The sequence below is a fragment of the Plecotus auritus genome (genome assembly GCF_963455305.1).
Source record: "Plecotus auritus genome assembly, chromosome: 6".
NCBI lineage: Eukaryota > Metazoa > Chordata > Mammalia > Chiroptera > Vespertilionidae > Plecotus > Plecotus auritus.
The window spans coordinates 60971977-61074123 of NC_137773.1; the positions used below are offsets into that span (position 1 = coordinate 60971977).

General features: G+C 38.0%; 1 protein-coding gene and 1 pseudogene across 2 annotated transcripts; both read left to right on the forward strand.

Annotated features, from left to right (window-relative positions):
• The first annotated feature begins 2008 nt into the window (after window positions 1-2008).
• ARFIP1 (ARF interacting protein 1) lies at window positions 2009-85014 on the forward strand. The gene is given in 10 exon segments (XM_080671897.1): window positions 2009-2251; window positions 23486-23587; window positions 41378-41486; window positions 43677-43772; window positions 45524-45636; window positions 47265-47342; window positions 47344-47487; window positions 57458-57615; window positions 62930-63104; window positions 83146-85014. Coding segments are annotated over 9 exon segments (1122 nt in total). The 5' UTR covers window positions 2009-2251; window positions 23486-23494; the 3' UTR covers window positions 83302-85014.
• On the forward strand, window positions 23714-24740 carry LOC308250575 (protein farnesyltransferase/geranylgeranyltransferase type-1 subunit alpha-like; annotated as a pseudogene). The gene is made up of 2 exons: window positions 23714-23824; window positions 23876-24740. The product of its transcript is annotated as a protein farnesyltransferase/geranylgeranyltransferase type-1 subunit alpha-like (transcript).
• Window positions 85015-102147: the final 17133 nt, after the last annotated feature.

The following is a 102147-nucleotide window of genomic DNA, read 5'->3' on the forward strand; positions in this document are numbered from 1 at the left end:
AATCATGCATGCACAGTGCCAGAATCACACTAGACTGAAAAGTACCTAACATGATCCATAGCACCTTCACCAAGCAGAAGTTAGCATTAGTTCCAAGTCCATCAGAATCTCTATCAAAGCCATCAGCATCTTCCAAGGACATCGTCCATCTAAGGACAAATTACTAAAGCAAGTGTCCACAAACCTGAGTGTAACAGACTAATAGTGAGACTAACTGTAATGAAGCTCTGTGTCCCCAAACTCAAGACAGCTCCAAGGAATCCTTAAGACACCAGTCAGCTCAAACAGTTCAGTACTCATCACTCCGGCGCCACCAGCACTGCCAGGCAGCTCCTCCTAGTCACCTGTTGGAACTCCAAGAACACGTGTACTTAGCTACTAAAGTCCATTCGGTTCCTATACAATAAGAGCAGTAATTATTCTAATTGGGATCCTTTCCTTATAATTGAGAAGACAAACAGGATGGCTTCGAACTGAAAGTCCCTAGTAAGCTACAGAACTTGTTACAGTTTGAGTGAAGTGGCATTTATATTCGCTCTTTTCTTTTAAGAACAGAACCATTTAAGATAAGGGCCATTTATATTCAATTTATGTTTTGAGATGTCAGTGCTATTTCTGTTAGAGGAGATGTCCTGGAGATTGTAGAAAATAAATATTGTTATTTTATTTTTGAAACCTTTGTGGTGTCATGGGTATTTACTATTCACGGCTGTGGAGAAGATATCTGTACACAGGGATATACTGTTCACTGAAATTCCCTAGAAATTTATAGAGGCAGAGTCTGCCTTGGGGCACTACGTTATTATATATATCTTGTTAACTGACGTGACAAGGAAAGGCAGGTGAGAAGGATGACCTAAAGAAGGATAAACCCCATGGAGAGCACTGTTTGAATCCCTTCGTATTTTTAAGGAAACGGCGGTAAAGATGAGCAGCCACGCTGTCCAAGGAAAAGCCGCCCAGAGCCTTGAAGGGAGGCACGTGTGTGGAGGAGTCAACTGTGTGTACAGTACGTAAATGAGCTTCAGGCGTGTCTAGAACCGCTGCCGAGCCATACACTCCCTCCATCCGGTGCGGGGCGAGGGAGAGTGTCCGGAGTACAGTTTGGGGGCCGCAACCTAGGAAACTACAAAGGGCTGTGGGAAAAAGGGATCGTCCAGCGGTGTCTGTAGACAGGGCAGTGGTCTACTTAAGAAGTAACGGGGCAAGCAAAGAAAGGAAAACAATCGGTTCTATGGATAAAGAAATAGGAGCAGGAAAGAAAAATACGGGGATCCCCTGTCAGCGAGCGAGCAGAGCAGAAAGTGATCTCAAAGACTGAGCAGTGACAAGAACTCAGGGATGCCCGTGGCCGTGGGTGGTCCGGTCTCCCCGAAAGGGGTGGGCGTGATGACGTGGCCGGGAGGGGCTCTTCAGGCACCCAGGAAGCGGCGGTGAGGCGCCCGCAGCGCATCTGCTCCCTAACCCCGCATTCCCTCCACCTCCCACCCCCGCGGGACTGGAGCAACCTCCGTGCTCCCAGCAGCGGAGAAGGGAGCTTTGGCTCTCGGGTGATTTACGTGGCGGTGAGCTACGTCCACCTCCACCCTCCCGCCACCCGCTCACCGTCTGCTGGGGGGACGCCTAACGCGTGAGGCTGGTGTGTGAATGAGAAAGAAGGGATGCTGAGGGCTCCTGGAGACCTCCGACCCGTCTAGCTCAGGCCCGCGCAAGCTCCCAGCTCTGGCAGGTGCCTCGGAACCCGCGTACACACCCCTCTTTGATCCCACCGAAGCCAGAAAATTACCCGGGCAACCGCACGGGCGGAGCCCCGGATGTGGTTGCTAAGGCCGCAGCGAGAGGGGCGGGGCCAGTCTCCCGGAGACTGGCGGGGCGGGGGGGGGGGGTCCCTCGGGGGAGGTGCCGTGGCACCATAGAGACGTGGCTGGGTTCGGCGAGATTGAGGGAGAGAGAGGTCGTCTGAGCCGTGGACAGCGCTACTTCCGGTTTCCTCACTTCCGGCTCCGCTGCTCTCCTTGTGGGTGTCGTAGGCTGGGTTGGGAGATCTGTGTCCTCGGCGGTTGGTCAGTGAGAGTCTGTGACAGCTGCATTAGCTCCCCGCCCCCGAGGAGCCGAGGTGCGTGGGGGGAGGGGAAGAAGGAAAAGGCCCAAGCGGCGTTTCCGCTCACTTCTTCCCAAGATTGAGATTCCAGAGAGCAGCGGCAGGAATCGTCCCCGACGTGAGAGCTGCCAGGTGGTTCCCGGCCGACAGGTGAGGGCGGAGCTGGGCCACCTGGAAGGAGGCGGGGGTAGGCTAGCCTGAGTGGTTGACTCTGGCAGATACGTTGCCTTTGGGGTTCCGGACTTTCACAGGGCACCAGTATCCCTAGTCTTTGCCATATCTGCCCCAGTATTCGGCCTTTGGTTTCTGCTCCTTCGTCCCTGAGTGTATCCCCCAAAGCAGCGGGGTCTAGAAGGAGGGCTGGCCCTTCAAGGGGGGCACCCTCTTGGCATTGCATGCATCGGGTGGGAAAAGGGGTTGCAGAATCCAGGTCTTTCTCGATGAAGCCTTCAGGGTTGGTGTCCAGCCTTAACTCCTCTCATCTCCCTGCATCCCCCGCTTCCTCTCTCCCGCAGTGAGCGGAAGGGAGATAGCGATAGTCCCTCCGAGAGGTACTTCGGCCTGTGGTGCAGGGGGAGGAGCCTTGCTTCTGTGGGAGCGTCCAAGAAATGCTGGAGTTGGGAAGGAAGTTGTGCTGTCGTCCTCTCCGTTCCTCTGCCAAGTGACTACTGTTTACGTGTCTAGGAAAAGGAAAGATTTTTTTTTAAGCCCAGTTTGTAGATGCTTTTTCCTTTTATTTTATTATTACTTCCTTTGTTTTGTTCTTATCTCTCTCTTGAGCCCTTTGATCTCAAAAAATGTAGTTTACACTTCTTGCAAATCGTTTAGCCACTCCCCTTTTAGGATTTCTGTGTCCCTCCCTTAGTTTTATCCTAAACTATATAATTTCTCTATCTCGGTTCTTATTTGAGAAGGAGAAGTGGAAGGTTTGCTAGGCTTTTCATAAACTTGGGCTTTCACCTGCAAGGATGTGTTTACGTTTACCATTTAATTAGCTTCATTGGCATGGAAATGTGCACCAGAATTGGTTACTTTTAACAGCAGTCCTGTGTTAAGGCTGCAGGAAATGGCCATTTCATTGCCGCTGTCTCAGAGTGATTACAACACACTATATGATAGTACTGTTTTAATTACACCTTTTCCCCCATATGTCCTGCTTGTTTTCCTTGCTTGACATGACCAACACCCTCTCCTAACCACCACTTCTGACATTCATTATCTGAGAAAATAGAAAGTATTTCTAATTTTATTTTCTGGATTAAAAATCTCTGCCTCACTTTCATTCTTTTTCAAATTATTTTTAATCCTGGGTTATGTCCTAGGATCCCTCTTTTATGAGGTCTGTGACTCAACCCCAACTCTGAAATTATGTGCAAAGTTTTGAGTGCATTTTAGGTGGGGGAGGGTAAAGAGTCTGTTCTTTTTATCATATTCTCAAAGGAGGTATAAAACCTCCAGATAGTGTGTGTGTGTATATGTATGTGTGTGTAAAAATATATATGTATGTATGAATATATATGTGTATGTATATATATATGTATATGAAGTGTGTATATATGTGATATATAACTTCCAGATATATAATCACGGCTTAGTGTCTTGTTGAAGTTAATTAAAATTTTTTTTGTGGGACTGTTATTTTTCTATTGTAGATAGCTTGTTTGGGGAGAGTAGAATGCAGAGATTCTAGCTTTATACTGAAATCTCTACTTCAAAACGTCATGTTTCTAAATTCTTTCCTACACCTAGAGAAGGAAGCAAGACTGCTTACTTTAGTTCCTGATTTGTGGTTTTGAGGTTTCTTTTTAGGGATAGCTTATTTGTAGTTAATGCTGTGGAGATATGTGGATTTATAAATTAATGTGTTTATTAGTTTTTATTTTTTTTATTTGAAAAGAAGTTCATTTATTTAGTCCTAACCCCTAAAATCCCATTTAAATACATATTAAATACCACCAACCTACTACAGTTCAGTGTAAAAAAATTAAATTCTGATTGTAGTTGTTTGCTTTCATTTTCTTGTTTTTCACATGAGGCATCTATTTTGGTCTTTGGCTTGCTAGAAAGGGCAAATAAAATGTTTCAGTAGTGTGCTCTGTAACTTTCAGTATGTTGATGCTTATCTTAACATCCCCTTTCCCACCATTTTATATTAGGTATATTAATAATGTTCTCTTTTGTGAACATTATTACTGTAAATTTGGAGTGCATATTTGAACTTACTGATTTAGTTGTGAAGTGTTTGTTGATCAAGGATTGAAGTTCTAAATGTTTGCACTTGTTTCATAGAATGTTAGAACTTGAAGAGACCTATACAACTCATCATAGTCCATATAGAGTAACCAGTTTCTTCTGCCCACAAAACAAAATAATTTTCCCTCTGTCCAACATCCTCACTGGGGGAGGAGCAGAAAGCATAAATTTATAAAGAGTAAATTGTGCTAAGTTAGTTTTCTTCTAATGTAATGACGAAGTCAGAAGATAGATTCTATCTAACACCAAAACAACAATCAACACTCATTTACTTATTATGTGCCAGGCATTATGCTAAGTGCTTTATATGATTATCTCATCTAATCCTTACAGCATCCTTATAAAGTAGCTAAAATTCCCATTTTTATAGATGAAGAAACTAAATGATTACTAATGAAACTAAATGATTAACTGACACTAAAGTAATCAGAATTACACAGGTGGAGCCAGGATTGAACCTCGGTTGTCTGACTCGAGTTTGAGAGCTCTTAGCTACTGCTCTAGACTGCTTGTACCCATATTTTCTTTAAATCTTTTTTGGCCTAAGTTGGAGGTGTCTCAACTGATTTTGTATCAGATGTTAATAAGATCTTTTCCTTTGTTAATTTACAGTGGATAAACACCTCATTGAAAGTCATACCAAAAAGTAGGACAAAAAGAAATTAATTTGGAGTGTTATTTGGTAGACTTTTCCCATAGGGATGGATATAAGTCTCTTTCTGTGTATTATGGCATATGAGAGTTGAAAAATATGAAAATAAAGATTTTAAGTAATAAATTCAGCATTGTGAGAGTCTGAAGGTATAAATATATTCCAGAATGACAAATTGGGATAGAGTAAGGAATAAATTCAGGATAAGGAGTAAATTCAACAGAGAATTTAAGATAATATGGCTGTAGATGAAAAACTAACAATATATGTACAGACTGGAAAGAGTAGTTCCATATAATATGGAAGATGATGACTTAGGGATAGTCTAAAAATCAGATATGCATCAGCATTAGTTCTAGGGTGTATGAAAAATACTATGAAATAAAAGAATCTAAAACTAATCTTATATTTGGTCTCCACTATCTTTAGGCAGTCTCAGAAGCCACTGAATAGTTCTCGCAGATCCTCAGCTATTCTGTATAAGGCAAAAATATATATTTTCTTTCCTTTATTCCTTTTTTCTTTCTTTATCTATCTAATTATGTTATCAGATAATCTCTACTCCATTATTCCTAGACCTTTGTCTTAGCATGGTTACAGGCAGGTGTTGCTGGAAATTGCTCAAATCTTTTCTGGAAATAAGGCAATATCTTTACCATATTCTCACCAAAGAATTTTTATTTTGTTTCATTTTTGTATGACTATGATAGCAATTGACTAGCAGCTTTTTGATGTTCAAGCTGATCCTCTTTTATCTTTTGGGAAACTGTGACACACTGTCTTTGGAGCGGGATCATAAGAACAGCAGAGTTTAGTGGTGAATCCTAAATCATCCAGGGGAGGGAGTAAGTTGGCCAACTCATTTCTGCTAACATGAGAGAGTGTTTTAGAATAAGTTTTCCAAACTTTTCTGCATCATGGCACACATGGAAAATTATTATATTTGTGTGACAGACTATAGCCAGGCCTCCCTGGCTTCATGAAGGCTGAGGGGTTGGGGAGTGTGGGTCAATATTTCAGCACATACGTAATCCATTCTTGGCACACTGGTTGGAAGGAAAACTTTGCCCTAGAGAAGAAGAATATGTTACTCTTTGTTTAATATCTTCTTCTTATTTAGCATATAATGATTTACAAAGCACTTGCACATATATTTTATTCTTATTCCAGTTATGTCAAGTATTACCATGTTAGAAATGAAGAAATTTGAGATTTTAGATCGAGAGCTTTATATGAGTTCACACACCTAATAAGGGATGGGTCAGGAATTAATATCCCAGGTGGAAAGAGTCCTTGGGCAGTGGCATGTGACCTACAGGGTGGCCAGGACCCTATCTGTTTTGTCTCAGAGTGCTACCTTCAGCAACTAGGGCAGCTCTAGGCACATAGAAGTCCATAATACTAGTAGTTGTCACTTATTGAGTGCTACTCTGGCTAGGCATTAGGCTTTATAAATGCTATCTGTGTATTAGGAATTCTTATTTTCTATTAACAAATAAAGAGACAGGTATAGAACCAGCAGGAATAATTAGTTCAAGGTCACCCAAGTAGTAAAAGGAGAACCACAAGACTCATAATTAAAGTTGCTTGACTCCAAAGCTTGTACTCTTTTCACTGTAGTGACTAAATGATTTCAGGACATTGCAGGGTAGAGATTGGATTCTAATTAAAGTGTGTGCATTGGTAACAAGAGAGTGATGGTGAAAGGGAGATAGGCAAGGGGACTGTTAAGTGTTTCTCTTTAGCAGTTTTGAGGGAGTGTTCTAGAGATGATGCTGTCCAACAGGATTTTCAAGGTGTTTGAGGATGGGCGTGGGGTAGAAGAGAAATGTGCAAAATTCAGAGTAACTTGGATCAGTAGTGCTACAGGTACTACTAACTAAAGGGTTAAAAATGTAGAACCTCTTTATATGTCCCAAAAGTTAATTCTAGATTATTTCTTAAAGGTAGGTTTACAGATTAGTTTTATTGTCCTCTTTCTGCATTTCCTAATTTTTCTATATGACATATTAACTTTAGAAGTAATATATATTTTTGAAATACAAATTCAAATAATATAATAAGCAGATGGAATGAAAATTTCTATTTCTCTAATCCCTCTAGCCCCCACATCCACTCCTAGTTAATTCACAGGTAGTAGTTGGGGATTAGATGAAACACAGAAGGAAGCACTAAACCCATGCTAATATCATGTGGCTATTTAAATTAGTTAAAATAGGATTTAAAAAACTGAGTTCCTTCTCACACCAGCCACATTTTCATGTCCTCAGTAGCCACATGTGGCTAGTGGCTATTTTGGACAGTACAGGTATAGATCATTTCCAATAACATTGGCCAGTCCAGATAAAACTTTAAAATACTATACAATTAGTGACTATTGAACCAAGATTTTAAAATTCTCTGTGTCTAGCAGTTTTTATTTTAGCTGATAAAATATTGCCATGTTCTCTCTCAGCTTTTTGTTTTAACTAAATACAGATGGTCAGAGTCTAATGTTTTTCTGGGATATTTGGGGATTATAGTTAGCTGCTTTTTAAGCATAAAGATGTCAGCTTTTCTAAGAATATGAGTGCTTTCTACCCCCTTTGAGCTCTAGACCTGTATATCTTGCTTTCTAGTTGATACCCTCTTGGATATATTAAAGGTATCTCAAATACAATATGTATATAAAACTAAACTGATTTCCCTCTTACTCCCACATCCAAAACCCCCCCTAAATGCTGGTCCTGTTTCTTTGTTCTTTATTTTAGTGAATAGACTCCATTATCTTTCCAGTTGTAAAATCCAGAAAACTAGGAGTGATTCTTAACAACTCTCTCTCTCCCTGATATATTCAGTCAGGTTTTATTAATCTTACTTTTTATATCTCTTGAATCTGTCCGCTTCTTCCCATTTCTACTGCTACCACTTTAGTTTGTTACTATTATCTTGCCTGAAGGTTTTGGTCCCTTTCTAATCCATTATCCATCCTGAAAGCACAGTGACTTACTTTGAAGCACACGTCTGATTGTCACTCTCCACTCCTGTTTTTTATGGCTTCCCATTGCTTCTAGGGTAAAAATGAAACTCCTTAACAATGCGTAGTCCGTTAGCCTCATCTTTCACCGTGTTCAGCTTAACTCTCCACTTCAACCAAGCTGACCTTTAGTCCTTGTACTTGTCTTGTTTCTTACATTACAAGGCCTTCCCTTGCACATGCTTTTCTCCCTGTCTGGACCACTCTCTCTTTACTTTACCTTCACTTGTTTACTTTCATGCCTCAACTGATGATTTGCTTCCTTAGGGAATACTCCAACCTTCCAGATTAGGTAGTACCATCATACATTTACCACAGTTGCAATTTACATTTGTTTGTGTGATTATATGATTGTCTTTCTTTTCCACTGCTTCCAAACTCCATGAAGACAGTTACCACATCTTTTCTCCCCCTTTTTAAAGATTTTTAAAATTGATTTCTAGAGAGGAAGGGAGAGGGAGAGAGAGAGAAACGTCAGTGTGAGAACAAAGCATGGATTGGTTGCCTCCTGCATGCCTCCTCCCCATCAGGGATTGATCCCACAACCTGGGCATGTGCCCTGACCAGAAATTGAACTGGCAACCTTTGGTGCACTGGACAGCACCCAACCAACTGAGCCATACCCACTTCTTATTTTCCTTTTAGGCTTATAATTGAATCCCTAAGACCTAGCTCAATGCATGAAGACTAAATATTGATTGAATTGCCAAGTTGATGTTACTAAAGATTTCAGTTCATGGATTTTTATAATTAATAGTAGGATTTTGAATATTAATATTTATGAATGTAGTAGTTAATATAGTTGTAGTTAAACTGCCAGTTATACTGTTTTTTCAGTATATAATATGGTTGTAGTTAAACTGCCAGTTATACTGCTTTTTCAGTACTGTATGAAAGTAAATTAGTATTTTAATATAAACTTATTAATTATTGAAAATAGTATAAAATATAGCACAGTATTCTTAGATTATTTTATAATAAAATCATATTTTAGAATAGTTTTAGATTTACAAATTAGAGATAGTATAGAGATCCCTATATACCCCATGCCCAGTTCACCCTGTTATTAACATATTACGTTGGTATGGAACACTTGTCACAATTCATGAACCAATATTTATACATTATTATTAACTAACGTGTTCAGATTGCCTCAATCTTCTCCTAATGTTCCTATTCCAAGATCCCATCCAGGATATCATATTACATTTAGTTGTCATGTGTCCTCTTGGTTTTGAGATGCCTTCTTTCTCAGATGCCTTCTTTTTGATGACAAGATAGTTTTAAGGATTATTGGACAGGTATGATGTAGACTGTCTCTCATTTGGGATTTGCCTGGTGCTTTTCTCATGATTAGACTGGGCAATGTGTTTTTTGGGGGAAGACAACAGAGGTCAAGTGCCATTCTCATATATCAAGGGTAAATACTGTTGCCCTGACCGGTTTGGCTCAGTGGATAGAGCGTCGGCCTGTGGACTGAAGGGTCCGAGGTTCGATTCCTGTCAAGGGCATGTACCTTGGTTGCAGGCACATCCCCGGTGGAGGGTGCGAAGGAGCCACTGATCGATGTTTCTCTCTCATCGATGTTTCTATCTCTCTCCCTTCCTCTCTGTAAAAAAATCAATAAAATATGTTTTTTTTTAAAAAGTAAATACTGTTAATATTGTCTTAACACTGTTGCTGTTAACCTTGATCAACTGGTTTGAGATATTGTTTATCAGGTTTGTCCATTGTAAAGTTACTTTTTCCCCCTCCTCTTTTTTTATAAGAAAGTCACTATGGGAAATGCACATTTAGGAGTGGGGAGTTATGTTCCATCTTCTTAACAGTGGAGTAGTACATAAACTTTTATGAATTCTTATGCAGGGGTGATTTGCCTCATTCCCCCCACTTACTAAATTACTAGATGCCCGGTGCATGGATTTGTGCACTGGTGGGGGCGTGGCCTGCGGGGATCGGCCCTCATCCCGGTCAGACGAGCAGCTGCTCCCACTGCAGGAGTAGCCACTCATCCCGGTCAGCTGAGCGGCTGTGGACCCGCCCTCTGAGCAGCTGCTCCCGTTGTGGGAGCGCTGCTCATCCTGGTCAGCCAAGCAGCGCTCCCGCTGTGGGAGAGCACTGACCACCAGGGGGAAGTTCCTGCATTGAGTGTCTGCCCCTTGGTGGTCATTGCGCATCATAGCGACTGGTTGACTGGTCATTCTGGTCATTCTGCCATTCGGTTGCTGGGCTTTTATATATATAGATTGGATATTTAAGTTATACTTTGAGGTATAATACAGTACTACTTTACTTATTTTGTTGTTTAAACTGTTCCAGTTTGGGCCATTGTGAGCTCTTTCAGTTGGTTCCAATATTCCTTTGACATATTCCCATCATTGTGAGTTTTTTGTTGTTGTTTGATGTGTGTGTTTTTAAGCACCTTTTTACTTTCTGGCACTACAAGATGCTCCAGGCTTATCTTGTATATTTCCTATTTCAGTCCTAGAATCAGCCATTTCTCCAAGGAGCATTGCTGGTTCCCTTTATTGAAGAATGTTATTAGAAACCAAGATCTGGGCACTGTATGTGCTTATTATTATTGGGGTTACTTCTAGGAAACATAAACTAATGCATGTATATACATATCTATGAATATATCTATATATATCTATATTAAGCTATATTCTTACATTATTTACTCTGAGCTTTTTTCAATTGGAAAAAAATTACCTAGGAATATTGCGGGTTTTTTTAGAAGGTTTTGGAATTTAGTAACAGAATTGAAACAGCTCTCCAATTCTCTTGGTTCTTGGTTGACTTCACTTCTAATGTTTTGGAATTTAGCTAGCCATCGATGAAGAATGAGGCCACAGTACACTGAATAATTTAGAGTTCATTTGCAGCTAGTTTTCTTTCAAGGAGTAATTTAGTTTTGAGAGTCTTATCATTTTACTTCTCATTAGTTTCTCTGTAACACAATCTGAGTGGGAAAATAAAAAAGACTTCTTTAAACAGTTAATTTAGTTACGTGGTTAAAAGTTGCTAATGATGGTGTGGATGGGAATAGTTGAATATCTGTTGTTAGGTTGGTTTTTAAATTGTTCCCCATTACTACAGGTAATTGAGAATTACCTCAATTTTTTCTCATACAGTGAGAAATCTAGTTCTCTGTATCTACATTCTATTTACATGAGGTATATATTCTTATATTCTGCATACTTTTTCTAAATTTTCTAAATTTTTGGTTGTGTTTGTTCACTTGTTATAATCAATAGATGCTCATATGATTGTAGACAAGTTTAAACATATACACAAATTATTTTATAATACAACTAGAGGCCTGATGCATGAAATTCATGCAAGAGTAGGTCTTCCTTCCCCTGGCTGCCGGCACCAGCTTCCTTCTGGCACCCAGGACCTGGGCTTCCCTCCGGCCACCAGCAGGCACCCGGGACCTGGGCTTCATTTGCAACCCCAGCTCCGTCCGGAAGGTCATTCAGAAGGACGTCCGATCTAGTTAGCATATTACGCTTTTATTATTATAGATGTAAAGTAGTCCTTACTACTGTAAAGCAAGATAAGGACTAAAGAGTATTGAAGGCTGCTGATTTACATCAGTTGGTTGGGCTTCCCTTCTTAGATGACATTGAGCAGAAACCTGAATGACAGGGAGTGTCATGTGAGAATCTGGGTGGGAGTAAGAACCTTCAAAAAAGAGGAAACAACAAGGGCAAAAATAATATTGGTGTGTTTGAGGAACAGTGCTGAAGGGTTCTCTGGCTGGAACTAAATGTCAGTGAGGACAGAGTAGGAGGAAATGTGGGTTAAGTGGTAGCTAGGAGCTAAGATTGGCTTAACACGGAAATGAGAATGACAGGTAGAAGATGACAAAGTTGGGAGAAGATTTGAAATGTAGTATTCAGGTAGCTTGTAGTTGAAAATATAAGACAAATTAGGTGTTGACACTCTATCTTACAAAGCCACTGTTCTCAAAACTGCCTGGTACTGGCACAAGAACAGACATATAGACCAATGGAACAGAACAGAGAACTCAGAAATAAACCCAAGCCATTATGCTCAGTTAATATTTGACAAAGGAGGCAAGAGCATACAAGACAGTCTCTTCAATAAATGGTGCTGGAAAAATGGGTCAGATACATGCAAAAAAATGAAACTAGATCACCAACTTACACCATACACAAAAACAAACTCAAAATGGTTAAAGGATTTAAGTGTAAGACGGGAAACCATAAAAATCTTAGAAGAGTCCATAGGCAGCAAAATATCAGACATATGTCATAGCAGTATCTTTACTGACACAGCTCCTAGGGCAATGGAAACTAAGGAGAAAAATAAACAAATGGGACTACATCAAAATAAAAAGCTTCTGCACAGCAAAAGAAACCATCAACAAAACAAGAAAGCCCACTGCATGGGAAAACATATTTGCCATTGCTATTTCAGATAAGGATTTAATCTCCAAAATTTACAGGGAACTCATACAACTTAACAAAAGGAAGATAAACAATCTAATAAAAAAATGGGCAAAGGCCTACGTAGACACTTTTCGAAAGAGGACGTACAGAAGGTCAAGAAACATATGAAAGCATGCTCAAAGTCACTAATCATCCGAGAGATGCAAATCAAAACAACAATGAGGTACCATCTCACACCTGTCAGAAAAGCAATCATCAACAAATCAACAAATGACAAGAGCTGGCGAGGATGGGTGAAAAAGGAACACTCGTGCACTGCTGGTGGGAATGCAGACTGGTGTAGCCACTGTGGAAAACAGTATGGAGTTTCTTCAAAAAGTTAAAAATGGAACTGCCATTTGACCCAGTAATCCCACTTCTAGGACTATATCCCAAGAAACCAGAAACACCAATCAGAAAGGATATATGCACCCCTATGTTCATAGCGGCACAATTTACAATAGCTAAGATTTGTAAACAGCCTAAGTGCCCATCAGCAGATGAGTGGATTAAAAAACTGTGGTACATCTACACAATGGAATACTATGCTGCTATAAAAAAGAAGGAACTTTTACCATTTGCAACAGCATGGATGGAACTGGAGAGCATTATGCTAAGCGAAATAAGCCAGTCGAGAAAGATAAATATCACATGATCTCACTCATATGTGGGATATAATGATCAATATACAGGCAGTTCTCAGGTTACATCAGACTCGATGTAAATCGTTTTGTGGTTATGTCGCCATCTCTCATTTATTTAAAAAAAAAAAGTTCCGTCATTTCAATGTATGTACATATGTGCTTTATGTTTTTTATTATTTATTTACCACAAGTAAATGTCAGGAATTGTTATCTTTCTTTAAAATTTTTTTTACTGTTTCACTTTATTACTGCTGTGTATGTGCTCCCTGTGAGTGATGTAGGTGCTTATGTAGGTGGGTTCTGACTTAACAGTGAAAATCGCGTTATGTTGTGCTGTAGGAATGGATCTCCGATGTAACCCGAGGACCTATTGTATAATGAACAAAAATGGATCCAGAGACAAAGTGGCACTGAGCAGACCATCCAACCGTGGGGACAAGGCAGGAGAGGGGCGGTTAGAGATCAACCAAAGGACTTGTATGCATGCATATTAGCATGACCAATGGGCACAGACACTGGGGCAGTGGGGCCTTGCTCTTGGGGGTGGGAGTGGCAGGGGGGGGCGTTAATCAGAGAAAAGGGACATGTAATACTTAAAACAAAAATTATAGGTGGTGACGCTAATAGATTAAAATATTTGGTAAGAAAAATTTGCAGCATAAAATAAAAGTTAAATAGTAAATGGATTTCCATGTACTCATCATCCAGGCTTAATAATTATTTAGATTTTACATTTGCTTTATCCATTCCTTTATAATAATACAGTTTATAATAATACAGTAGATTTGAGGGTCATCTTCCTTTTAAACCATAAAATTGCCAAGATATATAGAAAAAAGAAAAATGAATAAGGCTACAAACGATAACATTTGTGACCATACTACAACTCTGTCTTGATATTGGTCCATTTTAGAAAAGTGTAGTTAGGGTACCTACCCATAGTGACAAAGTTAGGAAGAGTAACTGTATTGGTAAATGCTAGTGTTGATGGGACTACTCCAGTATTTGTCCTCTTGGTCCTGAGCTGAAATTAATGTACTATAATTATAACATCTTTTCATAGCATGTTCAATTTTCCAAGCAATTTCACATTTGATTTTTATAAGAGCTGTATGATATATAGGTGAGATTAATAATCATCCTATATAATAAAAGCCTAATATGCTAAGTGTTTGGTCGTCTGTTCAACCAAAGCATAACATGCTAATGATATGCTAAGGTCACTCAACCACTCACTGTAATGGGCACTGACCACCAGAGGGCAGACAGCCAACTGGTACGTTAGCTTGCTGCTGTGGTCCGGCCGATTGGGACTGAGCAAGATGGGCTGGACATGCCCTGGAGCCCTCCCGCAGGCCCTCCCCAGCTGGCCAACCTCCCGTGTCTCTCCCCAGCCTGATCATATACCACTGGGGTCCCTCAGCCTGGCCTGTGCCCTCTCGCAATCCGGGACCCCTCGGGGGATGTCGGAGAGCTGGTTTCGGCCTGACGGTGGAACAACCGGTCGCTATGACGTGCACTGACCACCGGGGGCAGACGCTCAACACAGGAGCTGCCCCCTGGTGGTCAGTACACCACTCAGCCAGAAGCCGGGCTCACAGCTGGTGAGTGCAGCAAAGGTGACGGGCCACCTCTGTGGCAGCGCTAAGGACGTCCAATGATGACATCCCGGTCCAATGATGAGGGCTCCCCGTCTGTGAATGGGCGCAGGCCAGAATGAGGGATCCCTCTAGTATTTTATAAATGAGGACATTGAAACTTAGGGAAGTAAAGTGACTTATAAAAAGGGGCAGAACTGGTCCTTAAAGTCTTGTCTCCTGATACCTTGCTTAGTTCTCAGGGTCCATGCAGTAGGCTTGTTCACCTAATACTTTTGAACCATATTGAATGAACACTTTATAATAAATGCATTAACCATTTTTTAAAGAAGGCCATATTTTACCAATACAGAAGGCAATTTCAAAGACTATTTGAATTATGAGTTCAATAGAATTGCTTTTTCTTTTTGTAGGCAAAGAAAAATCTCAATAATTTTGTCTGACACAGAAGGCATTTGTGTTTTTTGGTATTGGAACAAACACTATGTGGCCTCTGTTAACATGCACAATCAGTCCACTAAGCACTTCAACTTTCATTATCTGAACTATAACAATTAGAGTAGAGTATTTGGGGCTTATTTTCTTTCACACTGTTTGCTTTCTGCACTTTTTTTTTTCTCTAGAATTGACTGAAATTAAGAATTTAGTCCTTTAGATTAGAAGAAAATATAACCATTATTTGATAGCAGAACAAAATACTGGTTGAATATATGCAGCCAGTGAACTGAGCACTGGAAACATTTCCCTGTATTTTTTAATGAAGTTTCAAGTAACTTTTTTAAATGGTAGATTTAAGAAACAATTAGAAAAACTTTAAGTTTATTATTATACCACTTTATTTTTGCTGGCTCCATGGTAAATTAGATTAAAGAACAATGTTAAATTTGTGTTTTAGAAGATACAAAGCCCTGTACAATTCCAGATGTCTAATTAAGATTAAGACACATTCCTTTCCATCCTTTCTAGAATGTTTCTAAGCATTTTCTAAATTGGGGATTTACCATTAATATTTCCATATGCCATATCTTACATTATTAAGATAGAGGTTTTTAGTATTTGGATCAAATTTTGTAATGTTATGTTTTATTTTCCATGGAGTGTTCACCAATAAATGCAGATTGTCAAATGTAAAGCCTTTTAAAATATGTCAGGTGTATTTTCAGGATTTGAAAAACAAGTAGTGCCAGAAAAAATTACTTGGGCTTTTTTCTTTTAGCCTAGGTCTCGGGCAGCTACAGAAAAGGCTATAGCTTAGGCATTGAATTGACGGGGAGAGAAGAGTCACTGCGCATTCTGAGGGTGAAGATGAAGTTAATAGACATTTGGTTGCCTAATGGACCAGTATAGAGAGTGTTAGGGGAGGGTATGGTATGAGAAGCAGCTGGAGAAGTAGGTAGGGCTCAGATGGTAAGCAGTTTACCAGCCATGTGAAAGCTATTACAGTATGGAGAATGTTGCATGATTATCAGTATTTTGAGCTTTTATATAATAAGACACAGGCTCTGCCTTTCCCTAGCCTCATCTTGTAGAGACTTTCCCCAACACTGGAAGAGGGCTGTGACTGGGCAGCCATAAAAATAAGGTAGATGTAAAACTTGGCTAAAGCCTGACTTGGCAAACCAAAATGAGGCAATTCTCTTTTGCTGTTTTAAAAGATCTAGGATGAGAGCCACTGGATCTGAGGAACAGAGGGATTTTTTTTTTTTTTTTTAATGCTCTGCTGTTTTTTACATACCCTCTTAAAGACAAGTACTTGTGATTTTCAGACTTGGATCAAACAGGGATGTAAATGACACTTGGGACGGCAGTAATTTTCTTCTTTTTTTTTTTTAATCTTTATTCAGATTATTACAATTATTTCTCCTTTTTCCCCCCATAGCTCCCCTCCACCCAGTTCCCACCCCACCTTCTGCCCTTACCTCCCCCCTACTGTCCTTATCCATAGGTGTATGATTTTTGTCCAGTCTCTTCATGAACCCCCAAACCCCTTTCCCCCTGAGAATTACCAGTCCACTCCCTTTCTATGCCCCTGATTCTATTATATTCACCAGATTATTCTGTTCCTCAGGTTTTTAATTCACTTGATTTTTGGGTTCACTTGTTGATAGATATGTATTTGTTGTTCATAATTTTTCTCTTTACTTTTTTCTTCTTCCTCTTCTTTAAGAATACCTTTCAGCATTTCATATAATACTGGTTTGGTGGTGATGAACTCCTTCAGCTTTTTCTTATCTGTGAAGCTCTTTATCTGCCCTTCAATTCTGAATGATAGCTTTGCTGGGTAGAGTAATCTTGGTTGTAGGTTCTTGCTATTCATCACATTGAAAATTTCTTGCCACTCCCGTCTGGCCTGCATAGTTTCTGTTGAGAAATCAGCTGACAGTCGTATGGGTGCTCCCTTGTAGGTAACTAACTGTTTTTCTCTTGCTGCTTTTAATATTCTCTCTTTGTCTTTTGCTCTTGGCATTTTAATTATGATGTGTCTTGGTGTGGTCCTCTTTGGATTCCTTTTGTTTGGGGTTCTGTGTGCTTCCTGGACTTGTAAGTCTATTTCTTTCACCAGGTGGGGGAAGTTTTCGGTCATTATTTCTTCAAATAGGTTTTCAGTATCTTGCTCTCTCTCTTCTTCTGGCATCCCCATAATTCTGATGTTGGTACGCTTGAAGTTGTCCCAGAGTCTTCTTACATTATCTTCAACTTTTTGGATTTTTTTTTTTTGCTTTTTGCTTTTTCGGTTGAGTGTTTTTTGCTTCTTTGTATTTCAATTCTTTGACTTGATTTTTGTGTTCCTCTTGTCTGTTTTTGGGTCTCTGTATAATATTTTTTATTTTAGTCAGTGTATGTTTAATTTCTAGTTGGTCCTTTTTCATATCTTCGAGGGTCTCGTTATATTTATCGGCCTTTTCTAGGATATTCTTAAAAAGCCTTATAACCGTGGTTTTGAATTCTATATCCAGTCATTTGTTTTCCTCCATTTCTTTCGTTTGTGATCTGATTCTCTGACGCCGCATTTTCACTGCTTCCCTGAGTTGGTAAGGTAGATTTGTGTGCTAGGTTTCCAATATGGCCCAGTGGGTCTGCCTCCACAGTTAACCTGAGGTGGACACTCTTGGTGCACCCCTTTGTGGACTGTGTGTATAGCCTTGTTGTAATTAAGTCTTTATTCTTGGTATCACTGGGAAGAGTTGACCTCCAGGCCAGTTGGCTGTAAGGATCAGCTGTGTCTGTGCTGGGAGAAGTTCGGTGCTGGAGACAGCCTTATAGGATTAGATTTGCCAAATTGCAATAGCCTCTGTGCTCAGCTTGGATGGGGTAGAGTCTCAGTCTTGGCTTCCCGTCAGCCTTGCCCTTGCGCGCACGTGCGCGCCTTCAGACCTCTGCCTTTCCGGCTCCCGAGTCTCCGCCTGAGAGTCCAGACTCCCCCCACAAGAGCGTGGGTCCCCAGGGGCTCGCCTGGAACTGGGGTTCAGTGCAGTCAGAACTGGGGCTCAGTGCAGTCAGGAGCCTCTGACTCCCTTCCACTAGGGAAAGCCTGTGGCAACCTCCGCAGCCTTTGTGCGCACTGGCACGCGCGCGCCTTCAGACTTCTGCCTTTCCCAGCTCGAGTCTCCGCCCGAGAGTCCAGACTCCCCCCCGTAAGAGCGTGGGTCCCCAGGGGCTCGCCCAGAACTGGGGTTCAGTGCAGTCAGAACTGGGGTTCAGTGTGGTCGGGGGCTTCCTTCCCCCTTCCGCCAGAGAAAGTCAGCCAGGCTCTCAGCCGCCCTTCCTCTCTGCGCACACAAAGACCCTTTGCCGTACCTCCAGTTCTCTGTGAGCTTTTCTCTTTCCTTCTAGTTGTAGAATTTTCACTCAGCCAGCTTTCCTGTGGTTCTGGATGGTGTCCGTTCTGTCTTTTAGTTGTAGTTTTGAAATTGTTGTGTGAGGCAGCAGTTTAGGTGTTTACCTATGCCGCCATCTTGGTTTCTCGGAACGGCAGTAATTTTCATAGTGAGAGGGTAGTGGTCTCATTTATTTTTGTCACAGAGATATATTTTGGGAAATGACAAACTTTGTTTGCTGCTGAATTATAGAGCTGCAAGCTAGTCCCTCCTTGTATCTTATCAGGGTCATATGCCTCCCACCAGACTAGTGTGGCCTCTGTGGGTGGATTTGGGGCTTGCAGAAAAAATAGATCCTCTGTCTTTAAAGATTATAGAATAGAATTTTACCCTTAAAAAATATCAACAGATTGTTGAAGTAAAATTTACAAATGATACACTCCAATGAGTTTTGACAAATGCATAAACTTGGGAAACCATAATCAGAATCAAGATACAGAAGTTTTCATTATCCTAAAGTTCCCTGTACTCTTTGCAGTTAATCCTCCCCTACCTAACCCCTCTCCCCAGGCAATAGCTGATCTGTCATGATAGATTAGTTTTATGTTTTCTAGAGTTCTATATAAGTAGAATGATATAGTATGTATTATTTTGTGTCTGACTTTTTTAGCTCAGCATAATGTTTTGAGATTAAGCAACATTATTGCATATATCAGTAATTCATTACTTTTTAGAGCTGAGGAATATCCCATTATATGTATATTACACAATTTGTTTATCCATTACCCTGTTGGTGGACATATTTTATTTTTTTATTTTTGGGCTCTTATGAGTAAAGCTGCTATGAATACACATAATACAAGTGTAATCAGGATATTTGTTTTAATTTCTCTGGTGAATGCTTAGGTGTAGAATGGCTGAGTCATATTTACTTTTATAAGAAACTGCTAAGCAGTTCTCCAAAGTGAAGTACTTTTTAATATTCTCTCCAGCAGTGTATGCAAGTTCCCAATTACTCTTTACCAACACTTGGTATTGTCAGCCTTTTTAAACTTTAGCCATTATAGTGGTTATATATACAGGGTGTCCCCAAAATATGTATACACACTTTAGCAGCTGATAGCTCAATTGATGTTTCTTTCTTTTCAGATTTAACCCATTGGAATTAGTAGTTATTCAAAGTATGTATACACTTTTTGGAGACACCCTGTAGTTGTACCTTATTGTGGTTTTAAATTGCATTTCCTTGATGATTAGTGATGTTGAATATCTTTTCATGTATGTACTTGCCATTCATATATTTTCTTTTGTGAAGCACTTGTTAAATTTTTGGGCATAAAAATGTTTTCTTATTATTTACACTAGGGGCCCAGTGCACAAAATCATGCAACTTGAAAGGAACTGTAGGCCGCGAGGCTGCAGTGGGCACAGGGGTGGGTCTTGGCCCATCCTCCACACCCCCGCCTGGCCCCTCCCGCCACAGCCACCCAGTCCCCTCTCTGCTGGCAGCCCCGCTCCCACTGCTCCCACACGCTGATGGCACCAGCCCTGCTTGCACCTGCTAACGGCGTGGAGCAATTGGGGCCGGCGCCGTTAGCGGTGGGAGCAGCGGCTGCTGCCCTGATCGCCCCTCAGGAGCAGGGGGAGGTGGAGAAGCCCTGAGGGGCGATTGGAGCCATCAGCTGCTGCTTGCACCTGCTGACGGCACTGAGCGCTCAGGGCCGGGCACTGGCAGTGGGTGCGAGCAGGGCTGGCACCAGCAGCAGGTGCAAGCACCAGGCGGGACTGTGGCACAGAGGAGCAAAGAATTTTCAGTAACCACCAGTGGCTTGCCCCGATGACAGTGACCGACTGGCGCCCCCACTCACCTGTTCCACCATCCCGCTGCAGCCGATTCCCGCCATGTTCCGCATTCTGCCTGCTGCCTATACCTGCCATGTTCCGTGCACACCCCTTGGCGGTCAGCACATGTCATACTGACTGGTTGTTCGGTTGTTTCTGCTGTTCAGTCTATTTGCATATTAGGGTTTTATATAGAGAGATATTTGGAACACCAGCTATTTGTCAGATACATTCATATTTTACACCTATTTTCTCTCAGTTTGTGGCTTGCCTTTTCATTTTTTTCTCTTTTTTTGTTAATCCTTACCCGAGGATACCTTTTCCATTGATTTTCAGACAGAGGGGAAGGTAGGGGGAGAGACAGAGAGAGAAACATTGAAGCAAGAGAGACACATCGGTTGGTTGACTCCTGCTCGTGCAGGCCCACACACCCCACCATGGATGGAGTCTGCAACCAAGGTACTCACCCCTGACTGGAATTGAACCCTGGACCCTTCAGTCCGCAAGCCAACACTCCAACCACTGAGCAAAACCTGCCAAGGCTCATTTTTTTTAATAATGTCTTTTGAAGAGAAGTCTCTTAATTTTGATGAAGTTCAGGTTATCAGTGTTTCTGTTTTATTATTTATGTTTTTTGTGTCCTAGAAATGTTTGCCTACCCCAGGGTCATTGTTCAGTCTGTGATATTCAAAGGCATTCTTCATTTCTGTTACAGTGATTTTGATCTCTAACTTTTTTTAAATTCTATCTTAGAATTTTTATAACTCTGCTTACATTGCCCATCTGTTCATGTATGCTGTCTACTTTATCCATTACAGCCCTTAGCATATTAGTCATAATTATTTTAAATTTCTGGCCTGATTATTTCAACATCCTTGCCATGTCTGGCTGTGATACTTGCTTTGTGTCTTCAAATTGTGTCTGTTTGTTTTATTTTATTTTATTTTTTGCCTTTGGAGGACCTGGTAATTCTTTCTGATAGCCAGACATGATATATTGGTTAAAAGGAACTGCTGTAAATAGGCCTTTAACAATGCGTTGATGAGGTGTAGGAGGAGGGAAGCATTCTCTAGTCCTATGCTTAGGTCTCAGTCTTTAGTGAACCTGTGCCTCTGGACTGGAAACTTAACAATTGTTTCTCGGTTTTTCTCTACCCCCTCTTAGGTGTGTCAGGATGGCCAGAGTGGGCTGGATTTAGGTATTTTCCTTCAGGTCAGTTAGGCACTGATTGTATCCAAGATTAGGTTCTGGTTTCTCCTGGGGTAGGCCTTGTTAGGAACAGAGTGCTCTGGTGTATTTCAAAAAACAGTTCCATTTCTCTTCCCCTCACTGGAAGGATGAGGGGATTTTTCTCCAGTATTTACTGTGCTAACCTGGTCCAGTTCCTGGAGGTAAAACACAATATTGTGGGCCCCTCCTCATTCTCTCTAGCAGGCGTCCTCAAACTACGGCCCGCGGGCCACATGTGGCCCGCCAAGGACATTTATCCGGCCCGCCGGGTGCCGCTGCCTGTCCTGCTTAGCAGCCGACTCGTCCCAGGCCTGCAGTGCGCATAGGAATTTGTTCATAGTTCTTTTTTTAAGCTATAGTCCGGCCCTCCAGTGGTCTGAGGGACAGTGAACTGGCCCCCTGTTTAAAAAGTTTGAGGACCCCTGCTCTAGAGTTTGTAACGCTCAGAATCGTCCACACCTGAACCTCCAGCAATTCATCAGGTTTCCCTACCTGAGCTAGTTGCTGAGGTCTTTTCCACTGGCGAGTCTTAGCTCTGGTAAGCCATGACTCCCTCCTTGTATTTGCCTGTCTCTCCAATTTTGAGGCAGCAGTTTGCCCTGTGTCCTCCCCTCGCTTATGAATCCAAGAAGAGTTGATGACTTTTCAGTCTGTCCAACTTCTTACTTGTTGTTAGGATGAAGTGGCAACTTCTAAGCTCCTTACATTCAGAAATGGAAACTAGAAGTCCACCCTCAAAGTCAAGACTTAGTGTTTCCCCACCCCAAGGTAACCACGATTCTGCCTACAGTCATCATAACTCATTAGTTTATTTTTGAATTGAATCATATAGTATGTACTCATTGAGTCTGGCTTCATTTGCTTCATTATGTCTGTGAGATATATTTTAATAAGCCTTTTTTATTTAATAGAAGTAGAGATTAGACCACAAAACTATTTGCATTAACACTTGCTTTTAGTAGTATAACAGCTTGTAAAAATCCCCTAAATTAATGTTCTTGGCAGTAGGTTCAGGCCTATAGATTAAATACACACACACACACACACACACACACACACACACACACTTATTTTAGAAATTTATTATTTTCTATGGTTACAAAATTAAGGGCTGTATTTTTAAACATTATTTGACTTTTAGGGCAGTAAAGTCAGAGTATAAAAATTTATTCTTCTAGTATAAAAGTTTCAAAAATTTTGTTACATCAGGGAAACTCTTTAGACAAAAGCTGACTTAGAAACCCATTTTATACAATAGGAAAAGTATACCTGTTTTAGTTTAATTAATAATCAAGCTTGTCTTTCTCCATAATATTTTTCCAGTTCTAAGTGATAGTCTATCATAACACTATTTACAAGGCAAGGATATTGCCCTCTGGTACTTGTAACAAGTAACTTATGGGTTGTTGTTTTTTTTTTGTTGTTGTTTTTTAAATATATATTTTTATTTATTTCAGAGAGGAAGGGAGAGGGAAAGAGAAACATCAGTGATGAGAGAGAATCATTGATCAGCTGCCTCCTGCATGCCCCCTACTGGGGATCAATCCCACAGCCCAGGCATGTGCCTTTGATTGGAATCGAACATGGACCCCTTTAGTTTGCAGGCCGATGCTCTATCCACTGAGCCAAACCAGCTAGGTCTAGTAATTTGTGTTTTTAATATAAAAATTTAAGTTGAGTTCAGTTTTAAAAGCCACATGCATTTTTATTATATTAATATCATGTTTACTATGTAAGTATTAGGTAAATTATAAATTAATTTTTTTAATGCTGGCTTTTAAGTGCATTAAACATGAATATAGTCTTTTAATTTTGCCTTTTATAATTTTGTGTTACTTATGACTATTTTTTTTTTTTTTGCCTCCTTTTTGTAGGAGTCTACCATGGCTCAAGAGTCTCCCAAAAATTCAGCAGCAGAAATTGCGGTGACTAGTAATGGAGAAGTTGATGACTCTCATGAACATGGCTTTAATAGGGTAAGAACACTTTTCTTTCTCTTAATAAAAGAATCATGATACCCACAGAGGCGGGGGTGGGAGAGGGCAGGGTGGAACAGCGGGTCTCCATCCCCAAATGCCTTCCCTTGGGAGGCCCTCTGAGGGATGGGGAAACTACGGCCCATTTGGCCACCAGCTCAGCTCGGCAGCAGTAGAGCCACTCACTGCAGTGCAACCAGCACCACCTGTCTTTGGAAAACTTTGACAAGACTCACGGCGAGCTCTCCCCAGGTTGCCTGAAGAAGGGTCTTCCCTTGCACTCTTCAGGACACTGGTCAGCATCCAAGAGTTAGAGATGTTTATGATTATTTCCGGGCCGTTCTGCAGCGTGATGAAAGAAGTGAGTGCTTTTAAATTAACCAGAGATGCTATAGAGTTAAATGCAGCCAATTATACAGTGTGGCATTTACAGAGAGTTCTCTTAAAATCACTTCAAAAGGATCTACATGAGGAAATGAACTACATCACTGCAATAATTGAAGAACAGCCCAAAGCTATCAAGTTTGGCATCATAGGCAAGTATTAGTGGAATGGCTAAAAGATCCATCTCAGGAGCTTGAGTTTATTGCTGATATTCTTAATCAGGATGCAAAGAACTATCATGCCTGGCAGCATCAACAGTGGGTTACTCAGGAATTTAAACTTTGGGATAATGAGCTGCAGAGTGTAGACCAACTTCTTAAAGAGGATGTGAGAAATAATTCTGTCTGGAACCAAAGATACTTTGTAATTTCTAACACTACTGGTTACAATGATCGGGCTTTACTGGAAAGAGAAGTCCAGTACACTCTGGAAATGATCAAGCTAGTACCACATAATAAAAGTACATGGAACTATTTGAAAGGGATTTTGCAGGATCCTGCTCTTTCCAAATATCCCAATCTATTAAATCAATTTGCAACCAAGTCATAGTTCCCCCTACCTAATTGCCTTTCTTGTGGATATCTATGAAGATATGCTAGAAAACCAATGTGACAACAAGGAGGACATTCTTAATAAAGCATTAGAGTTATGTGAAATCCTAGCTAAAGAAAAGGACACTAGAAGAAAGGAGTATTGGAGATATATTGCAAGATCTCTTCAAAGCAAACACAGCACAGAAAGTGACCCACCAACAAATGTACAGCAATAATACCATCTAGAAGAACTTGATAGACTGATTTTATTTTTCTAAGAGACTCTAATGCAGGAGTTTAAAACTAGAGTGATCATTCCCTGTGCCTGTAGTGTAAAATATGCATCGCACAGGTATTGCTTTCAATAAGAACTAAGTACGATGTTCCTTGGGTGCTGCTGCCATGCAGATTAGCTCTAAGTAATTCGATTATTTTATAGCAAAGTAATTTGGGGGAGGGAGAAAGAAAAAAGTCCCATAAAGGTCCTTTTGTAGTCTTATCAACATTTACTTTAATCCCTTAGCATCAATTCCTCCCTAAATGGTACATGCATCAGGATTTGCAGCATAAATGATTACAGAAAACTTATATGTAATGGGTATGAGGTAGCTTAAATTTTGGTTTAGGAAGCAAGGAATGCAATTGTTACTCAGAGATGCTATGCCACACTCAAAATATTTTGCTATTACTGTAACCAACTAATGCCAAAAGAATGGTTTTGTAATAAAATTATAGATGTATCAAAAAAAAAAAAAGGAATCATGATAAGCCCTTAAATGTTGAGACAAAAGTAATAGTGTTTAATATAGGAATATTTTCTTAGATTGACCAAAATGCCAGGAATCTAATTTATCATGTAGGGATGACTTAGGTATGTCATAATAGTGATTTGTTAGGATTAAGCCCCAGGCCAGTAAGCATTTAGGCTTTGATGTTATCAATAATTCTATTGATAACAGAACAAGAGTGTGTCTGACACTTTTGGCATATCCTATATAATAAAACCCTAATATGCAAATCGACTGAAAGCAGATTGACCAGTTGCTATGATGCACACTGACCACCGGCCGGGGGGGGGGGGGTCAGGGAGTGGGGCAGACGCTCAACGCAGGAGCTGCCCCTGACTACGAGGTGACTGGCGGCGGCGATTGGGGTACAGGGCCAGCCAGCAGGCGGCTCCAGGCCACTAGCCAAGGCGGGAGCCAGCAGGGCCTCCTGATCGCCCCGCCCACCGGTTGCCCCACATATGGCCCTGATCGCCGTTCAGGCCTTCCCTATATATTAGGAACAGTCTCTTAGGTTTAAACCAGGGGTCCTCAAACTACGGCCCGCGGGCCACATGCGGCCCGCCAAGGACATTTATCTGGCCCGCCGGGTGCCGCTTCCTGTCCTGCTTAGCCGCCAACTCGTCCCGGGCCCACAGTGCTCATAGGAATTTGTTCATAGTTTTTTTTTTTTAAACTGTAGTCTGGCCCTCTAATGGTCTGAGGGACAGTGAACTGGCCCCCTGTTTAAAAAGTTTGAGGACCCCTAGTTTAAACATTAAAACCTGGCAAGGCTACTCTAACACTGAAAAAACAGGATGATGCAGCGATAATGTGCATGGACTCTGGCTTGCACATTTTGTGGTCAGCCCTGATTCTGACACTTATAAATGTGTGACAAAGCCAATTACTTAACTTCTCTCTGCTTCAGTTTTTCCACCCATAAGATGGGGAAAATGGTACTACTGCCTCAGAAGGATCATGTTATGTATTACTTTTTATAATCAGGGCAAAAAAATGTAGCTGCCCATACAATAGCAAAATGCATTTCATCTGTATGAAAAGTATGGTCACTGATGCATGCAAAATCCCATATTGTAAGAGGGATGTCCGACTGCTGGTTTAGGCCCGACATCCCCCGAGGGGTCCTGGATTGCGAGAGGACGCAGGCCGGGCTGAGGCCTCCCCACCCCCAGGCACGAATTTCATGCACCGGGCGTCTAGTAACTTTATAAAACTACTTAATTTTGTTTGTTATAAGAAAAAATATTAAATATAGGTTATCCTTTTAAACATTGGCATTGTCTGATCTCTTTTTTATGTGTCCTTAGTACATAATTCCTAAGTAGACTGCTTTTGACTTTGCTGTTCACTTTCTAAAGTTAACTTTTAAAAAACATGCTTGACTCAGTGAAAAATGAAATTAGGGGTGCTTTAAATTTTGATCTGCCTTTCATTGAAATTGAAATGTAATGCATTTTCATGGCAATACCATGGGTTTGCAGATGATATGGGCTTAAATGTCAGTTATGCAATTTCTAGTGTTGAAACCTTGGGCAGGTATTTATTTAATCTCTTCTTGTTTTTGTTTTCTAATCTCTGTAAATGAGAATCTTACTTTTGTAGAGATATTAACATTAAATAGGATAAAGTAAGTAATATGTTGAATATAGTTCTAGAAATGATAGTGATGGCTACTATTTCTGGAGCTATTTTCATTAAATACCTCTTTTATGTTATTTGGTACATCTGTACAACTTTAAATAACTTTTAAAATATAGTTTTCATATTCTTGAAAATGATAATTACATTATCATTTTACAGTTTAAATAGGGCTCTCTTTATTTCATATGTTTAAGAATAAAATACTTGAACAGGTGATATTTTAGATCAGAATTTCTCAATCTCAGCACTATCAGCATTTTGGACCAGATAAATTTCCTTGTTGTGGCCTGTGCATGTAGAATTCCTGTTCTCTTCCTACTAGATACCAGTAGCACCCTCCAGTTGTGACAAGCAAAATGTATCCAGACATTGCCAATGTCCCGGGAGTGGGCAGAAACTTGCCTCTGTATGAGTTCTTTGCTTATGCAGTCAAAGCTGGTTAACTTGCTGCTTTGTAAGTTTACTCATTGGTTAATGTCAAATTCTCTTTTTGGAGATTCCCCTGCATTGCTATTTCACTTTCTATTGAGAGGTAAAGGAAAAAAGGAGATGTTGTCCTGAAGGTCTTCCCTACTTAGATGTAATTTTAAAACTGGGAAAGGCTCCTTAGAAGCAACAGTGCACTTCAACCAGCACTTCACCTCCCTAAGAGAAATCCAACGTAATAAAACTTGTTTCCATTTTTTACCTGCTCTTATGAAAAATATATGCATGATGAGAGTTTCTTACATATTTAATATGCTTTAAATAATATAAAAATTGGCCATGTTATCGATCCCTTTTACCATAAGGAAAAAATAGTATTTTAAAAGCAGCTTTTTACTATGTTGAATAAATTACACCCAGGATCTATTAGACATATAGAGAGTTGGGGGGAAAGTAAGTTTACAGTTGTTTGTATGGAAAATAACACAATAATAATAAATAATAATAATACAAGAATAAACTCTGGCCCGGCCACTGTGGCTCAGTGGTTGAGTAAACCAGGAGGTCATGATGCGATTCCCGGTAGGGGCTGTGCAGGAGGCAGCTAATCAGTGATTCTCTCTGATCAGAGACAGATGTTTCTGTCTCTTCCTCTCCCTTCCTCTCTGAAATCAAACAATATATATATATTGAATAAGCTCTGTTTTTCATACAACTATAAACCAACGTGTGCCCCACCCTATATTTACCTACATTTTGGCACACTTTTCCTTTGGTATTTTATGAGCAATAAAAGGGAAATTGCATTTATTCTCATCCACATTTCTATTTTAATATAGATAAAAGTTTACAAAAGTGTTAAAATGTATTTATTAGCATTAGACTATATTTTATGGACTAAGAAAGATCTCATGTAAAACTGGATCATGACCACTTTTCTGAGGTAGTTTACTTATATACACCTTTCTTTTATACATATTTGCTGTCTGAAATTGTATAATGGCTTTTATTTAATGCATACTGCACTTTAAAAAATATAGTCTTGTATAAAATGAAGAGTCGTTTATTAAGTTGTCATCACTTAGCTGTCCTGTTGGTGTCACTGTGGCACAGGCAGTGAAATTAGAAATGTTTTTGTGTCTCATGTTTCATTTTTCATTTGATTTCCCTTTTTAGTCTGAGCTAAGAGAGGCTCTAGTTAGAGTTTTCACATTCACATAGAGATTTTAATGTATGAACCTATCATAGGGATTTTCTGGCAGCACTTTAACATATGTTAATGATTTGAGGTTTATTACTCTTTTATTCAGATGAGAGGCATAGGATAATGATCTTAAAATAAATTATCGCAGTTTATTTAGAGCAAAAATATTTTTGCTTCTTGATAAAAAGTAATTCATATTTTTTGAAGATTAGAAAAGTTCATGTCTAAGAATACAAATTACTCTTTGACTTGTAACTGCATGTTATAATTTATTGTTATACTGCTGGTCACAATATTAGATTAGAAATGTACAATTTGTGGCATAAAATAAAGAGAAGAAGAAAATATTAGCTTCATATGGTTGAAATTTCTTGTGAATTAAGTTATATTTGGCAGATTTAGAGAAATTACCTTAATAGGTATAGCTAAAAGGAAACTTTTCTTGTAGTTGGCCCAAAACTAAAATTCACAATTTAAGTTTTTTCACCTATGGACATTTTCCTCTAGAAAAAATTTACATATACACAGGATACCAAGTTTTATATTCAAGTTTAGGGAGTTTAGCACCCCCCTAAACCCTGTCTTTGAATCCTTAGGTTTCCTGGATCTTAAAAACTCCTGATCTACAAGTTTTGAGTTAAATCACAGGATTTTAGTTAAGTGGGAGTACCTTTGAGATCCCCAAGTCTCACTACTTTTCCCAAGAGATTGGAATCACCTTTAGGGCAGAGACAGTGTGTAGCACACAACACTGTTATGGTTAACAAGAGTTGCTCGATAAAGGAGTGAATTCCAGTATAAGGACTTAAAACTTAACATGTTTTTTACTTCAGTCATCCTACCCTAGAGTTTGAATAGCATGTGATGAGTATGTCTTCATAATATACAGTTTTTACCAAATGTGTATCTTGGACCCTTTTAGAGGTATGGCAGATGGTTTGCAAATGTTTTTCATTGTTTAAACCATGCAAACCTAGATTCATTTTAAATACTTACTTTTCAAGTATAAAATATATTCTTACTACTTTTACCAAAAATAAGTTTTAAAATAATGTGTTATTATATATACATCTATTAATTTAATTTTGGATTGGGATAGCTGTTAAAATTGTGAATAAATGTACTTTTTGATGAAGGCTGAAGCCTTATCTATCTTCATTATAATCCATAGATTGTACCTTTATTTATAAACAAATGCTATCATGAGTAAGTTGTTGATCTCTAGGAGGAATTTTTTGAATGTAGATACATACAAATTTTCCCAGTGATAGTCTTTGAATGAATTCAGCAGCATTAGACTTAAGACTCCAGTGGTTTTGCTTCCTGACTGATGACATGTTCCAAAGAGTGGCCATAGGAGTGCCAGTTGACTAAGTAGATAGGGCATGAAAGGTGAGAGACATTAGGGATGAAGAGGTTAATGAAATATGATACTAAAGTGTAGGTTGGGTTGTACTGTATTAGTCTAGCATACCTTTTATCTGCCCTCAATTTTTGTTGGCTCTTTGTTCACCAATTACCAAACCTGAATCAAACTACCAACTTGAGGTTTTCTATAAGTATACGGAGGGGGTGAAAATCATATACCTTTACAGATTGTTATTACTACAACCAGTCATTCTGCATCAACATAGGTAGGCAGTCTCATACAATTGACTTTATTTTATTTTAAATATTTTATAATTTGTATTTAAAAAATAAAGCAACAAACTATATACCATGCTATTAGTAGACTATGTTTTTGATGAGCTGTGAAAATTCAGTATAGACACCTTGTATATCCGTTTGGAAGGAATTGCAAACTGAACATAGAATCATTCCCTGAAAGTGTGCCCAATGACATGCAAAGGTTTCAGAACACCCAGGATAATGGTAAGAGTTGGGATAGAGCAGAAGACTTGGATATGCCAGAGCCCCCAATAAAGGTTTGGGGTTGACTGGAAAGATGGTAGCTGACAATGTTAAGGTGGTGAAGAGGGCAGTGAGGTAGGGTGGCCCACAAGGAAGTGGGGACTGGGGTCAGTACTGATAGGAAAGCAATTCTCTACAACAGAGTTCCTCAAAATGTAGACAAAGGATTACCTGCATCAGAATCACTGGGCTTACTTATTTGAATCACTAGACTCCACACTCCAACTTAATGAGAATCCCAGCAGGCAGCTACTAGTAAGAAGAATCTGCATTTTTAATATGTTTCTCAGGTCATTCATTCCTACCCAAACTAAAATTTGAGACTGGTAGTTGAGAAGTACTGTGGAGGGCTGAGAAAAAGCTGACCCTGCCTTCTACCTACTTGATAAGTAGAGTGTTGGAGAATAATCAGCTTTGACTCAAGCTAATGGTGGAGAGGGGGCAGAGAGGTCACTATGAGGAGGTTAAGGGTGTTGCAGTTCGTTTACAGTAGAATTGGGGATGTGGAGGTCTGTTTGAATAATAGTTTTGCTTCTGGCAGATATTCCTTATAGGCAGCTAACCATTAAAACAGCAGAGGGAAATTTTAAATTATCAAAATTCACAGAACATTTAACATAGTTTTTAAAATATTTTTTCTTTAACAATTATATTATGTAAATGCTTTGGAAAGTTTTACCCATTTTGAAGAATGAGATAAGATGTTTAAATTGAGAAAATTACTTAGTAAATTAAGTATTAGTGTTATATCTGCTAGATGATAGAAATAATAAAAGGAAACAAGGTTGACACACAACCTTGGTTGATCTTAGTGAGCTTACAGCCAATAGGGAAAGAGGATGTAGACAAATTAATTTTACCATGTAAAGTGATATGCTAGGCCAGGTATAGCATGGTCTGGGAACTGGTAGGAGGAATATGGAAAGATCACCTGAGGAATTGCTATCCAAGCTGAATCTGAAGGATGAGCTAGCCAGATGAAGAAGCGTGAAGAATGTTCCCCCTTTAAAGGCAACTCTAAAGCCCTGAAAAAGGTGTAAGACCATAAAATTAAAATTAATTCACTATTGTTCAGGTGGAGAATATGGGGGCAGATGTGTAAGAAATGAGGCAGGCAGAGAGGGAAGTAGGGACCAGATCCTGAAAAACCTTAAAACCATGTTGAGGAGTATGGACTTTACCTAAAAGGTAAATGGAGAGCGGTCCTAAATGACATAAAAATGGAAGTGTCTCAGTCTGATTTGCTTTGTAGAAGTTGTCTCTGCCTACAGTTTGAAGAGCGAATTTCAGGAGTGACACGACTAGAAACAAGGGAGAAAATTAAATAGATCAGTTTGGTCACCAAGGGAGGAAGGGAAGCAAGACTTAGGACTTTTCTCTTGTAGAGAAACTAGAACCAGTAAAGAGCACCAAGCCATTTTTAAAGATGTAGATAGGAGGAAAACTAGGAGAATATAGTGTAAAGAAACTAAGGGAGAAGAGAGTCCTGTAATTTATAGAATACTTGGAGAATCCTCACAGATTGTTGGTAGTTACAGTATATGTTTTGAGAGTCTCTCCTTTATTCAAGATTTCTCCTCACCCCAAGTAATTAATCTCTAATTCTGCTTATCTCTTGTAGTGTTGTGCACCTTCTTAAGGATGTGTATTTTAAAGCAAATTTGCTGAACATTTTGTGTTCTGTATGTGCTGGTCTTGCACTAAATTTAGTTCAAAAGCAGATTACCTGCTAAATTATAAGTTCTAAACTTACATTTTTAATCTCATTCTTGTCTTACCTCAGTTAAAATATGCAAAATGGAGGCAAATTATTTTGGTTTGAAATGAGCACCCTTCATAGTTTTATGGAAGATGTTATTACAAATGTTATTTTGTATCTTTTGAAAAGGATTTAAAGTATACATGAAACTTTATTGCCAAAAGCATTTTATTTTATTTTAGCTTAATTATTTTTAAATACTGCAGCATTATCCTCATAACTTGAATAGGAAGTTAACTTCAGGTTTATTCCACTTTATTGTACAATTATTAAGCACAGCTTTGCAAAGTCTTAAACTTTGAGTTGAATGTCAGTGACATAAAAATGCAAATAAGGGATTTTATGTTGTTGGTTATGAATGGGCTCATTGTCTCTCAAATGTACTCTGGAAACTATAGGAGTGAATACAGTAGCAGATACTTAAAATGTTACTAAGCTAGGCACAGCCTTATAACTGAGATACTTATTTTAGAAAATGTGAAGGTTAATATAAAGACACATTTTAAGTTCTTAGAACTATGAGGTTAAATTATATTACTTAGAGAATATATATTTTATAAAAAAAAACAGTCAACAAGCTTATAAAATACTATAATGTCACAAATCATCTATTCCTCTCACATAATATTATTTTGTGTTTCACTTAGCTGCCAGACTACTGTCAAAATGATAAGTGTATTCAGAATGTGAATGGACCCATTTGTTCCTCTTTTGGTTAGAATCCTTCTATTAGTAATAGTTTAGGCACAGGGAGGCCTAAGTGCTTTTCAGATTTTACATCTGTTTTACATAAAGAACATGCGTTTTTTTTCTGGAAGCACTTTTGTTTGTTGAATAAAGGACCCCTGGGAGACTGTTGGGTGAGATGTAATATCTTCAGACAACTAGAAGTTGTTTCTTCTGGAGGCCATGTATGAGAAAATGGAAGGTGTCCCTGTAACTTCTTGAAAACGCAGGTGATCAGGGATAGCCATTGTATTTACTGTTCAACCAATTACTAATTCCCCTCTTTCCAACTACTGTTACTATTATATCTCCTTTTTGGAAGTTTATACATTTTTGTGATAGGACAGATAATTCAAATAAATATTGTTCTCTCAGGTAAGTTCCAAGAATACAGTAAACACAACTTTTTGGACCTTTGTGCCATTTGTATGTTTCAGTTCTTAACTCAAAATGGATCAAAGATTTAAATGGTAAGTGCTAAAACTATAAAACTCTTAGAAGAAAAACATAGATGTGAATCTTAATGACCTTGTATTAGGCACTTTAGTTTCTTACACGTGGTACCAAAAGCACAAGCAACAACAACAAAATAGATAAATTGGACTCTATCAATTTGTAAAACTGTCGGGATTCTAAGAACACCATGAAGAAGAAAGCGAAAGGCAGCCCACAGAAATAATGTTTACAAATCATCCTATCTAATAAAAGAGTAATATGCAAATTGACTGTCACTCTAACACATAAGATGGCTGCCCCCATGTGGTCAAAGATGATTGCCCCCATGTGGACACGAGATGGCTGCCCCAAGATGGCCAGCAGAGGAGGGCAGTTGGGAGGGACCAGGCCTGCAAGGGAGGGCAGTTGGGGTGATCAAGCCTGCAGGGAAGGGCAGTTGGGGGGGACCCAGGCCTGCAGGGGAGAGCAGTTTCGGGGGGAACCAGACCAGCAGGGGAGAGCAGTTAGGGGCGATGAGGCTGGCAGGGGAGGGCAGTTGGGTGGGACCAAGCCTGCAGGGGAGGGCAGTTGGGAGCTACCAGGCCAGCAGGGGAGGGCAATTAGGGGTAATTGGGCTGGCAGGGGAGCAGTTAGGCATCAATCAGGCTGGCAGGCAGAAGCGGTTAGGGGCAATCAGGAAGGCAGGCAGGTGAGCAGTTGGGAGCCAGCAGTCCTCGATTGTGAGAAGGATGTCCCAGATTGGAGAGGGTGCAGGCTGGACTGAAGGACACTCCCCCCATGCACAAATTTTGTGCACTGGGCCTCTGGTATATATGAGAAAGGATTTGTGTCTTACAGCAACTCAATAGTAAAATGATAAATGACCCAACTACAACTAGGGCCAAAGATTTGAATAGATATCTCTCCAAAGAAAATATACAAATGGCCAATAAGCACATAAAAAGATGCTCAACATCATTAGTCATCAGGGAAATGCAAATCAACACTACATTGAGATGCTACTTCATAGGATGGCTATAATGAAAAAGATAATAACAAGTGTTGGTGAGGATGTGGGGAAATTAGAATGCTCATACATTGCTTTGGGGAATGTAAAATGGTGCAGCCATTTTGGAAGATAGTTCCTCAAAAGATTAAACATAGAATTGCCATATAACTCAGCCAAAAACATGTACACTAATGTGGATAGCAACATTATTTGTAATAGGCAAAAAGTGGAAACAGTCCAAATGATGATCCATCAGTTAATGAACAGTTAAACAAAATGTGCTATACCAGTGGTTGGCAAACTGCGGCTCGCGAGCCACATGCGGCTCTTTGGCTCCTTGAGTGTGGCTCTTCCACAAAATACCACGGCCTGGGCGAGTCTATTTTTTTTTTTAAATATATTTTATTGATTTGTTACAGAGAGGAAGGAAGGGGGACAGAGAGTTAGAAACATCGATGGGAGAGAAACATCAATCAGCTGCCTCTTGCACACCTCCTACTGGGGATGTGCCCGCAACCAAGGTACATGCCCTTGACTGGAATCGAACCTGGGACCCTTCAGTCCACAGGCCGACGCTCTATCCACTGAGCCAAACCTGTTAGAGCAAAATATGTTTTTATTGATTTTTAGAGAGAGAGGAAGGGAGAGGGATAGAGAGATAGAAACATTAATGAGAGAGGAACATCATCAATCAGCTGCCTCCTGCATGGCCCCTACTGGGGATCGATCCTGCAGCCGAGGTACATGCCCTTGACCAGAATCGAACCTGGGACCCTTCTGTCCGCAGGCCAAAGCTCTATCCACTGAGCCAAACTGATGAGGGCCGGGCGAGTCTATTTTGAAGAAGTGGTGTTAGAAGAAGTTTAAGTTTAAAAAATTTGGCTCTCAAAAGAAATTTCAATCATTGTACTGTTGATATTTGGCTCTGTTGACTAATGAGTTTGCCGACCACTGTGCTATACCATACAATGGAATATTATTCAACCATAAAAAGAAATTAACTGCTGCCCAGTTGGTGTGGCTCAGTGGTTGAGTACAGACCTATGAACAAGGAGGTCACAGTTCAGTTCCCAGTCGGGCACATGCCCGGGTGGAGGGCTCGATCCTCAGTGGAGGATGTGCAGGAGGCAGTCAATCAATGATTATCTCCCATCATTGATGTTTCTCTCTCCCCTTCTCCCTTCCTCTCTGAAAAAAATAATCAATGAAATAATTTTTTTTTTTTTAAAAAAGAAATTAACTGCTGATGTACAGGGTGGGGCAAATGTAAGGTTTACAGTTCATATGGAAAATAATACAATAATTAATAAGTAATAAAACAAGAATAAACACTGTCTTTCACATATTCACAACTGTAGACCTACTTTTGCCCCACCCTGTATGCTGCAATATGAATGAACCTTGAACTGAATATGCTAGAAGACAGATATTGTATGATTTCATTTATATGACTGTCCAGAATAAGCAAACCCATAGAAACAGGAGATTAGTGGCTCTCAGGGGCTGAGGAAAGGTAAGAATGAAAAGTAGCTTCTACTGGGTGCAGAGTTTCTTTTTGGAGTGATGAAAATGTTCTAAAACTAGTGGTGATGGCTGTACAATTCTAAATAAATTTTATGGCATGAGAATTATATTTCGATGATGTGAATTCAGAGTACAGTGAATACCTAGTTGTCTACCATTCAATTAAGAAATAGAACATCATTGTTACCTTTTAAGTCATTGTTCTTTCTCCACATAGCCACATGGCTCACTCTCTCACTTCTTTATCCAGCATTCTGCCCCCATTTTAGCTCCTCAGAGAGACCTTCCCAGAGTGCCCCACTTAAAGTAGTACCCTCTGCCTATCACTCTGTGTCTATCATCCTGCCTTTAAAAACACACACACACACACACACACACACACACACACACACACCCTTATTGAGTCCTTACTGCTTATTTCCAGAACTTTTTATTACTTAATGTATTTGTTTACTATCAATCTCCTCCCTGTAATGTCCAAAGCAGTGGCTGTCCTGAAGGTGGTGCTCATCAAATGTTGGTTCCGTTTGTAAATAAATCCTTGTGTTTCAGAGCTCAGGCAGTACTTCCTTCTTTTCTAGTTAGTTCTCATGGACTTAGTCCCTATTCTGAAGTCCTCTGATACTTACTGTCTTTACTTTGGTACTAAGTTCAACTTTTACATTAATGTTTGTATATCTTGTCTCTCCAGGCAGGCAAGAACTATATCTTTATTTTTTCCCCCCAGAAAGTCTAACATATAGTAAGAGTAAGCAAATACTCATTAAATTAAATGTGAAAATAAACCTATTGCTATGGCAGCTTCTTAATCTAGAGATGTTGACTCATAAATCCTTTAGTTCACTCAACAAATTCATTTATTTATTCAACGAATATTTATTGAACATCTACTAAGTCCTGGGCACTATTGAAGGTGCTAAATATATAGCATAAACAAAATAGGCAATCTCCCTGCTCTCATGAAGTTTACAGTATAGTGAGGGGAGAAAAAATAAATATGCACATAATATATTTCTTAGTGAAAACTGCTATGAGAAAAATAAAACAAAATAGGGAGTTCCCGTGTGTAAGTTGTGGGAGTTGCTATTTTATACATTGTTGGAGGGAAGCATCTCTGGCTAAAGAAGCAAGCACTATGGATTTCTGGTAGAAGAGCATTCCGGAAGAAAAATACTACAGTACAAAGGTCCTGAAATAGAGGTAGGTTTATTGTTTTTGAAGAGACAGTGTGGCTGCAAGCCTGAGAGGTAGTAGATGACTTCAAATCATGTAATCCCTTAAGAACATTTAATGGGAAAAAGGAGGAACCAAGATGGCGGCATAGGTAAACACCTAAACTGCTGCCTCGCACACAATTTCAAAACTACAACTAAAAGACAAAACGTCTATCAACCAGAACCACGGGAAAGCTGGCTGAGTGGAAGTTCTACAGCTAGAAGGAAAGAGAAAAGAGCATTGAGACGTGCACAAGCGCTGAAAAGCTGAGGTACAGAGGCGCGAATTGGGCTGGCGGCGGGCGACTGGGTGCACTGCTTTTTTCAACCCGAAGGGAGACAAGCTTCCGATTACTCTGAACTCCAGTTTCTGGGGAGACGCTGGGGACCCAAACTCCTACAGGGAGAAGCTGGACTGTCTGCCATCGGGTCGAAAAGTGAGGGTGGCTTTCTTGTAGAGGTTGCACGCAGCAATCATTGTTTACTGCGCTGGGGCGCGGGACGCGGGGATGCAGAGACGGCTGATTGGCAGCCATCACTGTTTGCCACGCCCTAGCCTAGTGACTCCCTGAGACCCCACCCTACACAATCTACAAACCCACCCAAGCTCCACGCAGCAGCTTTTGCATATAAATGGTCTGCCCTATCGCAGCTTAACCTAACAAACTGCAGCTCTGGTCAGACAGCTCCAAAACCTCCAAACCCCAAGCAAAGAGGAGAAAACTGTAGTTCTCACTGTAGCTCCTGCTGGGTGGCCTCAGACAGTAGCTGACCTGCACCCCATTGGAGATCCAGAAGCCAGTGTATCTAGTGGTCAGTGTGAGACGACACCAGATTTCAACTACTCACATCCATAAGTGACACATTCAAGAGGCAGACTCAGTGAGCACCAAAGCCCCACTGAAGCAAGTCCTGCCCCATAAGCGTGTCTCGAGCACAGCAGTTCTTCCATTGTAGACACAGCGGGTCTTCACAGCCAATTGGCCTGGAGGTCAATTCCTCCCAGTGTACCAACAGTAATCAAGGCTTAACTACACCAAGACTTTGCACTCAGCCCACAAAGGGGTGCACCAAGAGTGTCCACCTCAGGTGATAGGCTGAACCACTGGTCACCTACCACAGAAAACCACTCCATCAACACAGGGAAGCAGCAAAATGCAGAGACAAAGAAACATGTCACGAATGAAAGAAATGGAGGAAAGCAAACCACTGGACATAGAGTTCAAAACCACATTTATAAGGTTACTCAAGAATCTTCTAAAAACTGCCGAGAAACTTGATGAGACCTCCGAGGAGCTTAGTGAGACTTTCAAAGACCTTAATGAGAATGCCAAGAAAATGGAAAAGGACCAGTCAGAAATTAAGCATACAGTGTCTGAAATAAAGAGTATATGAAATTCAACTGTAGATCAAAGGACCCCAAGAATCAAACCAAAGATCTGAAATATGAGGAAACAAAAAACATCCAACCAGAAAAACAAAAAGAAAAAAGAATCCAAAAATATGAAGATAGTGTAAGGAGCCTCTGAGACAACTTTAAGTGTACCAACATCCGAATTATTGGGATGCCAGAAGAAGAGAGAGAGCAAAATATTGAAAATCTATTAGAAGAAATAATGACAGAAAACTTTCCCTACCTGGTGAAAGAAATAGACTTACAAGTCCAGGAAGCACACAGAACCCCAAACAAGAGGAATCCAAAGAGGACCACACCAAGACACATCATAATTAAAATGCCAAGGGCAAAAGACAAAGAGAGAATCTTGAAAGCAGCAAGAGAAAAACAGTTAGTTACCTACAAGGGAGCACCCATACAGCTGTCAGCTGATTTCTCGGCAGAAACTATGCAGGCCAGAAGGGAGTGGCAAGAAATATTCAAAGTGATGAACAGCAAGAATCTACAACCAAGATTACTCTACCCAGCAAAGCTATCATTCAGAATTGAAGGGCAGATAAAGAGCTTCACAGACAAGAAAAAGCTAAAGGAGTTCATCACCACCAAATCAGGATTATATGAAATGCTGAAGGGTATTATTTAAGAAGAGGAAGAAGAAGAAAAAGGCAAAGATAAAAATTATGAACAACAAAATGACAACAAATACCTACCAACAAGTGAATCTAAAAATCAAGTGAATAAAAAATCTGATGAACAGAATGGACTGGTGAATATAATAGAATCAGGGACATAAAAAGGGAGTGGACTGACAATTCTCAGGGGGAAGGGGGTGTGAGGAGTTCGGGAAGAGATTGGACAAAAATCTTACACCTATGGATGAAGACAGTGGCGGGGGGGGGGGGGTAAGGGCATGGGGTGGGGTGGGGAATCAGGTGGAGGGGAGCTATGGGGGGGAAAAAGGAACACCTGTAATAATCTGAACAATAAAGATTTATTTAAAAATAAATAATTTAAAAAAAAGAACATTTAATGGTCTGGGTTTTAAGTCAAGTGAGATTGGGGGCTGTTAGAGAGATTTTATAGGGGATACCTTTGGTTGATAGGTGGAGTTAGAGCCATGTGTCATGGACAAAAGCAGGCAGACCAGTTGGGAGGCTCTTGGAATAATCCAGGTTAAATATTATACTAGCTTATATTAGGGTGGAAGCAGTGGAGGTGGAGAGAGTTGGTTTGATCCTGGATATATTTTGAGAGTAGATCTAATAGCATCTGATGATTGTCTGGATGTGGGTATGAGATAAAAAGGAGAGTCAAAGATAAGTCCTAAGATTTTTGGCTAAGCTTTTGGTAAAAGAGATGCCATAAACTAAAAGGAGTGAAAACTATAGGTGATGTTATTTTGTTTTGTTCTCTTTTTTTTGGGGGGGGGGGGGGGGTTGGGGGGCGGTTAGTGTATAATCAGTCAGTTTGGTACATAAAAGTTTGAGATGCCTATTTGAAATCCAGGTGGAAATGACAGGTATGATATATTGAAAGGTTAGATATATTGGAGTTAAAGAGAGAGGCTCAGTAAGACACATAAATTTGTAGTTGTCAATGTATAGATGATTTTCAAAGCCAGAAAAATCAATATGATCACCAAAGAAATTAATATAGGAGAAAAAGTCCTCAGACTGAACCCTCGGGCACTCCAGGATTTGGAGGTTGGGAAGATGAGGAGCAATAACTGAAGGAGACAATAGGACATATCAGAGGAAGATCAAGAGTGCCTTGAATTTGGGGAATGCAAGTGTAACAAGGAGAGAACATCACCTGTGTCAGATGCTGTTTGATAAATCACCTGAGACGAGAATTGATCTCATTAGTTATTTAGGGCCCACCATACCAATCAAGTAATTGCCCAGGCAAAATTAATAAGCTTCTCAAGAAAAACCCTCTCAACACTTGTTAGTTATGAGAGACTGTATCTATTAAGTTTTGAATTTGCAAATTAGAAAACTCAAAATGTTATGCGTTTTCAAAGTATAACTGTACGTTGTATATAGTGGGGTAGAATATTAGGAAAGAATTCTAAAGACATATTTACCTTTTTAGTGCATCACTAACTTGTCATTATTGTGGAAAACCAATAAGACCTATTAATAGAATCTGATTATGAAAATTAGAAAATTCCTCATATCCTAGCCAAAGGAGAGGACTTTTAATTAGAAAATCTATGCCTCTTGGCTTTCTCTCTCTCACTTTTTTTTTCTTTCTTTTCTTTTTTTTTTTTTTTTTTTTTTTTTGCTATAAGGCTGATGTTGAATATTTTAAGTCCCAACTATAGGCTAATTTGCTTAATGTAAATTTAATGAGCAAGAAATTTTCTTTTTTTCACACTGTTCAAAGTCAGAGAAGCCCTGTGTACTGAGGTAACCTTGAAAATTAATATTGCAAGTGGATGATTTGTTTATACTGATCATTAGCCAGACTCATTATGATTATATTACACATCAGTCAATTTTTTAATATTAGATAGGCCTTTTTAGTCATCTTAATTCTGTTCTCTAATATGATTTTCCTGATGTATCAATAAATTAGAAAATTCAAAATTGAATTTTAATACCTTCCTGCTACTTAGTTCTAGAATAATGAAAGTAATTTGTACCTCTTAATAGCAAATCTTGCTGAGTTTGCTGCTGTTATACATCATTATAGAATGCTGTGACAGCATAAGGGAATACTACATAGTAGAGAGAAAAATAGTTTAATATGTGATTAAAAGAACACAGTTATTCTAAACTGTTAATGTGGTGTGAGATTTTCACAAAGATTTTCTTTTTTATTCAAAAATTGCTAAGGATTTGAAGCATTCATTACCAGCTGGACTTGGTCTCTCAGAAACCCAGATTACATCTCATGGCTTTGACAGTACCAAAGAGGGGGTTACTGAAGCAGGAGCATATCAAGGTAAGAGCCCATGTATTTTTAAAGATGGCTGGGGTGGAGGATGGGAGGTCATCAAATGCTACCTTTATTAAAAAGCATAAGAATTGAGCCCTTTAATTCAATGATAAAACACCAATTATAAGCATATTCCTTTTTCTCTTCAATTTAATGATTTACGAATTGTTTTAGTAGTAGTCTTGATATAAATAGATCACTGTGCATGATTTCACTGATTATTAATTAGGAATTGTTTTATTTTATTTTTCCATCACCATTTATCCCCTTTGTGCTCTCTTAGGAAATGGTTTTAAATTACTGAAATAAAAACTCAAAAATTATATCAAAATGCAGATTTAAATGATTTTAGCTTATAAGCACAAAATACATAGCTATTAGTGAATATTGATTTGTATAAATACATATTTCCTATATCAAAGCAATTAGGAAAATAAAACCTTTATTTTTTCCAACTATACATGTTGTATAGGACATCTCCAACACCACCATAAGATTTAGTAATTTGCTAAGAGGACTCAAGGGATTCCTTGAGTTAGGATTATTTCAGCAAAAAAAAACACCAAGCACAGTTAGCAAAGGTAAAGGATGCCTGCGGTGAAGTCTGAGGGAACTCGGCGTTAGCTTGAGAGGGTCTTCTCCCATTGCAGTCATATGGGCCGTACTTAATTTCCCCAGCAGAGTTGTGACACACGTGTTACTAAACAGGGAAGCTCATTAGAGATTCAGTGCCCGGGATTTTTACTGGAGATTGCTCCATAGGACCCTCTGCCTAGCATGTACCAACATTCGTGACTCCCAGAAGGAAAGCTGGTATCTAGCATAGATATATTGTGTAAACAGTTTAGGCACAGTGAGCCTGTCTTACCATTCTGGGAATGGTTGGAATCTTAACCAAATTTAAGTTCCCAGACACCATTCAAAGGCCAATCTTATGAGCTAGTCTTTTTAAGAATAAGGAATTAGACTTGCTGTGTTAATTCTTCTGCACATCACATATATATGTCTATTTTTAATATAAAGGACAAAGTTGCATCCTTTGTATTGCTCTTGCCCATACCACCTTTTATTTTTATTTATTTATTTATTTTTAAATATATTTTATTGATTTTTTTTATAGAGAGGAAGGGAGAGGGATAAGAGTTAGAAACATTGACGAGAGAGAATCATCGATCGGCTGCCTCCTGCACACCTCCTATTGGGAATGTGTCCGCAACCAAGGTACATGCCCTTGACTAGAATCGAACCTGGGACCTTTCAGTCCACAGGAGGACACTTTATCCACTGAGCCAAACCGGTTAGGGCCAAGACAACCTTTTTAAAGTGTTTTTTCATTTTCTCATGAGTGAAAGAAAATAAAACCATGTAAATATTTGGGTTTAAAAAATGGGTTTTCTTGCCCTGGTCATTGTGACTCAGTTGGTCGGGTGTTTTCCTGTGCACTGAAAAGGTTGCTGATTTGATTTCAGGTCAGGGTACATACCCGGGTTGCAGGTTCCATCCTCCGTTGGGGCACGTATGGAAGGCAACCAGTTGATGTTTCTCTCTCACATCGATGTCTGTCTATCTGTCTGTCTGTCTCTACCCGCCACCCCCCCCCCCAAGTATTTCCTTGGGTGAGGATTAAATAAATAAATAAAATATTTAATTAAGCTTTAAATCATTCAATTATGGGACTTTAATTCCATTCTAGTAATTTATTTTAAAAAAGCAGAGTCCAGGTAAAGTTCTGTTTAGACATGCTCTTACCAAGTTTCTTCTTATAGTTATGTGTCTTGTTTGGTCTTAAGAGTTCGATGAAAAATATATTCAGGAACTCAGCCTGCTCACATCCATTTATTATTTAGTTCATTCCTGCAAGAAAGCAAATATATTAATTCCAGGTGTGTTTTTTGAAAAATATGTTTTTTTTTACTTTAGAGAGAGGAAGGGAGGATAGCAAAACTGCCTCCTGCATGCCCCTACTGGGGATCAAGACTGCAACCTGGGCATGTGCCCTGACCGGGAATCAAACCGTGACCTCCTGGTTCATGGGTCGATGCTCAACCACTGAGCTACACCAGCCAGGCTGTTAATTCCAGTTTTTGATACTAGTTTTTGAATATTTTAAAGGCAATGTCAGTAAATCTATATTAAAAATGTGCACTATGTGGAGGAGGAAAAGGATTTTCACAGTTAAATGTCTATCCTTTTCAGGTTCCTCAGCACCACCATTGCCATCTGTTATGTCTCCTAGCAGGGTTGCAGCTAGTCAACTGGCTCAACAAGGAAGTGATTTAATTGTTCCTGCAGGTATTCACTGCACTCATTGGATAAAGCACTTCTTGCTACTGCTGAAGCTAATCTAATTCACTCAATTTCATAATCACTTGCTTAATACTCTTAGGTGTGTGTTATTCTGACTTTTTTGGTGGCTGCTGCTTTTTCTTTTTCTTCCTTAGCAATAAGGGAGATGATCATTCTAGCCATACATATCTTTCTGGCTTTTAAAAGTTATTAACTATATCTCATAGCTGAAATTTAATTCACTTTAAGATTTAAAAACATTGTAAATTTTAATTCCTTTTAAATCATCCTTTCTTTGTTCTGGGAAATGTAGGTTCACTTACTTGATCCTAAACTCTCAACTTTGCAGCTCTGCTCTCTGTTTTTCAAGTTAAACAAGAAAGGTGTCTTCAACAGTTGGGTTGTTCATTGGAATGGGTCATGTGTCTTCCTATTTTCAACCTCAGCTTACAGCTAGTTTGCAGTTTTGCCCAATGAAAAATACTTGGGAAAAAAACTATTTCTTTGCACTGAATTTGTTCTCCACTTTAATATTTCTGGACTATAAAAATAGGAAAAAAATTGAACACCATATTTCTTTTTATATGACATGTTAACATTTTGTATTTTGTTTCTATGAGAATTTTGTAAACTCTTAAATGTTTTATTTTATATACATCATTTTAAAAAATATGTATTTCTTTATTGGTTTCAGAGAGGAAGGAAGAGGGAGAGAGAGATAGAAACATCAATGATGAGAGAGAATCATCGATCGGCTGCTTCCTGCACACCTCCCACTGGGGATCGAGCCCGCAACCCAGGCATATGCCCTTGGCCAGAATCGAACCCAGGACCCTTCATTCCACAGGCTGACGCTCTATCCACTGAGCCAGGCTGGATAGAGCTATATACATCATTTTTTATTTTAAATTATGCTAAAGCTGTGGTAAAAGCTGGTCTGGCTATAGGAGTGAGAAAAGAAATTTTTGCTGACTAATTTTCTTAAACCATTTGTTATAACTTTTTATCTTATTTCATTATTCTAAAATTATTATAAAGTTTTTATCCCAAGTCATTAGTATCATAAATGTTTCATAAATATTTTCTTTTTTGAAAAATATTTTACAATTAAGAATTAGATAGTTGTTGTGTTGTTTTTTATGTCAGGGCATCAGACTGCCTTTAGTAATTATGTTGTTTTTTTAATGGAGGAGGGGGTGTCTCTTAAGAAAAAGAGGTACAATGTAGGTCTTGTTTTAATCCAGCCTTTCATACTGGTGGTAAGATATTTTTAATGATTGTTTGAAATTTGAATTGTATTTTTAAATCCTCCATAATTATAGTAACGTTCTATTGTTGTTTGGTCTACATTGTACAGTGAAAGGAGATCACAGTGTGAGGGTATGTGGCCTTTCAGATTTTTATTGACACAGGTCATTAGGTTATAAGATTAATTGTGGAAATTTTATTTTTCTTCAAGTAAAAAGCACTTGTTTAGAAAAGAAGGCTGATTGCAGCTTTTTTTTTTTTTTTTTTTTTTTTTTTTTAAAGAAGATGACAAGCACATGGCATTTGTGTTTAATAGAAATATTTTTTAAGTGTTAGGAAATTATCTTCAATGATTCCAGGAAGTTGTAGACCTTCAGTTTGTGGGAACCTTATCATTTTTTTAAATGCATAAGTAGGTTAATTTGAACAGCGTCAGTGTTTTTGTTATTTTTTCCCTACTTGTCATTACCTGGTTTGTGTTTTTATCTTTTGTGTTTATGATCATGCAGGTGGCCAGAGAACACAGACAAAAAGTGGACCAGTTATTTTAGCAGATGAAATTAAAAATCCCGCAATGGAAAAGTTAGAACTTGTTAGAAAATGGAGTCTAAACACCTACAAGGTTTGTAATTTTTTAATGTTTTCACCCTAACTAGCTCTAGGAATTTATATTTGTGTTACTCAAATTATTTTGCAATTGTATGAACACATAAGAGAGCATAATGCTATCTAAAAATGAAATTACAATTGGAAAATTAAGTATTTTGTTTTATTATTGACCTTTATATAAATCTAGTTTAAAAAGCCAATAGGAAAAGGGTAAAAGAAAAACTATTAAGATGCTTATTAATTGATAGATAGAAATATATTACCTTGGAATATATTTAGTTGTAGAACTGCTGTAGATATGTTTGTCCCCACTTCCCTCTTTTTGATATTTTATAGTAGCGATTTTCAAATCTTTTTCATCTCATGACACACAAAAACTAATTGCTAAAATTCTGTGGCACACCAAAAAGTTTATTTTTTGCTGATCTGACAAAAAGATATATAATTTTTATTAATTCCCACCAGATGGCTATTGTTATATTGGCTGTTGTCATTTTTTTTTTATTTGAAAAACTAAGGGAAAAGAGGTCAGTGCCCCTGATTAAATAAATAGTCAAGCATTGCATGTTTTAAACATTCTTGCAGTGTGTGCTGCAGCACACAGGAGAGTCTAGACTACCTATTAAACTGTTAATAGTAGTTCTCTAATATTTAGTGGGATTAAAAGGAGAAAGAAGACATTCACATTTTATTTCCTTCATTATTTTAATTTTACAACAAATATTAATTCTAACCAAAACTTTGAAAGAGATGATAAAAGAGCATATTTGCTATTTAAAAAATTGTAATACTGTACTTATTTACTACTTATTAGAACTTCTTTCTTCACTTTAAATGATGAGAAGTATATTAATACCCTGTAGGTTATTCATAAAATGTATTATTGAGTAGTGAAATTGCTTTTAATTTTTTATTTCTATCAAAAAATACTAGAAAATTTCTAGTATGCTCTGAAATTAGGTATTTTTAAAAAGTATAAATTTTTTTTTATCATTATTTCTGAGGGCAGTATGGAATAATATAATTTAACTCTATTTGAGCAAAAGTAAAAGAATTCAGAAATCTCTAATCTCCTTTCTTCTCCTCCCTCACCCCTCTCTCTCTTTCCTCCTATTCCCCTCAGTTCCAACCTCTGTTCTCTTTTTTTCCCTTTCTTCCCTTCATTCCTCCTACTTACACACATACACATAGTGATTTAAGGGGAAGATAAAAGGAGGAAAGTCATATGAAACAATAGGAGAGTGTAATTTGGTATTATTATTCCTTAGTAATTAATAGTCCAATACTGTTCCTAAATCAATGCTAAGTTTCTCAGTTGTTTTAAATAAGCTACCAAGTGCATTAAGCTTAAAATACGATTTTGTGAGAGAGCTTATCTGGTAATATATAAATTAGCTAGATAAGTCTTAAAACTTCCTCTGATTAGTAGTAGTTATTAGACATGTCTGGTAAAATTTACTTTCTGAGTCCTAATGAACTTGTAAAAGGTCACTGACAGTTTTTAGTTTGTTAGTCTGCCTTTTATGAAGCCAAAAATGATATACGCCATATGCTCTAGCATTTTAATTTGGATTGCTGCATTATTTTTTTTCTTTTGTTCCTTTTTTTCTTCCTAAACAAAATGCATCTTTTCACTTTTAGTGCACTCGACAAATTATCTCTGAAAAACTAGGCCGTGGGTCAAGAACTGTGGACCTTGAACTTGAAGCTCAGATTGAATATATTAAGAGATAACAAGAAAAAGTATGAAAATATTCTAAGACTTGCTCAGACATTGTCAACCCAGCTTTTCCAGATGGTACATACACAAAGGCAACTTGGAGATGCATTTGCTGACCTGAGTTTGAAGTCACTAGAACTCCATGTAAGATTATTTTAAATAACTATGGGGCAGGAGGAGGCGAGTGGCAATAGGAATATTCTAATAGGTAGTTTGTTACATTTCTGATTTGCTGAAGTCTTAAATTGCAATCTTGAGGGTTTTTAAAAGATATCCTATATAATAAAACCCTAATATGCAAATCAACCGAATAGTGGAACAACCGGTTGCTATGATGCACACTGACCACCAGGGGGCAGATGCTCAATGCGTTGAGCGTCTGCCCCCTGAGAGAGAGGCGACTGGTGGTGGTGGTGGCGACCCGGGGACCGGGTCGGCCAGTGGGCGGTGCCAGGCCACCAGCCAAGGCGGGTGCCAGCGGGGGGCCCCCTGATTGCCCCGCCCACCAATTACCCCACAGAGGGAGGCGACTGCTGGCAAGGGGCGGGGCTGGCAAGTGGGTAGCACCAGGCTGCCAGCCAAGGCAGGTGCCAGCGGGGGCCCCCCAATTGCCCTGCCTGCCAGTCACCCTGCAGAGGGAGGTGACTGTAGGCGGCAGGGGACAGAGCTGGCCAGTGGGTGGCGCCAGGCCAACAGCCAAGGTGGGTGCCAGTGGAGGCCCCCCCCCCATCACTCCACCTGCCCGTCACCCCACAGGTGGCCCTGATCGCCAGCCAGACCTAGGGACCCTACCCTATATATTGGGAACAGTCTCTTAGGTTTAAACATTAAAACCTTGCAAGGCTACTCTAACACTGAAAAAACAGGATGATACAGCAACGACATGCATGGACTCTGGCTTCCACATTTTGTGGTCAGCCCTGATTCTGACACTTATAACTGTGTGACAAAGCCAATTACTTAACTTCTCTCTGCTTCAGTTTTTCTACCCATAAGATGGGGAAAATAGTACTACTGCCTCAGAAGGGTCATATTCTGTACTACTTTTTATAATCAGGGCAAAAAAATGTAGCTGCCCATACAACAGCAAGATGCCTTTCACCTGTATGAAAAGTATGGTCACTGGTGCATGCAACGTCCCATATTGTGAGAGGGATGTCCAACTGCTGGTTTAGGCCCAACATCCCCCGAGGGGTCCTGGATTGCGAAAGGACGCAGGCCAGGCTGAGGGGACCCTCCCCCCCCCACCCCCGTTCATGAATTTTGTGCACCAGGCCTCTAGTCTAATATAATTTTTAAGAAGGCCAGACTGACTTGTGTCAACATAGTGAACCAGTTGTACTCCAGAGATGTCAGCTGGAGGCTTCAGGGGAAGGGAACTTGATTGGAGGGAAGGAAATGGAATACTCAGCCTGTCTGAACCTGGAAAGAGTCATAGCTATGTAGAGCTGGGTGTGGATAAAACGTAAATCTGGGTATCTATTGAAAATTCACTCTTACCTAGTCTCCTATTGTCTTGAACAAATAGTAACTTGCTTGACTGGATTTGCGATATACTTTTACTGAATCATTAGTATAAATTGTGAGTCTTAGAATGAAATTATTTTCCTGCATACATTTCTATTCAGCAAAACATTTCCAACAATTTCTTACGATACCTTAAGTGACTCCTTTTATGTCTTTTTTTTTCTCACCTAAAGGTACAGAAATCCCTTGCATACAGACTTCTAACTTGAAGAGTTAGATAATATAGAGTATTAAATCATTTCATAATATCTAGAAACTTGGACAAAGAAAGCTGACTAGAGATGGCAACATACATTATAATAGTGAAAAATACTGCTTTTCAATTCTGAGTCAGACAAAAAGAAGTAATTAATATTTAGAAAGTAGGATAATCATAACAGCTCCAGTTTTGAATATCCACAATTGTAATAGACTGAATGCATTCTAATCATTATATCATGTAATTTAATGAACAACACTGCAAGAAATGTTATCCCCATTTTATAGATGAGGAAACTGAAGCCAAAAGAGGTTAGGTGATTTTTATAATATCATGAATCAAATAAAAGGTAGAACTGGAATTTATATCCTGGTCTATCTATGTTTCTCCATGATGCTATTTAAAGTGGAATCTTTAGAGGGTCTGTGATGCAGAGAAAAAGCCCCACAGTATAGAAAGAGGTAGCCAGGGTATAGAACCTGGGAAAGTGTTGCAGCAATGTTAACAGTAATGCTACACTCAATAAACCTATCTATTTATATATACAAAAGTCTATATATATAAAAGGCTAAGTGACCAACCGTCTGTCGGTCCGACCGGCCAGTACATATGATGCGCACTGGCAATCTAAAAATAAACATTGACTCACACATGTGCCATACATATAAAGCTCTCACTGGTGCCAATCGCACGCTTGTGTTTCGATCTGTTATTGTTGATCATGAATTTGGTTGTTTTTATTGACCTTCTGAAGCTGAAAGAAAGCAGTGGTGTCGACAGAATATGTCTGAAGACCAACTATTGGCACAACTATCCCCGTCTGACACTGGCCTCCCATTTATTTATTTATTTTATTTTTTAAATATATTTTATTGATTTTTTACAGAGAGGAGGGGAGAGGGATAGAGAGTTAGAAACATCGATGAGAGAGAAACATCGATCAGCTGTCTTGCACACTCCTTACTGGAGATGTCCACAACCAAGGTACATGCCCTTGACCGGAATCAAACTTGGGACCCTTCAGTCCGCAGGCCAACACTCTATCCATTGAGCCAAACCAGTTAGGGCATGGACTTTCATTTAATTTAATTCGAAGACAGTTTCCCGTGATGCCAGCATTTGGGATGACTATTAATAAATCACAAGGACAAACTCTAGACAGAGTAGGAATATTCCTACCTGAACCCGTTTTCAGACATGGTCAGTTATATGTTTCTTTCTCTCAAGTTCAAAGAGTGTGTGATGTTAAAGTTAAAGTTGTAAATACTTCATCACAAGGGAAATTAGTCAAGCACTCTGAAAGTGTTTTTACTCTTAATCTGGTATACAGGTAGATAGTAGAATAAGTTTAATCAATTTATCAGTCATGTTTTTGATGTTTTTATATCATGTCTTTGTTGTTCTATCATGTTATTGTTTATTAATTTATATATTATTTTCATATACATTTTACTAACTTTCTTTTATCTCTGACACTTCTATTGTAGAGAAAGGGCGAATAGTGATATTAAAATATTTCTTCTAATTAACTTCCTTTCAATGTACATGAATCCATGCACCGGGCCACTAGTTAATTATAATAGTTAACACAGATTGGGGACTTACTATATGCCAGATACAATTCTAAGCAACTTGGAGATACATTTGCTGACCTGGCTTATATATGAATTAACTCAACTAATGGTCAGTCTTAGCTAATAAATATTTTTATTATATTTCTTTGTATATGTGAATCCTTTCTTTGCAGAATTGAGAGGTAAATAATCCTCAGTATTCAAATCCATTGGACTCAGTTTTAATTTTTTAGTTTTCTGTTTGAGCATTTCTAACTCTTAGTAAGAACTGATATTTCATGACTTTTATTCTTTCTTCAAGGTCTCCCAGTGAGATAATTTACTTATTTTTTTAATAGAATAAAACTTTTATTTTGCAACTACCATATGGGTTCATAAGAAATCAATGACACAGTATGGGATCTTAATGATCTTATTTTTCTATATCTTAAAACATTTTGCTATTTCATCATCTTAGGAATTATTTCATCACTATTCATCAGTTATTTCCAACCATGTTAAAAATGACTAAGATAGCTTGGCTGGTGTGGCTCAGTGTTTGAGCCTCGGCCTATGAACCAGGAGGTCATGATTCAATTTCTGAAATGACTAAGATAATAAAACAAAAGAAAGACACCATTGCCTAGAATGATACAATAGTGAGAGAAATAATTGAAATAATTTTTTTGTTTGTGTTGCCAAAAAGAAATCTGGAGAAACCATTTTTGTGGTCTTTTTTTTTTTTTTTTTTTTTTTAATGTTCATGCAACACAATGGAGAACTTAGAATTTTCCATTTCCTGCCCATAATGGCAAAGAAAAGATAATACCAGAGGAAGATATTTCACAATTATTAGACCAGCCGTGGGCAAACTACGGCCCACGGGCCGGATCCAGCCCATTCGGCTATTCTATCCGCCCGAGGAGCCGAAAGAGCGGAGGGTTCTCTTGCTCTCCCCTCTACTCCTTCACCAGCAGCAGTGTTAACATGGCAACGTCGGGAAACACGGCCGCAGCTCCTTCTTCTGAGTGGGCGGATTTAGATCCGCCCATTCAGTAGAAGGAACAACCTCTCAATCTTCCAGAGGCTCCTTGTAATGCCCGCAGACGCGTCCCCCGACATCACCCTGGGACTGCGTAGACACGTTATCGTGGTGATGTAGGGAGACATGCCCCTGGAGAGCACAGTATCAGAACATTAGCTAAAAAGGAGACCAACAACACTGTTCCCACTGAAGTTGATGTTTTAAAGACCAAAAACCTTTCAACCCAGTCTACATTGCCATCTACATCTATGTCCTGGGCATAATTTGGAAGTTGCACTAAAGAAAATGTTTAATTTACTGTTTACACATTTTGTTCTTTTCTATTTGTTTTCGTTTTAAATTATTTTATTATATTTAAGTTTAATTTGAAAGGCTTTTGTACCTTTCCTTTGTTAGGCAATTTTATTTTGCCTTTGCCATCTTCAATATAAGGTATGTTATTGTGCTATGATTCCTCCATTTTTTGAAGTTTCAAATTATAATAATTAGTGTTTACATTCTTCTTGTTAAAATGTTTGAAATGAATAAAACTATTGAAATAAAAAAAAAGACCGTACCCTTTTATGTAATGATGTTTACTTTGAATTTATATTAGTTCACACAAACACTCCATCCATGCTTTTGTTCCGGCCCTCCGGTCCAGTTTAAGAACCCATTGTGGCCCTCAAGTCAAAAAGTTTGCCCACCCCTGAATTAGACAAATCAGAAGAGGATTACAAAGACTCAGCAGTATTGACTCTTAACAATAATGGCAAAATTGATAATATAAGTGAAATCTTAGTTTATGAGTCTTCTGATGATATCCCAGAAAATTCATCCTAAATTCAAGGGTCAGTGAGTAACAATGTATTATTAAGGACAAAAAGGAACTGTGGTATTGTATGAGTCAGGATTCTCCAGAGAAATAGAACCAGCTGGATGTGTGGATATATAGAAATTTAGTTTAGGAAACTGGTTCACACAATTATGAAGACTCAGTACATAAGGAATCTGCAGGGTAGGCTGGCAGGCTGGAGACCCAGGGAGAACTGCAGTTTGAGTTCAAAGGGCAGTCTGCTAGCAGAGTTCCTTCTTGCTCTGGGAGGTCAGTTTTGTTTTATTAAGGGCTTCAGCTGATTGGATGGGACCCATTTACATTATGGAGGACAGTCTACTTTGCTTACAGCCCATTAATTTAAATCTTAATCTTATCCAAAAGCACCTTCACAAAAACATCCAGAATAATGTTTGATCAAGTATCTGGATGCCATGGCCTCGCCAAGTTGACACATAAAATTAACCATTTAAGGTATTTTCATCTAGTTAGTCGTTCAGCAGGAGTGACTCCCATCATGCAACATTTTGGGTCAAAAATCTGGACCATCCTATTTTGCTTAAAAGATATGATATATCCTTCTTTTATGATGTTTGTGCACCAGAACGTGCTTGATATGATTTGTTAGAGAACAAATGCTGAAGGCAAGTGTGTATACTTAAGTGATTTGAAGGAAATAGAAAATTCATCGGCTTTTACATTCTAATTGATGTTTATAAATGTAAAAATAATGGTAAACTAGCCCTGGCCAGGTGGCGTGGTTAAAGCGTCGTTCCATACACCAAAAGGTTGCTAGTTCGATTCCTGGTTAAAGGCACATACCTAGGTCATGGGTTCAATCCACGGTCAGGGTGCATACAGGAGGCAACACCCATTGATGTTTCTTTCTCTCTGTCCCTTCCTTCCTTCCTCTATAAAAAAAAAAACCCAAAAAACAAACAAGAAAAAACAGTTAAAAACACATACCCTCTGGTGAGGATTAAAAAATGATAATGGTAAATTAGAACCTACTGGAGATGTATTTGAATCTGGAATCAATATTTACTGGATGGATATTTTTATATCAGGGTTTTCTAGAGAAATAGAACCAATAGGAGATAGGTATACAATACACACACACAAAGAGATTTATTTTAAGGAATTGCGGGGGTTGACAAGTCTGAAATCTGTAGGGTAGGCCAGCAGGCTGGAAACTAAAGCAGGGTTTCTATGTTACAGTCTTACAGCAGAATTCCTTCTCCTGGAAACCTCAGCCTTTTCTTCGTAAGGCCTTCAACTATTTGAATGAGGCCACCCACATTATGGAAGATAATCTCCTTAAAGTCAACTTTAAATCACCTCTCCAGTGTTTATCATTGTAAATGTTACTCCAATCAACAAAATCTGTATCTTCATAGCAACCTTTGGACTGGTGTTTGACCAAACAAATGGACACCATAGTCTACACAGATTGACACATAAAATTAACCATCACAACCCTTCATTTCAATTTAGCACTTATAGACATGTTCTTAAACCATATTAAATCTCCAAATAAAGACAATAATAAAGTCTTTTCCACCTAATGTGATACAACTGTCCTGTAGACTATTTAAGACATATTAACTCCCCAGAAGAGGATGCAAAGTCCTTGGGTAACGTTCACTTTTTTCTTTGATATACTATAACTTAAATACTATGATGTAAAGTTAACATATAGTGTTACATGATAAGGGGATAAGAGAGGGAAGGGAAAAACAAAGGTATTTATGCACACAAATGTATTTATGACAAAGTAAGGAAGAAATACTCATTAAAAGTATAGTCCTTATTTCTACAAATGTCCACATAGTCATAGCTGCTTCCACTACCCGTTCTATATTGCATTTGCTTTCAGCCAGCCCCTTAGCCTGTCGTGGTCCTTTGCTTGGTAGGGTGCCCCAAATCATTGATATTAGTCACAGGTCATGGGAGTACTAAGAGAACCTTAAGGGATCAGCTATATTCCAGGCATACTCTTCCTTACCTCCATTGCAGAGTAGCAATCCAATTTTCCTTTGGTAATCAGGATCACTCATGCCAGCTTGCAAAGTTACTCCCTTCTTTGCCTGTTGATTCTTTTTTCAAATATATATTTTTAGTGATTTTTAGAGGCGGTGGGGGCGGGGGGGGCGGCGCGATTGATGAGAGAGGAACATCATCATCCATCAGCTGCCTCAGGCATGTGCCCTGACTAGGAATCGAACTGGTGACCTCTTGGTTCCTGGGTCAATCTCAACCGCTGAGCCACACTAGCCAGGCCTCTTGATTCTTTATGAGAATAACTTAGCAAGGTGCAGTAGTGAAGAGTTGGTGTCCACTGTCTCCCACCTTATGCTGTATTAACTGAGATCCGTGGAAAATACTTAACACGGGGCCTGGCACATAGTGGTACTGAATAAATTAGGATGGATGTAATAGCTGTTGATGGGATTATGACATTTAGAAGTTGAGGAAGAATTTAAAGATTAGTCCAATTCCTTCCTTTTTTAGAGAAACAACATCTACCAGTAAAAAAGCCGATGTCCTGAGGGTGATAGGAAATGATATTTTAACAAATATCTGTCATCTGTCTGAATCTTTATACAGATTATCTCATTATACTTCCTATCAGGTGTGTATGGGAATGATCTTCTTTTTATTAATAAGGAAATTAAAACACAAAGAATTTGAATTCACAAAAGATACAAATCCAGTCAATGGCAGAATCAAAACGTGAACTTCCAAAGTTGTTTGAATTACCAAACTAGACTTTTACCATTTTATAACATGCCTTCTGACTCCTAGTTCTGTTATACCATGGTACCTCATTAAATTGTATTTTCTCAATGTAAAGGATAACATCTACATCAAAATTAGGAAAGTTCACACAACCCAAATTACTGTCAATTATCAATTAATACTTATCATTATATTTTTTACTGCTGTATTGTTTAAAATAACCCATTTGTTATCAATTACATAATAATTTATATTACTAAAACTTGATGTTTTAGAACGAATCAGATGTTTTAATTATTTAGTCCTAATGTGTAAGTTTAATGGGAAGTGCTGTTCATTTACATCTGGTAAATTTGCATCTGGCAGATGTAAATGAAGTAGGAACTGCTAAAGAATAAAAAAATTTTCAAACTTTGTTTTCTCCATATGTAGAGTAACAATTTTTTTAAAAAATATATTTTATTGATTTTTTACAGAGAGGAAGGGAGAGGGATAGAGAGCTAGAAACATCGATGAGAGAGAAACATCGATCAGCTGCCTCCTGCACATCTCCCACTGGGGATGTGCCCGCAACCAAGGTACATGCCCTTGACCGGAATCGAACCCGGGACCCTCCAGTCCGCAGGCCGATGCTCTATCCACTGAGCCAAACCGGTTAGGGCAAGTAACAAATTTTTAGATCAGGGAATTGGACTGGCTTTCCTTCTTCGGTGGCAGATTAGAACCACAACTTTGTTCTTGATGTATATACTCTTTTATTTGTTTAGTTTATTTGTAATTACTAAGGCAATTCACAAAAATGTGTAAAATGTCCCTGTCTAACAGAATAGTAACGTAACTTATCAACTAAATGAAGTTTAGGAATTATGTTTTATCATATTTTCAGTGCCAAAACATTTAATTATTTATATATTTATTCATAATGCATGTACATATGTATATTTCTTCCTAGTGTCCTAATTATTTTATGTCTTTTACTACTATATCTCTTATAAAAATGCTTTTTTATTCTAGCCAGTTAAGTTTTCAAATTATTCATTAAAATCTTAAGTTTTATATACATTCTCATCTCAGAATTATAGGTGAGATTCACATTTATGAAACAGAATAGTGTCAGTTTTCTTCTCCTTTCTGCTTTGAATTTAGGCCAGTTTTTCTCATCTGTAAATATAGGATTTCAAATTCTGCAATATACTATTTCTGATGCTGTTTCATCTTACTTTGTTCTAGTTTTTTGTTTGTTTTTAGTAAAAGAGCAGCCTTCTAGGATGTATAGATTTTCCTGAGTCCAGCGTATAGAGTACGGGACCTCTAAATGGAAAATACTTTTAGCATAATAAAGATAATTTTACTTTCCTGCTGTTTATTAACTGTTGAATATATTATCTCCTAAAAATTTAATTATAGCTATAGCACTAGTATTAAATTTGCATCTTCTAAGATTCAAATTAATTTAATATTACATTCTCTTCAGCTAAATTAAAAAATTTTTATAACAAACTTCAGAATTCTCAAACTGAGTGATACATCTTACAATATGGTCAACATTTTTATTTGGTCTGATGTGTTCCTGATAATCTGTTAATTAATCAAACTTTACTGTAAAGCTTTTACTGCTGAAAATTTAGACTTAGTCCTTGCCATATCTGAAGGAGCCATGTGTAATGTTGCTAAGCCAAGATTCAGTTTATTCAGAGAAATGAATTCAGTGGTGTTGAGTGATCCTTCCTTAGCTGTATGCCCAGATAGACCTGAACTTGGGCGTCAACTGGTCACTAAGTTTACAAAGAAATGTGTATTATTAATATTTATACTTCAAAGAGATTTAGTCAAAACAGAAAAGCGCAATCTATTTTATGTCTGAAAGTTTTAGCCAATTGTTACCTAATTTGGTTGTGAAAGTTATAGTTTCTCTGATTAATAATCTGCTATATTTTTCTTCCTAACAGCTGTGCTTACAGTATAATCGAAACAAAACGGAGAAATGAAAATATTCTTTCTAGTACAAAGTAGTTTAACTTTTTAAAATTATTTATTTTGCTATGCATCTGAGCTGATGACAATTTTGGTAATAATATAGCTAGTTATAATTTAGATTTCTATTTTTTTAAACATTGACAGAAAAATTGTATAGCTAGATTTCTAAATCAAATAATTTCCCATTAGTAATATTTGAGAGTTTTAAAATAAATTTACTAATTTATTACTAGATAAGTTAAGGTGACTTTTTGTTTTAGGAAGAATTTGGTTATAATGCAGACACCCAGAAGCTACTGGCTAAAAATGGAGAGACTCTTCTTGGAGCCATTAATTTTTTCATTGCCAGTGTGAACACTTTGGTGAATAAAACAATTGAAGATACATTAATGACTGTGAAACAGTATGAAAGTGCCAGGTTGGTATAAATTTTCATTATATTATCTCTTTTACAGATGGCATGCAATTCTGTAAGGATTTTGTTTGTAGATAAGAGAAACCAACTCTGGCCAATATGGGCAGTACATGAATGTATTAGGTTATAGGATAGCCTTTGGAACCAACAGAATGGCAGGAAAAGAGAAAGCCAAGATAATTCCTCAGAAGAATCTAGTTAGGACCCTGATGCTGGGTACCCCTGGTCCTTGATGCTGCCACAGCTACCATAAAAATTTTCCAAAAGACCCCTGAATATTTGCTTCATTGCCTTTAAGGTGCCCGAATGAATCTTGGTCATGTGCCCAAACCCTGGCTGCTAGGGAATAAGGAGATGAAGGCTCTCCCAGTTCCAGCTTCCTTAGAAGGGGACAAGGCCTTGTGTTCTACCAGGTAGATACTAGATGCCCTCTATAATCTGTCCTAAGCCTACCTTTTCACCCTTATTTCCATTGCTTCCCACGGTAAGCAGTTCACTGCTTCTGCAATAGCCAGACTCATCGTTTCTATTTCTCTTGAATTTACAAGCTCATTTCTGCCTCTTTGATTTTGTTCATGTTGTGGATACCAACTCCCTGATCTTCCATTTATCCAGATTATAACCAGCCTTCAAACTCTTTCAAATTTTACCTTTTATATAAATTAAATATTTGCCTTATATTGTCATAGCTGTGTATAACGCAGTGTTTTCATACATTTTATATACTAGTATACACACTCACACACACAATTTCTCCATCTCATTACCATCCTATTAGGTAAACAAAGTACATATTAATAAATGCTTACAAATGTCTAAAAAAGTAGCAGACCCATGATAGCAGTTTTCAACTTTTGATTCCAGATTCAATTCCGCCCACCACTACCCCCTCACACACACAACTCATTCAAGGCCCCTTGAAGTGTTTTTTTTCTTCTTACCACTTGAAATTTTATTTTCTGTTATACTTTTTGTAGTGTAATTGAAGTGCAAACTTTACCTTCTAGAAGTTGAACTTTACTTTTTGGCCTCTTGCCCTAGTTTAATGATGTGAGAAATGCTTATGCAAACTCTAAATTCATCTAGTCTTTTTTTGCAGTTAAGTGCTTATTCTTAAGTATGTATTTTCTTATGCTTTACATACATTAAAAGCCCAAATCACTTGGAAAGTTAACTTTGATCTTTCCACAAGAAGAGATGCTTCTATCCTATGCTATGTTTGTAATTTTCAATTTAATATTAACATATGTGATTCTTAATGATTTGGGAATGAAGGTTAAGACAGATAGCTGAAGGGGCTCAGTGCCATAGTTAGGTTTTGGACCTTTTTTTTTTTTACTTTATTATTTACTAACATAGTATTAAAATCAGAAGGTGGAAAGGAAGAAACAGAATCTATCAATAGGATATTCCTCAGTAACATTGAAGGAGTCTCTCAATAAGATATATTTCAGTAGGAATTGCTTCAATAATATTACCAGTAATTGGTTCTCCAATTTCTATTTAAAGTCCTCTCGTGAACTTGACTGTATGTTTCAAAGGATTCATTTCTATAAATTCTATTTTATTCTTTTTCAAATCTGTCTGTTCCTTATAATGTCCTAATTTGTTCATAATGAATACTCTTTATCTCTTTAATCATTTTAAGCACTCTTGTTTTAGTATTTGTGGGATTTGAAGTTGAAAATTCTTTTGTTACAAAAGTATCCCCAGTTAAACACTACATGAATCTAGTTCTGTTTCTCTACTTTATAATTGTCCACCTATTTTGAAATGTATGTACGTAGTTATTAAAAAATACTTTTCAAAATGTAAAATTTATTTTAGACATGTAAATCTTTCTCTTCAACCTTTATTTCTGACATGCTTTTAAAAATATTAGCTCATATTAAAGAAAGACAAATTTATTAGATAAGTCACTCCATACATATTTTTTATTTAATTTGCAGAGAAAAAAAATAAGCCTCTAGACATTGAATGGTTTGCTCACTTGTAGAGCTAATTTAAAACCAAAATGAGAACCATGAGCTTCCTACCTTCTACTTTTGATCATTAGGCCTCAAGCTTGAACTGCATTTTTTAAATCTCAAATTTTCACATCTTACTATAGAAAATAATTTTCTTATAATGAGAAATCTGACAAAGCACAATGTGATATAAGATCTCAGTTTATTCAATACAGAGGTTTGTTTGAAACTTCAACAAAATTTTAAGTCAAGTTATATGTACTTGGTAGCTGATTATCAGGAAACCTTTAGACATCCTTTGTGTGTGCTTTAAAAACCACCACCAATAATGACCTCACCCATAATTTGTTCTTTTTATTGAAATTACAGCATACGATTTTATTCATCAAGTTTAGCTTGGGGTTTGACTTTTCTGTGCTTTTTATGAAGTAACTAAGGAATTGACTGGTTGTAACACTAAAGCATTGCCTACTGAGGGATAACATGTAAAAAAGAATCCCAGATTAAAAGTTTCTCAGTAGCTGAATTTTCTTCTCTGTCAAAACCAGAATTTACTGACTTTTAGGGCAAGGGTCAGCTATTTGATCCAGCACAGAAAGTGGCAATTTAGGCAGACGTTTGGGTGGCCTTTTAATGCTCCCCATTGTGCATTGTGTACAAGTATTTCCTAGCCCTCTGGTGCTTTAAGTATAAAAAATCAAATAACAGCCCATTCAACACTTCTCTACAGCAGCACCAACAAGGGAGTCAATTGTAGTCAAGACTTTTCAAATATGGACACCTATTCTCTAGAAGTTTTACATAAAGCATAAAGTAATCAACTATCACTAACTTTGTTGATATGGACTCAATACTGGCAGTTGAAAAGTTACATTTTGAAAACTTAGTATGCTTCTCTTTCTGGTTGTAATGAGCACTGTTAAAGAAGCCCTTATGGAAGGTTTTACTTTGATACCATCTACAAACTCTGAATGTAAAAATTAAGGGAATATAAAGTCAGCATTATAACTTTGATTATGCTTAAATTAATTACTATTGTTTCAAAGATGTGCTCCAAGGCAATTGAAGGATATTTGTCTTCACATTAAGCCACCACATACTACTATTTATTTTTGTTCTACTTTTTTCTCTTTTATTTTTTGTATTTTTTTTTTTTTTTAGTAAGTTTGCTTCTAGTTATTGCTCTTCTAATGTGGCCATAATAATAAGCACTCTAAAGATATTAGTTAATACCTGGAATCCTGACTGCTTTATATATATGAAGCAGAAAGAGATAAAATAGCTGAAGACATTAGAGCCAGGGAAGGATACAGTGGTCATCCAGTTGGCTATATACAGTGGAACCCATGGAATTTAACCAACTTGTTACAAAGTCAGTCTTGCCTCCTAAATCTTTAGTATCTGTCTCCTCCTCAGCTCCAGTGCCATTGTCCTGATTCAGTGACTCATTTTTCTTTTGCCCATAATCTTCTAATTGGTTTCCTTGTTTCTGATTTCTTAATCTTCAACTCCAGTTCATCTTCCATTCCTTACACTACTACTGTAATTGCACATGTTCTTTCTGTGGCTTCCCATCCCTTGTCCTATGGATTAAATCTGATCCCTTTAGCATGGCCTTTAAGCCATGCTTAATCTCAGTCTTGTCTACCTGTTTGACTTTGATTCCTTCCATTATGTGGTCCAACTTCAGGTTCTAACATACTGAATTACTTTCCAAATGTTTAATGGTATCTTACAACCGACAAAAATATACCTTTGTCCATAGTATTCTCTTCCTGGAAAGTTCTACCAATTTCCCTGCCCCAATCTACCTTTTAAGCTTTTATCATCCTCTAAAATTTTATTTTGGTGTTTTAATTTTACTCTGAGATGCCTTTCAAACATCTAATTATGTATTTCTTCCTCTTGATTTCCACTCTGTTTTATCCTCTCTCATGGCAGTTTCCGTCATATTATTTTGTTGTAGTTGTTTAAGAACTTCTCTCCCTCGACTAAACTTCTCAAAGATAAACTTTATCTGTTGATCTTTATAGCTCTACTTTCTAGCACAGTGCCTGGAACATAGAATGTGCTCACTTAATATTTGTTGAATGAATCAATGTATCAGTGAATGAATGAATGATTATTTGGCTCAGAATGATCAAGTTTGTTCAATTCAGTACATGTTAAGAATAAATTAGGTTCAGTATATTCTTTCTCAAGTCTTATATACAATATATTTTGACATTTAAAATATTCGTAATTTTCAGAAAAGGAACTGATTTGTACTAGAGAGATTTAAATAAAGAGCATTATTTTTAGGGCATAAGTTTTGTGGTGCTGACTTTGACTAAATTAGAGGTCACTTTCTTCTTGGCTGAGTAATTAATACTGCTGGTAAGTCACTGTTTAATAAACAAGATATTATTATACTTTCACAGGTGCTGTGTTTGAGGTGTTATGAGGTGCTTCTGGGGTCATGGAGTGATAGTGGATGAGGCAACTATTTCAGTTAGTTGTGGGAGAATATTAGGGGGGTACATCTGAGGGAACACAAGGTGGTAAATGCTCTATGATAGATTCTGTGTCACATTCTGAATACTAATGTTATAGAAATCCATCTGGAGTTGTGCTGTCTTATATGCTGAGCCCTTGAAATGTGGCTAGCCTGAATTGAATGGTGATGGGAGTGTAAAATACATGATGGATTTCAAAGACTCAATATCCCCCAAAAGTAAAATAGTTTATTAACAGTTTTTTTACATTGATTACATGTAGCAGTGATAATGTTTTGGATTTTTAAATAAAATGTATTATTAAAAAACATGTGAAATTAATTTTTGTTACTTTAATGTGACTACTAGAAAACTTTGTTACATATGTGGCTTGTGCTGGAGTTCTGTTGTACATTGCTGACATAAACTGTACTTGAAGGACTGCTGACCCTCAATTTAACTTCCTTTTATTGGTTTATTTTAAGTATCTCATTCTAAAGTCCATCCTCACCTGCTTTGCCTTATCAGTATTAACTAGATCACTATTCTTGCTCTTGTTAGCATTAGATTTTGACGTCTGTCTTTTTCAAACTGGTTTTCACATTTTGGAAATTTTACTTGTCAGTTAATAAATACTGTGCTTTGGGAGGAATAGTTAGTGAGATTAAGGGGTAGCTTGTTTCCCGCCATGCTTATATTAATAGTTTTTGGTATTAAAGAAATACATCATTTTAAAAGCATAAGGTATAAAGTATATGTGAAAATTATTATCTATTAAGGCATAATATAAGACTGTGATGTATGTACTTCTGACTCACTTCTTGAACCTATTTCACCCTGTTTTGTAATGTGCTTCACTTACTCTCTTTTTTCCAGGATTGAATATGATGCATATCGCACTGATTTGGAAGAACTGAATCTTGGACCACGTGATGCAAACACTCTGCCAAAGATCGAGCAGTCACAGCATATGTTCCAAGCACATAAGGAAAAATACGATAAAATGCGCAATGATGTTTCTATCAAGTTGAAATTTCTAGAAGAAAATAAGGTGAATTTATTCTTTACTTTCTGAGATCTTTCTATGAACTTTTAAAAGTCACCCTAAAGAGTAATAAATAGAGAGTTTTTTGTTTCTGTTAACTCTTTTTCACGACAGTTGCAAAATGGAATTTCACCTGTAATTTTCACCTGCAGTGTTTGAGTTATTAGAAGTATCCAAAATATATTTACCTTTCTGTTATAAAAGTCACATTAACTCTACTGTCCTAGTCTTTCATGTATAACAATTGGCAAAAAAAAGTTTTATAATGATAGATTGCTCTGGATGTTTTAAAACCTTTTTATTAGTGGTAGGTACAGATTTCAGGAAGGGAAAAATATTCTTTGCAGTAACTGGTAAATGAGGAATGACTAAAAAGTCCAGCTTAGAGCTTCATTTGGCAAAATCTAGATGAAATTAGCAAAAAAATCAATTTTCCACGTTATTTTCATGTAACATGAACACATCTGAGGACTAGGATAGTGAAAGCTGAGATGGACCTACTTACTGTAGGCTTCACTTGGAGATGGATTCATATAATATTACTAGATACTAGAGGCCCATTGCATGAAGAGATTCGTGCAATAGGCCTTCCTTCCCTTGGCTTCCAGCGCCAGTTTTCCTCCGGCACCTGGGACCCAGGCCTTCGCTCCTGCCGGAGTCTGCCGCCTTTGCTGCACACTCCGGCCAGAGTCTGCCTTCTTCGTCTTTGCCGCAGGCTCTGGCCAGAATCTGCCGACTTCGTCTTCACTGCAGACTCTGGAGTCTGCAGTCTTTCTTTTCGCTGTGGCCCGAGCGCCGCTCCTGTAGATCCCTTCGCCCCTCCCCCTGCCCTCCCTCTCATAGCAGGTATCCTGCCCCGCCCAGCCACTCCGCGCCTGGAGCAGCTGGGCGGCGCCATCTTTCTCCTCTAATTTACATATTCCTGCCTGATTGGCTGTTGGGCGTAGCGGAGTGATGGTTAATTTGCATGTTTCTCTTTTATTAGTGTAGATGCTACTTAGTTTTGGTTTAAGTAAAGAATAGGTTCCCATTTTAACATGTCTTCCATTACATGCATATTCAATTTTGTGAGCGAGCTGCAGTTCTGGAAGTGAGAGAGTCAATAGGTATAGTAGCTCAGTTCCATGGAGAGGGAGTCCTACCATTGCACATTTGTGGTCCCTTCCTGTGCTTTGCACATCTTCTGAAGCCATGATAGGCCTTCAACTCTGCTTCCTTCCAGGTACCCTCTTAAAATTATTCTTCAGTTTGAGTTGTCTGTTGGTATCTTCTTCTTTGCCTTAGCATTTTCTTAGAAAGTCTTCTGGTTACCATAAAAGCTGCAGAATGATACATTTCCTTGAGCCCTACCAAGTCCAGTACTACCACTCCCCCTTTTTAGCTGCAATGGGTGAAAAATAATTCATGTGAAAACACTACAATGAAAATAAAGTAAACTTCAGCAGAGTTATCAGACATTTTGCCTGGCATCATTCAAACAAGGGCACAGTGCTGATGGTGAACTCATAGAAGGCATCATATTAGTCATTCATATATGTGTCAGTGATGCTGTGTAATATTTTTATGGATATGAATATATCGATACTTAGATATAGATGTATATTTTAAATATGAAAATATTTTGACAAACTGCCCTATAATGGATCAACACTAGGCAATGTAGTGCTAAATGAAGTATGCTAGAATGTTATGGGCTCTACCCAAAGCTAATTTGAAGGGAAAGTATTTGGGGGTTCAGGACTTTTGCAAACAGAAAATGATTGTAGAAAATTTGTAAAATGATAATTGCATTCCATTGGGATCTAATGGTATTGTGTGTTATTCTCTGGATAGTGAAATTATGGGTAATTTTTGTTTTCTATATATTTTTTAGTACTTTAGACAATTTCTATTAAAGGTTGTGTTGTGTTTATTAAAAGGAGAAAAAGTCCCTAGCCGGTATTGCTCAGTTGGTTGGAACGTTGCCCCATACACTACATGGTTTCAAGTTCTATTTCCAGTCAGGGCACATACCAGGTTGCAGGTTCGATCCCCAGTCAGGGTGGGTGCAGGAGGCAATTAATTCATGTTTCACTCTCACATAGATGTTTCTCTCTCTCTCCCTCTCCATTCTTTTTTCTAAAAAAGAAAAGGAGGGAAAGTTATTTTAAAAGAATCAGTACCTTTAAACCAGCTACACTTATATAGATTTTGCCAGAGTAAGTAAAAACGAGCAGATTGCACATGAATAGACAATGGCCATTTACTGCTACTTCTCTTACTGTAACTATTTTTGAAACTTGACAGTAGGTCCCAGATTTAGACATGAATCAGGGAAGGCACTTTTTATCAGTTGCTATGCATTTTACATATGTTCTATCACTTAATTCTCGTAACAACCTTCACTGCAATAGCTGCAAAAAGGCAAGAATACAGTGACTTTAAGACTGCATGCCAGGCCCTACCCAAGTAGCTCAGTTTGTTAGTGTTGTTCTGATACACTAAAGTTTCAGGTTTGATCCCCAGTCAGGGCACATACAAGAAGCAACCAGTGAATACATTAATAAGCAACAGCCTCAGCTGGTTTGGCTCAGTGGATAGAGTGTCGGCCTGTAGACTGAAGGCTCCCAGGTTTGATCCTGGTCAAGGGCACATGCCTGGGTTGCGGGCTTGATCCCCAGTGGGGTGGTGTGCAGCTGGTCAATGATTCTCTCTCATCGTTGATGTTTCTATCTCTCTCTCCCTCTCCCTTCTTCTCTGAAATAAATTTTTTTTAAAAAGTGGAACAAAAATTGATGTTTCTCTCTCTAAAAATCAATAAATGTTTTTTTAATTAAAAAATAAAAAGACTGCATGACAGGGATTGGGAAATCAACATAGGAAGCTGGTTTGGCTTGAAGGTTGTGGAGGAGGAGGGTTGGAAAATTGTTCTATTTAACCCTGTGTTTAGTTTGAGATGATGACAAGATAGTCAAGTGGAAACAATGGTAGGAAGTTAATGATGTGGGTTTAGAGTTGGGATAAGCAGGGCCAGAGCTTCAGAGAGAAAGGTTTGGAAGTCATCGCTTTGAAATTAATGTCATTGTCACATCTCTTCTTTTGACCTTCCTTACTTTATAACAAGAAAATAAAATTGGCTTTATTCTTAAGGATTTTATGTTCTTGGGTAACCTAGAGACATTCTTTGTTTTTGGCTTTCCATAGTTGTTATCAAGCTAAGTTTAAATTTGAACTCAGTAATCGACTATGTCTAAAATAAAATCTGTAAGTAAACTCTGATCTTTTTATCTTTTTTTATTTAATTCTTCAAAACTATAAAGAGATCATGTTGGTCTCTGTTAAGCAATAAGTAACTATAATTTGGATGAAGATAGATCCATGAGAAAACTTTTATTTTTTGTTATTGTTGTTGAGCAACTTTTACCCTTTTATTGTTATAGCTCTGGCAAAGGGAGGAGAAAACAAGCCTTTAGGCTGAAGAACTGTCTATCATCCCTGCTTGCTTTCTTGGCAGTTTGAATACCTCAAATCTGGGTTTTGTTCTTTTGTTAAACTACAGCCGAATTTGTACCTTAATATCTCTTTTAAAATCATTTGTCAGGTAATCTACTTAGCACATGAATTTAACAACTTTTATATTTTTTAAATATTGTATGTTGAATTTTTTTTAAACAAAAGTATCTGAAACATCGGTGAGTGTGCTATTTTGTAATTTGATGTCCTAAAGGTTACTGCTTTTTTAAAAGGCGATTTTTGCAGCTTTGTGGAGGAGGCTGTAGGGGCTCTCTTTTGATTCTCATATCATGGCTATTGGAGTGTCTTCCCATAGCAACACTTCTCTTGTAAAATGAGATGCCAAGTAATCAAACACCCAGAATATGCATAAAATAGAAAGCAAATAGTCATTGAGTAAAGGACTAAGAACCATTCCTATGACTATTTTAATAGATTTTAGTGGCCCAACATTGTGAGAATGTTTTTGCTTGTTTTGTTCTTAGAACTTTTTAGCATTTTTTTAGAAGAATTAAGAGGTAGATTCATAGCTATATTTTAGAAAATTGAGGTGTTTAATATATAGTTAGTCTAACCTTCCTTCCCTGGCAAAACATAGGGAGTAGGTATGTAAAATACAAACATTCCTGTGTATGTGCATGCATTAATGCTGAGTAATACATGCACATACTTATATTTGTCATAGATTTCTGTTTTTAGAAATAGTTTTATCCTTAATGGAAAACATTGAATTATTCTACTGTTTACAATCTGTACTCTCTATCTTTAACCTAAACAACCCTTATTAATCTCTTGATATGCTCTTCCTTATTTACTAAACACCAAGGACAAAATGAATTAGGCTCTTCTAGTGTTTCTCCTTTTATCAATATTTCTCTTTTTCTAGACCTTCAAATAATGTAACTTGAGCTATCTTGTGGATTAACACAGTTTATTTACCTTTGATTGCTCCTTTCAAGGTTCAAAACAAAACGTAGGTTAAAGAGAAAAACATGGGCATTTCTATTTCTCTGTAGCCTTTGTGATAATAGGTGCCATGCCTTCTTTTACAGCGCTCTTGATGCCTAGCAATGGTGTTAAATGTATAGTAGTCATTGAGCAAATGCGTGTTTGCATTTCTTCCCAGAATTAGTGGTTCACTGAAGGCCATTGAGAGAGATGGAAGTAAATGGGATAGAAGGATGAATCCTGATTACCGCACTCTTTGCTTTAGTTAGGGCAAAGCTCACTCTTTCAGAAATGCTGCTATTGTCTGCAGTGTGTACTGTTTGCATGGAAAGAGGAAACCAAAAGTTAGAGAAAAGCATGCAGATCATTGGAGCAACCCATGTTTATTTTTTTAAAACAACTTTTTATATGGCTTGGAGTTACATAGAACATGAAAAAAGTATTTTAAGATTAATGTTTCTCTTAAGATGATTATAATTTAACTCGGGTAGTAAATCTCTTTTCAGGGTTGTTAATTTATTAGGATAAAAAGAAAACACTGTCAAAGATTTAACAAATTATTTTAGGATATAAATAAAAAGTAAGGATTCCATTAATTTTATTATATTCTTATTCTAAGGATAAAATACACTCTTTAAAAGTAATGTCAGTTAATTAGCTATAATCATTACATTCAGTGTTTTTTTCCATTTATTATATTTCAGTGACTTAAAGGATGACAAGGGGGCAAAAATGATGAACCAGACTTGGGATCCATCCTGGACATGTATTTGATTTATATAGTTACTTAATTTAAAATAAAATAAAAATTTTTTCTCAAAAATCATCCTGATTCTTAGGTTGATAAAAAACTTGTTTTTCCTCCTATCACGCTTTATATATAATCAGAATACAGTAATATTCCTGTATATTAGGATTTTAAAAATATATATTACAGACTTATTTTATATGCATCTTATTATGAATTTAACTTTCAGAGAAAAATCTTATGAACTAAAGTGGTGAGGCAGGAGAAAGAGGAGAATACACAGGAAAATAAAAACACCTGGAACAAAGTAAACATAGTCCTGTAATATGAGACAACTATATAACTGTATATGACTCAGTGGCTGTAATAGGAAATATTCAAAGCCTAGTACATTTTTGTAAAAAATATGCTATAAATGTTTGGAAAAGCTTAGAGGGAAAATTCTTTGTTCACTAAAACTTCTCTTTGAGCCCTGGCCATTGTGGCTCAGTTAGAGCGTCATCCTGTACACCAAGGGGTGACATGTTCAATCCCAGTCAGGGCACAAACCCAGATTGCGGGTTCAATTCCCAGTCAGGGTATATGTGGGAGGCAACCAATCAATGTTTCACATCCATGTCTCTCCCCGCCTCCCTTTCCTTTCTCTAAAATCAATTTTAAAAATAATTTTTAAAAACTTCTCTTTGAGAACAAAACATACAAACCTCTGAATTTTAAAAAATGGATATTTGTTGCCAATTTTTAAGGAGTGTGTTAATCATTACTTAATATGTATAAGCATATACATTCTTGAAATCTCTTTTTCCCCATTGTCAAAAGAAATTACTCTAACTTCTTTTTTTGATACTTTTTAAATATTTATTCCAATGACTTACTGTTCTTTATTTCTTTCTTTCTTTTTTTTTTAATATATTTTATTGATTTTTTACAGAGAGGAAGGGAGAGGGATAGAGAGCTAGAAACATCGATGAGAGAGAAACATCGATCAGCTGCCTCCTGCACACCTCCCACTGGGGATGTGCCCGCAACCAAGGTACATGCCCTTGACCGGAATCGAACCTGGGACCCTTCAGTCCGCAGGCCGACGCTCTATCCACTGAGCCAAACCGGTTTCGGCTGTTCTTTATTTCTATAACTGGAGGCATAAATAGTATTGACTCTTGTATTTGCTCATAGGTCAAATGAAATTAAGTTATATATGTAAAAGAACCACACCTGGTTCTAGATATTTAAAAATACTAATAATAAGCATTAATAGGTTGAAATGGATAAATATAATAAGCAACCTCAACACTGCGCCAGATATTATTACCTACATTTGGATCCTGTGAAACCTTCCCTTACCCTTGCATCTTTACATCCAGACTTAATTCCTAAGTATATTTCATCCTGTAATCCTATATAATAAAAGTCTAATATGCAAATTGTCCCTTGACTGGGAGTTCAACTAGGGGGCGGCTCCAGTCAGCAGCAGTGGCAGGCGGCCAGGGGAAGCGAGGCCCCAGCTAGCAGCTAGGGACCCTACCCGTGTATGAATTTCATGCACTGGGCCTCTACTTTGATATAATTTCATGTTGTTGTTGTCCTTTTTTTCTATTCATTTAACAAACCTTTTTTTCAAATATATACTGTGTGCCAAAATCTGGGGAAATATAATTTCCTCCCACCTTCTAAGAATTAACTAAATAAAATTGGTTACCTATAAGGGAAACAGAGTAGTTGGAGATAGGAGTGAAAATGAAACTTTTATATCCTTTAAATTTTGATCCTACAGATTCAAATAATAAGATTTAACTCTAAAAAGAAAGGAAAATAAGGCCAGCTGGGATTTTTTTGTTTTTTAAATAATATGCCTTATCTTTTTTCAAACGAGACTATTTCTATTTTTCAAACATTGTCTAATATTTATTTACATAACCTATAATTTTCCTCTTAGCTTTAAAATCAAATGATTAATTATGTGTTGGAGAGAACAGAAAAACACTTAACTTGCTAGGACATGAGTTCCCTCCATTCTTAAGTGACAGATTCAAAATGGTGTGATACAGTACCTTTCATTTATGTCAGAAAATATTTTCACGTATGATATCATGTTTGCTGCTCTTAGTGGTTTGGCTTGCAGATCCCTTTTTAAAATTTTTCTAAAACCACGTAGAGAAAGAAAAATTTGCCAGTGGTTGCATTGCCTCCTTTCTCTCTTTAGAAAACAGGCAGAAATTAGCTATCTTTATATAAACCATGCAACCAAAAAGAATTGTGAGTTATGGGTTGGTTTTGAAATTAGCATCATCCAAGCCATAGTTATCCAAAATCATTTTGGTAATTTGCAGTCATCAACCAGTGTATGCAGGAGAGAAACCATGCCTACCTAACCAATCCATGTAGTCTGTCTCTGTTGTGCTAAGATTCCAGCATGTAGTTTTGTGAAGGAGAGGTATATTGTAGGCAAGATGTAAAAGCCTTCCACGAGAGATAGCTTTCTAATTATGAATGGCTAATTTTATAGAATTGACTTGGTTCCTTTTTTCCTTTTTGGCAGTTATAAAGTACCTGTGTTTTCTGACTTGGTCAGAAGTGATTAACTCATTTGAAGGGTAGATTTGAGTTTCATTTTTATTGTATCCATCAGAGGGGAGGGGATTACTTGGTCTTTTCACTTTGAGTGAATAGGATTCACTCAAAAAATTTAGTTTTTGCCCTGGAGGTGCGATTCCCAGTCAGGGGCATGTACCTAGGTTGCAGGTTCAATCCCCAGTCCCAGTTGTGGGGATACATGTGGAAGGCAACCAATCAATGTGTTTTTCTCACATCAGTGTTCCACCCTCCTTCCCTCCCTTCCACTCTCTCTATAAAAAAAAGAAAAAATCAATGAAAAAAATATCATCTGGTGAGGATTAGCACAAAAAAAGAAAATTTAATTATTAACCATTACTGCTATGATGTACCTGTTCTATAACATGGTTGATACCTGTGTACTCCTCAGATCCATATTCCACTTATTTTGCCAGCCTTGGGTATCACCCAAGTCAAGTTTGTCAGGTTTTGTAATACAGTTGAGTTTTAAGTAACCATTGTAATACCTTGAACATATCTCTAATAATCAGTATTGGTTTTGGTGACAGTGGCATTACTGCACAATTTTTTTTTTTTTTTTTTTTTTTTTTTTTTTTTTTTTAGTTCTTAGTAGTTAAGAGACTTTTCAATTTACTTATACTAAAACCTTTAATTAGTATTTCTGAATAAAATGTTGACACTAGCAGTGTTTAAGAATTTGACTTTGCATTGTTCTTTTTAACCTTTTCCTTAAAGTCCTCTCAGTAAAGACTCAGCATTTTTTGTGTTAATTATGCATATATATTCCTTCCATGACTCATCTACACTTTGCTTTGTTAGATTAAAAAAAATTATTTGAGCCTGACCGGTGTGGCTCAGGGGTTGAGCATCAACCTATAAACCAGGAGGTCACAGGAGATCACGGTTCGATTCCCGGTCAGGGCACATGCCCAGATTGGGGGGCTCAAGGCAGCTGATTAATGATTCTCTCTTGATGTTTCTGTCTCTCTCCATCTCCCTTCCTCCCTGAAATCAATAAAAATACTTAAAAAAAGAAAAGAAAGAAACCAGCATTTAAAAAAAAAAAATCATTTGATAACTAGGTTTCTCCTTTATTGCTCTTAAACCTTATAATATTTTGATTTTCTGTTATTTCTGTCTTTAAGTTTTCAAAAGATACTTTTCTAAAACTCAATATGTTTTTATTGATTTCAGAGAGGAAGGGAGAGGGAGAGAGAGATAGAAACATCAATGATGAGAGAGAACCATTGATCTGCTGCCTCCTGCATGCCCCCTACTGGGGATCGAGCCGCAACCCCGGCTTGTGCCCTTGACTGGAATCAGACCCAGGACCCTTCAGTCTGCAGGCCGACACTCTATCCACAGAGCCAAACCACCTAGGGCTCAATATGTTTTTTAAAGTGCTTGTTTTGGACTATTATAATGCCTAATCTTAAAAAAAATATTGTATAAAGGTATTGTGACAAATTCCCTGCTGACAAGCAACTTACAGTCTAATGGAGAACATTTAGTAAAATCTATTATACACAAAATGCTGAGTTAAGCATGAAAAAGAAGAAATATAGAATTTGATGAAGAAAAACATTAGTGTGGGCTGGAAGTCCCTGTTAGTAGGTTAGGTGGCAGTATGATTTAAGCAGGACCACACAAGAATGAGCTTTGGTTAGGGAAAGACCAGGAAAAAAAATTCTTAAACTCTGGATTATATGTTTAAATGATTTATAAACTTTGTTAAATTTTCTATTCGCATCTTAAAGCAGAGCATAGTATTACTATTTAAGGGTTTTCTTAAGAAAAAAATAATGACTTTGTCATAAATTTTAATAAAGCTTTTCTATTAAGTTTATAAATAGTTGTTAGGTGCATTGGGTCAGAATGTTGTAAGTTATACAAGAGATGGGATTCTTAATCTTAAAAAGTTAGTTTTCCAAGGAATAATACAGAAAACCATAACTACGAAGGAAAACTATTTTTGAATGTAGAGATGAGTGTGAGTAGATCTTTGGTTTAAATATGAGTCCTTGTTGCCCAATGTCCAAAGACCAGTGAGAACAGGGTCACCTAATTGATGAAAGGAAATACCCAGTTTCTTGACTACTCTTCTGTACCTAAGTTAATTTTGAACTAGGTGCTCAGATGCTAACTTGAATGATTTATATTACTTATTATTTACTCTGGCACTATAGTGCCAGGGCCTTCTCCATTTAAAGCAGTATCATACTGTGTTGTGAATGCCTGCTAGTCTATATTTTTTCCCACTGGATGTAAGCTCCATGGATGCATCTATAGAGCATTCCCTTATAGTAAATGAATTAATAGACACTGTCCTTTGAGTAATGTGTATATGGAGGAAGCTCTCTAAAAGTATTTTATATAACATCTATATATGTCTAGCTAATCTGTGATCTAGATGATCATATACTAGTGTACAGATGACAATGCTGAGGTTCAGAGAGGTTAAGTAACTTGCCCAAAGTCTCACAGCCAAACCAAATCTAGATCGGTTTGATTCCACAGCCCTACTTTTAGTTAAGTGAAATGAAGCTATAATGCTGCTCCACGGAAGGTTCTTAAAATAGCAGAGGAAGAAGATGGGAGATAACAGAAGCCATATTTGTCACCTATACTTGGATCTCCTAGAAAGAAGGGAGGAAGGGGAAGGAGCTAACACTATAGACCGTAGAACAGAAGGGCAATAGAAAGTTGTGCTAAGGCAGAAGAAACCTGTGCATTGAGGATTTTACTAAACCATTGGATAAAGATTTATAAGACACTACCACAATTGTGTGACCTAGTGTTACTGGAGTTTATAGATTATGTTTCATCAGTTACCTTTTCAAAAGAGGACTGCCCTTCTTTCTCTTGTAGGATGCTTTTTTATTTTTTTATTTTTTTAATATATTTTATTGATTTTTTACACAGAGGAAGGGAGAGGGAGAGAGAGTTAGAAACATTGATGAGAGAGAAACATCAATCAGCTGCCTCCTGCACACCTCCTACTGGGGATGTGCCCGCAACCAAGGTTCATGCCCTTGACCAGAATCGAACCTGGGACCCTTGAGTCCGCAGGCCGATGCTCTATCCACTGAGCCAAACCGGTTAGGACAGGATGCTTTTTTTAACCTGCTTGTCAGTGATTTGTTGAAACCTGTCGCAGTGAGTCTGAAAAGTAAAATATGTTCTCCTACCTCCACTTGTAGTTCATATTTGTCTTTCTTCCCTCACTCCCTTCCCAGTGCCCATGCCCTTATTTTTAATAGTGTCTCTTTCTCAGCTGGTAGTTGCTTTGGCAGGACAGGCATTTCCAAATCTATTGCAAAGTAATAAAATCACAAACCTAATAAAAAACCAAGACAGCTATACTTTCCTGCTTGCTACTCTTCTGGTCTCTTACTGAAAAAAAGATTAGAACAAGATTAGTGATGGCAGAGAAAGCAAATAATTACACATTTTTAGATAGTTGGGGGTAAAGAGAGGAGTTAATACTTTTCATATTAGTGGTTGGAGACATCTTACTAAAGAATGACTTTGTTCCAGCTTTCCTCACAGCTATTACCTCAATATTGTACATCTAATATAAACCCATATTTAATCAAATTATTTGGAGAGCCAATAATTAATTTGAAGAACTTAACAATTATAAATACAACATAACTTTTAACTGGAATTTGCCTCTTTTTCTCAATTACTTCTGCATCTCTGATAAAAATGTATGTATTATAAATTTGATTTGTAAATAAAAGTTCATTTTTATGGTTTTTATGCCTACAAAGCAATACTTCTCTTCAGGTTTTTCAGTCAGTAACTTTATAAATAGTATTTATCTTGTATTGATACATGCTATGTGGGCAGGAGAAAGTTTTCAGTGTAATCTACTTGGCATCATCTATCAGTCCTGCTCTTAAATTTCTCTTACCCAGTTTCTATTTTAAACCCAAGCTTGTCTCTGCCTTAGTAGTCAGTGTTGAAGTTTGTTTTGCCCTTTAACAATTAAAGTATTGTATGCTATATTTTAGGTCATTCACCAGATGTTGCTATAGTGGTTTTGCTTATGTCTGATCTGGTTGCTCATTGTTTGGCAGATCTCTATGAAAGTTCTTTGTAATTGAGTTCACAATGATTTAGTGTATTTCTAAATTGCTGTAATTGTTTCTGATGTTAGGTTTTGAAAATTTGTCAAATTTGTCATCATCCCATTTCTGCCTGGAATTGTTATTTCATCTTCTTTTGCTCCTATTTGAAATTTCTGCTTTTCTGTTGTATTTTATTTATCCTTATAACCACTTTAAATCTTTTCTAATATATATCAATAAATAGTTCATTATAGATTTTTCCTGCTCTATAATTATGAAAAGATCATATGGAAGTTTAATATGGCATTTATAATAATAAAAGCATAATATGCTAATTAGAACGGACAGCCGAACGTCCTTCTGGATGTCCTTCTGGACAAAGCTGCAGCAGCTGCGAGGGCCGAGGGCAGGCAGCTGCGGCCGGCAGCGGCAAGGTGATGGGGGAGGTGCCTTCCCCTGATCCTCCTGGTCGCCTCCTGCAGAGGGAGGCCAGACTGCAGCTTAGGCCTGCTCCCCGTGGGTCCATCAGTAGGACATCCCCTGAGGGCTCCCAGACTGTGAAAGGGGGCATGCCAAGCTAAGGGACCACTGCCCCCAGCACAAATTTTCATGCACCAGGCCTCTAGTTAATCTTCATAATGTTAGAAAGAATTCACTTTTATTTCTTTCATCTGCTCCAACCCTTGTGTGAGATCCTTGTCCGGAGGATGTTTAAACGCAACTTCAGGGCCAGAGACAAAATTAGGAAGATTAAAATATGTCTTTTCTACATTTCTGCCCTTCTTTTAAGTGTTCTGGCCTATCTTTTTTGTTTGTTTCCAACTTGTGAATTGCCTTAGGGATAGAGGCAGGTAAGAAGAGGTGAAAGAACACAGGCCAGTCTTGGAATAGACATTCCTGAGTTTCCCAAATGCCAGCCCATCTGCTTCCTAGCTCTCTAACCTTAGGCAAGTTACTTAACCTTCTGAGTCTGCTTTTTTTAACCATAACATGGAGAGAATAAAAGGCTGGACAAAATAGATGTAAGGGTAACATATTATCTGTCACATACAAAGTGCCTCACAAAAGTTAGTGTCCCCCACCATATCCAACAATAGTCTATCAAAATACTCGGCTGTTTTTTTTATTCTCTATGCTTATCAATCCTCATAATCTTATTGTATAAATATAGAAGTAAATTTTAAAAGTGTAATGACCCTAAAATACTTCCTCAAAGGTTTTGGCTTTTTGTCCCTTCTCTCAAAAGTAGGTTTGACCTTCCTCCGCCTCACTGTAAGCCAGTTCTGTTTGAAAAACAGAATCTTTCCTAGATTGACCTTTATAAGACCAAACAGCCTAGTAAAGAAAACCTAATAAACAAGAAAATAACTTAAAATAATAACTTTTAAGTCTTGTTAAAACAGCTTATATATAGTAACAACAGCACAGTCATTATCATGATTGTAAAATTGTTATCTTTAAAATTGTATGGTAACTGCTTCTCTAATATTATTTAATTCCTCCCTTTAATTGATAGTGATTTATATTTGTTTAATAACCAAAACATTCTGAGGATCACTTATAGCATATCAGTCTGAATTGCATTGAAGACATTATGTGAATATGTGTCGTAATGTAAATTAATTCATCAAAGATAGCCAGAAAATACTTTTAATTGATTTCATTTAGAAAGTATGTTCACATTGAAATTTGGTTTATTAGTTTATTTTAATTTCCCTTTATTTTTTATTTAGTAATGGTTGATTGGATAAAACAGTCAATACTATTCTTATTTAAATTTGTATCTGATTTTGAAGACATACTGCCAAAACTAAAACTTGTACTAGGATAACACATAATCAGTGCTAATAGGAAAATGAGATAAGTAATCTGTTTTGGTATAAAATAGCTTCTGAGAGTAAAGTGACAATGAAATTTTATGCTTTCTTTCCATAATTATCACTGAAAAGCTGTAAAGCCCCGAAGGCTCTCTTATTCAAGGGAGCTGCTCTGAAGTGTGTATATACTTCTAACGGCTCTACACATCAACCTTCTCACAATTACTGGGGGAATGTTTTTGGAAAAACAGGTATTCTATCATTTTGTTGTGAAAACTAGAAGTCAGTCCAAAAATCACCCTCTTTCCTTGGTTTCCCATGAATTAAGTTTCATTGGGGGGGGGGGGGCATTTTAAACACAGCTAATGCACCCCATTTGAGGTTTTGTTAATAAATGCATCCTCGGCTACACAAAGAAGTGTTTCTCCATGTTGGGTTTGTCAGCTACTCCAGGGAGCGGGGAACCTGACTTGTGTGTTGACATTTGTAGGGTTAGCTAAAGATTGGCTCTCTAACATTCTAGACTGTTAGAACAGCTCTGGAAATCCAGTACATGAACCAATTCCTGTACTCCACTTTTATTGTCTTCTCTAATTCTAGAACATGGGGATTAAAATTAAAGGCAAAATTATTTTGTGACCCAAAGAGCAGTAAAGTAATTGGGTAGACTCTATTTCTGAGCATTTAAATTCCACATTAAATGTACAGAGGCTCCTGAGTTGCTCTATAATTCCAAGAGCCAAGGATCATCCAAAATCAGAAAACAGGAAAGGCCCAGATAATAGTAGAGCAAGGTCAAAAATTACTTTGTGATGCAGGTAGGCTACTAATGTGATACCTCTAAATAGGGAAGAAAGTTAATTAATGGGGTGGTTCATAAACTGATACATAAACTCTCAATTGAATTTAATACATCTCTAAAAGAAGAGCTAGTTTCTATCCTTGAAAATAAATAGGAATACTGTAATGTTCTTCTTTTGAATTTCCAGATATAGGAATACCTCTATTTAAAAAGCAATTACTTTTCTCAGAAAATGTTAGTAGAAAGGAACCATAAAATTTTTAATTCAGTTTCTTCATTATGCAAGTGAGAAGAGAATTCACATAGTAAACTTGGGGAAAAATGGGAATGGAGCCCCATTTTCCCAGATATTTTATTCTCCTTTAGCTGCCTTAACTTTCTTCTTCAGCTAACAAGAATCTCTGCAGACAAAGAAAAGGTTTATTTAACTAATGGACACAGGGAAGTACAAGTTAATAAATGGTTTATTTGTAATAAATTTGCTTTGTTCCTGATCTAGAAAATGTCATAGAGAAGGAAATTTTAAGTGTGGTTTGCAAAAATTCAAGATGTATCACATATCAGTTCATGAGGATTGTAACATTGTATTTTAGGGGCAGATATGAGTTTTCTTAAATTCCCTGAGGTTCATTACTTCAGACACTACAAGAAAAGGTGAATGTCTTGATGGTAAACAGAATTGATTTATGGCAATAGAAAGAATTAGAATCTGGAAAGATCATATGAAACCTTTAAATTTAGTTTCACTTTTAGATCTGTTAACTCATTTATAGTCTATTTTTGATCCTATATCTGAAATGAGTCATAAAGCTTCATTATTTTCCTGTGTTTTTTTTCCTTTATCTTTGTTTCTTTAATCCTCACCCGAGGATTGATTTTTAGAGACAGAGGAAAGGAAAGAGAGAGAGAAAAAAAACATCAATGTGAGAGAGAAACATAGAACATTTGCCTCCCTTACTCACTCCACCAGGGATCCAACCAGCAACCTAGGTATGTGCCCTGACTGGGAATTAAACCTGCAACCTTTTGGTGCTCAGAATGACACTCGAACCAACTGAGCCACCCAGTCAGGGTCTTTGTCTTTTTAAAAAATAACATATGCTAGACATACAAAATAATAAACATAATGCATATTTAAGTTATAAAGCATAATATAATAAACATCTGTGACCCCACCTTTCAACCCAAGAACTAGAACATTACCAATAATGTTGTATCTTCCTATTCCTTCCCTAACCTATTCCCTTACCGCCCCCAGCCCCATACCTTACATTTTTTTCATTCTACTGTTAAAAGGACATTTGTATTGTTTCTGTGCCTGCTATGAATATTCCTGCCTTGTCTCATATGGCATTGTGAGTGTTCAGCTTTCTAAATTAAAGCCAAATTGTTTTCTAATGTGGATGTACCAATTTACATTCCACCAGTAATGTACTCAGTTCCCTTTGAGCCACAGTCACTCCAAAGTGAATAAAATGGTATTCTTTTGTGTGTGCTTCATTTTTATTTCCCTCATTATTTATTGACCACATATATTTCTTCCAGTATAAAATACCAATTCATGCCTTTGCCCATATTTCTGTTGGGTTGTTTGGGGTTTTTTTTTTTTAAATTGATTTGTAGGAATTCTTCATGTATTTTTGTACTAATCCTTTTTTGTTTATGCGTTATATATATCTTATACCATTTATGACTTGAGATTTTACCCTCTTTACAATGGTTGTTGATAAACAGAAGGCCTTAAACTAGTTTAAGTTATCAGTCTTCTATTTGTTAGTGCCTTTTGCGTCCTATTTAAGAAATCTTTTCAAAACCAAGGTTGTAAGATTTTTTTTTGTTTTTCACAATTCCAAATCCACCTGGAGCTGGTTTATTTATATTTTATTTATATTATGTGAATTAGGAATCCAGTTTTCTCTCCAGGTAGTGAGTGAATAACCATTGTCTCCCCCCCCCCCCCCCCACACACACACACATACACAGATCTTTTCCCCATTTTATTGTTTATTGTCTTATTCAGTTGTAAGAATTCCTTATATGTTGTAGTAACAGATTCTTTGTCTTATACATATTTTGCAAATATTGTCTCCCAATATGTGGCTTGCCTTTTTTTTTTTTTTAAATATATTTTATTGATATTTTTACAGAGAGGAAGGAAGAGGGATAGAGAGATAGAAACATCGATGAGAGAGAAACATCGATCAGCTGCCTCCTACACACCTCCTACTGGGGATGTGCCCGCAACCAAGGTACATGCCCTTGACCGGAATCGAACCTGGGACCCTTCAGTCCACAGGCCGACGCTCTATCCACTGAGCCAAACCGGTTTCGGCGCCTTTTTATTTTTATAAATGTCTTTTGAAGAGAAAAATATTTTAATTTTGATGAAGTCCAATTTATTAATCTCTTTCTTTTATAATTTATGCTTTGTGTGTACTATTTTAAAATCTTTGCCAAACCCAAGATCATTAAGATTTTCTCCTATTTGTTTTTCCAGAAGTTTTATAGGTTTTTAGCTTTTTTGTTGTTGTTAATCCTCACCTGAGGATACTTTTCCATTGATTCTTAGAGAGAGTGGAAGGAAGTGGGGGAGGAACACACAGAGAAAGAGAAACATCAATGTGAGAGAGACACATTGATTAGTTGTCTCCTGCACACGCCCGACCTGGGCTGGGGATTGAGCCTGCAATCAAGGTATGGTGCCCTTGACTGAAATTGAACCCAGGACCCTTCAGTCCATGAGCCAATGCCCTACCCACTGAGCCAGACCAGCTAGGGCTGGGTTTTAGCTTTGACATTTAGGCCTTTAATTCATTTCAATATGAATTCTGGAGATGTAGTGAGGTATAAAGGTCAAGGTTCACTTTTCATGACTCAGTCCTTGGATCTCTTTTTGTCTATACACTCTCTTGATGAGCTTATTTAGTCACATGGGTTTGCATATCATCTGTACATTGAAGTACTATATTGACTTCCAATTCACATTTCCATCCTGGACTGCTATCCTGAACTCTAATTCAGTTTCAAAAATACAGCTACCTAGTCAGCATTTCCCTGGGTGTTCCCTGGAAGACATCTGAAACTGAGCTCTTCATATCCACCTTTCCCTCCTCCACATCTGGCCTTTTTTTATTGTGCTGAGGTAAACTGATGGATTTCTATCTTTGAAAAGGAAAGAACTTGGTATTTCTTCTTTCATACAACACTTCTCACGCACTCAGGACACCAGATGAGTGGGCTTTCCCCCACACTGGCTGATTCTCTGGACGCCAGCTGGGTGTCCTACAATTTAATTCAGTTCTGACACTGTGGACTCCACCACCATCACCACCTTCAGACACCAGTTGAATTCCACTTGTTTTCACTTGTTTTTCTGATAGACTGGCTATAAATCAAAGGTTCCCACAATCCCTCCTCGGATTCAGTCACTTGCTAGAGTGGCTCACAGACCTCAGGAAGACAGTTTTCCTATTAGATTCCCAATTTATTACAAATATTAAAGGCTACAGATGAACAGCCAGATGAAGAGATACTAGTACATAAGGCGGGGTTTGGGAGGGTCCTGAGCACAGACCTGCTGTCCACGGGGCATGGGGGACATGCTGCCCTCCTGGCACGTGGGTGCGTTCCTCAGCCCAGAAGCTCTCCAAACCCCGTACTTTAGGGGTTTTTGTGGGGCTTCATTACATAGGTCTATTGATTAAGGCATTGTCCCTTGGTAATTAGTTCAGCCTGTAGCCCCTCTCACCATACCCCACTTTATGATAATGAGATGTTTGGAAAGTCCCTGGAGAACCACAGGATGAGGTTTGGTTGCCACCAATCTCATTATCATAAAGTGGGGTACGGTTGAAAGGGCTCATTATGAACAACCAAAAAAATACTCCTTTTAGCTCTGGAGTTGTTTCAGATGTACACCAAGAGACCAAGTATTATAACAAAAGATGTTCCCATCCTCTTATCATTTAGGAAATTACAAAGGTTTTAGGAGCTATGTTCCCAGAGTGAAGATGAAGATCAATTATATTTTCCTTATTATAAACCACAGTATTACAATCTTACAAATTCCAAATCAGTGGGCTCTAAATAAATGAAATTTTGTTTCACTAAGAAAAGTCAGTGTTGTTTGAAGATTTGACTGTCAAATAGGTAACCTTGGATTTCACTGAAATTGAATGAGTACTATTCTGTGTCAGACAGTGTGCTGGGTAGTATCCCATTTCATTTAACCCTTACAACAGCACGACAGATTCATTTGGTAATGGCATCCCTGATAAACGGATAAAGACCTTGGCCAATGAAGTTAGAAGTAACCTGTGCCTGGTGTCACAAAGACACTAGAAAGTGGTACAACTCAGATTGGCACACACTCCCCTCTCCTATGGGCTTTCATCCCCCCCAGGAGGGCAAGCACTTGCTTCTCAGGCCTCATTTTCTAATGTTACATGGCCAAGCTTACTTTTATTTGTTTAAAAAAAACAAAAACTAACTTACTAAATTTGCAGATCTGATGAGCTTTACTATGTAGTTCATGAACTGAGCAGCATCCCATCTAGCAACTAGGAGGCCACTCAAGTGGGTTGTACAAAATGGAAGGGTTTTGTAGGCAGAGTTTGGGACTAATAAATTAAGAGTGAATTATTTCTGGCAAGGACACTTACCTTTAGGGAAAGGGAGGGGTCTTATCAGGCAGAACACCTCACTAGTGTGGATCAGGAAATTCCAGGCTGGTTGGTAATTAGTTCAGCCTGTGGCCCCTCTCACCATACCCCATTTTATGATAATGAGATGTTTGGAAAGTCCCTAGAGAACTGAAACTGCAGGTAGGTTAGGTTTTGCATCTAGCGTAAGTGACAGCCATCTTGGGCCTGTGGTTTTTCTTTTTAATACATTGTAGAACAGTCCCCAGGGGTGTGGATTTTGAGAGGGGTGATTCTCTGGGGCCATTGTAATAGTCCACTGTAATAGGATGCTTCACTCATCTCCTAAATTGCCATCCAGAAACCTGCTTTTCCTGTGATTGTCCTGTTTCCTTAATAAGTGTCCCTAAGTTGAGGTTCACTATCCTTTGATGTCTATACTTGGTATAGAGTGTATGTCACATAGTAATTTGTATATAATTTTTCCTCTTCAGTATTTGATTTTTGAATATCCTTAGTTTGAGAGGGTATTTAATGATATTTTTTAATTAATGCCCTCAACAATGTTTGAAAATGGCTAACAGAGTACAGGCATGCCTTGGAGATAATGCAGGTTCAGTTACACACCACTGCAATAAAGCAGGTTGTAATCTTTTTGCTAGTGGAGGGTCTTGCCTTCAGTTTGTAAAATACGCAACATCTGTAAAGTGCAATAAAGCTGCCCATAATAAAACAAAGTATTCCTATACATATTTAGCTTCTTAAACTGGTCTGTCCCCTGTAGGGAAATTAAAAGTCGTCAAAGGCTCAGACCCTCCAAGACAGTGTACAGTAGGTGTATGTGAACTACTTTGTATTATTAAAACAGCTTTTCCTGAGGAGAGAGAGATTATGTGAGACAGTTCGTTGTCATTGGTGTTAATGCGTGGTCTTGTACTCTGCCCTGTTCATAGGTGAAAGTATTGCACAACCAGCTGGTCCTTTTCCACAATGCCATCGCCGCCTACTTTGCTGGGAACCAGAAGCAGCTTGAACAGACCCTTAAACAGTTCCATATCAAGTTGAAAACGCCTGGAGTGGATGCCCCATCTTGGCTTGAAGAACAGTAAAATCACTCCTGCAAACAAAAACAAACAAAAAAAGGAAAGTCACATGGTTCTATTTCTAAACAAACCTAATAAGAATGAAGCACAGTTGGGAGAAGAGAGACAGGGTGACAACCATTGTAGAGATTCTCACACAAACAGCTTTAATTTTTCCCTTTTTCATACTTTAACAATTGAACTGTTGAATTTGATGGGAAGGTGGGCGGTTTTAGTGAAAACATAATTTCTATAATCTGAACACAATAATTTTTCTTTTTGAGAAGTTCTTTTGTATTGTAAGGATCGATGGCTATTTCTGTAGTTTGAAAACATCTAATATAGATTTGCACTGACCAGATCAAAATTCAAGGGTTTTGGTCCTGGAAATGAGGGCCAGTTGTAACTTTTCCAAAGGGAGGTTTACATGATTTGTATCAACATCAGATATTTTATATATGAATATATTAAACATCTTTAAGAGATTCATTTTCATGTATTGTCTTAAAGAAAGAAGAGACTATTTTGCAGAGTAAAATTATTTGGTGTTCCTAACGCATCCACGATAGGCTGGCAGCCGCTCTAATGAATGACTGATTAGCTTGTAGAGTTCTGGCAAATACCTTTTTAAAAATGAATCTGTACCATTGTACTTTTGTTTAGACTTTTTTTTTTTTTAAGATCCAGGAATCACACTAATTTCTATGAGGCTTTTGAGCTTATAAATATATGCATCATCCAAAGTCAGAGGGTGGTTATGTTAGCAGTCTTTTGATTCATAATGAAACCTGCTTAAGAAAAAAAATTTTTTGACAGGTGGACTTGGGAATAGAAATTCTTGATGGTTTCTAGAGTAGAAATCTGTGCTCAGAAAGCTAGTTTTTGGATAAAATCTATTTTGACAGAAGTGAATTCCTAGACAGCTTTCATTGACTTCCATATGTAACAATACCAGTTAAGCCTTAAATCACAGATATGTGCCTTCTCAGATACAGTAATTCTCATTCAACCAAATGTACAGAATCCATAAGGAAACCTCTTTCAGATAATGTTTGACCTGTCTGTTCCTTCCTTGGAAAGGAGCACTGTGTATAAATGTTGGGTTTCTTTGTACGCATTAAACCACATTTAGGGCTTAAGGTGAAATCAACTTTTGAATACGCTATTTGGTTTTTCTTCATTCCTTTTATGGAATGGGGAGACATGAGTTTTTTCATGAGTAATGGAAAGGCAGTATGGTGGTAAGAAGAAGGGGGACTGGAAAGGCCAGCATTAGTTTAGTTGCTCAGCACTGTTGGTTTTGTGTTCATGTGGTTGGCCTGTCCACTGTGTGGTTCAATCAGTAATGTAATCCTTTTTCAGTATAAGTTTTCTTGATTTTTGTCATAGACATAAATTAATACTTTGAGAGGTATTCCTTCACCTGTTCTTTTGTGTTGAAATGAAGTACTTAAAATTACTGTTATATATGAACTTGTGGACCGTAAGATTTGTTATATATGTTCAAATGCCTTTTAGCTGGCTTTTTAAATAATATGCCTGTTTTCAGTGCTTAATACAATGTAATGTGATTGTAAATCATAAACCTATTTTAAATCATTCCCTCCTGTATATTTGTACTCTTGAGAGCCTTATTTTATTCTTCCAGCAGAATTACTACTTGTGATAGTTCATTTACATTCCCCAGAATGTGCCTCTGGTGTGAATTTTGTATTCTTATTAAAAGTGTTTGCTGCAGTACCTTGTTTCTCTGGCTCTTCATCATTTAAAATAAGAAGCAACTTTTGGAAAATCTGAGGACATATTATTAGGTGTTTCTTTAATTGTATTATCTCAGTAAGTTATTTTTTCCCCCTCAATTGAAATCTCTTTAGGGAGAACATACCCACTCTTACCACATTTTAATAACAATTATAGTAGCTAAGGAATTAAGTAGTTTCATGGGTTGATGATTTTTCAGAATAAACTAAAGAATTAGTGATTCAGAGACATGGGTGCATGTGCAAAAGAAATAAGTAAATTAACATAGCCTCTTTGTTAAGTAATTCGTATTCATTGTAGAAAAAAATAGAAATTAATTTCTAAAGATAAAATAAGTCACTTGCCAAGTTAGTAAGTACTGCATGAAACTACCTAACTCTCCTGAAGTTAGATGTTTCAGTTAACAATTATAAAGTTAATTTGAATATGCATACATTCATCTTTGTATTCTTACCTGGTTATTCCCTTGGTTGGATGCTTAGAAGTAAAAATGAGCCCTCAAAATATATACAAACTTTTAAGACTATGTTATATATTGCCAGTTGGCTTTCAGGAAAGAGTTTGCCAATTTACACCTCCAAGAACATATGCATGTCCCTGGTTAGCATATTTTTAAAGCCAGTATGCATAAAAGGGCATAATGCTTGTAATCAGCGGAACAGCACTTTACAAATGTTTTAAGTAGAAAGGGAAAAGCAGCCAAGAGGATAAGGCTGAACAGTCAGGACTTGGGGAATTGTGGGGTATGGGACAGAGAAATAGCTGGCTTTTCTCTTATTAGAGTAGACATTATTCAAGAAAAAATTGCACTTGAAGAGACAACAATAGCTGTCCAATGTTAATGAATCCAAATTATACCTATTTTTTTCAAATCAGCAAAAAATATATCTTTTGGTATGCCACAGAATTTTAGTAATTAGTTTGTGTGTGTCATGAGATGGAAAAGGTTGAAAAATTGCTGCCATAGACTGAAATAGAAGGTTTCTTAGAGATTATCTGATTAACATCCTTTTTTGCAGATGAACACATGAAGGCCTGGCAAGTGCCTCAGTTGCAGACTCGATTCCCCAGCCCTGGTTGGGGCACATGCGGGAGGCAAGCAATTGATGTCTCTCTCACATCAATGTTTCTCTTTCTTTGTCTCTCCCCACCCCTTCCACTCTAAAAATCAAAGGAAAATATCCTCAGGAGAGGATTAACAACAAAAAAAAGGCGTTACTTCTAAAGTTAAATACAATGTATATTCAGTGTCTTCTAAATTGAAAAACTAAATAAAAAATTCATTCACCCCCAAATGGAATAATAGTATTAGCTATATTTCAAAGTATTCATGTAGCAAAGTGTTCATCCTTTCAATCCACTCACCTTTAATTTAGAGTATTCTGAAAAAGAAATCACATGAAGGGTGAAAAAGATGAAGGGGTTAAGTAAAAAAAACACACGCTTTTGGACTACAGCATGGTAATTACCAGAGGGAAAAGAGGAGGGTAGGAGGAGGTAGAAGAGAATCCTATATATCCTATAAAATAAAAGCATAATATGTTAATTAGACCGGATGTCCTTCCAGACGACCTTCTGGATGAAGCCGGGGCTGTGAGGGCTGAGGCAGAGGCAGCCGCTGCGGCGGTGAGGGCCAAGTCCCTTGCACGGATTTCGTGCATCGGGCCTCTAGTAAAGAATAAAGGGGGCTAAATGGTGACTGAAGGAGTTGGACTCAATATACAATATAGAGATGATGTATTATAGAATTGTACAACTGCAACCTATATAATTTCATTAACCAATGTTACCCTAATAACTTCAATAATTTTTTAAAACAAAATTAATCTTCATAGTCCATGGACATGGAATATATTTCCATTTATTTCTCTATTCTTTCATTTCATCAATGTCTTATTTTTTTATTGTATAGATCATTATGTTGCTTAAATTTATTTTCAAGTATTTTATTTTTATATCATGAATGGAACTGATTTTATTATATCTTTATCTGATAGTTGTAAGCATGCAAATACACAACTGACTTGGTTTCTTGATTTTGTATCCTACAACTTTATTGAATTTTTTTATTCATTCTAATAGTGTTTGGTGGAGTCTTTGTGATTTTTTACATATAAGATTATTTCATCTGCAAAGAGATCATTTAACTTATTCCTGTCTAATTTTCATGCCATTTTTTTTTTCTTGCCTGATTGCTCTCACTAGAACTTCCAGGGTGATGTTGAATAGGAATATGAGAGTGGTTACCCTGGTCTTAATCCCGACCTTAGAGGAATAGCTTTCAAATTTTCTCCATTGAGCATGGGCTTTGGGCTTTCATGTATGACATTAATTATGTTGAGGTATATTCTTTACACAATTTGTTGAGAGTTTTATCATGAAAGAATATTGAATTTTGTCAAATGTTCCTTTCTCCATCTTTTATTTCCATTATTGTGATTTATTTATTGATTTGTGTATCCTGAGCTATTCTTCCATCCTCAGAAAGAATTCCATTTGATCGTGGTGCATAATACTTTCTTTTTTTTTTTATTAAACTTTTTAAAATATCTTTTATAAGCGTATCATTTAGAAGCAGTCATGTTTTGTTTTTGCTAATCCTCACCTGAGGAAATTCTTTTATTTTTTATTTTTATTTATTTTTATTTTTTTTTTATTTTGAGGCAATTTATTAGTCATACAAATTTATAATTGTTTAATCTTCCCAATTAATTTTTTTTATTAAGGTATTATATGTGTACATATCTTACCATTGCCCCCCCCCACCCCACTCCCATACATGCCTCACCCCCCAATGTTTTGAATCTGTTGGTTACTCTTATATACATGCATATAAGTCCTTCAGTTGATCTCTTATTTCCCCCACCTCTCCCTAACCTTACTGCTGTAATTTGACAGTCTGTTTGATGCTTTACTGCCTCTGTATCTATCTTTTTGTTCATCAGTTTATAATGTTTTTCATTATCCCCAAATGAGTGAGATCATGTGGTATTTTTCTTTCATTGACTGGCTTATTTCACTTAGCATAATGTTCTCTAATTCCATCCAGGTGCCTACAAATGGTAGTAATTCCTTCTTTTTTACAGCAGCATAGTATTCCATTGTGTAGTTGTACCATAGTTTTCTGATCCAGTCATCTGCTGACGGGCACTTAGGCTGTTTCCAAATCTTAGCTATGGTAAATTGTGCTGCTATGAACATAGGGGTGCATATATCCTTTCTGATTGGTGTTTCTAGTTTCTTAGGATATATTCCCAGGAGTGGGATTACTGGGTCAAATGGGAGTTCCATTTTCAGTTTTTTGAGGAAACTCCATACTGTTCTCCACAGTGGCTGCACCAGTCTGCATTCCCACCAGCAGTGCACGAGGGTTCCTTTTTCTCCGCATCCTCGCCAACACTTGTCGTTTGTTGATTTGTTGATGATAGCCATTCTGACAGGTGTGAGATGGTATCGCATTGTCGTTTTGATTTGGTGCATAATACTTTCAATGTACTACTGAATTTTGAATGCTAATAAAAAAGAAAAATGATGTGAACCCCAAAAGTGTTACATAAAGTAAAATTATGTATATTGAAAGCTAAAGATAAATGTCTTTTAATCATGGGACTATTGACTTGAAGAATAATGTATCTACCTCAAAATGTGCCCAGGCTCCTTTAGTCTTCACTGGAGATGACTAAAGGTGTGAAAAACAAGAGTAAATTTATTATTATTATTATCATTATTATTATTATTATTATTACTTTTAGAGGAAGAGGGAGAGAGAAACATTGATCAGTTGTTGCCTCCTGTACACACCCGACCTACAACCTTGGTATGTGCCCTGACTGACCAGGAATCAAACCTGTGACCTTTCGGTTTACAGGGCAACTCTTCAACCAACTGACCCACACCAGCCAGGGCAAAAGCAAATTATTTAAATTGCTAGGTAATTGCAACATTTGTATATAATCTGTTATAATCTGTGCTAATTTTTGTGAAGTATTAAGAATGATTTATTTTGTAATAATATTCCTATATATCTTCTGTCAATAGCTCTTTTTCTTTTTGAAACTTTTGGGTTGCCTGGGAGAGTTGAGACCATCTGAGAGCCTTCATCAGTAAATTTCATCAGCAAAATTTAGGCATTTAAAATCTGATTTCCTCTGTAATATTACAGATTATGATATTGGCAAAGACTATCCAGTTCTGAATAGGCTATTTTCTGATCAAAAGACCAATAATAGCCCTGGCCAGTTTTGCTCAGTGGCAAAACTGAGGATTCGATTCCCAGTTAAGGGCACATACCTTGGTTGAAGGTTTGATCCTCCATGAATGGGGGCCACATGGATGCAGGAGGCAACCAATTGAGCTCTCTCTCTCACCATTGTTCCTCTCTCTCTCTCTCTCTCTCTCTCTCTCTCTCTCTCTCTCTCTCTCTCTCTCTCTCTCTCTCTCTTTCTCTCCTCCCACCCTCCTCCCTTCCTTTTACTCTCTAAAAAAAAAAATCAATGGAAACAATACCCTCGGGTGAGAATTAAAAAAAAATAAAATAAAAAGACCAGTAATTTTTGGCATTAGTTCAAAGCTTTTCCAAGGGCCACAGGTCCTTTACTATTTTCACAATATAGCAAGACCTATTAAGATAGAACGACAATACAAACAATTTTCCTCTTTTGAGGACTTTCATTAAATCCTGTTCTATGCGCCCACTTGAAGGTTTCCTGCTCAGCAGGTTTCCCGGCATCAATAGGCCTTTATAATAAATTGCCAAGTGGTCCTCGTAATGTACAGCAAACTATGAACTTCAGCTTTGTTTTTGCGAAATAAAGGTCGACTCTGTAGTTATATAAATGGAGAACTACATGTTATTCTGGCGTTAACTCTGATATGGAAAGAGGAGACTGTTCATATGAGGAAGCGAAATAAGACCCAGTCTGAGAGCTGTAACTCCATTTCTGTGCCATTCATTGATTAGTATACTATCAGAGCTGGGAATTTCATAACATTTTTACAAATGGAACTTTCACAAATAAAACCACAATTTGTCTTGTTTGGGCCTAAGATAGGCTTTGTCATAAGCACCCTCGGTCAAAGATGGTGACCTTTCTGTAACTATGGTTTATCATGAATTGTTGACGAGGAGCAAGATACCATTTTGTTGATCTTAAACAAAAGTAACTTTCCATGACAAACTTTCATATTCCTTGCTGTGGGTACAGGTTGTATGTGTTTGTATCAATATCTTAGGGGTGGAATGTGCACCTTGCTGGCATTGGGGGCACATCAGGAAGAAAAATGTAAACCATGTTAGTCTTCACCACATCTTGGAGCCTTGATTATTGAAGTTCAACTTTATTTTTATTTTTATTTTTATTTTTATTTTTTTATGGGGAAATGGGGGGAGGACCTGACCAAGCCAGGCTGACCACAATATTTTCTTTCTTTTTTTTTTTTTTAAATAAATCTTTATTCAGATTATTACAATTATTTCTCCTTTTTCCCCCCATAGCTCCCCTCCACCCATTTCCCACCCCACCTTCTGCCCTTACCTCCCCCCCACTGTCCTCATCCATAGGTGTATGATTTTTGTCCATTCTCTTCATGAACCCCCCATACCCCTTTCCCCCTGAGAATTATCAGTCCACTCCCTTTCTATGCCCTTGATTCTATTATATTCACCAGATTATTCTGTTCCTCAGGTTTTTAATTCACTTGATTTTTAGGTTCGCTTGTTGATAGATATGTATTTGTTGTTCATAATTTTTCTCTTTACTTTTTTCTTCTTCCTCTTCTTTAAGAATACCTTTCAGCATTTCATATAATACTGGTTTGGTGGTGATGAACTCCTTCAGCTTTTTCTTACCTGTGAAGCTCTTTATCTGCCCTTCAATTCTGAATGATAGCTTTGCTGGGTAGAGTAATCTTGGTTGTAGGTTCTTGCTATTCATCACATTGAAAATTTCTTGCCACTCGTGTCTGGCCTGCATAGTTTCTGTTGAGAAGTCAGCTGACAGTCGTATGGGTGCTCCCTTGTAGGTAATCAACTGCTTTTCTCTTGCTGCTTTTAATATTCTCTCTTTGTCTTTTGCTCTTGGCATTTTAATTATGATGTGTCTTGGTGTGGTCCTCTTTGGATTCCTTTTGTTTGGGGTTCTGTGGGCTTCCTGGACTTGTAAGTCTATTTCTTTCACCAGGTGGGGGAAGTTTTCGGTCATTATTTCTTCAAATAGGTTTTCAGTATCTTGCTCTCTCTCTTCTTCTGGCACCCCCATAATTCTGATGTTGGTACGCTTGAAGTTGTCCCAGAGTCTTCTTACATTATCTTCAACTTTTTGGATTTTTTTTTTTGCTTTTTGCTTTTTCGGTTGAGTGTTTTTTGCTTCTTTGTATTTCAATTCTTTGACTTGATTCTTGTGTTCCTCTATTCTGTTTCTGGGTCTCTGTATAATATTTTTTATTTCAGTCAGTGTATGTTTAATTTCTAGTTGGTCCTTTCTCATATCTTCGAGGGTCTCGTTATATTTATCGGCCTTTTCTAGGATATTCTTAAAAAGTCTTATAACCGTGGTTTTGAATTCTATATCCAGTCATTTGTTTTCCTCCATTTCTTTCGTTTGTGATCTGATTCTTTGACCCCGCATTTTCACTGCTTCCCTGAGTTGGTAAGGTAGATATTTGTGCTAGGTTTCCAATAAGGCCCAGTGGGTCTGCTTCCCCAGTTAACCTGAGGTGGACACTCTTGGTGCACCCCTTTGTGGACTGTGTGTACAGCCTTGTTGTAATTAAGTCTTTATTGTTGTTGGTATCACTGGGAAGAATTGACCTCCGGGTCAGTTGGCTATAAGGATCAGCTGTGTCTATGCTGGGAGAAGTTCGGTGCTGGAGACAGCCTTATAGGATTAGACTTGCCAAATTGCAATAGGCTCTGTGCTCAGCTTGGATGGGGTGGAGTCTCAGTCTTGGCTTCCTGTCAGCCTTGCCCTTGCGCGCATGTGCGCTTTCAGTCCTCCACCTTCCCCAGCTCGAGTCTCCGCCTGAGAGTCCAGACTCCCCCCACAAGAGCGTGGGTCCCCAGGGGCTCTCCTGGACCTGGGGTTCACTGCAGTCAGAACTGGGGCTCAGTGCCGTCAGGAGCCTCTGACTCCCTTCCACTAGGGAAAGCCTGTGGCAACCTCCGCAGCCTTTGTGCGCATTGGCACGCGCGCGCGTGCGCACTTTCAGTCCTCCGCCTTCCCCGGCTCCCGAGTCTCCGCCCGAGAGTCCAGACTCCCCCCACAAGAGCGTGGGTCCCCAGGGGCTCGCCTGGAACTGGGGTTCACTGCAGTCAGAACTGGGGCTCAGTGCAGTCAGGATCCTCTGACTCCCTTCCACTAGGGAAAGCCTGTGGCAATCTCCGCAGCCTTTGTGCACACTGGCCCGCGCGCGCCTTCAGACTTCTGCCTTTCCCAGCTCGAGTCTCCGCCCGAGAGTCCAGATTCCCCCCGTAAGAGCGTGGGTCCCCAGGGGTTTGCCCGGAACTGGGGTTCAGTGCAGTCAGAACTGGGGTTCAGTGCGGTCGGGGGCTTCCTTCCCCCTTCCGCCAGAGAAAGTCAGCCAGGCTCTCAGCCGCCCTTCCTCTCTGCGCACACAAAGACCCTTTGCCGTACCTCCAATTCTCTGTGAGCTTTTCTTTTTCCTTCTAGTTGTAGAATTTTCACTCAGCCAGCTTTCCTGTGGTTCTGGATGGTGTCCGTTCTGTCTTTTAGTTGTAGTTTTGAAATTGTTGTGCGAGGCAGCAGTTTAGGTGTTTACCTATGCCGCCATCTTGGTTTCCCTCGAAGTTCAACTTTAAAAAAAAGCAAACTTGCCCTGGCTGGTGTGGGTTCCATTGGTTAGTGTTATTCTGTACACCATAAAGTCGCAGGCTTGATTCCTGTTCAGGGCGCATACCTAGGTTGCTGGTTCCATTCCTGGTTGGGGCATGTGCAGGAGGCAAGCCTTTCTCAATCTCAATCTCTCCCTCTCTCTCTCCCCACCCCTTTTCCTCCCTCTCTAAAAATCAATTTTAAAAAACTCTCACTGTAAAAAGCCTTTTTTTCCCCAATGGGAAGTTTTAAGGGGTAGAGAAAGAGAACTATCTTTAATCTGGCTGGCCTTGCTGAAAGTATTAAAATTAAGTTTTTAGAATAATGAATAAAGTCCTCAAATTATTTATAGATGTGAATTTATTTTTATTCTCCCCTAAATGATTTCTAAGTCTATATTAGGAAGCTTTTTATGAAAAACTCCGGGTGAAATGGCATGATGTCTGCAACTTCTAAACGGTTCAGCAAAAATGAACATGTTCATACACACACAGGGAGAAAAGCTGGCAGAGAGGAAGAAAAGGAAGGAGAACCATGTCTTCAATGTGGCAATACATTAGCAATTGTTAAAATAGGAGGCTGGATGTGTGGGGTTTCACTCTATTAGTCCCTTAACTTGTCCTTCTCTGAAAGTTTCAATAATAATAATAATAATAATAATAATAAACACTAGGATATTTGATCCAGAAATGCAGGTAGGATCCTGTTAAGTTTTCCTTCTTGCTCCAAGATGGCAATCCAGCGTTTTGGTCCAGCCAATGACACCACTCACTTCACTCCTGCCGATACCAGAACCGCTCCTCTAGCACAAGCATGTCAAACTCAAAGGCTAACAACAAGCCAAATAAATAAGGCATGTGCCCCTTGGGCCGCGAGTTTGACATGGTTGCTGTAGCATGTGAAAGAAATTGGTTTGTGCTTGGAAACACAGAAATTCAGGAAAGTGTCAATTGAACCATTTCTGTTTTTCAGTAAAGATTACAGAAATGGCAACTGAAGAAGCAGAAATAACGTAGGATATGAGACTAGTTAGAAAAAAAGTCATGTAGGAAAACATGCAATCACTAAACTGGATTTTCCTCCTCTTCTTTCCCCTCAACTTTTTAAATGGCTTTTAAAACTATAAGAGGAGTTAAGCGCAAACATAAAACACAAGTTTATTTTAGCTCAATACCAATGGTTTCTTCTGTCTCAAATTTCCCCCTCTCCTCATAAATAAGCATATACTACTATTCTGTACTCTAAATTTCTTAAAATGTAGCTGCTTATTGCTTCATTTATAATAATGTAGACTACTTAAAATATATTTGTACATTGGTAATTTTTAATAACTGTTATTCTCAATCTAAAAAGGTATTTTGTGAATTGGCCAAATTTTCCTTAATCTACACTTCTTAACAAATTAGATTAAATCTTTCAAAAATTCCCCAAATAAATAACGGCTGCTTACATTGTTCTCAAATTCTCTAGTTCCTATTCCCTCACCCCTACCTTAGGTCAGAAAAAGGAAAACCCAGTGGATTAAATTTTTCTAACTACTTTACATAAATAACAAAAGCAGCAAAAAAGCCCAGGCCATGTTTTGAGAACTGAGTTTTCACCGTGGCAATCGTTACTATGTAATCTCCGGTACTATCAAGTGACTTGAAAAAAAAAAAAAAACTAAGTTAAATGGTCATGAGTATTTGCTGAATGACTGGTCAGCTTACCCGTGTTGACTTTCATCACCTGATTCCACTACACACTCAAGAAGTTCAGATAGTCCCTGAAGTGGGTCTCACAGTTTCTTCTTGGATTGGTGTTGGCCACCGGAGAAGGCCAGACCCTTAAAAATTTTTTTTTAATTACAATTAACATTCAATATTAGTTTCAGGCATACAACATAGTGGTTAGACACTTATCGTACTTATAAAGTGATCCTCCTGATAGGTCTTACACCCACCCACCTGACACCATATAGAGTTATTGCAATACTATTGACTATATTCCCTAAGCTGTACTTTACAACTCTATGATTATTTTGTAACTTCTAATTCACACTTCTTAATCCCTTCGCCTTTTTCACTCAGCCCCTCAAAATGCCTCCATCGGTTTGCTCTCCGTATCTATGGGTATGTTTCTGTTTTGTTTATTGGTTTCATTTCTTAGATTCCACATATAATTGAAAACATGTGGTAATTGCCTTTCTCTGTCTGATTTATTTCACTTTGCATAATTCTCTCTAGGTCCATCCATGTTATCACAAATGGTAAGATTTCATTCTTTTTATGGCCAAGTAATATTCCATTGTATGTATGTACCACATCGTCTTTCCATCTATTCCTCTTTTGATTGGAGCATTTAATTCATTTACATTTAAATAATTATTGTTAGGTATGTAATTATTGCCATTTTATTAATTGTTTTCTGATTGTTGTTGTAGTTCTCAGTTCCTTTCTCATTCTCTTGCTCTCTTGTGTTTTGATGACTTTCTATAATGTTGTGTTTAGATTCCTTTCTCTTTATTTCTTGTATATCTCTTGTAAATTTTTGGTTGTGTTTACTATATGCTTCATATATACCAAATTATGTTTATAGCAGTCTATTTTAAGTTGATGGTCGCTTAATAGAGAAGAACAGAACTTTAATTCATCACTTAGATTTCCGATAGTCTTTTAAAAAGCAGTCTACCTTTTATGTAATCTAAATTTTATTTCTCTAAAAAGTCTCACTATATTTTCTTTCAAGTTTAGTTAGCATTTTCCCCCAATTAAACCAGCCACCATAAAAATAAATTACTTAGAAATTGCAAATGAACAGCTAGAAGTCTAATGATTTTTTTTTTATTAGACCTTTCCTAAATTTACAAGGGAAGGGAAAGTAAAGTACATTAAAGCTTCATAGTAGGCTGTGGTCCTAACTTGCCTCTTTGTCCTTTTAAAAAAAAAAAAAATGCAGTGACATAAGTGACCGTTGTGCCATCTTTGGGTTTTCCAGCTTTTGGAGTCACTATGTGCGCTCATCACCAGAGCAATGAAAACAAGTCTTCTTTTCCCCAAGACACAAGTAGCTTCAGTTCAAGCCCCTCCAGACTTCCTTGCCAGTGACCTCCACACTGACCTTGAATTATTCTAGGAAGAACTCTGCCTGTTTAGCCCTTTTCACTCATTTTTATGTGAATTTCTGTTCACTAGCAATGAACTGAGACTGCCCAATTAAGAAAACCTCATTCATGATTCATTTAATTTCCAGTGTGCTGACTTTTCATTACTTCAGTATCTTTTTTCCTTATAGTAGCGTCTTTGGCATCTTGTCCGCCTGGTCTACGGAAGCAGTTTACCCAAGCAGTGACAGAGCCAGATGACTGACCAAGGGTGTGCTTACTTTTTGAGATCAGAAATCCTCACCCCTTTGGTGGAGCCCTAAAAGTGAGGGTCTACATGCTTCACTTCTCAGTCCTCTGGATCCAGTTCCAGAAGAGAGGCTTCAATCCCAACCACTCTTCCTCCCGAAGTGTGTAACAGCTGGAGGTGTTTTTCAGGCCAGCACGGGACTGCATTGCTGTGGGTCGAGCTTTGGTATGTCTTCTGAAATGCTTCACTCAACTGGCCTGTGCACGCCTACGTGTCTTCCGTTCACCATAAATGTTATGCCGTGTGGCTGTTGTCACGTGCTCTTAGGGCCTGCTTCCAAGAGCTTGACTCTCATCTGGCGGGTTCCCTTCTGGACCACAGAAACCTCCTGAGGGCAGAACTGTCTTGAACATTTCTGCAGCCCTTCCTGTGCCTTATGTATAAAGACTTTCAGTTATGTTGATGATGGTGATTATCATTGCTGAAGCCTCTAGCTCTGAGGGATTAGAGGCCCACTGGTATCCCTCGCTGGTGATGAGGACCAAGTTAAGTTTGGCAGACACAATGACTAACCATGGTCAGAGCCCCAGGAGTAGACACTGCTGAGATATGAAGATGAGTAAGACAGTGCTGCCCTCAAACATTTTGGTTTAATGTAGGCTATGCAAATCCTGGAATGGATGGTGGAGGGGTGGGAGGGACCAGTACTCAGACATGCTCTTAGTGGTTGAGTGTGGAGGCAGCCAGCCTTAGGCTCCAAATTGGAATGTCTTGTGCATGGGGGGGAGGGGGGGGAGCAGAAGGCTGCATTTTACCATCCTACCATGGCACTTCGGTCCATGGAAATGGTCCTATCCATGTTGTCAAACAATCTCACATAAACCAGATCTTAAATACAGTACAATATTATTTCTTTGTAGGCTTTGGATCTTAATTTGTCTTCTTTTTCTTGCCAGCAATCTAACAGAATGTTTGATTCCTTTTTACCCAGTAGCACTAGCTAGTTGTACAAAGAGGCAGGATTTGTCCATAGCTTCTAGGTCATCAGAGGAGAATCACTGGTCAGAAGATTTAGCAGTTTACTATATGACCTTAGTTTCCCCTGGGTGCTCCCATTTTTGAGAAGGAAAAGAAATGAATCACCAGTCACCTAGCTGCTCACATGTGTGGGTTATAACTAGGCACTCAAGGAGCAGGTGCAGGAGTGTTTCATGGTCAGGTCACCATGGGGAGCCTTGGAATCTGCAAAATGGCTCTCTGGAATTGGAGAACAATTCCTGTAGAGTCTCTTATTGCAGTTTTGATTATTGCAGCCTGTGGAAATCAGCTTATTTTGATAGGGAAGACGCTCCATGAAAAAAAAAGTCTTTGTTGGTTATCACAAGAATCTTGGCTAAAGTAGAATAACTTGTGACTTCTGTTAAAAATCTGGATGTTAATAAAAATGGGGGGGGTGAATCATAATCTCCATGACTCCCCCTTTGCCCCCTATGACCCTGTTCCTGCTCCAGCCTTCTGAATTAGCCCCTCTGATTTCTTTATGGTGCCTCTACCCAGCCTGTCACACAGGACAAAGGTCTTAGAACCATCAGGTGACTTCTGTAGACCCTGTACAATGAGCACAAGGATCACAAGGGGCCCCCCTTTTTTATGAGGCTCCTGTGCAGTGGGGCTGGTGAGGTAGAATTCCTTCCTCTGCTCCCCTCCCCTAGACAAGGTTTGACCTGATTATGCTCAGCAGGCAAGCAGGCACCCTTGCAAATTAGTCTTCTTATTGAGATAAACTGTAAAGAGCACATGCTCATAAAGGCAAGAATGCAAATCTAAAAAATAGGTTAAAATCTTTGATAATGGGGGATGGGGGAAAGGAGGCAGTGAAAATGTGTGAATTTTCTCTGCTTCCCCTTATTTATACTCCTCTTAAATTACAAATGTGATGTGACTTTGTGACCCCAAACTTGCTTAGAGTAAATAGGAATCCACAGTGAGAGGTATTTAATTTCCCTGGGAAGAGAGATTGCCTTTTCTTTTTTTCTTTCTTTCTTTTCTTTTTTTTTTTTTTTTTTTTTGTGTGTGTGTGTGTGTGTGTGTGAAGCGATATAATTCCATTGTACACAAAAAACAATAATAATAATCCCAGTGTACATTAAAGTTCTGTGGTTAACTGTGTTGGCCTGCATCCCCTCCTTCCCTGTGTAAAATAGACACCCAGAGTGAACTGCCCACCCATCACCTCACAGGAAGCACCAGGACACAAGGCAAGACGCAGCGATTCCGAAGTTCCTTAACCTGTGCCTTCCACAAGCAGGTGTGCTAGGGAGCGAGCCAGGGTTTTACTTAGCAAACCAGCAACATTTCACGAAAAATTTAAAGTAGACATTTGCTCTTTTCTTTAGCCTAGTCCTGAGAAATCCTCACCAATAGGAAGACACTTCGTATGGATACAGTTTAATCTCTTTTAGGACCTGATATACAATTTAACACACAAAGGTGATCATAGGCACAAAAACTCGAGGTAAAAGGAAGTTAGATATGCCAAGGGGAAAGTTTTCCATCCATTTTAAACTACAAATTTCCATTTTAATTTTTGCTATAAATTGGGCTTGGGAAATATTAAGACGCTAATTTTTATGGACTCATTTTATTATTTGCTATCATATCCAAAGCATTTACCATCTTACTAAAAATAGCTTAGTGCAAAGGGATTGTTCATAACTGGGCCACTAAACGAAGTGCAAACTCAATTTCCAATGGGAAGTACAAAGGGCTTTACAAATTGCTAAGTCACCAACATGTCCTTTCACCTCTCTTTATGTGTCCTACAAAGTCTTGCACAGGACGTGTACATAGTATTTCCCCAGGGAAACACACACACACACACACACACACACACACACACACACACACACACACTACACCACATACCAATATTGTTGATTCACTGGGTTTCTGTTTGCAGACTGCCTATACTACATGTGTTATGATTTCAAATAATTGTTTGCTTTTCTAACTTAGAAGGGTAAACAATTGGACAACAGTTAAAACCAGTAACAAAAGAAGTTGGCATCAGACATACTCTTTAACTTAATTCCTTTTATTGAAAGGAATACACTTTTATGTTATATTTTAAAGCTATTTTTCTCCTCAAAATTTGAATAACAGTCAGACCCTACATTGATAATGAACACCAATCAGTTTTCCAAGTGCTATACCAATTGTAAACTTCAAAAAGGCCTAGCTGGGAAGGCTTTCTTGGTGAAAAGTCAGTGATATATGGGACATGGGATTGAACTGTGTGGGTTCACTTAACATGCAGATCCTCCCCGCCCCCCCCCCCCCCCCCAGTAAATACTGCAAGTGTATTTTCTCTTCCTTACGATTTTCATAATAACATTTTATTGGTAAGGCTTCCAGTCAACAGTAGGCTGTGTGGGGATCAGAGCTCCTAACCCCTGCGTTGTTCAAGGGTCAACTGTATTTCTCATTCCTTGATCTCCTCTTCTATCCCCACCTTCAGCGCGCGAGCGCGCACACACACACACACACACACACACACACACGCTTTAAAAGAGAGAAAATGGGCAATTTGCTCTATCTGGAAACATAGACAGACAGGCAGGGACAGGGGCCATAAGACATCTACTTAACCCATTCCTATATGTTGAGTAAGGGTTGTCTGTAATCCCTCCTACCCTCAAAACAAATCAGGAGCTATTATTGACAAAGTACCTGTATGTACATCTGTCAAGGACAATGCATTGACACCACCATGCATATTAGCATCACGTGTGAAAAGCATTTTCTATTTAAAACTTTCAGAAATCACTACTTAGCATCCAAAGATTTCTCCATCTAAATGATCAGAGCCTATTTCTATACACCAACAGTGAACTTACAGAAAGAGAGACTAAAAAAGCAATCCCATTTTCCATCGCACCAAAAAAATTAAGATACTTAGGAATAAACCTAACCAAGGAGGTAAAAGACCTATATGCGGAAAACTACAGGACACTGAAAAAAGAGATAGAGGAAGATGTAAACAGATGGAAGAACATACCATGTTCATGGATTGGTAGAATCAACATCATCAAAATGTCCATACTACCCAGAGCAATCTATAGATTCAATGCACTCCCCATTAAAATACCAACAGCATATTTCACAGACCTAGAAAGAACTCTCCAAAAATTCATCTGGAATAAAAAAAGACCCCGAATAGCCACAGCAATCCTGAGAAAGAAGAATAAAGTAGGAGGGATCTCAATACCAGATTTCAAGCTGTATTACAAAGCCACTGTCCTCAAAACAGCCTGGTACTGGCACAAGAACAGACATATAGATCAATGGAATAGAATAGAGAATCCAGATATCGACCCAAACCAATATGCGCAATTAATATTTGACAAAGGAGGCATGAGCATACAATGGAGTCAAGACAGTCTCTTCAATAAATGGTGTTGGGAAAATTGGACAGATACATGCAAAAAAATGAAACTAGATCACCAACTTACACCATACACAAAAATAAACTCAAAATGGATACAGGACTTAAATATAAGACGGGAAACCATGAAAATACTAGAGGAATCCACAGGCAGCAAAATCTCAGACATATGCCAAAAGAACTTTTTCAGTGATACTTCCCCTAGGGCAATGGAAGCCAAAGAGAAAATAAACAAATGGGACTACATCAAAATAAAAAGCTTTTGCACAGCAAAAGAAACCATCAACAAAACAACAAGAAACCCCACTGTATGGGAGAACATATTTGCAAATGGTATCACTGATAAAGGTTTAATTTCCAACATCTACAGGCAGCTTATACAACTTAATAAAAGGAAGATAAATGATCCAATAAAAAAATGGGCAACGGACCTAAATAGAATCTTTTCGAAAGAAGACAGAAGGAAGGCCAAGAGACACATGAAAACATGCTCAAAGTCACTTATTATCCGAGAGATGCAAATCAAAACGACAATGCGATACCATCTCACACCTGTCAGAATGGCTATCATCAACAAATCAACAAACGACAAGTGTTGGCGAGGATGCGGAGAAAAAGGAACCCTCGTGCACTGCTGGTGGGAATGCAGACTGGTGCAGCCACTGTGGAGAACAGTATGGAGTTTCCTCAAAAAACTGAAAATGGAACTCCCATTTGACCCAGTAATCCCACTCCTAGGAATATATCCTAAGAAACCAGAAACACCAATCAGAAAGGATATATGCACCCCTATGTTCATAGCAGCACAATTTACAATAGCTAAGATTTGAACAGCCTAGGTGCCCGTCAGCAGATGACTGGATCAGAAAACTATGGTACATCTACACAATGGAATACTACGCTGCCATAAAAAAGAAGGAATTACTACAATTTGTAGACACCTGGATGGAATTAGAGAACATTATGCTAAGTGAAATAAGCCAGTCAATGAAAGAAAAATACCACATGATCTCACTCATTTAGGGATAATGAAAAACATTATAAACTGATGAACAAAAAGATAGATACAGAGGCAGTAAAGCATCAAACAGACTGTCTAATTACAGCGGTAAGGTTAGGGAGAGGTGGGGGAAATAAGAGATCAACTGAAGGACTTATATGCATGTATATAAGAGTAACCAACGGATGCAAAACATTGGGGGGTGAGGGCAGGTATGGGAGTGGGGTGGGGGGGGGGGCAATGGTAAGATATGTACACATATAATACCTTAATAAAAATTTGAAAAAAAAATAAAAAAAAATAAATGATCAGAGCCTAGTCTTTTTTGTTTTGTTTTGTTACTATATTTAACGGCAACTTACTATTTAAATTTCTTAGCCTGCAAAAATAAGACATCATTTTATCAGTTCCAAGTTGTTTAGAAAATTATAGTAATATAGTGTCTGCATTTTGCCCATGAGATATTTGATGCAAATTTGCATTCATTGTGCCCAGCTGGCGTGGCTC